This window comes from Daktulosphaira vitifoliae, unplaced genomic scaffold (assembly GCF_025091365.1).
Source record: "Daktulosphaira vitifoliae isolate Bord-2020 unplaced genomic scaffold, ASM2509136v1 Scaffold_3, whole genome shotgun sequence".
NCBI classification, from domain to species: domain Eukaryota; kingdom Metazoa; phylum Arthropoda; class Insecta; order Hemiptera; family Phylloxeridae; genus Daktulosphaira; species Daktulosphaira vitifoliae.
In genome coordinates, this window is record NW_026099574.1 from 15,464,838 (window position 1) to 15,580,549 (window position 115,712).

The 115,712-nt window shown below is 25.0% G+C and overlaps 11 protein-coding genes across 24 annotated transcripts; 5 read left to right on the forward strand and 6 right to left on the reverse strand.

Annotated features, from left to right (window-relative positions):
- The first annotated feature begins 208 nt into the window (after positions 1-208).
- On the forward strand, positions 209-5,014 carry LOC126901898 (uncharacterized). 2 transcript variants are annotated; one of them, XM_050678817.1, is made up of 2 exons: positions 209-306; positions 2,767-5,014. In XM_050678817.1, the coding sequence occupies exon 2, from the start codon at positions 2,773-2,775 to the stop codon at positions 4,249-4,251; it is 1,479 nt and encodes a 492-aa protein (XP_050534774.1). In that variant the 5' UTR covers positions 209-306; positions 2,767-2,772; the 3' UTR covers positions 4,252-5,014. The 2 variants fall into 2 exon arrangements, with proteins under 2 accessions (XP_050534774.1, XP_050534773.1); XM_050678816.1 differs by lacking the exon at positions 209-306 and adding an exon at positions 2,585-2,709.
- A 1,132-nt stretch (positions 5,015-6,146) lies between these two features.
- On the reverse strand, positions 6,147-11,276 carry LOC126901897 (uncharacterized). Of its 3 annotated transcripts, none has more exons than XM_050678813.1 (2): positions 10,811-11,276; positions 6,147-8,694 (listed from the first exon to the last, which is right to left on the reverse strand). In XM_050678813.1, the coding sequence occupies exon 2, from the start codon at positions 8,671-8,673 to the stop codon at positions 7,168-7,170; it is 1,506 nt and encodes a 501-aa protein (XP_050534770.1). In that variant the 5' UTR covers positions 8,674-8,694; positions 10,811-11,276; the 3' UTR covers positions 6,147-7,167. The 3 variants fall into 3 exon arrangements, with proteins under 3 accessions (XP_050534770.1, XP_050534772.1, XP_050534771.1); XM_050678815.1 differs by having other exon boundaries at positions 10,722-10,830; XM_050678814.1 differs by lacking the exon at positions 10,811-11,276 and adding an exon at positions 10,652-10,768.
- A 133-nt stretch (positions 11,277-11,409) lies between these two features.
- On the reverse strand, positions 11,410-15,031 carry LOC126901902 (sulfotransferase 1B1). The gene is made up of 4 exons (XM_050678824.1): positions 14,693-15,031; positions 14,064-14,163; positions 12,895-13,264; positions 11,410-11,866 (listed from the first exon to the last, which is right to left on the reverse strand). The coding sequence occupies exons 1-4, from the start codon at positions 14,886-14,888 to the stop codon at positions 11,558-11,560; spliced, it is 975 nt and encodes a 324-aa protein (XP_050534781.1). The 5' UTR covers positions 14,889-15,031; the 3' UTR covers positions 11,410-11,557.
- A 131-nt stretch (positions 15,032-15,162) lies between these two features.
- On the reverse strand, positions 15,163-31,144 carry LOC126901896 (F-box/LRR-repeat protein 2). Of its 5 annotated transcripts, XM_050678808.1 has the most exons (9): positions 31,030-31,047; positions 20,661-20,794; positions 20,084-20,170; positions 17,544-17,743; positions 17,189-17,463; positions 16,849-17,115; positions 16,391-16,760; positions 15,460-15,663; positions 15,163-15,354 (listed from the first exon to the last, which is right to left on the reverse strand). In XM_050678808.1, exons 2-9 carry the CDS (start codon positions 20,739-20,741, stop codon positions 15,219-15,221), a joined length of 1,620 nt encoding a protein of 539 aa, XP_050534765.1. In that variant the 5' UTR covers positions 20,742-20,794; positions 31,030-31,047; the 3' UTR covers positions 15,163-15,218. The 5 variants fall into 5 exon arrangements, with proteins under 5 accessions (XP_050534765.1, XP_050534766.1, XP_050534768.1 ...); XM_050678809.1 differs by lacking the exons at positions 20,661-20,794; positions 31,030-31,047 and adding an exon at positions 20,263-20,608; XM_050678811.1 differs by lacking the exons at positions 20,084-20,170; positions 20,661-20,794 and having other exon boundaries at positions 31,030-31,144.
- A 257-nt stretch (positions 31,145-31,401) lies between these two features.
- On the forward strand, positions 31,402-35,413 carry LOC126901901 (zinc transporter ZIP13 homolog). Of its 2 annotated transcripts, none has more exons than XM_050678823.1 (7): positions 31,402-31,725; positions 31,831-32,210; positions 33,568-33,675; positions 33,744-33,979; positions 34,060-34,180; positions 34,239-34,394; positions 34,934-35,413. In XM_050678823.1, exons 2-7 carry the CDS (start codon positions 31,967-31,969, stop codon positions 35,107-35,109), a joined length of 1,041 nt encoding a protein of 346 aa, XP_050534780.1. In that variant the 5' UTR covers positions 31,402-31,725; positions 31,831-31,966; the 3' UTR covers positions 35,110-35,413. The 2 variants fall into 2 exon arrangements, with proteins under 2 accessions (XP_050534780.1, XP_050534779.1); XM_050678822.1 differs by having other exon boundaries at positions 31,402-31,640.
- Positions 35,414-35,620: 207 nt separating this feature from the next.
- LOC126901895 (translation initiation factor eIF-2B subunit epsilon) lies at positions 35,621-37,731 on the reverse strand. The gene has a single exon (XM_050678807.1). The coding sequence runs from the start codon at positions 37,610-37,612 to the stop codon at positions 35,708-35,710; it is 1,905 nt and encodes a 634-aa protein (XP_050534764.1). The 5' UTR covers positions 37,613-37,731; the 3' UTR covers positions 35,621-35,707.
- Positions 37,732-37,928: 197 nt separating this feature from the next.
- LOC126901903 (alpha-soluble NSF attachment protein) lies at positions 37,929-42,769 on the forward strand. The gene is made up of 5 exons (XM_050678825.1): positions 37,929-38,118; positions 39,583-39,779; positions 40,701-40,966; positions 41,041-41,214; positions 42,155-42,769. The coding sequence occupies exons 1-5, from the start codon at positions 38,027-38,029 to the stop codon at positions 42,302-42,304; spliced, it is 879 nt and encodes a 292-aa protein (XP_050534782.1). The 5' UTR covers positions 37,929-38,026; the 3' UTR covers positions 42,305-42,769.
- An 18,940-nt stretch (positions 42,770-61,709) lies between these two features.
- Positions 61,710-91,750, forward strand: LOC126901906 (diuretic hormone class 2). 4 transcript variants are annotated; one of them, XM_050678830.1, is made up of 5 exons: positions 61,734-61,819; positions 73,207-73,285; positions 82,446-82,562; positions 87,295-87,399; positions 91,306-91,750. In XM_050678830.1, the coding sequence occupies exons 3-5, from the start codon at positions 82,447-82,449 to the stop codon at positions 91,454-91,456; spliced, it is 372 nt and encodes a 123-aa protein (XP_050534787.1). In that variant the 5' UTR covers positions 61,734-61,819; positions 73,207-73,285; position 82,446; the 3' UTR covers positions 91,457-91,750. The 4 variants fall into 4 exon arrangements, with proteins under 4 accessions (XP_050534786.1, XP_050534787.1, XP_050534785.1 ...); XM_050678828.1 differs by having other exon boundaries at positions 73,207-73,281; XM_050678829.1 differs by lacking the exon at positions 73,207-73,285 and having other exon boundaries at positions 61,710-61,819.
- Positions 91,714-95,532, reverse strand: LOC126901900 (cAMP-dependent protein kinase catalytic subunit 1). 3 transcript variants are annotated; one of them, XM_050678819.1, is made up of 2 exons: positions 94,077-95,532; positions 91,714-91,825 (listed from the first exon to the last, which is right to left on the reverse strand). In XM_050678819.1, exon 1 carries the CDS (start codon positions 95,133-95,135, stop codon positions 94,077-94,079), a length of 1,059 nt encoding a protein of 352 aa, XP_050534776.1. In that variant the 5' UTR covers positions 95,136-95,532; the 3' UTR covers positions 91,714-91,825. The 3 variants fall into 3 exon arrangements, with proteins under 3 accessions (XP_050534776.1, XP_050534777.1, XP_050534775.1); XM_050678820.1 differs by lacking the exon at positions 91,714-91,825 and adding an exon at positions 93,196-93,212; XM_050678818.1 differs by lacking the exon at positions 91,714-91,825 and having other exon boundaries at positions 93,632-95,233; positions 95,310-95,531.
- A 1,592-nt stretch (positions 95,533-97,124) lies between these two features.
- On the reverse strand, positions 97,125-100,911 carry LOC126901905 (putative histone-lysine N-methyltransferase 1). Its single transcript, XM_050678827.1, has 3 exons — positions 100,728-100,911; positions 99,501-99,691; positions 97,125-99,434 (listed from the first exon to the last, which is right to left on the reverse strand). The coding sequence occupies exons 1-3, from the start codon at positions 100,751-100,753 to the stop codon at positions 99,280-99,282; spliced, it is 372 nt and encodes a 123-aa protein (XP_050534784.1). The 5' UTR covers positions 100,754-100,911; the 3' UTR covers positions 97,125-99,279.
- A 2,446-nt stretch (positions 100,912-103,357) lies between these two features.
- On the forward strand, positions 103,358-106,784 carry LOC126901904 (deoxynucleotidyltransferase terminal-interacting protein 2). Its single transcript, XM_050678826.1, has 4 exons — positions 103,358-103,495; positions 103,628-103,754; positions 105,033-105,197; positions 106,421-106,784. The coding sequence occupies exons 2-4, from the start codon at positions 103,641-103,643 to the stop codon at positions 106,637-106,639; spliced, it is 498 nt and encodes a 165-aa protein (XP_050534783.1). The 5' UTR covers positions 103,358-103,495; positions 103,628-103,640; the 3' UTR covers positions 106,640-106,784.
- The last annotated feature ends 8,928 nt before the right edge of the window (positions 106,785-115,712 follow it).

Below are 115,712 nucleotides of genomic sequence, written 5' to 3' on the forward strand. Positions count from 1 at the left end.
AGTATTTTTCGTTCATTATTGTTTTAAGCTTATTTTAAAAATTATTTTTAACTTATTAGGTCAATGTGCTTTAAAAGCGTTTTTTTAAACTATATTTTTATTTATTCTTTTTACTCACGACGTACAAAACGTTAAACATTAACATTTTGTTAACTTTCACGAGTGCGATTTTTAATCTTTTCTCTTGTTTTTATGTTTATTAAAACATATTTTGAACTAATAAATTAATAGTGTTGAATTTATTCACGTAAGTGGTGAATCTGCGTTGCCTCTCATTACTACCGTATTACTGGTGTAAACAAAAAGGTTAGTAAACTAGAATTAGAATAAAATTGAGTGGTGTACATCAATAAAAATAAATATGCTTAATTGTCCACCTGCTCGTGACCCTAGGTTTTACTAAACAAAGTATTACTTAAGGATTTTCCTCATTGTGTAATTACTTCAAATATATTACACTTATAAATAATATGACTGCTGTTACTTCGTAAATTCCATTAGGCCAACTGTAGTATAGAAAAACTACCATTTGGATAACTAAATACTAAATAATCACCCTTAAAAAATTTTTAATTAATTTTTAATAATGAATAAATATTTTATAATTATTAAAAATAAAGAAACAAATAAATTTATTATATATATTATTACCTATTTTTAATCAGTTACATTTTAAGTACAATAACTACGCAAAAGTTTTAATCAAATTAAAAAAAAATATGAAATATATTTTTAATTATTTATTTGAATTTTCGCATGACAGTAGCAAATAACATTTACTAAATTATTCAAACGTAATACTACTATTTTTCACGATATCTCGGAAAGTAAGTGTGCACAAACGAATGAGATATTAAAAAATACGAAATTAAAAAAAGGGGGGGCTGGAGAAATGGACCCTTTGGTTTATCTTATTCTTGCCATACGTAGGAGAAATAATATGGGATGTTCTGTATGGAGTATAATAGTAGATTAATGTTGATGGATTGAACTGTGAATTGGGACGTATAAACAATATCAAATGTATTAAAAAAAATTGTAAATATATTTTATATGTATAATTAATACTAATGCCACAATGGCACAATGATAAACAAAAAAAATATAATATAAATGTAAATAAATATTAAATTGAAGATAAACAAGTATAACACTTATCGGCTAACTTATGACGAACCACTAAACAATAATGGAAATGAACTAACCCACGTGAGTGTCGCTGGTTGATGTGTTCATACGTTGTCTATAGTTTAATATTTAAAATTTAAAAGTCAGTCATTGTTATTGAAATTTCATATACAATTTGATTTTTTTAGAGTGAATTTTTTCATTTAATAATTTTTTTTTTCATAAAAATATACAAATTTAAAACACCACTTTTCTTTTATATCTACTTGTCTTTAATGTTTTAAACCTTCGGACTTCCAATCCCGATAGAACGTCTTTATAAGCTAAATGACCAAACCCAGCATCCCAATGCGCTCAATAAAATGCATAATAATTAGATCTCAATATAAATAATTAGAAGTCGAATTCAAAATGTCACCAAAATGTGTTCTATGCCGTGAACAGTACTGTAATGTACATTAAGACACAAATAATCGTAAAGGGAATACACTAAGAACATTCAAAGATATGTCAATCTGAAAGGCGATATATCAACTTTTGCAGAACAACTATGTGCACTTTAACACCATAGAGCCATATTGCAAAAATGTTAAAATGACGGAAAACTCAAACACAAAGTTGGACTGACAGAAACTCGGTGCCGTAAGACGATCACAAACGTTAAAAAACGGTGTAGCAATGCGCAAATATCAAGAATTTGTTAAACAAAATAATGTTTGTGATTTTCTTTGTGAATAATTTTTTCTTTTTTATCTATGAGGTAAATTGAACAGTTATTTGCACCTCAATGAAAACATCTACGTTTGAATCAGAAAGTTCATTCTGTAGCTTAAGCTTCATTTTTTTCACTTGTTTAAATAAATTAAAAATTATGTTAAAACTTAAATTATAGCTATCAGAATTTGTTTAACTTTAATAAATATTTTAATTAATTGGTTTTTTAATAAGTTACGAAAAAAAATACAAATATTGGCACATCATTTTTTTCATAAATACTAATGTTTTCAGATTAAACAATTATTGGACCTCATTTTTCTTGATACCCTTTTTAAACTAAATATGGTATATTTTACAGTTGAGTAAAAATTTTAATTTAGGTAAAATTATAAAGTAGATTGGCTAATTATTAAAAAAAAACATTTTAAAATCTATAACAGTGTCTTTAATTGATGAAATACCTAAAAATATGCTAATAACTATACATTTTACTGTATCAAAATTTTAAAACAATTAATACATTCAATATCAAACATTATTAGTATAAATAATTTTTTGACGATCATTAACATTCAAACAATAAATAATTTTATCAAAAATATATAAATAGTATAACCTAGCTTTTAGCGAAATAGTTAAAAATGGTTACTTAAATAAATAATTAATATGTGACAAATAAGTAATATATATTTCTATAATTTAAAAAAAAAAACCTTTTTCGTTGTTTATTCATAGAATAACCATTTTAAAACTCTATATTTTACAAATAAAAAAATAGTTTTCATTAATGTCATTAGATTTTCAGCGCGAAACGGATTATTGACTATAAATAACTATAAATTAAATTAATATTTTTTAATATTTGTAAGTTTGTATTGAGTTTATAAGAATAAATCAAGATTAAAATTAGAGTTTTTTTAGGAAAAAATGGCAAAACTTGCTCAACTTCTATTTATAACACTTTTATTCACTTTGTGGATAAATCAAGTAACCTGTGTCGATGATGAAAATCTCGAGGAAAAATTCAATAATATGATGATTATGTTTACAGGAATAAATTATATACATAGAATACATCAGACAACAGTGAATCAAGAACTTTTTAATAAGATGATACATGATGTAATTTTCGATTTGAAGTGCAGTTACGCTTATAGTAGTTTACATTACATTCGCTTGACAAGATGTACAATTCAATTTAACAACAAATATGTTTTCAATTGGATAAAAAATTGTCCTCAATTTTGCTTTGTAGATATTATTAAGTCAATGTTGGTGACTATGAGAAATTGTAATCAATTAACTGATGTTGACTTTCTTTGGTGGTTTTATATGTATGTAGAACATTTTGATACAATTATTAAACATTCATATACGATTTTCAACCAACAAATAGATTTCATGTTACATAATACCGTAGAAAAAAATATTTTGGAATTTATTGATCATAATAAATGCGATTCAAATAATACTTATAATGTGGAGGATGAACACATTAATGTTTACAAAAAAGTACCAGAAACTAGTAGTGACTGGAATGATTTTTTACCAGAAATATCAGAGAAAATTTCTGATCTTAAATTATTACTGCAAACACAATTTCAACAAAACCAAAAATTTGCCGAATATAGTAGCCTTCACAGTTTATTTGAATATAATCAACTAAGTATGAACATTGTGTTGTATAAAGACGATGTATTGAAATGTTTACTGAATGATTTTGGAGAATTAGAAAACTCTAATATTATTTTTAAATATATAAAAGACGACTATAAAACATTATCAAAAAGGACGGGACTTATCAAACATCGATTTATTCTTCTCGGGCAGATGCAACTCAAGATTATCAGTCTCCTTAAAATCATTATGCTTCAAATTATATTGAGACATATGAATTATATAAAAGAATATTTAGAATCTGAAACCACTGGAATTTGTGCTATTTTTAAAATGTTTTGTATTCAATCTGTATTAAATAATGTAAATACAAGGCTGTGGTACCAAATTTCAAATTTTTTTACATTAACAAGTTTGAGAGAAGACCCTCATTATAAGAAAATTATAGCTGATTTTGAAACTAATAACTTTAAAAATAAAGATAATATTGACGACATTGTTGTTAGTATTCTCAAAATTATTGAAGAATTGTCAACTAACATATATAGTTGTCAGTTATCATATCCAAAACAAATCGATTGTAGTTATGTGAATAATTCTATATTAAATAAAAAATTAATTTCTAATCAGCTTAGTAAATCATGTGATGTTGATGATGTTCATTCATCATTTAAAGAAAGTATATTAAGTGCTTATGTTTTTGTCAATTATGTTAGACAAAAATTCAAATTTATAGATTTTAATATTATACTCTCTTTCTTAAAATTTTCAAAAAATTTAACTGTATGAATTCACATGTGACACAGAATAAAATACTGATAATTATAAAATCACAATTAGTTGTTTTACATATATAGATACTAATGTCTGTAAATATTCTAAATAATACAAACAATCCATAAAGGGTTTAACATTCATACAGTTATTTTAATTCAAGTCTTTGAATTGTACTGTAAGAACATTCTTTAATGTATATATCAAATTTATGTTAACACTATATAAAGCCTTGAACATTCTGTTGAGAAAAAATCATTTAACAAAAAGATATATTTTAATCTATAATGATTACAATCAAGTATTACTGCTATATAATAGAATTGGTAAGTTACTTTAATTCGACAAGCAAAATAATACTTAAAATATTTTTTCAATTTTCATTGCTAATTAATGACTATTGATGAACTCAAATTACAATAAATCCATTAAATTACTATGAAAATCTTTTTTATTTTTCCTTATATAGTCAAGCATAGATCACCATCCCTTACTTTTGATTTTAACATTTCTTCTAAATCTTGATCATTAGCATACCTTGCCAGAGGTTTTTGCATTTCACGAATCTCATAGTTATGTTGTCTTGAGCATCTTGCACTTGCTTTACTCCTTTTCCCCAAACAGCATATTTTTCTTTATGTTCTTTTAATTTTTCCTCTTTTAAAATTTCGTCTTCTTTTTATTTTTTTGACAAATTTTATAATCATAAATTTTCCAGAAAATCAAAAAAATATACATATTAGTAATTTCTGTTAGTAAATAAATCATAAATTTCAAGAAGAACTCATCTCATAATTAACTATTTTTATATTTTTTTCAATTATGAAAAAAATATAATCACTTATTTAAGATTAAAAACTTTTTTTCTATTATGTTTAATAATTAAACATAATTAATTTATTACAATAAATTATTTATTGTAATAAAACTAAAAGTAAATTAACACAATTTCATTTAATATAGAAATGTTAAAAATAAATTAATGCTTTAATTAAATATTGTATTAATTTATTATCTAAAACTAACAAACCCGTTATTAAATTGTATAAGTTAATCTTAAAAATCTTTTTTTTTTTTTGTTGTCTCTGACATGATTCTATTTAACGAAACCATTTTAGTATGACTTATCACAATAGTTATGTTACTAAATAAATACTGCCCTTTTATTTCTAATTATAGATATTCAATTTTTTGTGTCTCCTAAAAATGTTCTAAATACCTATTTGAGACCTTTTCAAAAATTGTAATTCAATTGTATCAATAATATAAAAATAACTTTGATCAATTATTTTTTTGTCAAAACAACCTCCCTCCACCTTGTATATAGTTATTCAAAATCAATAATTTTGGGATTATGAACAACAATATCGTTTTTATTATATTTATTTTAAAGTTATTAGTATTAAAATCACTTATAATTTCCTTAAAATTCATTATTTTCTTTTACTTGTAAATTAAAAAAATTCTAATATTTGATCTCAGCTTTATATTTATATTGAGTAATAAAATTAGAGCATTAAAAATATTATAAATAGTACAAATTCAAGTAATTTTCAAATAGTCTCAATATAATTTAATGTGCAATGATTTTAATTCAATCATGAAGGCCTTTTTTCAGTAGATCCAACTTCTTTGGCATTATTTTCATCATTTTTAAACAATCCGAATATTGGATATCTATTTTTGTATACAACATGATCTCTAATTTTTCTAATGGGTACAATTTTTTATGGTATTAATGATTTATTCGAATCCGGAATTTAAATAGTAAAATTAAATTAAACAAACATATCTTTTGTAACATGTAGTATAAATATACACCAATAGAGGCAAATTAAATTATTTGATTTATTTTTTAACACCAAACTCACGCAAAAGTGCAAAAGTTATTTTTTTAATATTTAAGTAAACTCAATGTACAATTGCTATAATACATAATATTGCTTAGTATAAATCAAAATTTAAATAATTTTATGTGAAAATATTTTTCCATTTAATGCAATTTTTTTTAACAAAATCCTTCTTTGCTTTTTATGTAAATAAAAAATATTGCCTTTTATTTTGTATTGGGCAACTCCTTTAATATTAAATTAAGTATAGCTTGATTATTTGTGATGATTTTCTTATCTTTGATGAAGCATAAAACAGAGAAGGGGAATGAAATAAGGTACATCTGTTTTCTGAATATAAATGTAATGAAATATTTATTACATTTTCTGCAAATATAAATCTTAAGCATAAAGAGCAAAGGGATAACTTACATGCTAAACTGTTACATAATAATAGTTTTCAATAAAATGAATATAATTTAAAAATAAATCTTATCTGAATAATAATATAACTTTTATGTAAGCCTATAATTTGGGGTTTGAAAATGAAAATTTTATCAGTTTTTTATTGTATGTAATAAATGTATACTCTAGTATGTGATAAATATAAACAACTAGTACTGGCTGCAAACAACACATTACGTCAAAGAAGGCAATAATAGTTTAAAAAACAAATAATAATTTTAGTATTGCTATATACTAATGTTATATATGTATCATGTTTGTAACTTATGATTGATAAATTATTGAACTTGTTAAAATACCAATGGTAACGCAGTTCTTGGCGTAATTTTATATCGTTCACATATTGTGTTATTTGTTTTAAAATTAAATTATTTTATAATTAATATTTCCACTCACGCCTTAAAAAATTATGCTTAACTAAAAAAATAGTTTTAAAATCAAGATTTACCAAAAATATTGATAACAATAGTACTATGAATGAACAATTTAAATTAATCAATTGATATTAAATTTGTTTTTATACAGAAGTTGATAGAAAACGTTATATAGTAATTTTCTATTATGATGATTCATATGAAGTAATTAAGTTTTAGATTTCCAATAAATAATAGGTTAATACTATTATTTAGCACTTAATCTATTTTTCATTTAAAATAAAATTTTTCAATTCTATTTTGGTAAATTGAATGAATGAATTTATTGTTTTGAAGCATATTAAAAAATGTTTTTTTATGTATCTAATGAATACTGTAGATCTCATTATACTATCTTTAAATATCGGCTTAATTGATTTAAAATCAAATGTTTCCCCAAGACTTTCAGCTATTTCACTAGAAATATTTATAGAATTATTCGTGTATTCAAAATTAAAATCTTTAGAATAAGATAGTTCACAATTGTATAGTTCACGTGACAATATAATTAGATTATTGTTGATAGCATCTGTAACATTTTGATTTGCATCCAAAACTTTAGTTTTGGAAACAGCATCGTCGAATAGTGTAGGGATTATTTTAAAATCAGGGTCTTTATGCAAATCTAAAATATCAATAAAATCTTTAAGTTTGGTCGAAATTATTGTATTCATTTCTTTCATCACAATTGGAAAACTTATAATACTACAACTCAATAAAGTACAGATAAAGTTATTATCACAATCAACGTATTCATTGACATAGTACATATATTTCGTAAGTATTTGAAGCATAATAATTTTCAATAGACATATAATTTTGCTTTGAACTTGACCAAGAATTGCAAATCGTCGTTCAATCCGTTCGTGCATATTATGTACAAGCTGATAATCTTGTTTTATATGGTGTAAAGTAACTTCCCAGTTATTAATCTCCCCAAAATCCCTCATTAACCTTTTTACTACTTGATCATTATGAAACACATGATTCATACTTAATTTTGAAAAATCAAATGAGTTCATGCCATTAATTGCACTTGTAAATTTTGAATTCATTTCAAATTGGGTTATGATAACTGAATAATGTTCTTGGAGTAAATTCGTTCGATTATCCAGGAAATCGTTCCAGTCATCAACAGATTTTGGTATCTGCGAGTAAATGATATCGATGCGATTTCTTTTATTAGCAGTGTTACAGTTGCAAATGTCATTATATGCGAATTCTGAAAGACTTTTCACAACGGTTTCACAAGTATCTGTTATGATCTTTTTATCATACTTTACTTGCGGATTCACAATTATCTCATAAAAATACACAACGAACATGTAAACCCACCAAAGAATTTCCATTGAATTAATATAATCACAATTTTTCATTGTCGTCATCATCGATTTAACTATATCTGTAAATGAATATTCAGGTATACTTTTCACTCTATTAAATATTTCTTCATTTCCATTTTCGATTATATACCTGGTTAGAGAAACATAATATAAACTATTATGAGCATAGCTACACTTTAAATCCTCCACTACTATTCTTTTGTACATTTTGAAAAATTTTGGAGTTATATTAGTATGTTGATCTACAGAATATTCTATTCCTGTCATAACATCCATCATGTCCTTGAATTTTTCATCAAGATTTTCTTGAACCATTCTGGTGGCCGCCACTACCCAATTTATTAGTAATGATAGAAATAAGTATTGTGTAAACCATTTCATTTTCATTTTTTAAATGTTTATTATTTCCTAAATAAAATATAAAAATTTATTTATTTTTTTAATTTTCAAATTATAGTACCTCTTGCTTTGGAAAGATTCGGGAGAAAAAGTTAAAAACAAATTATTTCAAATTATCAAAGATATATGCGTAACTGGTGAAATGCCGGAGGATTACGTAAAAAGCATCCCCATGCCAAAGAAACCAACAGCGAAAAAACATAAATAATTCCGTATATATAGCCTGCTATCCTATGTTAGTATCTAAAATACTAATAAAGATTATATTCCAACGTATTGAATCCAAAATAGAACAATCGCTGATGGAGGACCAATTTGAGATCAGGAAAAATATGAGAATTAAAGAAGCAATTTTGGCATTAAGAATAATTATTCAGAAAAGGATTAGGAAAGAAGATAAACAAACATTCATAACTTTTGCGGATATCAAAAAAATATACTGCAGTATAAATTATATAAAGATGAGATAGCTGTTGTAAAAATTCAAAATAAAGTAGGTGAAGCAAAAATAAATAAAGGAGTTAGACAAGGATCCACCCCATCTCCAATTATATTCAACGCAATATTCAAGGAGCAATAGATAAGATAAAATAAGATACTATCTAGGGATAAAGATCAACGATCAGAAAATAAATATGTTGCGCTTCTCCGATGACATAGACTTAATTGCTGAAAATAAGGAAGATTTGGATGTGAAACCTGGATAATATCAACACAAGAACAAAAAAGGCTAGAGTCGTTTGAAATGTGGTGCTATAGAAGAATGTTAAGAATAAGTTGAATAGACAGAGTAATATAGAAGTACTGGAAAGAATAACAGAAGGAAAGTTATTATGGAATAATATAGTAAGAAAACGAAATGAAAAGGAAAGGCCACATAATGCGACACGAAGGATTGCTAAAACTGATTATAGAACGAAGCGTAGAGGGGAAGACCAAGATTGGAATATATTCAACAGATAATAAAAGACCAAGTAAACAACTCATATGTAGAAATGAAAAGGAAAGTGGATAATAGAGAAAAATGGAAGGTGGCTCCAAACCAATTCACAGATTGAAACCATAGAGAGAAAGTATCTCTTACAGTGGCGTAACTTCAAATTTTCCGAATTTCGCCTCAGAACAGAGAAGTTCTAACACAAGTTTTTTATTTTTCTGAGGAACATCTGTTAGTTTAAGTAATGTTTATAGATCCGTCATTAAAAATCTATAATTTGATTTGATAACTTATGAGGTTATAGAAATTTACAAACTTTAAAAAGCCATATAAATGTTCAAAATATAAATAAACCACAGAAAAGCTCAAATTTTAAAGAAGCCATTGAAATACATTGACAAAATATGTCTTTGATTTTACATTTCATATTATAATGAAATTATTTAAGTCATAGACATATCAATTAATTGACTGAGAATGCGTGGTAATATGCAAATTTAATCTGAGATTACCAAAGGTATTGAATCCGTTATTCTACTATTTAAACTGTAATGTCACACCATAACATTGTATGTGTGCACACAGTGTGTATCTCAAAATTTGATAGAATGTGTTTTTTTTTATAATGATAAAATAAGTGTTTCTGAATGTTTTTTCTATATATACTTCTTGTAAGAGTGGTAGTTCTATTGCAAATTGTGTTGTTAATTATGAATAAGTACAATACTTAGTGGTTTTATCACAACTTAGCAATTGAAGTTTTACATGGTTGATATTTAAAACATACCGTAGTCAATGTCTATATTATGAAATGGAATAAAATACACGTGAGTACTTAAGATATTCGCGCAATAAAAATAAATTTTACAGTAAAGGTTAATAAATAAATTTAACTGGATTGTTAAAAAACAAAGATCAAGTTACACGTGGATAAAAATACAAATGTACCAAAAACCATGTCTACAAAATAAATAATTTAACATATAATTAACATATTATTTAAACAAAAATATAACAAATATCACAGACGGTTTAAAACACATCTGTTAATGTTAATTGTAAATTAATGAAGAACAACAAGAACTTTCTGGACACTCACTCTCTTTAACTTTGGCTTGAAGAAAAGGGAATTACATTCTCTCTACACTTCAAGACAATAAAATAAAAATACAATTAATACTAACTTACCAAAAATTATGATTGTTTTCTTTTTAACAAAATTTGAAGTCCATCAAACATATTTTATATATTTATAGATACCAAACTTCTAATGTTTAACTAGATGGTTTATTAAAAGCTTCTATTGTTTAACTAGATGGTTTATTAATAATTTCTGAATTAACAAAAATATGACATCACAATTAAAAATACAAAATTTAAGTGCATTGTAATCGTAAAAAAAATATAACAGAGAATATAACAGAGAATGAACACTATGAGTAAATAAATAATTATTCTTATTTTTAACTTCATTAAACACTTCTTCATCGCGTTGTTAAATTATATACCTAATTAGGCGAATGTATGTACTGCTATACACATAACTACTTTTTAAACATTAATAACACATTTAATAAGTTGAAAACTCTCTTAAATTGTTTTGAATTTTATTACATTTATTTAATTTAAAACACAAAACTGAATTTAATCATACTACTTAAAAATATATAACAACTTTCTTATTTTGGATCATGTTCTTGCGTTTAAGTTTGATGCTACCTAATTATTTTACTTAATATTTTATTATTCTATGAATAATAGTTCAAACAAAATAAAAATATCAGCAATTAAATAAAAAATATAATTTATTTGTATAAGAATACTTTTTTATTATAAAATTAATTAAATAAGATTAGTTAGGTTTCATTATGACTAAAAAATTCGTAATAAAATGCTATTTATAAGTCTTATTATTTATGTTGTTTAGCTTAAACCTTAACTTGTTTCAAATGTAAGGCCAGTGCCTCTTAAATTATCTTCAGTAAATTTGTCAAATTTAACTGATAATTCTTCAGACATGTAATTTTTCCAATCTCCAACCTTTCCTTTTCTAATAAACTGTTCATCTGGATTATCTTCAGATCCCTCTGATTTTTCCATTATAGCAAGAATAGGTTTTAAATTCAAAGCTGGATTCTTCCTCATGTTGTTAAAGCTCAAGTGATCTTCTAACGCTAATACTTGTTCTTCGGTTAACTCTTTGGCAAGGAATGATGCCACTTGCCTTATAGCACCCTTTAGATTCTAGATAATAATTAATTAGTAAAATAATTTTTAACTTTTATATTATTTAATTGTTTTTGGTATCAAACAAAAGGAGTAGGGGGTAATTAAGATTAAGGCATTTATTTTTTAGAAGCTACTGAAAAATTTTAATTTTTGTAAAAAGAAAAAATATTTGGTTCAAAAATCTTATCATACATACCAAACTACATATCATATCATATGTAGTTTAACAATTTAATTTACTTAAATGGTAAACAATTTTTTTAACTTGATAATATGACAAAAAAAAATATCAAACAATTTTGTTCTTAGAAATTTTTTATCCAATTAATCGTAGTGAGTACATAACGTGAGTGGGTACAGCTTTTATTAGTATATGTAAACTCCCCCGACATAACATACTCATTTCCTGTATTATTATGAATAAAAATATTGTAAGAACAAAATGTTTGAGATTTTTTTTCTGTCATATTATCACGTTAAAAATAGTGAAAAGAATTAAAGTTAAGGTTTTTTTTTTAATTCTGAAGGGGTGAAAAGATAAATTATTAAACTACATATTGTTTTAAAGTTTTTTAAACCAATTATTTTTTCTCTTTAAACAATTTTTAAATTATCAATAGTTTTTTTTTTTTTAATAAAATATTCTCTTTATTTGTGTATTTAAAATATAATACGTACAATAAATAAATTTTTTAAATTAATTGATTACATGGATAGGATGAATGGGTAGTTCACATTAGAACCACCTCAAAATAAAATTTATTAATAGCATCAAAGAAACTAAATGTTTTTACCTTAATCAATGACTATGTATATTTATCGTTATTTATACTTAAATATTCTAACCAAATATAGGCATAACTGTTATATTACTGATAATTGTTATGATTTTAAAGCTTTCTTGTTTCTTAATTAAAATTTACTTTGGAATTTAAATAATGAACATCAGTTATAATTAGCAATAATAATTTTTAAAAGATATGATCAACTGCTCGGTTAATTTGATATTTTTCATAATTTACAGTAAATAATTTATAACTTACTTTTTTCATATCTTCATATTTCAAAAAAAGTAAATTTGTTTCATCTCTTTTTTCCCAGAATCTTAAAATATGGTTCCAAATGGGTCCAATAGGAGTCTTTCCTTTAATGAAAAGTTCACAAAATTCATCAAAAGAACCGTGTAAACCATGAATAAGTTTGCAGTAATGGTAATAAGAAACACACATATCCTTGGGATTACGAGCAACATAAATTATTTTTGGTTTTACAATGCTCAATTTTTGTGGCAACAATTGAGAAGGCAAATGAGTCTTAATAAACCTTGGCGACGGCATATTTTCAACTTGTTCTACCGAGTTTCCCAATTGTTCATTTAGTTTGCTCGTATCATTTCCCATAAGTGCAGTTAATCTAAAGATATATTATATATTGCATTAACTAAAAATAATAACAATATCATGCTTAATATTATATGTTAATATTAACAAATAACTAACTATCATAAATAATTCAATAATTTTTCAGTTTTGAATAATAATTAAAATACATTATTTATTAGTTTAAAATATTCTAAGAAGGCAAACAAACTAATAAAAAGGAAAAGCTAGGGACATCTGCTTTCTTAAATATTTTTGGCTCAACGTAGTAAATATTATTTTCTATTAATATATATAACTCAAAAATTTTGACGACCTAATATATGAACTCCATATATTTTTTCCTATCATACAACATAAAACTTATTAATTATATAGTTACATGTTTATAAGTCCATTTCAGGAACAAGTCTAGAATTTTTCCAAGATGGGGTGCAAAAATTTTCAACCGTTGTAATCAATTTTATCATTGAAAATAACTTTTTTTTACTTCTAAATGAGCAATAATAATTCAAGGATCTGTTACTTGATTTAAGTATTTTTTTATTCGTACTTTGTTTAAAAATTGAAAAAAATGAATTATAATATTTATAATTCTCATTTTACTTCATGATTTTATATAGTTTTTAATTAAATTTATTTATACAGTATATAAAGTTTCGAGCGAGTAATTTGGAGTAATCCAAAATAGGACTAATCCTCATAAAAACTTGAGGGTATAATAAGTTATTAGTAATCAATTTAGATTAATCTTATAAATTTAATAGTTTTTGTTAATGAATAAAAAAATGTATATTATATTTAAAAGTTAAAGTCTTTTTTTCTTTGCTTACTCTAATAAAGGATTTCTCGACTGACCAAGCATACTCTTCGCTCTCTCAAAATCTAAATTGTTACAAATACACCAAACCATTTCTTGAGCCCATGTACTTCCTGATAAATAACAAGATAAATATTGCTTATAAATAAAATTATTAACTGAATAATATATTCGAGCGCATTATTTTAATAGTTGAAAATCACAAATTAAATTTTTTATTTATGAAAAATTTGTTAAGTTTGAGTGTGAAAATTAAATTGAATTTACAAATAGATTTAAAATAAACTTTAAGAATTTTTTTAAATAAACTCTTACGATATAAGAAGAACTAAAACTACAAATAAACGAAATAAAAAACATTATTTATGTGTTACAAACATAAATTAATGAAAAAAGTTGTCATAAATTTACAACAATGTTTTCCCAAAAACTGGATAATATACTTAATTTTAATATATTTTTTAAGAAAATATCTTTTATTTTTTTTAATCTTTTAAAATAAATATTTAAAGTAAAAGATATAAAGGATTAGTAACTGCAAGATTTTAAGAATTTCAAAAAAAATTCGTATGTTATTTAAGAAAACACTTAAATGATCTTAACTTTTTTATAATTTTTATTTCAACTAAAAAGTTTTCTTACCGGTCCTCGGATAGGACACAAGCCAAATGTCATCTGGTCGGACCTCCATGTTTAAAATCCTTTCGCCCAAATCCCTGTATTTAGGCGGAAGTATAACATTCCCTGGGTTGACTTCGATTAAACAATCTTTAACACCAAATAAATCATCCAACCGCTTGGCGATTTTATCCTCGATATTTTCATACTTGATGTACATTTTAATTTAAGTTTAAATTAATAGATTAAGGTGTTTAATAAAATTTAGTATATAAAAATATTAATAGTGTGGCTATATAGAGGTCCAAAGTACGACTCATGCAATTTCAGGATAAAACGTCTTTCTTTAAAGCATACTTTCTCTAGACTCTATTTCCGTAGAAGGAGAAAGTAAAAACTACTTTCTCTTATGTAACTGTGCACGAAGGTCAAAAATGATGATACAAAAACATTTAAAGCAATATATGATTCTCAGGAAATAAAATAACAATTACTGTTACATTATCTTACATATATTATACACATGAACTTCATAATACAATAAACAAATCTAATTAAATATCAAATCTTTATAGTTTTGTAGGAGATAATAATTAGATACATTACAACAGGTAGTAGTTCTGACCACAGTTAAACGATCTGCTCTCTCGAAGTTTGCTTTCACTATTTCATAATATCTCCCATCACTAAATAAACATATATAAACAATGTATGCTAGTTTAAATATTAACTATACTAGTTTTTGTTTTGTATTATTCTTATTGAATTTTAATGGTTAAAGTTAATACTACCTTAAAACTAGACACTTGAGCTTCAAGCACTTTACTCGAAATATATCTATAGCTTTTTGACTCTTATCTGAAAATCTCAAGTTGTCTGGATCCCATTTTAATTCTAATCTCTCCAATTTCGGGCAATTTGTAGCTATGCCATCCATGAGTTGGTCTACTAATATATTACCCATCAATCGTTCTTGAGTACCCATTACCACAATTCTAAAATATGTTTTATTGAACAAATTTTCTTTAATATTTTGTTAAAAAAGTTTTATTATAGATTTTAGATTTTGTGATTATCCAATAGTATTATGTTTATTGTTATTGTTTTATCAATTGTGGCCGCCTAGTACATTTTATTGACAAAATTAAAATTATAATCAAGTTTTTACTAAAGATTAAACTTGGTTTTTATTCAGTACTTTATTTATACATATCTAAATTTTTATTTTTAATTTAGTTAAAATTATTCTGCTTAAATAGTTTGTTTTTAAATGACCCATGAATTGAACGATATAAAGAAAGTGATAAGATAACTTTTATTATTTATTTTAATAAATAAAAAAAGTAATAACTGATTTTATAGGCTATATTTTAGTATATTATCAACAATTATTAATAACATAATAAAAAATAATCAACATATGTTAGGATTAAGTGTATAAATTACCAAATTATTTTAAGTATAATTACTAAAAATCACCAAAAAAAATAACATTACTGACCTTTTTTTATTTGAAGACTGATTTTAAATAATTAAATTTTTACCCCTCCTTACAAAAAAAAAATAGTTCCAGAACCCCTGAGAATAGCTATAGACATAAATTATAAAAATAATTTCAATTCAAAGATAAAAAAATAAATAACCTTACCAATAGTTAGAAAATCAATTTTCTTTGAGATAAATCTTAAAATTATAATTTTTAGTTTAGGTACTAATATTTACTTGACATTTGTTAGAACGGGTAGTACAGTATTCCATAATTGATCGGTTATATGCGGCATGCCTGCCAAAGATAAACCTTGTAATTGATGGCCATGACGAGAGAGAAATTTATAAAGCCCTTCATCGGTCAAATTATCCGAATAGTCAAGATTTAATGCAATCAAACTCCTGGCATTTCCCTGTTCCATAAAAGTATTTAATACTGCATCATTGAAACCATTTATTTGGCCCGCGCTAAGAAACCTTAAATTGGGTATTCTAACTAACATATCAATCAAACATTCAGTTGACAAATCTGTAGCACTTATGTCTAGTTCTTGAATTGATGATCTTTCCCAGTCTACTTGCATAACGTACTCGCTAATCAAATCTATATAAATAAACAATTTAAAATAATTATTTATTTTTCAACGTTATAGATTTTTTAAAAAAAATAATATAATTTAAAATATCTTTACTTGTCTGATTCATAAGAAGACAGCGAAGTCTTTTACTTCTCTGAAACAATGTTTTCATCGTAGAGCCAGTTACTTTAGCACAATAGTTAACAGCTAGACATTCTAACTGAATACAATTTGAACTGAAAGCGTCTATATGACTATCATCTACAAAGTTAATGCCATATAAGTTTATTACTCGTAAATTAGGAGTGGCTGACTTAAGTTTATGAACATTAATGACTTCATAGATCTCTTCTTCTTCTTCTTCGACTTTTTCATAAGTTCCTATTGATATGTAGTAATTTAATTAACAAATCAAAGATACTGTCTAAAATCGATAAAGTACAATTTAACACACCTATTAAATGCAATATTTCCAATCCGTTTATAAAATTATAAATTTTTCTCATAAAACCTTCCATAAAAATAACTTCTGAAAGACAAACGCAAAGATACTTTAATTTAGTCGGGAATGCTTGAAGTTCACTAAAATCGTGTAGTTGCATAGCAGTAGAGAAATCGAGCAACATGTGTGTTAGGTTTGGACATCTGTTAGCCAACTCATGTAATACTGTATGTGTAATGAGTTCGATAGGTAGTTCGATGTAACGTAATGAAGATCCAAATCTAACACTGTTCACAAATATTTAAAAACGTTTTTATATTTTTTCCAGATAATTTTTTTAATGAATATAAATTAAAAGTTTATATACCTTATAAGAGATAGAAGAAAATCTAAAGAAGTAACATGCAATCCTGAAATTTCTGGTCTCAATGACACACTATGCCATAGGGTCGTGTTATATGCAATTGTACGCCATTTCCTACATACTCGAGCCATACTGCATATTTGTTTGTGACTTAAGTAAGAAAATATGTTAAGTAAAACCTTGTCCGGTAATTTCTCAATGGTCTATAATAAAAATGTTGCAGATTTTCGAAAATAATCATTTTTATAAAAAAAAGTAAATATAGTTATTTATGCAATAAATGAAAAATTATAATATTTTACCTTGTAGTTTAAGTATATAATATCTTAGAATAAGTGATATATTACATATAATCAATAATTATTGATTACCTATTATAATTATTGATTATATTGATTAATTATAATTCGTCATCAAGAAGTAATAAAACACACGTCTAGATCCCCCGATTGAACAAAAGAAGCTAATAAATGATATCATTATAATGAAAATAATAAAAAGTAGATGACTAGAAATAATAATTAGACTTTAAACTAAAAAAATGAAAAACAGGAAAAACTTACTACTCATAAGTTAACTATTACTCAAGTATTCTTGTTTATTTTACAAATATATTATAAATTATCGTTGTTTTCATTACTTGCTCACCTTCAATAGTTTTAATATTATATTGGTTACACTATATGATTACATCAAACTACTTTACTAAAATACTACTTAATTATCATTTTTTTCTTCTTCTTCTCCCAATTCCAACTATTTGTAATTGTCCACCCGTATCCTAATCTTCCACTCGATATCATAACAAATATAATTAAAGTAAAAATAGAAATTATGCGAAATTAAACAAATAATTTTTATGAAATTTTTTATGTATCAAATGATGTATGAAATTTTTATAAATCTACTCAAAACCTGAATACATTTTTGTTAAGCTGTGAAAATTTTTTTCTATATAAAGTTAATGAGAAGATATTATTGAATTCTTTAAGAAATTATATCATAATGTATATTTAATTAGTCGGAAACTAAAAATGAAACGGTTAAATAAAAAAATCACAATTGAGCAGAAACTGTTTAGAATTCATAAACGAGAAAATTGTATATGATGCTATTTCTAAGTGAAAGTACTGACACTGTGAGTGTTTACTATTTACATTAGACACATTGAACCTCAAATCTAAAAATTTCAAAATAGTACAAACTAATTTTGTGCATTTATTTTATATATATTTTATATATATTACATTTATTTTCAAAATTTGACTACTGACATTTATATGATATAAAATATTTGTTGAATCATGTCTATATATATATATGGTGTTCAGTATGTAAGGTAATGGGTTTCTATTGTTCCCATTGTTTGTTAAAATTGACCTGTTTCCATACATGTTCACTTACTGAACGTCTGTATGTGTTTTTGAGGTAAAATATTTAAACCCAATTTTGATTTTTTAGTTGATACGGGAAGGTGAGACAAGTTGACACAGTTAATCTTTAATTGAATCTCTTCGAATATTAAGAATATTTTTACAAAAAAAACTTGAAATTTGATAGAAATACTACTTGATATATTAAGACCAAAAAGTAAAAGCTCATTAATTAATATTAATTCTTCTTCTTCCTCGCCTTAATCCCAACTACTTGGGGTTGGCCAATTTATTAATGTTAATTATTTTAAGAATTATTAATTCACTTGAGAAAATAGCCATATTGTTATCTTGCCCCTGGAGTGTAGCATATGTTTTTTTAATGGGACAAGTTGAAATATTTTAGCTTAATTTAAGTTATGTTTAACAAATGTGTAATATATGTATTTTCATTTCATATACAAATAAAGAAAAAATCATTTCTCCGTTTTATTTTTATTTAAAAACCTCTCTAGTACTCCCATATTTAAATAAGAGTTATAATTTAAAACACTTAATATTCATAATACTTTTCTTTAACTAAAAACTATGTATTTGTTTATGTACGTTCAAATTAAAACCTTAAATTGTAAGAAAAAAATATAATATTTTTGCAAAAAAGGTATAAGTGGAATTTAAAACAAATATATGTTTAATCCTCCTAAATCAAAAAACAAATCTAACATATTGTTTACTTGAATGGTTTCCAAATAAAAAGGTCAACAAATATACAAGCTATTGTTGAATTTATGTAGTATTCGTATTACTTATTTTAATAATTATTCAAATTTCTGGTTTTTTTTTTTAATAAAAACTACATGCTTTGATGCAAGTATGAATTACAAAATTAAAAAAATTATTTATAAGATTTACTTTTTAAGTTGTATCCAAATTAACTTTAATACTAGTTTAAAAGGTAGAAAACAAAATATTTATCAATGACTAAATATTATTTTACATCTCTATATAAATTGTTTGGCAAGGGTTATAGAATTTGAGCTTCAGTATTTTTAGTAAAGATTCTTGTTTTATTTTTGCATTTAACTAAACTATAGGTAAGAAGAATGTGATGGTTAATGAAAACGACTCAAAACGAACATAACATTCAATTCAGATCAATGCTCATCTTACCGTTCCGGCGTATGGGCTTTTGACTGGTCCTCCTGTACCATCATCAATGTATACCTGAGAAGCCTCTAATGCTAGTTGTCCCCAAACCTACGATGTGACCAAAATAATCAATACATATTAAAATGTAAACATTTTCTATTGACCAGAAATCATATCAAACGATTTTATGTTATACTAACATCTGATGATATATCCATTATTGTCGTTTCCGAATAGATTTTTAATAAAAATTATGTAGAAGTAGAAACAACCCAATAAGTAGAACAATACCTCGCTATATAATCAAGAGATTATAATCAAAAACAAAAGAAACGATGTCGTTTCATAATTAAGCGAAAAGCAACCCGAACCGAACTATATGCGGGTCGTGTTGCGATAGACTAATAAAGTTATTTTTAAGGCCTAACCCATACGCCAACAGTTTTCTCGGTGTAAACCTCTTATTTTTATGCTGCAACATATACTATTAATATAACACACACGCCCATTGCCAATGAGGGTCACAGTAAAGTTTATAAGTATATTAAAAATTCAAAAAAACAGTTTTGTAATAAACATTGTAGTGTATTTTACTCACAGTTTTTGCTCCTCGAACTGACCCTCGTGTTTCTCTTGATAAGACGTTGGCTGTCACGTCTACAGCCAACCACGAATCCATTTTTAATTAAATATCAAACGTCTATGGTCACTAAATCAAGTCATCGAGTTTTTCTAAAAAAATAATAAGTTGTTCACAAAATAAATGGTACCTATTGACTGAGTTCCAATAAATGAAGTCGGACTAATATATTCCAAACAGTCGAGAGTTCGAAATACCGAATGAAATCAAACAATTGAAACTAACCTATTAACCATATTAGTTGGGGGTTGTCTGAAAATAGACTATACACGCGAGCTCCTGTAAAATACTATTAATAATATATGTACATGAAAGTACTGTATTAGTAAGCGCCAATAACCGTCCAGGAAATTCATTAGAATAAGTACATCATGCCAAAAAATCAACTCATTGCATTATTTAATCAATAGAAAATAAAATTTAATTTGACATAATGTCTCTAAATTACTTTAATGAATTTCACTTCTGTCATAACAGTATTAAAAATACAGTGTAATTTCCTTATATGTCATGAAAATTGTATAATATAGTTTTAACATAAATTTTTCAATAAAAAAATATAACATTTTCCGTATTACTATTATATGTATTACATTGTTCAGTCATATCATAATCAATCATTTTGATTTTGTAACAATTGTATCCAGTAGACACCAGAGTTAAAAAATTGAAAGACATCTCATTTTTTATAATTCTTCGAAGTATAAATTAAGATTATCAACTATTCCAGAATCAATCACAATTTGAGTGTAATAAATTAAAATTCGCTATTTAAGTATGATTTCATATTGTGATACATACAATGTTCTATTGGCACCGAATTATGACTTCTACAGCAATAATATTCATTTTAATATTAATTATTATTAGTCCTCCAAGACCTCTTTATGAATAAAAATGATTTTCGCCGCACATATTTATATTTGATTTCTACTATAGGCAACATAACTAACTTCAATTATCTATATTTTTTTCGATTATCTGTATTTCTTTTAATTATTATTAGAATGAATAGTGAAAAGAATAAAGATATTTAAAAAATGACATTTTGACAATTAAATCATCAGTTCATTTTTGTAGTGTAACTGTTCAACATATTGCAATTACAATTAGTAGTTATAACGAAAAATACAATCATGTTATAAATTATAATAGCTGTAAATTAATGAATAACAAGTGTATTAGTATAAGTATGGATGTATGAATTGTTCAAAATGTTTTACATATTTTCAGTATTAAATAAAACAAGTGTCATTGTACATTGACTGCTCATATCAATTACGATAAAATAATCATGCTACTTCATATCGCAAAACGTGCTACTTTTAATAGCTGTATTTATTTATTGATATTATTTTCATAACAACTTATTACAGATAACCAAGCTCATGTCTAGAAGGGAGGTCCTTGAATTTAACTCCTTCCACTAAATTAGAATTCTGGGCGTTATACTCATAATAGCTTGTAGACTTTAAAGTAAAAAATATAGTTGTATAACATAACACAGAAATAAAAAAAATAACATAACTAATTAATCAGATAATTCTGTAAAATTTCATGTTTTCTTATAAAGAAAACTAATTTTTTAAAAGATAGTATAAACTAATTTTATTTCTATACTTTCGACAATTATCTTAATTAATTTTAAAAATACATTATTTTTCGAAGCTGGACATTAAATACGCTAAAAGTTAAAGTTAAAGCAATAAGTTAATTTTAAGAAGTTAAGAAACTTATAACTCTTTTAGTGTTATAATTTTTAATTCTGTAGTTTATATTCAAAAGTTGATATGTCACAATAATAGTTTTTTATCATTTATATAGAGAAGGATATTATTTTAAGAAGTGCAAAAAATAAATTTTATTAGGAAATTTTGTTGTTTTGTAATTTAAAAGTATTAATTTCCGTTTATCTTCACTGAAATTTTTTTATTTGTTTTTGCTCTCCTAAAAAATTGTAAAAAGTAACATGTCGACTTTTAAAATTAAACCATAAAATTTAAATAATTATTTTAATTCTAAATTTATAAATGTAATAATTCTAAAAGGTATTACAAACTCTAAATACGCTAAAAAATTTTGAAGGTCTGGAGAGAATAATATTATCCTACTGAATTTGCACCTATGGTTTCTATCATACAAATAGCAAAAAATGAACAGTTTTCCTAAAAAATGTAATATATCCATCTCTCTAATTTTTACAGAAGGACTTATGTTTCACATTTAATTTAAAGAACTTATGGCTATTTCGTTACAGGAGGCAATAAAAAACTTTTATAATAAAAAAATTCGTAGGAGCTGTACCCCATTCTCTAGAGTTTTTTTATTAACTATTTCAAGGTATTACTGAAAACTAGTGATGGGCATTTTCGAATAACTATTCGAATTGTGTTTATACAACCGAAAAGTTTATTTTTAGCATTAACTATCGAATATTTTTTAAAACTATTCGGATATATTGTGTAACTATCGAATATTTTTACTATTCGAATATTTTTTGAATGACTATTGAATAGTTCGATAGTTACTATTTGATATTTCCCATCACTACTGAAAACTATTGGATATACATTAATGACTTCATTCTAATTTAGTCTATTTCAAACCATTATTCATTCCTTTAAATATTGGTTGAAAGAATTTAATATTTTGTAAGTGAAAAAATGGATTACTTAAATAAACACTAATTAATAAATATAAAAAATATTAAGTTTTATTTTCATGTTAGTGGCCATTTAATGCTTTTCATATTAAATATAAACTCACATTAAAATAAAAAACCCAGCACAGTGGAGTCGCGGCATAGTGGGGACGTTGCATAGTTGGGTCCAGTATAGATTTAATCTGACAGTGATTAAAATCACTATCATAAGAAACGATTCGATGCAAATCAGTAGATAGTGTTTAATTCTAAGAAATTGGTGGATAATTACAAAAGCTACATTATCTGCTAGTTTCTTATTAATACCCTGATTAAGATAAAGTATGTCGAATGAAAAAGGGATTATTAAAAAATATTATTTCTCATAAAAAAATTGTGTTGATTCGTACACTTTTCAATGAGTTATAGCATTATAAAGTTAAAAATGTAACCAACCCAACCCAACATCAACTCCTATTTCCTTAATTATATCCAGATTAGTAATTATTTTAATTATATATTATATAATTTTTATAATTAATTATTTTCAAATTATTATTGATTTTTAATATGTTAAAAGTAATCATTTTGAACCTACTTCTTTTTGTTCTTTAAAGTGAAAGTTTTAATAAAAAAAAAATGAATTTATTACCATAACTTTTAACTCAACTTGCAAGTTTGAAATAAATATTATTAAATAGAAAAAAATGAAATTGGTAGATTATTTCAAAAACAACAATAACACTTATTCCCTTAATTTTACCCCGATTTATAACTATAATATATGAATACATAATAATTACAGTAATTAAATTGAGTATGAAAGTGGTATTCAATAATATAATATTGTAATTTTTACGGAGATATTATAAAAATAAAAAGGAGTTGTATATTCATATACTTTTAATGCGTATACAAATTTAAAGGAATTTATGCAATACTTTTTAATAAAAAAATTTTGTTACTTATGAATAAATACACTAAACAAAAGGAACTTTCATCAGAAAAAAAATATACTTTTCTAAATAAACTTTTCGTGATGTTTTCAAATGTGCAATTAAACTTTTTCTATTACTTCTAAGTTTTAATATTATTACTTATTATTAAAAAATAAGTATTTACATATAAAAAAAAATAATTAAGAACAAAAAAAATTGTATTAAATTAATACTGATTTTGATTTTTAATATGTTAAAGGTAATCATTTTGAACCTATTTTTTATTGTCTTTTAAAGTGAAAGTTTTAATGAAAAATACCTTCTCAGCTTCGCATCGAAGCTAAAAAATGAATTTGTTACCATAACTTATAGTTCAACTTGCAAGTTTGAAATTGACATTATTAAATTGAAAAAAATGAAATTTTTAAGATTAATATGCAATCTGGAAATTTTATAATTACTAATTACAGTACATTTGTCAGAAAAATTCGATTTTTTTACATTTTTATCGTAATAGATAACTGAAATAGAAAGAATAGTAATCATATCCTAATAACTTTTGGTGTTTAAAAAAATTCTGCAATTGAAATATTCAGAACTTAATTAATTTTAATAATTTACTTTAATTAAATGAACCAATCAAACCAAAGTAGTTAAAAAGATTTACTCAATTGAGCATATTATCAAAAATATAATTATAATTGTAAAACTCCATCGTTAACTTCAGGTGAAACTAAAAATCATTTTTTTTTTAAATTTATGATTTATATAGCAACATATTACTAAAAAATTTGGCATATTATAGACTGGTAGTAGCACACAGAAATAGAGTTAAAAAATTAATAAATTATAAAGTAAAATTATTTACTTTTGTAGTTGAATACTTTTATCATATCAAATTTAATTCGACAATAAATAATTTAAGAATATTAAAAATTAATGATTTTAATTGTTTGTATGGACAAATCTAGTTAAGCTACTTTTTATTTGAATAAGGAATATTTTTTTGATTTTTAAGAGTAATAACTTAAACTAATCATTAACTTAAATATCATAAACTTAAATGAATCATTTGACGTATCGTTGAAAAAAGTAGGTCTAGTGAGGGTTGGCAAAATAAATCGTAGCCAGAAAAAGAACCACATAGTAAAATAATATTAACATGAATATCAATTTCTTCTCACGAGGGGAGACTATAGTGATAAGATCCTTTATATTTATTGAAATTATTGAATCTAAATGAGATAAATATCAAATGATTTGAAAATTCTAATATAACTCAAAAAAAAATTGCAGAATTTTAGAAGTTACAGACGGATTTGAACCTCGTACTCTAGGCGTGAGAGATCAAGATGTTACCCATTCGGCAACTGTTCGTTGCTTTTTAATACATGATAAAATTGGCTATTTAAGCTAACTCAAATTTAAAAATTACTTTTTCGACTTTAAAAAAGTAAAAAAATTTTAATAAGTATAATTTCATATGTCTTATGAACTTTATTCTATGTCAATGATATTATATAATATTCATGAAAGTCAGTTTATTCCCCTAATAAAATATTTTAAAATAAAATAAAATACAAAACCTAGAATTTTAATAAAAAATAGCATACTTTGAATACGGTAGCCTTTTGCGCATAGAAGATAGGTCATCGGGAAAAATTTTTTTTTTTTCATTTAGTAGTACATAAAATAAGCTTTAATTTGATATATGTTTAAAGGACGCAGTATTTCCGGAACATTTTCAAAAATTAAGTTGAAAAAGTTAGTTTTTGTAAAAAAGTTGCTATTTTAAATCCCCCCTGTGAGCAGAATAAGTGTTAGATTTTCAAAAAAAAATGATATCAAATGAAAGGAAATTACCTAAGGTTTCAATATAAAGAAATATTATTTTTATTAGTTAATATTTGAAAAAGTTACGGGAGTTTTAAGTACAAAAAACATTCCGATAGAAGGTGATTTTTATCATAAAGATTACATTTTTTTTTTAATTTCGACAGCCATTTGCACATAGAAGATATGGTGTCGGGACAAATTTTTTTTTTCATTTTATAATACATGAAATAAGCTATAATTTGATATATGTTTAAAGGACGCTGTATTTCCGGAACATTTTCAAAAGTTCAGTTGAAAAAGTTCTATTTTTTATACAATGTTTCAAAGTTTGAACCCCCCCTATATAAGGGGAAATTGTCTAATTTTAATAAAAAGTATGTCAAATGGAAGATGTACTTATAATGTATTTAGAAAAAAAAAAATTGTGCTGATACATGCATTTTTCGAAAAGTTATAGCATTTTTAAGTTGAAAATTAAAAATTGAAAATCGAAAATTTTAACACAAAAATAGTGTTTTTTTAACTACGGCAACTGTTTACATGCAGAAGATAAAGTGTCGGGACAAATTTTTTTTTTTCATTTTATAGTACATAAAATAAGCTTTAATTTGATATATGTTTAAAGGACGCAGTATTTCCGGAACATTTTCAAAAATTAAGTTGAAAAAGTTAGTTTTTGTAAAAAAGTTGCAATTTTAAATCCCTCCCATGAGCAAGTTAAGTGCTAAATTTTTAAAAAAATTATATCAAATGAAAGGAAAATATCTAAGGTTTTAGTTTAAAAAAAAATTATGTTGATTTGTTAATTTTTGAAAAAGTTATGGAAGTTTTAAGAAAAAAAAGTGAAAAAAATGACAAAATTTGTCGATTTTTAAATTTGTAATTTTTTTGGATATTTCCCCCATTTGCGGGGAACGAGGGAAAATTTTTAAATTTTTAAGGGTAATGTCTTCAACTAGATACAATTTGTGATCTTTTGACGTATTGTTAAAAGAAATCGGTCCAGTGAGAGCTGAGAAAAAGTAGTGACAGACACAAAAAAAAAAAATAAAAAAATAAACACATCATGGTAAAATTAATACCTTCTCAGCTTCGCATCGAAGCTAAAAAATGTTGAAAAAAGTATTTAAATAAATTAAGAGTATATATTGTATTCTTAAATATATCTTAGCAAATATATTTGAAATGTATTCTAAACACTTACGATGTGACAGTATTTTTATCTCTATTTAGATACAATTTTAAATGTATTTTTTATATCACTACCCCGAATTTTCCTCACGATTGACAATTACTGGCCCAAGGTATTAGATCAAAAAAAAAGTCTCAAATTTCACGATACCTATTTTTTTTGCTACACTCTATATACTGTTTGTAAATACTTTCAAGGTTAAATATTTGTGCATCAAAACTTTTTAATAATCCATAATTAATATTTTAATACTAAATTTTAATTAAATAACATAGATATTTTAAATTTTGATGCATGTTGTTTGTTGCTTGTCAAACTACAAGTTACTCTCAATTGATAATATTAATTAATAACCAAAGTTATTAATGTAATGTTCACATGAGAGACTTTAAATAATTTTATTATAGAAGTTTAATCAAAAATAATATTTAACTTTTTACTCGAAACACATTTGTGTGAAAATAAAAAACTCTAGTCTTAAGTATTTTAAAAATTAAAAATGATTTCATGACTGATAAAATAGCTTTTGCTACATTGTTATTTAATTCAATAATTACTAGTGACGTATTCATTGAACGATTTTACTGAACGTGACCATTTACTCGTTTCAATACTTCAAAAGTGGTACTTACTAACATCACTTGTATTTTATCTTAAAAGTTGTTTAATAAGCAGTTTTTTGTTTACTAGACTACTTGAATTAATAAATAATATTATATTTTTTATAATTGTATTTTAAAGTACAAGGTTCAAAGCCCTTGTGATGTTTGCTAATAATGTAAAATAACCTAAAGATAATAATAATGAAATTAAAATTTTTCAACGCCAGTATATTTAAATTCATTTTGAAAAAAATATAATCAAGCACCAATTCTTTTAATTTTTTTAAAGTAATTGCTGCATTATAAAAGAAGATTGATAAGCTCATACTACATAATCCACTTAAAAACTGCAATAACTTAAAAATTCTAAATTACTAAATATAAATAATTATATATTTTTCAATTTTTCTAGTTTGATTACATGAACAAAGCTAAATTATTCTTTATAAGATATGGTATTTCTATTTATAATTTTCACGTGGATTTTCTTTCTAATCTTTATATCGAACACAAAGTTTTTGCAGTCAAGAATTAGGTAGTCATCATCTACTATTACTTGATAATATGGCCTTTTTTTAAGCGTGTCAAGTGAGTATAATTCGGAAAGATTTTATAACAATGCAATTGTGTCTGTCACAAAAGTGACATTTACTTATTAAAAAATCCATTAAATTATAAAAAAAATAAATAACAAAATGCTATTTGAATAGTTTCATTAAGTTTTTGAAAGGATTATCTTGAAACTTTCTCTTTTTTCATTTCAAAACTGAGATAACTTCAAGAATATTTATTTAATTAAAAACCATTATATATTTTTAAATTAATTAATGTTATATATGTTTTGAATTATAAACCATTCATAATATGTAAATGATCGTCAGTAATTAAAAACATGCATTTTATTGAATCTTATATTGTCATAACTACGCTTTCTAATTATTGATAACGTAGTAAATAATACGCTAATTTATGCAGCTATTAACAATACACTAATGCAATTCAATCTTATCTTTTTTATGTAAATAAAAAATAACAACAATATTATATCAATTTTTCTATTTATAAGGCAGCCAATGTAGATAAATGAAATATATAGGCTGATAAGTACATTGTCTGTTGTAAACAAATAAATGAAATTAGTAGTAACTAATCTGATAAAATATGTTCAATAACATAATTTTAACAAAAGAAAATTAACCAATCCCTCATCTTGAAGCTCACTTGACCTGTTTTCAAAATCCTCCCTTCAAGAACTGTCTAGGAAATATTTAGTTCACTATTTAAAGAAATAAAGAGCTTGGAAAATTACTTTAAGGCAGATCTTTTAAATATGAAATATTAGGATTATGACGTATTAAAAATGAATTACATAAAGCTATAAGATGGCCGTCTATATATTGCAACAAATTGATTACCATATTTAAACTTTTACATGTTACACTTTTCTATTGATTTATAAACATGTGTAGTAGAAACAGGGTCACTGAAATCGTGAGTCAGAAGGAAATTGTTTTCAGTCAAAATGTGGAAAGGCAATAGTATCATTTGTACCCCGTCCAATTAAATCAAGCAAAAAAAAATATTAATAAAGATTTGTGTAAAGTTCAACAAATTTTCTTTAATATTTTATGTTATTTACGACATAATTGTATCTATAATTTACCTTGTCTATGCAATTTACATTTTAAATTATCAACTTCTTAGCCTCTATCTCACCTATTTGGGGTCGTCTCTACCCTACAATGGTTTGATAGAATTTTTACACCAGCTGCTGACTTGACGCAACCTCATTATAGCTGAAGGAGTTAGCAAGTAAAGATGGACTTTTATTAAGTTATATAGTTTAAAATGAAAATTACTTTAATGACAAAATAAATTTTTTTGATAGAATTTGATTACGGCGGGAGGTAGAGCCCCAATATCCTCTCGGTTAGGCTACTGGCATATTTAAATTAAATTTTTGTGACACAGATTTCAATATTAAATACTGATTAGTTAATGTAGAAATCTGTGCCTCACGGCGAGAGATGTAGGAAAAAAAATTATCAGTTAAAATAAATTTTCTGTTAGAATGTTTAACTAGGAAAATATTATGACATATTAAGTATAATAGAGCAGAGTTTCTCAAAGTGTGGTCCGCGGACCCCCAGGGGTCCGCGAGCCCATATCAGGGTTAGGTCTTTAAAACTGTAGGTCTTTAGAGGGGGGTCCGTGATTCATTTGACTTTGAGAACCTCTGTAATAGAGGATTAATGCCAAGTAAAAACAAGTAGATAGCCAAAGGGCGCTTGGACTCCCTCGAATTTAAAATTTAATTATTTTTGTCGAGTATTAAAAACAAATTAGGTCTATGCACTTTTCAATTAATCATAACTAATTAACTTAATTATAGTAGAATTTCAAATAAAATATAAATATTTGTTCTATTCCAACAGCTTTAAAAAAAGCAAACCTGCACTGACTAGGAATACAAAAAACAAGAGCGGAATTTTAATATTAACATTAATTAGAAAGTTTTTTTAAATCTAATATTGTAATAAAAAAAAATAATAATGTTGCAAATTTTTATATAAATTTTCTGATGATATGTATCTAGACAATTTCCACAAATATGACTTATTTTATGAGTGTCTCAAATAATTTCTAATAGATAACATGAACTATAATTGTGCGAGTCTGATGGAAACAAAAATTATATTATTTCTATCAGCATATTATATGAAAAAAGGGTAAACCTACTTATTGCTTCTACGCATTCGTAACTGCTTGATGTTAATAAGAAACTTATTTATTAAGATAATTTGTATTGTAATGCCAGCCATAAATAATTTGTGCTTAGAAAATTTCTCCTCCGCATTCATCATTGGCCTGTGACCTGATAATTATCAATGAAGCATAGAGCCGTTTTTTTGTTAAGAGTGTTCCTGAGTCAAAATCCTCTAACTCATAGCTCTAGGGGAAACAAGGTAATGGGTTATTTAAAAAAAAGGAACGAGGATCTAGAACAAATTCCTATTTAGAAAGTGAACGAGGAACGGAACGATTTCCGTTTAAAAATGAATCTTCCTAACACTGTTTATTTAAAAATTCGTAGTAAAATAAAGACATTTTTTATTACCCTCTCCAATCAAAATTTTCAAAACACTCCCATGTATATTTTGTGAAAACATGTCACTGATGCTGCGAGTATTGAAAAAGTACATACGTTTAACTACGATGATAATTATTTGAAGTGTATTTCGTTATCATATTGGTCTAAACTACATATCATTTCGCCTAAGGCTCGACTGGTTTTTTTGTTTGTATATTCTTCATTGTACAAATCATCGTCCACTAGATAGAGTGTTAAATGTGACATTATTCTTTGTAGTTGTAAAAAAGAGCTACCGATGGCGCGATTTTGTTTGTTATTTCCTGTACTCCCATACGATATTCTCACGTTGATTGCGACGCGACCTTGGCGCCTATCACAACCGCACTACGGCGCACTCAGTATTACACTTCTTTTGATATATGTTAAACTGAAATCTTTTGTTCGGTACAACTGACACAAGCAAAAAAACATTGTTGTAACACCCGGCTAATCCACTTGATCAACTGTACGTACTTTCCGAACTAATTGAGTGTATCGAATGAGATGCCAACTTATATTGAAAGACATTTTAATTCACTCGGAGCTATCAAGTTTAAGTGCTCTATCTCAAGATAACTGCGAAATATCACAATCGAGTAAAGAAAAAAATTATTTTATCTTAAATTATTTTCGAATCAAAAGTACTGAGTATTAATAAGCAGTTACAAACTTTTTAATAGAGTGTGTATTAAATTCAATTATAACAAAAATGAAATATATATCACATTTACTATTTGTTTTATAGATTACTAATGTTAAATTATGAATATTTTTTTTTAATTTTAGGTGAAGTGAGTAGATAAAAAAACAACTTTGTTGTCATTAAGATTGCTGTGCGGTGTTAGAAGCATTCATAGCAATCTTAAATGTACATTCATTAGTGCAAGTTAATGATTTAATATACATAATTGAAATTAGTATCATGAGTGTATTATACATGAAGACAAGTCCTGTAGCTTATGATATTCAAAACTCAACAATATTTGGCCACGGATGGATTGATACTTTAGAATTGGGCACAATGGAAATGAAAATAGCAGAAATGTTATCTGCTCACTATCAAACAGTTATTATGTCCATGATCGGTTCCATAGTTGTGGGGCTTAGTGGATTATTTCCTTTACTCGTTTTACCTGTTGATGATACAATCTCATTGAAAACAGGATGTGAGTATACTACACTTTATTAAAATAAAAAGTGTGAAAATACTTTTTTGTTAAGGTGTTATGCTAGGCGGTAATCTACCACAATTAAACTTAATGAAATAATTTCTTCTTTATTCATTTATATATACTTTATTTTATTTTTAGATGGTAAAATTCATTGTTATATTTATAACAATTTACAAAATTAAGGTTAATATCAATATAGAAATGTACCATTTTTTATTGTACTTATATTATGTTCCTTTAAATTAATAGATCAATTCTTGTTTTACTAATTGTTATTTCATATAAAAACTAACTTTGTGTACCCTTCAGTTTAAACTGAAATATTGATTTTATATAGATAATAAAAGTTTTGTGATAGAAATTTGGATTGTTCTCTATAAATAATTTTTAAACATTTATGACATGATACCCATATTTGGCCTTGAAGTTATCTATTGTGCGTACTGATTCGTTGTACCATTTAAGATATACTTTTAGTTTTATATATCCTGTTTAAGTTATTTACCAATGTCTGTTATTGTATTCTTCAGTTATATATAAATATAACATATAACATATAAATGTTATAATTTATATGGTTCAATAACTTGTATGATTTTGAACTTAATATTCTTTTAATAAATGTGTTCAACAAATTTTAGTTAATTTATTTTTAGTATACAATAAAAACAATAAATTAAATAATTATTCTGATAAAACAATATAAAAAAAAATGATTAAGTAAAATGTAAGCATGTGTCATAATGTTGAAACTAGAACTACATCAGTCATACAGCTAATATAATTGCCAATTTAGATGTCATAACAGGTTCACTTTTTATTCTTTACTTTATTTAAAAATTTAAATCTATTTACATAATAAAAGGGTTTAAAAATCATTGATTATAGAATATTTACATTATTTTTATTGTGCTCGAATATTTTATACCAAGTTGTTATACGTTTTATCAATTTTGTTAATTTTTTCCATTAGTTTAGATACACCTAAATTAGTTACATTAAATGTATACACATATCAATATAACAACTGTGTTTACACATCAAAGTGTATACATACAATTTTAAATAATTATATTTGTTTTAGTTATAGTAAAACCATTTAAAAAAATCTATTGAAAAAAATTGGTTGAAATCTACTAAAATGTATATTCATATTTTCTTTCAAATTATTTTATAAATAAAATAATTTTAAGAGTTGATCAATTTTTACTTCTGAAGCTGAATGAGATTTTATTATATTTCTAATCCAGTAATAATATATTATTTTTTAATAATATAATAGTTTAATTTATCTCAACTAGACTTTTGCATAACATTTATGAGAATAAAATTTTTGTGTTATTATTTTTAGCTGGAAAAAAAAATTTGCGGCTTTTATTAAGTTTCTCTGTTGGAGGAATGCTTGGCGATGTGTTTTTGCATGTGTTACCTGAAGTCTGGAGTGATGTTTCTAATAAAAGTATGTCTAGTTATTTAATTAAAAGTGAATTACTAGAAAATTATTATTTTATTCAATTAAATTTCTAGATAAATATAAAGATTGGAGCCATGATGGTTGGTGGGTATTAATTGGTTTATTAGTTTTCATTGTTGCTGAGAAGTTATTTTCACTATCAGATGATGAAGCTGATGACAATAATGATGATACTATTATTATCAATAATTCTGTAGCTATCACAAATGTCAACAACAATCATAAAGATCTTGCTTCAATAGAGAAGCTTAATAATAAATTAGTTGAAAAAGAAAAACAGATTATCAAAGTATATAATTAAATTTTTTGTTTGCAAATAAATTGTATGTAATAATGATAGTATAGTTTTATTCTCTTTGATTTTGTTAGATAAGTGGATACCTTAATTTACTAGCCAATTGTATAGATAATTTTACTCATGGTTTGGCATTAGGTGGAAGTTTTTTAATATCTCCCCGTGTTGGTCTTTTTACTACTCTGGCAATACTTGGTGACTATAATACTATCTTATTATTTTTTAATTATTCTTATAAATTTATTTATTTTAGTGCATGAAATTCCTCATGAAGTTGGAGACTTTGCGATTTTATTAAAATCTGGATTTACTCGATGGCAAGCAGCATGTGCCCAAACATACACTGCTTCTGCAGGTATGTTAGGTGCTTTAACAGCTATTTATTGCAGTGGAATATCTGATGATGTTGGTAAGTTGAATATATTATAATAACAAAACAAATAATAAATGTAGATCAAAATAATTATTTTTAGATGACATAATAAAAGAAAGTGATCAATGATTATCACTTTTCGAATATGTTATAATCTCAATTCAGAATCTTTCTAGAACTGATTATATTCGTCACATTAGACTTCCAGCCCAAAAATATTAATTTAAAATATCTTAATTTTATTTTCAAATCTCTATCCTTAATTAAAAAAAAAAGATTTTAACATACTATCTTCAATTATCTATTTTCAATAGATAGATTTCTTTATTTATCTTAGTTCATAGCCTTGATACCCATATTAATACTATGATCTCTTCGAAGCTTATCATTTATTTTTATTTTGTCCCTGTACAAATCAACTTGCCATTGATCATTAAACATTTCATAAGCAACTTTATCATGTTTAAACATTTTAAAAATTTTATTTATTCCATTAATGTTAAAAAAAGTACACCTGATAAGCTTTAAATTTGTATAAAAAATAATGTATTTTAAATTTTTACTTAATTTTTCAGAGGCTAAAACATCATGGATTATGCCTTTTACAGCTGGTGGTTTTTTACATATATCACTAGTGACAGTTTTACCTGAACTAGTAACTGAAGAAAATGTGAAAGAATCTATTAAACAGTTTACATTAATAATTTTTGGAATATGTGTAATGTTTGTTATGTCTAGTCTGTTTGAATAATGACCAAAATAATGTATTTTATTTATCTTCTCCCATCATCCCACTTAAAAGACTATAATAATTTTATTGTATTATCACACTGAAGGTATCACTATAAATTCTATTAAGTTATTGTTTTAATTATAATTTGTTTTTTATTAATTATGAAGACAACTCTAAATAACTCAGAGTGAAAATATTAACTCAAGTTACCATTATAATAAAATGACTTGATTTTTGTTTTTGGCCTTAATATATGTTGATAAATAAATTTATATTTTGGCTGTGCATTGTTTTTAGAATTTTTTTTTAATATTTTATCTATTTTTTTTTTATAGATAGACATACATAATTATTATTAAGCCATATTAGATGACAATTTTTGTTAAAACTGTTGTTTCTACTATAATTAAACTAAAAAAATGTTATATATATATATTGTAAATGTATTTTTTTAAATATTATATTTAGGAATAAAATGGTAGAAAAAATAATTTTTATATGAAATTTTTTTTTTATTTATATATGATATCTATTAATCTTGTAAAACAAACAAAAAAAATATACATATATATATATATATTTACAGATAAAGAAGTGCATCATTATTTTAAGTATTTTATTCACTATCATTATCAGAATCAGTTTCTTCTTCTGCTTCTTTTAACCATTTAACTAGTTTAGATGTTTTTTCTCTAATAGTTTTTCCAAACACTCCATTGCCATCCTTCTCATGCCACTTGAGAATAGATTCTTCACTTAGTATATTTGTCTCATACAAATGATGTATGACTTTTACCACAACCGAATTTAACATTTCTTCACCTTTAGCAGTATCCTCAATAGCTAAAAGACAGTCTTCACAAGAATCAACATTTTTTATATAATTTTTTAGTAATGGCAGAAAATAATTTAACTTTGACTGTAATTGAGCATAATATCTCACTTGATTAAGTGCTTCCAGTTCTACCGCACTATTTAAAGTCAATATAGCCCGTATTACTTGAAAATTAGCTTCTCTGTAGTTAATATTATATGCATAACGTGATGAATTTATTTCTAGTATTAAGTTGTCACAATGAACATGATCTTCAAATCCTCTTATTAATGAATCAACAACTTCAGAATAAAACATGGAAGTATCATCAGGTAAGGATCCAGCAATTGAAACTGAATCTTCATTCTCTGATGATGAATAATTAATCGATAAAGTATGAGTACGATACACTAAACCAGTAACCTCCTCCTCTTCTTCTTCTTCTGAATCATCATGATCATTATATATAAATGCTTTAGCACTTAACATTTCTAGATTATTTCCTATATTGTAACCAATTAACCTTTTTTGTTGTATCATTTTTCTTGGTTCAATAACAACATTTGAACCTAAAATGCATCCATCTGTTATTGAATTGTTTTCACCAATAATACTATTATATCCAATAACAGAAAATTTGATTATACAATTATCCTTTACTTTAGTACCATTAAATAAATAAGAGTTTTCTATAGTGACATTATTACCAATAGTGCAGTTTTTTCCAATAATACTTTTATATATACTAGTCTCTGAACCTAATTTTGAGTTTGAACCTATTACACTGTTTTTATTAATTTTACAAGTCAAGGCCAATTTCAAGTTTTCTCCATAATAAACATTGCCATATCTTAAATTATATTTATCTATGACATCTGGTACTTGTGGGTAACTCCAACGACTTAAAATATCTTGGCTAACATTTTGATATGAAGGCCAATCATAGACTTTATTAACATAGCCTTCATTATTAATATAAGCATAAAGTGTGCTGTTCAAAATTTCTTCATTTATTAATAACCCTTTTATAAAATCATCTAGGGTTTGAAAATCAAAGTTGTCAGCAAATAATGGTGGAACAGCAGTAGAACATATTGCAATATTAGTCTCTAACAAATCTTGTCTTATATCAACACTCTCATTGAGAACTAATTCTACAGGTAAATATAATTTAGTTTTCTTTTTGTTATGAAAAAGGATTCTGTTGGTTTTTGAACTTAAAACTAATGTCTGATCATTGTTAACATTTACTTGTTGATAAATTAAAGTCATCACAGCTCCTTTATCTTTATCCCTCAAATTTTTAAAATTTTTCACTAAAGGCAATAAAGACAATTTACCAACAACATTGCCCTCAAGCAAAATAAAATCATTTCTTATTAAAGCACAGGCATCTATGTGTCTGAGTACATCACCAAGAGATCGACATGTATCTGATGTAGTATATGTTATGTCAAGCAAATGGAAACGTGAATTTTTAACTAGCCCTTTAATGTTATCAGTCTCACTTGAACAAAACAAAATAATATCTTTTATACCTGAAGATTCTAAAAAATCTAATGTATAGTATAATAATGGCTTATTTACTAAAGGTACTAGACAAGAATCTTTATCACATGCTGGCCAGAACTTCTTATGAAAGAAATTAGTCACTACAACAGCTTGCAAAATGTCCTGTTTTTCAACATTGACTTTTGATTTGCTCATTTTAAATATGATGTGTTTATATTTTATATTAGTATTTAGTTCAGTAAACTCGAAAATACATAATAATTAATCTCTAAGAAATTTCGAAAACTAAGATTATGATACCATTTGAACAATAAAATTGATAAAAGTTATCACTTGTTATAGATAATAGAATAAACAATATTGTCATTTTTAAACAGTGTTGTCATTTTTCAACAATATTTGAGGACGTTGAAAAAAACGTGAAAATGTTTTGTGCTACGTTGTCTTTACAATTTTATATCAGTGTTAGCGCTCTCTTGTGGCGTTTCATATTAATTATTTTATCAATATTTTGCAATAGTCAAGTTTATTATTGTGTGGCAAATTGTTATATCATTGTTTTCATTATTTTAAAATTGTTAACTTCTTTACTATTTGTCAATTTTGAAAATGTCAAGCAACGAAGAGAAAGCTATGGCTTTAATGGCTGAAGCTGACAAAAAACTTAATTCGTCCAAAGGATTCTTCTCATCATTATTTGGGTTAGTACTATTATATAAATAATTTTTCTGATATCATTTATTGGACTGACGTATAAATATAAACCTATAGTACATCAATATGACGTATGTGGTTTGTTGAAATATTAATTAACTAGCAATACAAATAAAAATATATTATTTTTAGTTAGAAAATTTATTATCACAAATTTAATATCAATTGATGAATATTTAATATCTAGATGTTATTCTTTTATCTTCTAGATATAAAAAATATTAGGTTGATTATGTTATAATGAACCCAGTAATATTGTTTTTCTAAAATGTAGCTATTTTAGAAATATAATTGCTAAGTTTCAAAAAGTATGTTTTAATAAATAAGCTATTATTTTAAATAAAATAAATTTTGTTTAAAAACTAATTAAATTATACAATTAACCTATTACACTTGATTACATATTTAACAATTTTAAAATATGAGTAGTATAAATGACTAGATAATTTTTAATAAGTAGGTTAAATGTATGGTATCATAGTTTTAATACTTGTTATTACTGTATAAATGAACAATAGATATCAGATTATTTGATATTCTTACCTTTTCAATGTTTGAAAATTTTAAATGCCCGATTTCAGTATGTATATGTCTATGTATCATTTATAACTTACATATTACAATCAATGTAGAATTCTAAGTAATGCGCATATTGACCATGCATTGTAGTACTGCCCAAAATTAACAAGCAATGTAACTGAAGTTCAACTTGAAAATTGAAAAATGTAATTTGTATCATTTCATATTTTTAGATATAGTTGTATACTCTACGTATACTTAACTTTAAAAGTTTTAAAGTCACTAAAAAACAACTACTTATGACAAAGCCTAAAAACTGTTTTGATCTTAAAATAATCTAACTAAAATCATAAACAAAATTTCTATTTCAAATTTTGGTCACTTTTTTTTATTAAGCCATATTACATTATCTGATACTAACACTATTATAATTATATCAATTATTTGCCTATATTGCCCAGTCAAGTAATCCAAATAAGTGAATATTCAACATTGACCAAAATACACGGGCAAAATATATAACACCTGGTTAATGTTTCACATTGCCCATAATTTTACATTGAATGTAACATATGTATTTTCATTATTGTTGTAAATTTCCATTGTTAACCTTTATTTAAATAGAAGAATCCCATAAGAATGTATGTTATCATTTAAGAGAGATTTATATATCCATTATTCATGTATTTACAAATTTATTATTAATGTGTAATTAAAATAAGCAAATAATTCAAATACCTATTCAATTGTCACGTAATATTTGTATAATAAATAAAAAGTTAAAATTGTACAAATATAAAAAAAATAATAAGTTCAAGTTAGAATTATTACTTGAGTAAAAATGAAGTAATTCTACCTAGTTATTCTGTTTATATATTATTGTTTATTATGTTATGTACTTATTTTAAACACTTTTTATTATAAATTTTCAGCAATGTGTCTAAAGTAGAAGACGCTATTGATTGTTACCAACGAGCTGCCAATCTTTTTAAGATGGCCAAAAAATGGTCACAGGCTGGCAAGGCATTTTGTTTGGCTGCTGACATGAATTCAAAATCTGGTCGAAAACATGATGCAGCTAATAATTACGTAGATTCAGCCAATTGTTATAAAAAAACTGATCCTAATGGTATGAATAAAATTACATTTTATAGTATAAAATATAATAATAATAATAAAGTGCAAAAATGTATTGAGCTAAGTATTTAGAAATTTTACAAATACTCTTATAAAACTTTATACTCTTCTTCTTCCTCACCTTTATACCATCTACTTGGAGTCGGCCACCCTTATCCTAAACTCACATGACATGACCTCCCAAATCATCTACACAAATATTAACCATCCTCATATCACATTCAATAACATCCTTCCATCTCTATTTTGGTCTTCCTCTGCCTATTCTTCCCTGATCATTAATTTCCATAACTATTCTTATAATTTCTAATTCCTCTCTCCTCATAACATGACCAAACCATTCAAGTCTATTTTCTCTCATCTTATCCACGATTAACACTACACCTATACTCCCTCTTATAAGTTTGTTCTTTAAATTAGAAAATAAGTAAGGGCTTAAAGCAGAACCTTGGTACACTTCTACTTTTACACTAAAGTCTTATATTACTCCTCTCACACTTTTTTCCCTGGTACAAGTGCCATCACATATATCCTCTATTATATTAATGTTACTTTTTGGGACTCATTTTCTCATTAATGCTCACTTTAAAACCTCTCTTAGTACTCTATCACACACTTTCTCTAAATTTAAATACTATACACAGCTTCACTTTAATTACCGCACGCTTGGCTTCTTTACACAAATTTTTATACTAAATCCAATCTTCTTATTTTTTACCATACTTTGAATAGCTTTTTATTATTCTCTATGATTGTCCTCATTCCATCACCCAGTTCATAAAACTTTATACTATAATATTTATATAAAATTTTATTTTTGTAGAATTTAATTTATATAATTAGAAATAATTTATATAATAAGAAATATGTCATTTAATTAAATTTAATAATCTGTTATTCTTTTATAATTTAGAAGCAGCAAGTTGTTTAGAAAAAGCTATTGATATATATACAGATATGGGCCGTTTCACAATGGCTGCAAAACAACATCAAAATATTGCTGAAATGTATGAGACTGAAGCTGTAGATTTGGAGCGCGCAATTAATAATTATGAAAAAGCAGCTGATTATTTTATGGCTGAAGAGAGCAAAAGCTCAGCCAATAAATGCAAACTTAAAGTAGCTCAATATGCTGCTCAGTTAGAAGATTATGATAGAGCAATACAGATTTATGAAGAAGTATAAAATAATTATTTATATAGTAATAGAAAACATTATTGAATGTATTACATATATATTTCATTTTATTTTAGGTTGCGGGAACGTCTTTAGATAGTTCACTGTTGAAATATAGTGCTAAAGAATATTATTTCAGAGCAGCATTATGCCATCTATGTGTTGATGTTCTTAATGCTCAATTGGCTATGAATCAATACATTGAGCGATATCCAGCATTCCAAGATAGTCGGGAATTCAAATTATTACAGGTAATTTGAAAATAAACCTTCCTTTATTATTATATTTCCTGTGTAATTGTACCAAAATATTTCTTATAATATTGTTAAAAATTGATCTTAATTGTTTTTTAAATGAAATTTCATTGTCAAGTATTTTTCTTTTGTACTCTGTAAGCAAAAAAAAAATTTTTTTGTAAATATTTGTCATTTTTTTATAATAGTAGTAGTAAGGTGTCAAAATCAATTTTTTTTCAACTTATAGAACATAATTTAAACTTTAATTTAACATATACTTGAAGCTGGGAATATTTCCGGAACATTTTCAAAAATAAAATTATAAAAGTTTAACTTTTCATGCAAAAGTATCAATTTGGAATTACCCCAGTGGCCCCACTTAAGGGCCAGATTTTTTAAAAATATATCTAAAAAAAGGAAATACATGAAGTATTTATAAAATATTTTATTTTAATTGTTCCATTTTTAAAAAATGTATGGCAGTTTTATGTCAAAAAAAATACCGAAATTTACAGACTTTAAAAATAATTATTTTTTAATAAATTTTTCCCATTTACAGGGAGAAAATGAAAAATTTTCAATTTTTAAGAATAATGTCTTCAAACAAATATGGTTTTTTTTTATTTTTTACTATATTATTAAAAAAAATCGCTTTAGTAAAAAATATTATGACAAATACAAAATAAAAAATAATAATAAACATACCATGATAAAATAATATTAATAGTAATATTGTGTACATAACGTGTAATTTTAATTATCTTACATGTCAGACCAATTTTTTGTCCACGTTATATAGCAAATTTTGCTATTTATTAGTACATTTTTATTAGAATATACAATAACTGTAAAATTCTATACCTTGATAATAATTATAAAAAAAAAAAATTAACAATTAATTAAGTCATAGTATTTTGAAAAACATTTGAATGTTAATTTTATTATTTTATTTTAGGTTTTATTGAATCACATCCAAGAACAAAATGCTGATGGATTTACAGAAGCTGTGAAGGATTATGATTCCATATCAAGATTGGATCAATGGTATACAACTATATTGTTGCGTATTAAGAAACTAGTGAATGATACTCCTGATTTACGTTAATTTATTGATATATCATGGGAATCTTTTATTTACATAATTGATGTTATTTAAATTATAATTTAAAATTCAACAGTAACAAAACATACTCATTGTACAGTAGAAAACTTAATAGTTTACTAAAGAGCTTGTGAGTTGTTTTATTATCAAATGCCCAACTGTTGAAAAAAATTATTTTAACAAATCCTGTTATAAGTATTTATAAGATATCATTAAATTCATAATGACTGTATGGCAATTGTTGTAATTTGTTGAAAATGTAATCCCACATTCCTTTTTATGTGTAACAATATATTGTTATTACATTAGCAATTTATACAAATGTGTTTATTTATGTTTCATTTAAATAATTTTTCTTGTTAAGAGATTAAATTATTGGTTAATATGAATTTATTATATCTTTTAAAGTAAATAATTATATTTTTTTTTATTCACAGTATCCACATTAATTTAATTTTAAAGATAATTATTATTTCTCAAATATATAATTTGGTTTGATTCAGTAAAGTTATAAAACTTATATGTAAAATTTTGTGCTAAAACCAACTTGATGAATAGGATGATAGTATGAATAATTACTAGATTTTCAATAACACTAGTTAATTCCATAATTAAATAATTGTACTTCAAATTTATTTGTCTTACACCTATTAAATTTTTTTTTTTGTAAATAAAAGTTACAAATAATATGCATGTTAGATAATTTGAATCTAATTTTCTTTTAATGTGTGTGAAAAGTGTTAAGTTTTTGAGTTCTCTATTTTAAATACTATTTTTTGTAAATTTTTTTATGTATTATTATTGTTTTATAAATGTTTAACAGGTATTTGAGAAAAAAAAAACTACTTTATTGTTCTGTTTTATTATTACATTATTATCTATTATATAGTTCATTGGTGTTTTAATTTTAATGTTGTGTAATATATTAACTGATTAATTGTTATAACATGTCACTAAATGAACAAGTCTTTGAAATATTAGGTTTAAATATTGGCAAATTATCAACTTTTAATTACTTCATGATAATATTCACATGACTATGAACTATTAATTATTCAGTGATAACAATGTCATTTTGATGATAGTGTAAAGCTTTTTATGTATGAAAAATATATACTTATTAAGTTACACGTTTTATTTGTTTTGATTTTTGTTAATAATTTTAGTAGTAAAAAAAAATAGAATATAGAGCTCAAATTTTTTGTCAATATTTAATTGTTTTAAATAAGCATATTTATAAATAAATCTATAAAAATTGACTTAGCATTTATATAATTGTATTATTTCACCATAAAATTTTATTTCAGTAAAAACTCGGTGCTTTATACACAATTTACTAATTTCTAAAAATATATAACAACCAAGAATATCCATAATTATATATATTTAAAATTTAAAAAAATGTAACCTAAATTTAAAATAAACCTTTATTTATTTTCTAGTAGTAATTTTTGTTTATCTATAATAAACTGTTATAAAAATGATTACTCACTAAAGAGCATCCTTTTTTAATTAATAATGTAGAGTTTATTTATTTTTTGTATTATAATTTATTTAACTGTGCTGAATCAAAATAAAAATAAACCAAGATAGTAGAATTCAACGAACGTAACCTCGAAGTACATTTCCTTTTATAATCTCGAAATATCAATGACGATCTCTTTGATGAATTTATTTCCAAAAGCATACTGCATTACACTTCATTCAATATGGCTTACACTTTATCTACGACATCTTCCCATTTCCAATTTATGGAAATGTGCATTATCGGGATGAGATTGACCTATCGGTAATTTTGGACTTTTATTTATCGTTATAGGCGATCAAAAAAGTGTTAGCACCCACATTGGTTAATAAGTGTCTTCAACGTGCAAATTGTTGAGATTGTTTAAATAAAATAGGTCATGTAGTTATTTTACTTTGTGGCAATTATAACACACTATTTTTTTTATGTTTTACACATATTTGTAACATTAGTTAAAAATGTTAAAGTTAAAGGTGTTTAACTGTTTTACCACTAACTTTTTAACGAATTGTTTCTAACCAACAAGAATGATAATTAGTGCCGTCCCAAAGCTACAAATATTTTAAGAGGCGAAAGTTTTATTTTTACCGATAAAATTTTTTTTTATGGTAGCATCTCTTCTATGAAAAAATTACCAATTAAAATTATTAATTTTTGCCAAGTAAGAGGATTACTTTTTCCCACGAGACAGCTCTGGTAAAAGAATCAATGTATTCACCAAAACTGCCTGATGTGCTAAATAATATATCCTTCAATTTTTATTTTCATAAAATATATTTTAAAAGTTTTAAATTACATGATTTAACAATAAAGAAAATATTTAAAAATTAACAGTGACGTATATAGGGAAACCATTTGCGTGTAGAACTCTACAATAATCCGTAATTACATAAATCTTAGACATGGCAAATAAAAAATATGAGTTTATAAAAATATCCATAAATTTTAATTTCTCTCATATTTATATTACGCCTTTGAATAATACTATTTTATACAACATTTATTTATAGATTATTTATCACGTCAATAAATTATTTCCTATGTTTAAAATACAAAAACCTATTGAAAAATTCTTCATGTTTGTTGTAACCTTGTTTTAAATAAAAATTTTTTACTTTTTCAAGATTTTTAATACTACACTATTCTAAGTAAGACTTTGCTAATGTAAAAATTATAGTGATCTTAAAAAAATTATCAATACAATCTATATAGTATAATCAGTGGCGTATTAAGAGGTTGGCACAGGGACACGTGCCCCCCTCTTATTGACTGAGTCATGTAAATATTTTATCAAGCAATGTAATAATGTATATCATTAGAAAAAGTTATTTTTTAGTTATCGATGATAGTATGGATTTATAAAATGTTAGTTGATATAGTTGTCTTGTGGGACAAAATTTGACGCCCGCACAGTTGTCCCGATAATATTATCACCTATTTTTAAAGTGTTTATTGCATAGAGATACACACTAATTTAAAAAAAAATACTTTTATTAATAAAAATGGAATCAACACAAATAACAGATTTTTTTTTCAAAAAATTCTATAGAATATGTTTAATATGTGTTAACAAAAGTTATAAGCAAAAAAAAGTCGTTTTATAGTACCTTATTCATAAACATTTTTTGTGACCTCAACACATTATAAATTTCTAAATACGCTACTGAGTATAATACTCAAAAGGAGCAACACATAACTATACTTCATTACAAAATCATATGCTTCAAAAGTAAAACTATTGCCGTGGTAATGGTATCATTGGTATATTTACCATGGGTCTACATCTATTATCGATATAGATCACCTTTCTCCGTGTTATCACTACTGACGGTACTATCACAAACGCGCTCATAAATCCCTGGTACCATTACCCGTTTTTCGAGTATATTACCGAGCTAAAGTTCCAATTTGGTACATTTCGAGTGAAAAGGGAAATAACTATGCCAGACATTAAATAGATATGAAAATAGTTTAGCTTCTACATTTCTGGTACCATTTTTATAATTTATTTCAGTAAATGACTTTCGATTACAAAATCCTTTAAAATACTTTTTATGCTATTTGTACGACATTTTAATTTAAAATTTACAAATGTAACTCATTACACTATTCCTAAATTGTTTATTTTTTTTTTTTTTTAACTGATGCTAACACAACAATTATGATGTATAGTGAAATTAATTTTTATTATTTATCAGATTTTTTGTTTCACATAACAAGAAATGTGTAATTTATAAAAGTAGCAACTTGTTGAAAATTTAATTACCGTGGTTTAATAAAAGCTACTAAAATTTTAATTGCAGTACCATTTCCAAAGTACTTTGCTTGAAAAATAAAAATCGCCTGTTTTTTATGGTATTCGACAAACATAAAATAAATAATTGCACCGGCTCAATAACGTTATGACGCTTTCCACTTTATCCGAAGTAAATCGAATTAAAAGTTAATTATAATATTAAAAACAGCAGTCTAAGAGGCTGCGAATGGCTATAAAAATGGACGACTGATACTGTGAAACTACCCAGAGTTCTACGGTCATCCTTCTCTATAGCGTTAAGGAAAAAGATTTTATGGTAAAAAAAAAATTATCAACAACATTGTGAATTTTCTACAGAATAATAACGTTTTCTTAGTGTCCATAAAATATACGTGAAATTATTGTTCAATTCGTTACTGCATAATTTATTCAGATATACGTGTAGTTTGAATACGGTCACTGTTTGCTGAAATGATTTAAATTCAACCGGCGCTCTATGCTGACAATTGTGCTACACCAATGCGACTTTTTTCTTAATTTGCCTATACTTTCCAATTCAAAATTAATACTTAAGAACTATTACAATGAGTATTACTCATATTACTGGATTAAAATATTAAGTCGTGTACAGAAATAATTACAAACACCAACTGTTATTTTATATATATATATATAATAGCAGTCTAGTTATACCATTGTGTTTAATTTAAAAACAGGTGGTTTCCATTGGTGTCTCAATATTAGCTTACACTTAATCTTACTAAAACAAAGTTCTTTGTTATGCTTTAGAATTTGTTAAACAATACAAATACAATATTTAAAAGTTTGGTTTTGATATTGCCTAATATTAAGGATCTAGTGAAATAGTTACACCTATAGAAAAAACAATATTAACATATTTCTTTAATGTTCAAAATTTATTTTCTAGATAATACAATAATTATTACTAAAAATTACAAACACAATTTTTTACTTATAACTATTAACAAACCAAAAATCAATCATCAAAAATTATACTAATTTTAAATATGATGCATTGGACTATTTACGATAAAATGTTTAGGCGGGACTCTAAATAAAACAAAAAATAATTACGAGTATTGACATAAGGTGTTTTTAAATTAATTATTTGTTACAATTCAAAACAGTCAAGACTACCATTTAGAAATTTATAAATAAAAAGAAATTATTATGTTTACGTCTAGCTTGTAAAAAGACATTAAAATTAATATTATAGATTTGTAATACTAAATTTTTACTGATCGAACAAAATCGTTAATAATTAATAAATAAAAATTATTATAAAAAGTAGCAAAAATGTATTTAAGTTTATTGAGCGTTAAATGTTAATGGAAAATATACATTTTTACTATAAAAAACTATAATTATTTTATCTTACAGTTCTGCAATCGAATTTAAGTACAATTAAAGTTGTCAAAATGTAAGCAAAATTTTTCTGTTTCAAAACTAATTGTAATGTTGTGTAATATAAACAAATATTTTAAAAAGTTTTGTTTTGGTTAACATTAATAAATATAAAGAAATTCGGAAGTTCTTTTTTTAATTTTTGAAGGAGAATGATCATATGGATAATTTTGACGTTGAAATTATAAATAATATTAGAATTCCTACTGGTACAAAAAAATGATGGATCTCCTTGGATAAGTTATATATTTACGAATGTTAAAGGAATAGATATTGTCAATACAATAGTTGGTGAACTTGAACATTATACCAGTGAATTAGTTTTAGTTAATGTCGTGGGATTAGATAAAAATATTATAGCATTATTTTTAAAACGTTTATTGATCATTATCTTAATTTGGTTAGATTGGAATCATTACGGCAATTTTTTTTTATCCAACGCGGTGTGTTATCTATAAATACTTTACACAAAAATGTTATCTATTACCTGCCTCGCACATACATTACATAAAGTATTTGAAAATATTCGTTAAAATTTTGATGCTGTCGATGAATTAGTCACCAATGCCAAAAAAAGATTTTTAAAATATTCATATTTTGATCAAGTACTAAAAAATTTCATTAAATTCATATTGCGATCAGCAAAAATAGTAACCGTTGGCGTACATAGTATCTGCGGTAATGTACTATTATGAGAACTATAAATCAATATAATGTATTATTGAATTATTTGACAACACTAAAAGTATGGATGTTAAAAAACCCCAAAAATGCTTACCTCTCAAACAAATCAATGAAATTTGATTTGTATAAAATCAAACTTTTTATACTTACCGACAGTAATCAAACGTCTTAAAAACCAAAATATGGTATTGTTTGATTCCCCTTCATTATTCATTTTTTCAATTATACAGCAGACACAATTAATAAACTTATTAAATTATTAAAACAAGATTTTAATGTAATCAAGTATAAATTATATTTATTTTTCAAAAATAACGATGGTTAAAATATTACGTGCAATATATCTAAAAGAATTAAGTGGCGAAGAAAAAAATTTTACTGATTTAGAACTACCTAAAAATATGTGAATTAATGTTTTTTCACAATTCGAATTTGTTCTAGTAACTTCAGCTAATGTGAAGAAGACTTTCTCAATCAAATTTAGTGACAGATAACCGCAGTTCAACTTTACTTGTTTAATGAATGTCTATTTTATTTCTGTAATAATCATACATATTTTAATATTTCTTTTCGTATTATTAAATAATATAAAAGCAGAATTTTACTCAAAATTGTTAGCAATTTAAAACATTGAAATACAAAATTATCAATTATTTCTAAAGGTTAATAAATAATATATGAATCAATTTTGTATTATATTCATTTTACTGAAGTTAGTTTGATATTTATGAAAACACTTTAAATTAATATGATTTAAATATTTGAATTTCATTAAAATTCAAAACTATTAAAAAAACAAATGGTAATTGATTAGAAAATAATATTATCAGACTTTTAATGTAAAGGATTTACATTACAAATCATTTACATTTTGAGTGTCATAATTTACTTTCTTAGCTGAGTATAATAGAAATCGAAAATAAAGTTAATAAAAATTATGTTTGCTTGATTCGCAGAAAATAAATTAAATATAATCAGAGATAAAGAATAAAACTGCGTAAAATTGGTAATTTTTTTTTATTTGAGGTCTAGTTTTTTTTAAATAATTCAATATATTTGAGTTTTATATTATGTTTTACCTAAAATATAAATAATGAAATAACAGTTAAAATTTAATTATAAAAATAATGACCGGAAATTAAAAATTAAGAAAAATCTTTTTTAAAACAGTAATAACATATTTTTATTAAAATTAAAATATGTTTAGTATGTGTAAAAAATTTTTTCCAAAATCGACAACTTAAATTTGTAAGTGTTAACTACCACTCATTTTTTATAATATTTTATAAAAGAAACTAATTTATAATTATTTATAATAACTAGTAGAGAGGGAAATATGTTCGGAAATCATTTGTTTAATGTCCCTTTTTTACTACTATTAATTATCTATGCTTTTTTTTTTTAATAAACACATACGAATAAGCTATACTTAAATACAAAACCATTTTTAAAGAGTGGCGCAACAAGGAATTACGTCCGCCCCAAATTTAAACGACTTTATGAATCTCTTAAAAAAAAAAGTCTTTTCTATAATTAAAATTATAAAATAATAATTATAAATGATTCCTTGGTTGCAATTTTTGCTTAATTTTAGTATGTGATCAGATTTGAGCAAATTTACCATTGCATTAATATGTTTTAGTTTGTATTTATAGAAAAATAAATAAATGTTTATATAATTTTGTTTTATTTTATACGCAATAATAATTTCTACACTCTTTATTTTATAATGCTTTAAAAATGCTTTAAACTATTCTTATTATAAAAAGTATACATATTTCATTCGTTGGAATTTTATCAAATATTTAATAACCATTAAAACATTTTGGATGAAAAATTATTATTTTGACATGTTTCATTTATTTTTCTGTATTTCAGAGTATTTGTACAACAGAATGATTTTAGTTTTTGTATGAAGTTTAAAATAATCATTCATTGATTTAATTCCAATTGTTCATTATCCGCGTAATGATTCAAATTAGCATACATAAGTCCATATTTACATTTAATAGTATCGATAAAGTCAAATATTTATTTGTCAACTAAACTATTTACCATTTATTGTCATTATATGTATTTTTATGTACGTTTTTTAGAAACATTGACATTTTAAAAAGTTTGTGAGAACATTTACTTTCTAATATATAAGAAACTATTTTTATAAAGCTCAAGTTAAATATCTACCTGGGGCAACAATTCTTAATGCGCTACTGTATTAAATTATTGTCATTATTAATCTATAGCTGATGATTTGGCATCTATATTTTCACTCTAAAGAGCTTGCTAAGTGCAAGAAAGTAACTATTAAGCGATGTCTTATTCAATAAATTTTTGACAATTTTTTTTATATAATAACAGTCGTTATTTACTGTTCACTAGTCTCGTGGGTACTTAACAGGCCAGACAGTATGACTGTGGTATGACCTATTTTACATAGGAATTCCGGATGATTCATCTCTTCTCTAGTAGTTTGTACATCACGCGAGTTTTTTAAGAATGCAGTTATCACCATATAAAGTAACTCTCTTTGTAGAGATTAAATATTAAACTTTTTACTATTTAATTTTCATTTATTCGTTTAAGAAGGCTGCGTAAATATATTCCGAATACTTATAAAAAAATAATGGTCAGAATTACTTATTTCTTGCAACAAAATTCTTATTTTATATGTAAAACTTAAAATTAAACACACAAAATTGCATATCTAAACTCTGTGATTATAACGACGGAGTTTAAAAACAAATCTCACAACTTTTAAAAAGTGAATTTTGTAGAGATATTTTCTATTTCCGAATAGAAAACACACATATCTCAAGAGTTTACGGTTAGAGCAGGTATAGCTACAAAAAATTACCATATTATTTTTCCATGATCACTACAATTATAAACTCTCATGATACAGCTGATAGTTGCTACATGTGCATATTCTATATTTCAATTTTATGTTATTTATATTTAAATTTATAACCATGATGTTAAAAAAATTACAACTATCCACGAAGAACTAGTCGAATCATGAATGGAGACTGTTCAACTTATTGTATCTCGCTAGACAACATATGAGTCATACAAATAATAAAATGAATATCTTAGTGAGTTTACAGCATTTATGTAGCCTCTACCTTTGATGTATGTGAATTGATGAGATCATATGAAAATTAAAACAACCGCGAGTTCATTGTATTATAATATATAGTTTAAATAGACGTGAATTGATTTTTGGCAACTAGTGAATGAAGACACAGCTTAAAGTAAAACTAAATATAACCTTGATTCACATTAAATCCGGTTTTATGATATTTTGCATGCAGGATACAACCATCAATGAGTCATACACTATAATTCATTAGGATTATTTATCAATAAATTACGGTTAGCTCGAGGCCAAAGCCATTCAGTATTTCATTATTTACATCAAAACTAAAACACCTGTGAGGTGTGAGTGTATATAATTTCCAAATGTTTACTATTTGTCGTTTGATATATTACTATGCCACTCTCTCGGTAGGATTCAACAGTTTTGCGTCATTAAATAAGTATATTCTTATTTTGTAATTTATTAGCCCCTGGATAACAATAAAATAGAACCTAATCGCAGCATAGTTTAAATTTGAAACATGAATTGAAAAAGGTCTCAACTAATGTTGGATGTTTATTATTCAATTATTGATATGGTTACTACTAAATAGTATTTAGGGGTATTATTTATATTTAAAATTATGATAGAACTATAAATTATTTTATAGAAAATATAAATGGGTATATGCATTTTCTTTTAGTTATTTATAATGTAATATATAATATAACTTTTCTTTATTAATGAAACAACAAAATTTATTCACATTTTACGATTAATGCAATCGTTCAGTAGATCATTTGCTATTCCTTTAAACGAGATAACTAGAAAATTGAAATTTCTCTCCAATAACTAATAAATGTTTATGATTTACATTTTACTGTATTGTTTACAATACAAATAAAATGTCATAACTGATATAGATCTAACTTCTGAGTAATTCAAAAAAATACGTAAACCTATATAAATTGGAATATCTATTCTGAAGTTGAGAGGTAACATTTTGAGTTACTAAAACAATCGCTTAAAAATTAAATAAATTTTGTGTGGTAATAGTAAAAATCTAAAAAACATTTTGAAAAATGTACTAGTTATGATAATTCTTTAAATCTGTATCTTTTAAACATTTATCAATAAAATTTTTGTTATTAAGTTAATTAAATTAATAAAAATTGTTTCTTTTTAAAAGTACAAAATGACCATAAATTACTAGCACACTTAGTACATATTAGTACATCAATAGCGCATTTATCGGTAGGCCAACTCATGTAAATGCTTTTTCATCAAGCTTCGGTTCATATTTAATGAACTTTTGATAAAAATAGTTTTTTCCAGAGGCTTGAAGTATAGAATTAGTATGGCTTAGTTATTGTTAAAATGAATAAATCATACGCTATATAATTATTTAAGCATAAAATCATTCCATGAAATTAATTATAAATTTTATCTGAATAGATTCTAAATTATTACTTCAAAAAATAATAAAACCAAAGTGTTGATTTTGAAACTTAATTCATTAATAGCAATTAAGGCATCAACAAAATGTACATAATTATTTTACAGTATAAGTAAGAACACAAGTCCACTATTTATGGTTTTTATGTGGCCAGTATCAAATGATAAATGCAAACGAACATTAATTATGTATTATTTTTTTTACGATTTAAGTTTTAATTTGTTTTGCTTCTTAAACGTTATTATAATTCACAACTAATACCATTCTATATACCCTCTAAAATCTATAGATGTATCTAAAATTTCATCTATAGCTTAAGTATGAAAACGATTTTAGCTGAGTGCAGCCAATTTTATTTTTATAGTTAACTAAGAAACAAACACTATATTACAGACGTGATCGATTAAAATCTATCTGTTCTGCCTAAATTTAGAATAGTATATTTTTTATTTATTGTAACTTTATTTTTTGTGTCTTCGACAGAAGTGTGATAGGTTTAAATCAAAATTAATTTTAAAAAATCGGTACAGTGAGAACGTGACATTGTTGGAACAAGTATATAAGAATATCGGACAGCGATTAAAATCACTTTCATAAAAAACGTATCATTGCGTATCTGTAATATTTAATTTATAGAAAGAATTAATGGATTATTCAAAAAGCAACTTGAACTCCTATTTCTTTAATTATATCTTAATTAATAGTATTATTATTTTTAAGTGTAATACTCGAATAAGTAATTACTATAGTAATTAAATTTAATAGGAAATTGATATTTAATAATTATACATTGTAACTTTTATGGAGAAATTATAAAAATTATAATATAATTTTGTTCGTTAGTTAATTATAATTATAATGTCTTATCAAGATTGTTAAGGTGTTATTAGAAAATCAGACGGGGTATGTGAATTTATCAAAATGTTTTCATTTTTATTACACTAACTACTGTAAGTGCTATTACTTCAAAAACTACAAAATAATATCCATTAATTAATCATTTTCTTAAAGAATTAATTTCTGCATTCGAACCAGTAAAACGCACATATTCTCAAAAACTCCACTTAACCCACTAACTTTTGATATTCTGAATATTTCTCAATATAAATTTCATGATCCAACATCAAAATTACAAATTGCAATTACTAAATTTAAACTATTGAAAACTTGCAAATTATGAATTCTTCCTAATTAAGGTATGTTAAAATCAGATTTTGTTAATTTTAACTATTTAATTAATAATAGTAAAAAAGTTGTTTAAAAATTGTCGAATTTAACAAAAAATAAAAGTATATATATAAATATTTTAAATGAATTATTTTAGGAAAGGCCATTTAAATAATTTTTTTGTGGATAGTGTTTATCAGCGATATCTTAATAGATATTATATTAAAATTCAACTACTTCTTTTTTTACTATAATTTATTAAATAGTTGAAATTAATAAAATCTGATTTTACCATAACGTTCTACTACAAAAAATAGACAAGTCTGTACTTTTTTTATTAATAATTTAACTATGTTTAGAGTCTTTAAAGAAAAATAATCGTATTAATAAACAATATATTTAATAAAATATAAATAATAATTATTAACATTTTTTAAACTTTTTTTCACATTTATAGCGATTATGCCAACTAAAAGCGACGTAGTAAACAATTTGTTGAATTCTCATAACATTTTCTATTGATATAATAAATAATAACAACATAAACAAGAATAAAAATATAGTTTCTAAGAATAGTTCAACTTCACCTTTTTTAAAAATACTACAAAACCCAACTTCAAAAATTCATATCATAGATAACACTTTATGGAAGTATTTTAAATTGTGCACAAATTATCATCATGATACAATAAATATAATTAAGAAGCCATGAAAAAAAATGTTTTTTTTTAATTAACATAATGTGAAGAACTGTTATTTTACCATTACAGAAACAATAAAAAAATTTCATAACACATTTCATGACCCAAATTTTGTTGATCATTGTAATTAATACATTATAAATAATATGAATTTATTTTTTCTAATTACTAAAACTCATTGATTTCATGTTAAGATATCAACAGATCAGCTTTTTTTTCGTTTTGTTCCAGCCAAAATAAACTTATTAATAATAGTTCTATGTTAAAGTCGATCATAATGAAGTATTTGTTTTATACTACAAATAATTAATAAAAAATATTAATCGAACACGACCTATTATTATCGTAATTCACATTGTATAAATTAATATTTTAGTTCAAATTATACCTTTTCAAATATTTTAATATTAAGCATCCAAAGTTTATTAGGGTTCAGTATCTCAGAATGAATTTTTTTTTTATTTTAATTTGTAAATTTCCAATCAACACATAAATATGATCAAATGCTTTAATTATTTCGTTTTTAAAATTAACGTAATCTGATTATTATATTTAAAATAGTATAAATATACAAATAGTAACTTATAAATTTCTTCAAAAATAATCGTTTTAATCGTCGCCTCCGAAAAATATTATGCAAATCAATTATGTTGAAAGTCAATACCATTCTAAAGTAATTCAGTTGACATAAAATTAATTAGAAAACGAATAACTACAACGATTAGCATGTTAAACCAAGAGTACATTATATTAGTTCATTAATTCATTTTTAGCAAGTGGTTCCGGACAAATTTGTTTAACAAATACGATAGCAAGGTATTAATGTTAAAAATTAGTGTTAAATTTAATATTTTAAAAATAAATTTACTTGCTTATTCCATTATTTTATATTTAATTTTTTAATATCCATGAAAATCTGATTTTCTTTAAATTACTATGTACATAGTTAAATACTCTATATTTTTTGTGATCTATTAAAAATTATCTTTCAAATTTTTATTGCCAAATGAAACATCTTATAAATAACTTTCTATTTGTGCCCTAAAAAAAATTTGTTAAAATACGAAATAAAATTTCTCGTATACTCTGTCACATTAGCTTTGTATTTATAAAAAAATAATATATTAAAATTGTAGTTTTCAATAACATAATATAAGTTGGACGCTTGATTTTATTAACACATTAAATGAGACTATAATTACACTGTAGGGACAGCATAAAAATAATACGGCTAAAATGAGTTTATGATAGAAATATAACAATTATAACTTTTTTACAATTTTTACATTTATTACTAAGAATATTAATTTTTCATGGTTTAAACATCAAATGGGCAGGTAAAATCGGTACATTAAATACATAAATTTTATCCCATAAAAGCATTATTTATTTATACCTTAAAAATATGTATTAATAAAAAATGATTCTTACACTTATTATTTAAAAAAGGTAATGCTATTTTTTTGCAATACAGTTTAATATACATATATATCGATAATAATATATAATCGATAATAATATATAATCGATAATAATTATTTTTTATTGCAAAACTAATAGAAAATAATAAATCGAGAAATTTATTAACAATGCATTAATTTTATCAATATTACAAGCAAGATAATTTTTGTTTATACAATTTCGTTAACTGATTTTCTCTTATATTGTACTACCTTCATCGAAAGTGGAAAAATGTTCGTATTCCTGTCAGCAAAGCTGTTGTGTATGTAAACTCTTGTACTTTTAACACTTCCTGGTTAGGTAAATAGCTTATTACTTGATTTCTTAGTATTAATGGAACATTAACTTACATAAACTACAGTACAATATTTATACAGATTTTCTATTACTACAGTATTGATCTATTTACATAATATCCATTGTAAATATACTAACTTATTTCTAGTTTTAATCAAAATTATAAATATTGAATTAAACTATTCATGAAAGTAATGAAAAAGTTTTACTTTTGAAAAACTTATTTTATAAATATAACGAAAAATAAACAGTTTCGAAAATAGTTGAACTTTACTTAAAAGTAAAATATATGAGAATTGGTACTCATACTTAATACTTCAAAAAAAAAAATCGCTTACAAAATAGGAGCATAGGAAGTCTGTAATACTGTTTAAAAAATATTAACTGTTCTTTGAACTTACTGATGCCTGTTATAAGAATGCAATACATTTCATAGTTATTACACGAAAGTAATTTCCACTTTTTATGAACAATTTTATTTTATTAAATGATGTGTGGGTATCAAATTTAACACACTAACTTTTTATGACCAGTAAAATAAATTATTATTTGTAAGATTTAAGGAGATCCGTCGTGTATTTCAACGGATTAAATAATATACGCTAAATATATTTTAACTATCACACATTTACACTATTTTAAAGAAATAATTTACTAGACATGGATTTTAAAATTTAAATCGGTTTTTATTCTTTGTATTTTACATTAATTTAAACAATCCAAAAACAATATATTCTTACTATAACAAAACAATTTATAAAACTTTTAACTAAAATAAAAATTAATATTTTTAAGTTGGCTTTATTATTAAAATACTATAAACTTAAATTATAAATATTACTTGAGAATTTTGTCATATAAAAATCTTTTTTCTTAGTTGACATGTAATGAACATTTTTCTGACAATTTGTATTGCTGTTTTTCAAATTAAATCTATGATTGATTAATAGTGAATATGGGGAGATGGGAAATTTATATTTCCTATTGATGATTCCAATCTATATAGCATGTGTTACGTATGTCTTTCATAAAGTTGACATCAAAATATCATTATTTATTTATAGTTTCATTATAATTAAACTTCGGTCAAATAACTATAGTACTCTATTTACGATGACATTACTTAAATCTATAGGGTACCCAATATTTATACGTAGACGTAGTGAAATACGCAAGGGTAGAGTTCTAGATTTTTAACCACCCCCCCAAATGGTTTAGTATATAATAAGGGCGAAGATACTCACTGTTTTACTATCAAACTTTAGTGAAAACCCTATCCAAAATAAAATTCTACGTAAGCTACTGCGTAGACACATCTGCATATTTTTCGATCTAAGTATATACACTAACTATAGAAGTTTAATAATAAGTAGTTTTCAAAGAAATATTAAAAGATGATTAACTATTAGGTAATTTACTTGCTTATTTAGGTAAGAGTTAGAAACTTAATAAATTCATTATTTCTAAATCCAAAATATATTTGTCTTTTTAAAGTTTTTTTTTTAGAAATTTTCTAAAATAGTCGAATGAACACAATTTTTTTATATTTGTTACATATTGATGTTTAATTTCTAAAACCACTCTGTATAAATTATAGTCTTATTTTAACTAAAACATTTCTATGATTATTAAAAAATATGTGATTTCGATGAAGATTGTGTTTTTGGTAAAATATGCTATTGTGATTTACTTTGTATAATGAAAGTTAGCGATTTATTGACCTTAAGGCTCAGTTATTTTTTCAAAAGGTTTACTAACAAAAAATTGCTAGTTTTTAAACCATTCCATTTGATCCATCAACAAATTAAATAATTGAATTTCAATTATTAAAAAATGTATTTATTATTTATATTTAATTTTATCAACATTCAATACGGGAAAATGAAATCGAATATAATAATAAATAAAATTAAATATTATTAAAGTCATTTATAAAAATCAGTATTTATTTTACTTAACTTTAAAAAATATAATTTATTTTTAATTTATATATAGTATGTATTTATTTATTAAAAATAAATAACGTATATATATTTTTTTAAATAAATATGAAATTTAAAAAACTACATTAATTTCATTATTGGATGTTAAAAAGAAATATCAAGTAATTTAAGTGTCTCCGTCGCCTCAATGATGTTAAAAATTATCAAGTAATTTATTAGAATGTTTTAGAATAAATGAGTTAGTCAGTTCTACAATGTGATTTATCTTCTGAATTACAAAAACAATTGAATAATATAAGACTTTATTTTATTATTTGTCGTTAAACATATCATTAAATAATGCTGATCATATCCACGTGCAATACCATTTATAAAATAACAAAATATAGTCACAATAAATAGATCAATTAATGCTAAAAAATAATTAATTGATAAATATAATCAAACGTGAAGACTAGATAGGATACATTTACAAATGTTTTTGGTTAAGTATGAATTACGAATTTAATGACATTTATTATAAGATGATTAAAATAAATTCCCATATTCTAAAATTTATTTTATAATCTTCAAATATTTTAGAACAAAATTGTGTATACAAAACTTTTCATCTTAAATTATGTTTTAGAACTAAAAACTACTAAATATTTCGGTTGCTTAGTGTCTTTTGCATAAAGTAAAAATCAACACGGACGAGAACATGAAAGTATTTACCGCTAAACGTTTTCAACTACAAAGTATGGCTTTGTGATGAATGTCGTTTCAAACAAGTTTTAACTACTAGTAAATATAACAACAATAACATACTTATGATAGAACATTAAACAATACTTAAACTTCAAACTTCTGGAAATTAGTTCATTTTACATAGGAATAAATTATTTTTAAACGAATTACGAATACCGAGTAATTAGTCACCAAAGCAATATCGATTTTATAATATAAACTTGATGACATTTATTTTACTTTTAAAATTTCCCCAATTAAAAAAAAATATTATTACAACCGTGTAATAGTGTGAATGCTAGAGCAAAACTTTATATATTTATTACAATATATATAATATACATAAAATATATATTATATTAGAAATTAATATTAAAAAAAACAACTTATATATTAAACTTTTAATAATCATGTAAAATGTTAAATAATCTTGATTTATTAGTTTTCTAAAGGTTTTTAAAAATGATAAAAATATATGGACTGGCTAAGTAACTAAATAAGGAACTAACCCTGATTTAAAATATTACATATGATCCTCATGTGATATAAAGTAACTAAAAGTGATATTCTTCCTCATTATTTCGTTGTTTTAAAAGAAACACTTGTAAAAAGCAATGAACAAATAAAAATCAACTTCAAGCCTTCTAAATCTTACCCATTTGGGTTTTTACAGCCTCAAATCTCCCCTCTACCAAGTTAATTTTAACTTGAAAATTACAAATCTTGATTATTTGTATAACAAGCGTTTAAAATGCTTAAAATTAAAGTAAAAGTAACTTAAGTAGTCTCAAGTGGAATAAAATATTCCGTTTTCAAAGTTAACTATTCTTGTTTCTAAAATCCATGTGAAATTGAGTGAACATTATAAAATACTTTTCTTAATACAAGTAGAAAGGAATATAATAAAACTATTTTAATATTTTTGTACATTATTCAAAGAAAAACATTACCTAAATTGTAATAGTCGACATCAAAAAACTCATTAATTTTTCATATTACTGTGTTTTTTTTAGAATCAATTTGTCCATTGCGAACATTCGTAGCTTTTCTGTACTCTTTTAAGTGTTATTGTAATTTGTTGAACGTCTTTTTTTTAATTAAAATCTCATTATTACGTTATGTGTTGCATTAAATAAATTTAAAAGGATATAACGATAAAAAAGTCTTTTCCATTCATTAATCGTTACTGACATTATATAGAAAATTTTAATACATATTATTTTCACTTCGTAACATTTTATTTGTTTTTTCACGATTTTAACTAAAATTATTTAACATTATTATAAGTAACGCCTAAATCCAAAATGTTAGTACCATAAACTTGTTAAGATATTTGTTATAAAAAAATATACAGCCACTCTTTAAACGTTTTAAAACTTTAATAATTAAGATAAAATTGATGGCGTATTTACTTCACCAATTATCGTATATTTTATTAATTAACTAACAAATCATCATCATCTCCTTAGACTCTATCCCAACTATTTGGGATTGGCTCTACCTTACGATTTCTCAGGTTTTTAAACTGTCTGATAAAACCTGATGACTACAAAAACCAGTATAGAAGCAAGATATGTGTCACTGTTAAAGTTCCCGAATGGATGATCCTCATTAAATCATTATTATCAACATTATTTATTAATACCGTTTTTTTTTATTTGAACTAATTACTATCGACAACACCTAAAAACGAAATAAATTATTTTTTTCAGATTGTCGTGTTTAATTCACGGGTAATCGTATTTGAAGGCACTTCAATTATTATTTTTTTGAATATTTACTTTGACTTGCAGTCGAAAAAACAGTAATCGTTTTCCAAGTAAAACTTAATTATGAAAAATATTTACTGAGGGAACAAAAATAAATGTAACAATTATTCACGCTTGGTACATTTAGTAATATTTATGTGTATTAACATATATATACGATTATGAAGGAAATTATATAATAAAGATTTAAGTTAATTATTTCTAGAACGTTATTTAATCAGAAATTGAACTAATTTTCTGCATAGTGTTGTGTGCTAAAATTAATTAACTATATCTATAGATATGTTACAGGAAATTTGATCCAACTTGAAAACTTCTATGGTTTTTATATTATTATCTCTATTTCCTACTGAAGGGAAATAATAAAAAATTTGTGAGATATAGCAGCGGATACAAATACTTCTATATTTTCGCATTAAATAGGTGTCTTTCACATTATATATTAGCATGTAGCCTCTAATGTAAAGAAAACACAACTTAAAGGTATTCAAAACATCCCCGCACACTTATAGTGATGCTATCTTGTCAAAAATAGCTTATCCATAGTAATGTTTACTTGTGGACTAGTTGAAGACTTAAAATTCATTGGCGATACTATACTACAGTGTGGTTTATAATTTAAATCCAATTATAAACTTTAGCTTATCAAAAATCTAAGTCCGCGATGGTACAACGACTACAAAAACGACGTGACGTAGGTGTTTGGACCTAGCTCTGATTTAAAACGTGTGTACACGCAGGAGGAGAAATCAGTGGTCTCCGATTGGCCGGTTAGCGTTAGTTTTCCCCATAGACGATAAGCATCCCCCCTATATGGTGATCTCCCCGCGGTACCCTCGACCTGCCCACTTCCCTTCCGCCGACCGACTGTCAATCCGCCCGGCCACCCCCCCATCGAACCTGGTTGTTTCGGCGCGCGGACTATAAACGAGCGCCACAAGTTAATTCGCACTCCACAAGTATTACGGTCGTTGCAGAAACTGCAGCCGGCTCATAAGTTCTTTTCAGATCGTTCTAGTCGGATACTGTCGGTAAGTAACTCAAAGTAATACTGACTAACAACTGTTGATAATTTAACATCCACTTATAATTTCTTGTAAGTAATTAATTTTTGACGTAATGAATATTTTTTTTGGAGTGAAATCAAAGTTTAATTCCGTTGGATGTAGTTACCCTGGTTTTCCTTAATATCACTTACATGATCATTCACCACGTTTTAGCTACCGTGTTTGCTTTTCAAACATTATCTTGTTTGTCGTTTTTTTAGCCAAGTGCACGTGTAACACTCATTCATATATGAATCACTGGAGAGAGGCGAATGAACCGATCTTCAGTGATTTATTTTGGTTCGATTACACACGTGATAATAAACGGATAAAGTTTTGTTTGCTTTTCGAATCGAAAGACTAGTGATTTTAAGACACGTTTTACGGTTAAAATTTCACACTTATCTTGCATTCAATCTTAATATTGACAATTTACGTTTTTATCAGTAATACATAACTGGGTATCGACGTGATAAATTCTCATTTAATGATGAAGTTGCAACGCTAAGAGCGGTCAATTAACTCAAAAAGATTACAAAATCACGAAGAGACCTTTGATAATATGTTTAACATTGCTGTATACTGTTATAATTATTGTTACATGCCGTTAATCGAATCCGATAACGTGACCACAGCAACAATGTTGTGATTTATCATAAACGGTAGAATTAACGTTGCTCATGGCCTACGGATATCCATTAAATATCGCACTGAGTTCTATTATTTTTCATTAAAGTGACAACACCAAGTCAAACAAATACGGACTACACTCGTAAATATAAACACTGTATAGTGTATTTTATATTTTATCGTAATTAATATTAATGAAATACATTTTCGAGTCATTACAATATTACTGTTTTGAAATCCAAGTTCTGACCATACCTTCCAGTGACTGTTTTTCCACGCCAACACAACGATAAAAGTGGACGTAGAAAGTAGATTAAACAACTAAAAGACTAGAAATTTCATTTTTTTTAAATACTTAACTTAATATTGTGTTTGCATGATTTTGATTTACTCAATATTGAACATTTAGATGGGAACATATTAGTCTTCCTTGTTTTACTCTACAAAAAAACTTATTTTTCACAGTTTTCAATTAAACAGAATGTTTTTAAATAAACTTTATATTTTATAATTACCTAATTACTTTCATTTAAATTTAATTTAGAATCAAATTATTAATTTCTGAGGAATGCATAATTAACCTTTTTTAACTGAAACAAAAGACTAAACTTAAGTTAATTAGTCATAGTATCATCATTAAAAATATTCTGAATTTACATAGTGTTGACATCGGAATGAAAACCCTCCTAAGTTCTTTATTCCCTTTCACTTTAATGATCTGGTTAACGTGTCTAACCGTTAATGTTGGTACATTATCCATTGAAAGTTACAGAAATAAATTGAACTCATCAATGGAGTGATATGTGCTTACCTATTTTATATGTAATGGTTTTAATATGTCACTGATAATATATATATATGAAACTACTGGGATATGTGTAACACATAGACGCAAAGAACAAAAAGTAAATTGTAGTAATAGTTATAAATTTACTTTAATTGTATTGCTGTAATATTCTGGTTAAAGACTTTGAAACTTAAGTATTTAGTGTAGTTTTTTTAAACAAGACATGAGTACTTTGAATCTAAAACTGATTGGTCCTTTACTTAAAAGCTGTTATAAATTTACACCTTGAAATTAATCATCCTGCAGAAGTACTTTTCTTTGTACATAGATGACTGGTTAAAATACTTGTTACTTTAAATTAAACATCAAAAATTAATATTTATCAATCTATTCTCAATGATGAATTAACGCAACAGGTGCATAATTTGATATGGTCACGTTGATTACTTTACAATGTCTCACAACAGGACGAGAACATGTAAAATATCACGTGTCTTAATTAATGACACAAAATAGAAACTATTTTCAGCATAAAAAATTGTTAAAAAATAATTAAAATTACAAATTTAACTAAAAGCTCTTTAAGTAAAAATATGAAAATATTTACACGGAATTGAATTGGTGTAAGAATGACTTCATTCTTTTTGTACAAAAAGAAACAATACAAAAAATAAATTGTACAATCTTTTAATCAAATATTATTTTTTTAATTTATTGTTCGGTCTTTTTTCTATCTATCATATGTAAAGTATTAGTGTTTCGCGCTTAACCATTTTTGTTAGCAAATTTTAGAAAATAATCATTTTTTTTCCATCGATAAAACATTTGGTCATTATCTTTTATTATCGTTCTTATAAATATTAAATATTCGTATCATATTTAAAAACCACTACACACAGTGGATCATTTTATTTATACGCACTCAAAAGTTCATATAAGCTTCTTTATGCACTTTTATCATAAGGAAAATTTTATCAAGTGCATGTTACATATTTCTAGACATCAATTAATATTTACATTTTATCGAAAATTCTTTGAAAAGAAAACTATATAAAGGAAAATGTATACTGATCAGTAAACAACATAAGCCGCAAATATTTTGTAACACGTCATATATTTCACATTAAAAAAAATGAAATCCGTAATGAGCGTCGAGTTTTTTTCCAATCCGATAGTTAATGTAAATCGTTATACGTTCTATAGTATTCAAAATAATTTTGCTACTGGAGCAAAGGCAGGAAAAAGGGAGGCAAAAGAAGGAAATATACTTATTGGACATTTATCGAAAGTATACTGGGTAAATAGATCAAAGAATGAACAACGGCACAAATATATTTTAAAATATAATCCTTCATTTTAGTTATGGCATGTATATGAGGACATTTATGAAAATTTGAACTGTATTTCATACGAATACTCGACTTAGTACGGTACTCACAAAAAATAATACCACAATGAATGCTTTGGTCTTTTTATCGTAACGCCACCATCAGAGCGTTTGTATTTTTGAAATTTTATAAAGCATAAAAGAAAAATCGCATTACATCTTGGTATCCAGTGTATACCTAATCGGAGTGTAGCAAAAATGAGGATTTTTTCGGGATAAGGCATCTTACAATCAAACGAGTGACACTAAACAACGTATAATGATGACATTGTGTCAAGATATTGGCTGTTACTCATGAATTTCCACTTTTTGGTAAAATTTTATACAATGAATATCTGGAAGACTCAAAATACAGTAAATAACTAAACCGAAAACATCGTTCAGGACGCTTAATATCTTTGAGTGATGCCTGTGAATTTTTTATCATTTCTCATCACTGGAACAGTTATATTCGTATGATACCAAAGTAAGATAATACACAAATTACGCAGATAAGCAAACAACAAATACGTGCCGTAGAAACAGTGCCCGCCGGGATAAAAAAGAAACAGTTCATTATAGATAAATATGTTTTGGCAAAAAGAAAAAACATCGACAGACTTTATACAGTTTCGTTGTTAGACTAAATGTTACTTGTAAAATATACTACGGAAAACACTATTAAAAATTATACGTACAACATTTTTAATAAAATATCTTGATTCATACGTGCACCTTTTTACATATTATAGTCAACTTATAAAGTAATGTGATGGCCTAAAACTTTGGGTACAACAAATAAGGAAAAATATTTTTACATTACACATTTATTTACTTAAAAACAAAGTCTACTTTTTTGTGTGCATGGCCGAGAAAATTTAATTCAACAGTGGAAATTATGGTAAATAGGTTTGGGCTCTGGTAACCGCATCGGATAATAGAATTAATTTTTGAAAAACCATAACCGTCGAGATACATGTTTTATTTAACACTCCCTAGAACGTAGCACTTTCTATTTGAATAAGTTAAATTATTATTTTTATTTTATTTCCTTAACCTCTACGAGAACTTGAAGGTATATCATAATAAAGAAATGTTAATTTTACCTCACCTAAAATATCCACTTCAAATTGCTCCAGTTTCTTGTGCGAAAACTTATTTTTTACAAATAATAAGAAATAGAATAAAGTCAAGTTTTCGACAATATGTAAGTCGATCTATTTGTAAATCCATCATATCCTATTAACAATCTCTAAAGGATAAGGTGGTTTATGTTTATTAAATATATACAATACACTAATTTAAAATTTATTGAATCGGATTTTCGATTGGTTTCCATACGCATAAATCGTTAACTAAAGTTTTAAGATACCTAGGTCAATATTTATGATTTATATCATTGAATTGAATCTATATTCAAAAACTTTACATAACATATACCTATTACTGTAAAGGCTTGACATACTTGTACATATAACTGCCGTAATAAATAATTTCACGTGTTCTAAGTAATGCAACTGACATGATTCAATGTTTAAATTTATCTTTTTCTTAAAATTTAAAATTAAAATATTTTTTATATTGATGTCAAGTCATACTTCTTTTAAAAATCAACCATTACAAGACAGTTAAAGAAAATTTGCTTGTTATAACAAACAAAGGAAAAAATAGATTTTCTATAAAATAAAAATATTTAACTTTTGAATAATTAAGTAAAAAAATAATATTTCATTCATTAATAAGTAAATATTAATCTCTAAAATAATTAAAAGGTAGTACAAATAATAAACATTAGTATTACTACGTTTATTTCAATTGAAAAAAATTGTATTATAAAATATTAGAAATATTGATGATGTGTGAAGATTTCAAGATAATTTTAACAATACAAAGCAACTTTTTATTTCATCGTTCTAAAATTGTTTATTTTTTTACATAACTTTTGATGCGAAAATACAACAAATTATTTAAAAAATGTTCAAACAATTTTTGTTAGACGCTCTGATTAGACAAAGATTTAGATAATTTAACTGTTTTAAATTTGTTTTATATTTCACTTCTTACATTAATATAAGCGCATTTTGGTAGTTTATGATTATATAATATTATTTTAAACAACTAAGCATCATTTGTTGATTATTCGACAGAGTACTTAGTTTTCTAGGAAGTAAATCTTCGACTATATAGATAAAACACATTTTAGGTGCTAACCACAAACAAATCAAGTTTACGACCAAAAAGAGTTGTAAATGCGGTCAAGATTAAGGTTAAAGTTAAAATTCAGAACGGTAGCAATAACTCAGTAGATTGTTTTGGTAAATAAACTATGCTTTAAACTTTTTTCTCTTTATTATCTCAACAATATTATTAACTAAAAAAAATGTTTACGATATTCAATCATATGACTAATGACGCACTTACCAGCAGTTGTTTATTTAAGGTGATCGTAACTAACTCGCCCTCACCCAACACGTACTTAATGATGTCATAATGAAAATTAAGTTTTATACGACTACGAAATATGATTGGAACACGTTATATCGTCACAGTGATAAAACGGCACAGATTTAATCAACTCGATCGTCATATTCTGCCAGATAACCACCATCTTTACTGTGATTAATAATTGTGGAAATGTTACTTAAGAGTATATGTTGTTAATTTGAATTGAAACTTGCAAAGTTTTACGTGTCGTTTATATGTATAAAACTAAGTGAAAAACATAATAACGGACAATTAATAAAATTATTTATTTATTACAAAGTCAAAAGTTATTGCGATTTATATCACTTAATATATGTTCAAAAAAATAAAAAATAAAATAAAAGCTTTAAATCTGTTGTTTCTAACTAATGAACTTTTCAAATATTTACTGATTTTACCGGTTACAAACTATTAACAATTTGATCTACTCTAAGATTGTTCAACAATTTACTAAGAGTAAAATAGTCAATTTTTAACAGAGTATACTCAAAAATTGATATGATTAATTTAAAGAGTAAATGAAACGACAGTGTACAGAAATAAAAAACAAAAGCCCATTGTCAATAAAAACTTGTTCGTCCAAAACAAAATAAAAGTTTGATTTGTTGAAACCGAAGTAATCAAAAAAATGAAAATCAAGCATATAAAATTTCAAACTTTGAGTTCAAGATGGCAATTTATACTCTTAGATTAGTATTTAATTAAAGATAAGTTGAAAAAAGATAAAACGTTTAAACGTTTTTATTGTGACCGTACAACGTGTAAACTAATTTATTACTGAATTAACATTCGCAATTAACCTGCAATTTGACGTAATATAGTTCAGCCCTACAACACTTTGTATGTTTAACAACCGTTTAATTTCAGCTACATTTTTTCTAAAAACAAAGTTTGTTTTTAAACAAACTTATTGCTAGCGAAACTATATAATAAAATCGATCAATCAAGTGGAATAAACAATATTTGTGTTTTCTGTAAAAACAATCATATAGGACCAAAGCTTACTAATTCATTACTGTTTAATAACTAGGGTCATCTTCACAATTTTATAGTCTAATCATGAAACTGTCTGTATTTCTATGTGGCCTTGCCCTTAAGTTCATTTATTATTGCTTCATTCTGCTTTTATTCAACTGTTAACTCTTGTCCTACATCGCGGCCAAAACATAAACTAGTTATTATAATGAACTGTAAGTAAGTTTAAACAGATAAACATAGTTTGAGAATATGAATAAAATTAACTTTATTAGAGTTAACGCTGGTTAGTTTAGACAAACTTTGATAAGCTATTGATTCTGACTCACAACTGTTGCTTTTGACTCCTGCAAATAAAAAACTTAAAACTTAAAAATAAAAACTTGACATTCTTAAGTTCATTACATGAGTGACTTACAATTTGTTTTACGTACGTTTTGATGATTTCTGAAAGTTAGATATTTTATTTTAAATAATATGAAATGTACAGCCATAAAAACTTTTATCATGATTTATGTCCCTGTTTTCATGTATAATTTTTCTTAACATACTTCTGACAAATTTTGGTAACATTATCAATCTACTTATATTCATAACTTATTCCATTTATTAAAAAATAAATAAGCATGTTCATTAAATTTAACCTTTTTTTATCGTATAACATAATAAAATTTAATCAAAAAACTCTTAAATAAAAATTCATGAAAAATACTTTAAATTAATTCATTATATTGATGTATTACAAAAAAAAAAAAATTAAATAGTACAAAAAGCATTTTGTGGCAAGAGGGACATTAGTTATTATTTAACATTTTACACAGAGTACAACGTTATTACGAACTACACGCAATATTAATTTCAAATTATATTTTTGATATGTGCAATTGAATGCAAATAATTTTTAACATTTTAAATGCTGTAATTTATCTGAATAGTTTTCGTGTAATAATAACATATGGAGCTAAGTTTTTCTCTTAATTACCACTTTTTATTTTACTCTTTAATTCTTAGTTATCATAAAATATGTCAACATTGACTTGTTACACTTTTAAATATCTCAGAACAAAACAAGTACACATTTTATTGTTCAAAGTAAAAGTGTATTATTAAGATATTTTACATAGTTTTTGTTTAACATTATGAACCCTTAATCAGTATAAAAAGTTAGGGTGATGACTAAACAATATTTTAGAGTTTGTCATCAATAATAAATACCAATATTACAAAAAAAAAACTTTTCACTTAGAAATAATACGCAGACCGTCTTGCTAACAGTGAAAATTAAATAGCCTCTTTAATATATCACTTTAATTTTTCACGATGGCACTTACGTCGTTTTAAGGATTTTAATGAGTCTATTGCTATTCTAGCGAAATGACATAACTGAAAGGTTTATTCGTGCGGTTTTATGCAAATGAGCAATGATTTTTAATGAAATTAGTTGAGTCAACATCAGTGCATTATAAATCCGTGGAAAAGACTTTTGAACAATTCTCTACAAGAAAATAATATGAACATTCAAAAAACATTTGTTGTTTGAATGAGCAGTGTATTCTCTTACACACATTGTATTTTTTTCGCCATTTATATAAAACGCAATACTTATACAATTTTTCAAGAAACAAAAAATTATAATTACAGACTTTTATTAAATATTTTTATCAAATTCTTAAGTTTATATTAATATGAATCAACAATTTTTAGAATCCTGCATTTCTCATTGAGTATTTCTTCTAACTTTAATTCTGAGCAATAAAATCGATTTTTTCGTGACTGACAAGACGTTCTCTTGGATAAAATATAAGTTTTCTATGATATTAAACAATGACCAACGAACGAATTGCTTGATAAAAGCTAATATCAGTAAAACTGTTCACACGTATGTCTATTTCCAGTAGTCTTTTCCCTTGAGGACTATGTAACAGCGCAAACCAGTACCACTTTATTATGTTACTTTACAACAACCTGTCGCTTTGCTATCCGACCGTAACAAAATGAAAATCTTTCCTTTCTAAATAAATAAAAGACACCCGGGGCCAATAGTTAAGGTTTGCCATCAACCAGTATCTTTTGTTAACTACGTTTTTAGTATACATATACGGAGTACAAGAACTCTGTAATGTACATACATATATAATTTATTAAAACTTTGACTTGGTGATTTTTAACCAAACATATGAGAAAGTAATTATAACATTATCAATACATTTTGAATTACATAACAAGAAAACTAATTAAATAATAGTGCACAATGTTTTATAAACGATACAGTAAAGGTTTAATATAATTTAAAGTTGAAATAAAGTTTAATTAGTTATTAATTTATAACGCTTCTAAATACAATGAATCATCACATCAGAAGAAATCGGGTTTTCGGGTTAGCCAGTATGTCGCCAGTCGGTATTACAATGTATAATGATTACAATAGAAGTTGCTTACATATAGTTCCCGAGAAAGATCTATTATCACTACTAGCATTGTTTTCGGAATAAAAATTTCAGATCTGTACATTTTTTTCGTTTGTCCATTGTAGTTATTAAAAAATAAACATGTGCGATGACAATATCGATTCATGTCGTCAGAATGACTAAGATATTAGTTTCTAATGTCTCCAAATATTCTCAAATGTCAATGGCATAAAAAAAGTATTGAATTTTTTTATGGTACAGAATTATGCTCAGAAGAAATAATATACTTTACTTTGTTTGTTTGATGGTAAATTAATACTACTATAAAATTTTATTAAACTTGTTAAATAAAAACTATCTAATTGTTTCATTTAAAACTTTTCTGTTTTTAAACAATTATTTTATCTGATAACTTTTTTTTCAAGTCCAAGAATTTAAAAAATTTTACTTTTTTTCCATAAAGTTCAATAGTGAATTTTTATTCAAAAATTTAATAGATACAAAAACTTTAATGTATATATCAATTAAATCTGAAAAACACATTATTTTATTATATATAATAAATTAATTACATTTCAATTTGTTGAAGTAACTTTTTAACACCTCTTTAAATATTTAATTCTTCAGTTTTGATAAATTTACAAAAGTAATTATTATAGATAATACGAAATCAATTTTTATCGCAAGTAGTATACAAGGTAATTTCAGATTTATTGACAAATCTAATAACTTTTGATTACTAAATACTTTGTGTTACCTTCTATTTCCCAAACATAACATACTACAGAAGGTGGTACAGTAGTACCCCTTCCTATTCACATGTTAGGAGTCAAAGATAGATAGACGGAACACGGCCATTATGGCCTAGCTTAGAGATCAGACATTTCTAATGAGAAAATCACAAGAAAAATATCCGTTCACACTCTAAGGATCGAACCCGGGACCTCATGAGGCGAAACAAACGTTTATACCCACTAGACTAGACCGACCCTGCCGACTCCTGTTAGATATTCACTCTATTATTTATTAATACACGATCTTTTTTCATCCATATAATTTGAAACTACAGAAAAATTGTTTTTTAGTACATCATTTATGATTTGATAAATTTACGCCAAAATATAAAATATTTATGATAAAAATATGAAAATGAAACTGTAAAAATTGTTTAACTGTTTAATAAAACCTATTTTGTATTTGAATACTAAACACTAAATCAATAGCATATGAAGCTGTTAAATTATTTAATTACCCCACTAAGGCATCTAAATGATTTTTGGTACAATTCAGTTGTGTTTCACAAAAACCAGGAGAATTTTAATACATATTATCAATTCTATCTGAACGATTTTGTACACTTCTCTTTTTCTATTAATTTGTTACTATTCTTTCTAAAATGTGTTTTACTTAAGGTCGAATCCAATTTTGTGTATTCCGTAGAATACATTAAAATTATTTGAAAACTTTTACTTAGCAATTGAAAAAAGTGTTACCATTTGAATAAAACATGAAAACATCCAAGATGGGGATTTAACAATACACCTTACTTGACATGTGATAATATTATTTTATTTCCAATTGATAACTTTCAACAGTAAAATGCACTCATCTCAGTGTTTGTTAAGTCTACCATTTTATAACTAAAAGCTTGACATACATTTTGTAATATAATAAAAAAAATTATACATTGTTAAGTGCTACTGACACCGAGTATAGAAGTAATTCAATACATTAGCCTGACATATCATACTCTGAAAATATACTTTCTGTTTAAAGTTTTCAAACAACAATTTTTTTTTTTTAATTATTTTATTAGTGCTATGTATGCATTTATATGTTAACAGTACATAGGATTTGGAATTTGGGATACAGGTGTTTTAATTTAAAACTGATACACTTATTTATTTATATATATATTAATTATTGACATATAAAAAAAAATAATATTTTCATTTAATTACTACTTCAAAAAATCGTTTTCAATAAATTTATAGGAAAATAAAACTTTTGAATGACCTGTATTTACGGAAAATACTTAAGACGCAAGTTAATGAACGATCATTGTCACGAATGTAAAATTAACGATAATTTATTAAGATTTAAGACATACCTTGTCCTTTTATTCTATCCCCTTATGAACACTTTATCGTTGAAAATATTAATTTAAATACGTCACTATAATATGCAAAGCGCGTCAAAATTCATCACTTAACGCATATATTTATAATAAAACACATACAATAAATAATTTACTTAATAGCAGACTTTAACATATACTATGTACTACTTACGAATTTAATACTTAAAGACATAGGATGGTGCATTCTCATTATATCATAGTTTGCAATTTCAAATTCTTCCTCAAATTTTTATAAACAAAATTTGCCAACATTGTCTAACTTGAATTATAAAATGGACAAATAATATTTTCATTAGTTAATGATGTTATAATAAATCCTAATTAACCACTTAAAAGTTTTTAAGTCAGAGTTTTATTTTTATATACCTTTAGGTTAATTTTTATTTCTTTGAAAGTTTCTTCAAACACTTTAATTCGAAAAAAGCTATAAACTTTTTAACAGAGTTTTATTAGTACTAAAATTAAACAATTTCCCTAAATTCTTAATTCTTACCACATATTTTCAAACATAAAATGTGCTAAAACTAATTTTTACATAATACGATTGATACATATATTAATAAAGATTTTAATGTCATACAGGTTAAGTTGCTATACTGTCTAAATCATTATTCACAATTCTATCAGAACTTCTTTGGCATCAACAATTTTTTATAAGTAGGTATTAAATTATTATGTATTGTTATATACTACATATCGATTTTTATATTGTATTATATATTATAGGAATAGATTTGCATAAATTTTAATTTCTATGCTTAAAAAGCAACTTCATGTGAATCTTAAAAATTTTACTTTTCTTTTGTATATAATATTAACCGCTTGATTTTTGTTTAGTCTATAATTACAAATTAAAATTTTTTAACTAAAAAGTTATTTGCAACGAAAATTTTCATGAAGTTTTTATTTAAAAAATAAATAATACTGGCAACGAAAATAATTTACTATTTGTCTGTAGAAACATTAACACTATTATTCATTCATTCTCCTACTATGTAAATGTGTTAAAGCTTTCATGGAGTGTTGTATAATTTAAAATATTTACAGATATATTCAGTTTTGTGCTGATGTTTTTAACTCGCTACAGAGTTCATCTTCGGAAAGATAGTAACAGGCCGAGGTTGTAACATTATATATCTATTTTCTCCTACTTTATTATGAAAAAATCTATTTACAACCTTGATGAGCTTGATAAATATAAATAAATGGTATTATCTTTTATTTTTCGCTTTTTAAATGAATTCGAATTATATTAACTACAAAATTTCAAGATTAAATCTCAAGAATCGTTTATCACATTGGGAAGACATGAAATAAAACAACAAATTTGTAAACATTATATGTGATGCACTATGTAAATGCTGTGAGAAAATTGCATTTGTAAAATATGACTTTTATTAATCAATATTGTTATCAACAAGCTTGTATAACTTTTTTGTCTAGAGACGACAAGAACATATGAGACAACAAAGACAATTATAAATAATTGTTGGTTTACTACGAAAAATTTACATTGAACTTCAGACATTCCCAGGAAAATTAAAAAAAAAGCCTCGGTTTGTTGTTGTTACAAAGAAAATCATTATTACTATTATCAACGTATTGTAGTAAAATAAACACTGTGAAAATTAAATTTTCTCGTTATACCAACTAAGGTGAAAAGGTATGGGACCGTTTATAAATTAAAATATTTTATAATAGGAATTCCTGATATATTCTGATGACAATTATAATTCTGATCAACGTTGTGAATGCAAAAATAATTTAGAATAATAACCTCTCATATAGTTAAATACACCTATAAACATTAAATTAAAATCTTACCAAGGAAAAATGATGAAAATAAATCTGCCATCGTTGCAGTACGTGAGTATATTCCTATTGAATGTCTACACAATTCCATCTCATAAAACTCTATCTCACCATTCTAGTCATCATCAAAGGGTGTATACTAGTTTATAAGATATTTTCAGACCCGCGGGTGCTATCAGTCAATGACAATCGAAAATCCCAAAAGATTAAAATATACCATAAAACGTGTTTGGAATTAAAAAAATCAACTCAATAAAAAATTTTCATGGAGTGACAATATAAATACCACAGATGCACCTTAGGATTTGTCATGAAAAACGACCAAAAAGTGGAAACGGCAAATAGATATCTTACAGAACGCAATACATTGTTGTCAGGGGACCATCACACTTTATTCACATAAAACAGCTACCTTTTTTAAACCATTTGCTAGTTACTTAAGCATCATAGTACCCGTAAGGAGCAATTGATCTAAAATTATTTACGATTAACGCAAATGTATAATACGCATTAAACGTAAACCAATTGCGCATTAGGCAAACAAAATTATATTCATTCCATTAATACTACAAATGTAAATAATCCTTATCTACTTGCTTGAATACAATTGGTGTATTTATAAATGTTAAAAACTGGTGAAATGAAAAGAGACAAATAAAAGGGTCGGAAAAAGTTATGAGTTAGTAAATAAATTACTCCCTACATAAAACATTAGAAAAAGACGAGTCAACAGTATTATGTTGAATTTGTACATTTAAAGAGAAAAAACTAGCGATACGCATAAAGAACGAAAATTGGATACTGGTAAACCTAAAAAACATTAACACTTTTATCCATTGCCATCTTGAAATAAACTAACGAACTGCTACACGGAAGCTAAAGGTTTTACCGATAAAAAATAAGAAGAAAGATAAAATTACTGAAACATGTATAATTTTCAATTTTTTTTCATTCATAAATTATACTTTTTTACTCGCGAGGAATTATGAATAAATTTATAACATAAAATTTAAGTCTTAGAAACAGAAACAAATTTATCACACTGTTCATTTTTAAACCGAGATATTTACTATACAAACTCGATATTTATGTAAATTTATCAAACCTTACACCTCAACCGTTTGGTCACTTATTTATTGCCTGTCTTACATTCTCTTACTTTTTTATTTATATCTTTTACTATAAACAACCAAGATGACGCAAATTATATTATTATGTTTTTTATAATTTTATACTTATTTATTAACTAGTAGACCTATTTTTCTATGTCTATTTAAAAATTTTCTTAGTTCGGTATTTGATTCGTATAGAAAAATAATGCTAGTACAATATTTAAAAAATTTTGTTTTTTTTTTTTGGTTTTAAATCATAAAAAAATACTACTTTATTCAAAGACCAAGAAACACTTGTTAATTTTTTCTTTGTACAATTGATTTGTTAGATTTTTGAATTAGAATTTTAGACGCATGCTAAAAGAGCGCACATTACTTTTTTTCTAAGAGAAAAGAGCACATAACATATAAGTCAAAAGAGCACTCAACTTAATGTCAAAAAACGCAATGTTTTAGTTTTTTTTTTTATATCAAAAGAGCATTTTTCTATATTTTGGTAAACGGTATAAAGAGCCCTTTTTGTACATCTAAGTTTCCAAACTGAAAAAGTAGTTAATTTTGTCTATTAGGTTAGCTTTAGTATGTTTTAAGTGTTTTAACGATCAACGTAAACAAGGACTAAATGAAATTTTTTCTAATAAAAACCTATAATATTTTATCCACAATGGACACAAGTGTCGAAAATCTAGAGTCGTTGTAAAGCTTGATTACATTTATTTATATTGTTTCAGTAAATACATTTGCTCAATAGTCTATATTATCCTCAGCTTAATGTAAGTATGGATTTCTTTGAAAAAAAAAATGTATGTATAAATATAATTTGTTTTATATTAAATTTTATCATTTTTCACCACAGTTTGAGAAAGACGAGAAAAATAGAAATTTTTAGGACCCATATTTTGTCTCTAAGAAAATGAAAAAGACAATTGATAAAATTCCTGGTATTAAGCAAGATATGGAAAAGATACTCGTACTAATTTCAGATTTTAAATCTATTCATAGATGTCTTACTCAAATTTAATTTTGTTGCTTTTCGTGTTATGTAACCACATGTGCTACGTGATTACCAAAACGACTCTTGCTCTTTTGGCATAAGCTTTTGCAAGTGGACAAAATTAAAATGTGCTCTTTTCGAAAAACATTAAATGTTTTAAACATTAAATTTTTTACATTTATAAATGTTAACAAAAAACAATTTTTTAATAGTATCACACATATGTACAATTATTTTTTAATTAAATAAATTCTAAATACACTATTAAACAATAAAATAACTCGTCTCATTTTGAAATTGTACGGTTTCAATAATGTTTTATTCACAATTAAACTTTGAAAAATAAATTAATATTATAGTAGTTGAATTCCGAGGGCTGTAGTTAACCAACATTGTTTGACTAAGAAAAATTTCAAAACTATTCCTTTTAGTTACAACCACTTAAAAAACTTGTTATTTTTAAACTCTTGAATTTTACATGTTACTCAAAAAGTACCTAAGGTATAGGTAACAATGCCCTCCTTTTATTTTTCCGGCAGTACAACAGATATTGTTTAAGAAATCTTTATTGCAATCAGATGTTAGCCTTATCTATATGCAATTTATCGCTGACAGATAATGTGTTCTAAATTGGTCTCATTCGTCATTTTTCTGATTATTCGGCAATTTTTCGCAACGTAAGCTAGTTGTTTTTTATAAAAGTAATAAAGACTTTGTAACATTATTGTATGTGTTTTGCAGATAATTACTCGAATAAGTTTAAAAATCAAATTTCATATTTTGGCAATCCGTTGTAGTCCCACATCATGTTTGTTTAAAATAAAAACTGCAAAGCCCAACATTTCGTGGCGTGCAATTTAATTCGCACTATATGCAGACTATCAAACACGTAATTTGATGGATTATTTAGTAATTGATTACAAGACTGGAATTGTTGATTAGTTTATACACGGTCAACATAGGATTGAATGCATAGTATAGTTTACACTATTTGCTTGAAAAAAAGTTTTAAGTTTTTCGCGATTTTAATTAACTAATTTGTTTTAACTAGAAATCGTAATTTATGAATTAAAATATAAAAAATTTCACAGCAAAAATAATTAATATCAACAAATTATAATAATTTGAGCTATGCTAAAAAAAAAAATTGAAATTCACAGAAACTTGTCAGTAGGCTGATTTCATTTCAACCATTATGAACTGAATTTCATTGTATTTGCCATATAATTATAGTGTGATTTCTAAAGATGATTTTTTCACAAAAATGTTTAGAATAAAGTTTTTTTAATTTTCATGAAACATATTAAACAAATTAACTGTTAATCAAAAAAAAAATTTTATTTCTATGGGTAACTTTTATATTTTTATACCATTTGATGAAAAACAGACTAAAATACAATTTCGATTGGTCGACAATCAGTCTTGTAATATTACTTTTTAAGTTATAATTTTTAGGTATAAGAGAGAGGTACGCAATGCAGTAGTATTCTTATCTGTGCATTATGATTAAACAGAACATAGCTAAATACTACCCGTCTCTTCACATTGTCTAAATCTATAAAGGCTAGTATCTCATAAGGTAATTTTACACACCTGGTTATCGAAATTTTATTTAGTACATTTCCTATCTAACAGTATAAAAATAATTATAAATCTCCATTTAACTTTCGAAAGTTGACCCTAAAAATTACTCCTAAGAAATATTTTCTTTTACAATCAATTCTATATTTATCACGGTTCTTGGTTGACTTCAAGTAGTTGGGGGGATAAAGGCAAGGAAGAAGAAGATGATATTAATTCACAAGTATAATTCAAATTTTATTCAGAAAATTTTTATGAAAAATCATTATTTAACAAAAAAAAAAAAATGGTGGTAGTAATCTTAATAAATTACCCCGTATATTTATATTTTTTATTTTATTTTTTAACAATCATTAAATAAACAGCACAATTAATGGTCTATGATGAATCGACATGTCTGTACTAAAATACTTCCCAGAAAAATAAAAAAAAGAAAAATTGAAATATGTTAAACGGTTCAACGAAAGCCCTTAAACTGTTTACAAATTGGAGTAATAAAAAAAAGATGCAGTATAAAAGTAATCGCAGTTGTTGTTGTTTTTTTATTTAAGAAATGAGATTCTGAAATGAGGTCTATTCTATATTATTATCTTGTAGTAATGCTGAAAAAGAAGCCAAAGGAAAGAAATTTTCTTTATGAATAGCATCACTTATGAAAAATACTCTGTACATTAGATAAAATAATATGAAAAGTATGATATCATTAACTGCAAAAAAATTAATTCTAGTTTGATTAAGAGTCGTGTCAATTAAAGATCAATATAAGTTTCACAATATTTATCAATTAAAAATTTCCAAAACTCCATTATTATCATTCAAATAATGATCTGAGTCTTTCATGAAAACAAGTTAACAGATTAAGTCACTTGAAAACTTTTTAGTTGGTATAAAAATAGTATATTTCGATGGCTTCTTCAATACATACACTTCAAGTGAAAAACATTATATAAAACAGACTTTTATTATGTCTGTGATAAAACACCTTTGGAACTTTTAGTAAATGAAAAGAATACTTGACTATTTTTAATGATGAATAGACATATATTTTTTAACAATAAAATTTAAGTGGTATTTTGTTTTTAATGTTAAGTGAAAAATGAATTACTACCAATACTTTATAAAGAATTATTTGATTAAAACTAGATGATTAATTAACAGAAATTCCTCCTCTTCACAATGATTATGTTTATCTTTGTTAGTAATGTATTATCTTAACTTTATAGATTTTCTCAACACTTTTAATTAAAACAATTAATTATCACAAAACATGATTTGTAAACTTTTAAGTGATTAATTTCTTCTGTACAAGTTTTAGTTTCAAAACAATATATTTGATTTAAAAAACGTTTATATTTTCATGGAAAATCCCGTTAAAACATAAAACTCCGGAAGCCTTTTGATTCATACTTTCATAGTTAATTTGTTATAAAATTTTATTTCTCTAGTATGGCTTGCAGACGTGAATAACAATATGTAGCTTTAGACTAACGCACAATGTCTCCGTCGATTTGACATTAAATTACAAAGGTCCTGTCAAAAGAAGCACATAGTAATTATAAAGTTTTTGAGATTATGAAGTTCCTTGAAGTCCACTTAGAACAATACAGAACGCTAACTCTAAGTCATTGGGTAGATTTTAACCCACATTTTTTTTTATTTACAAAACAACAAACATCGCAAAATCAGTTTATATGACTAAGTATGTTAAACTTAAACATAACGAGCTTAAATGCAATGTTTAAATAGTTAAAAGTTTTTAATATTTTCAAACCGAATGAGTGCTTTCTATCCTTAATCTCACATCATATAAAGTGTTAACATGATTTGTCAATAAAACCATCCCGAATAATAGAAACGGTGTAACAATATTTATCAATTTAAGATCGCAACCCCTTTGAGGGTTCCACAATTATTATAAAGGTTTGCCAAAATAGAATTTAAATATGATAGTAGGGACTCCTAAAAATCAAAAATTCAATAAGGAGGTGGTCATTATAGTAAAAATGTCGAGGAACACTGCTGTTATAACACAACTTAACCTTTTTACTTTTTTCACCAAAAGCATTTATCTGTTACTTGTTATTTCAAATTTACTCAGTTTATTAGTAAGATATTAAGTAAGTGCACATAAAAACAAAATTCTTTGTTAAAAACTTGTAAAACAGCTTAAAAAAACCACCGAATCGTATATACTCTATATTAAAATATTTCGAAAGACTGTTATATGTAGTAGGCGTGAATTGTTTATTTATGTAGTGTCGGTTAAATTAAATTGTTTAATGTAAGAAAATAACACAGAATACGAACGGAAGGGGAAGAATTAGCCAGTGGTCTACGACTATGTTGATCATGGGATTGTATAATAGAATACTTTATACACCATACATAATTATTAGACTTAGACTTAGACTTCCAATAATTTTACAAATTAATCTGCTTATAAACATCGCAAAGTTTATTTTGCAATATAATATAAAACAAACAAACTCGTGTAACATTAATAAGTTGTGTCAGATGCTACTACGCCCATAAATGAAAATGTCTAATATAAACGCCTAATGCAGACACATATAAAGTAACACATTAAATGATGTGGAATAATCTACACCAGAAACAACTCCCACCTTAGCACCAAAAATATAGTTCTTTCAAACTTGATATACTGAACGAAATCACTCAGATGACATTATTCAGTAATTATGTATTGACAGTTGTATTTATTTAACCGTTTATAAATGTTGATTACATAATAATCGAGAATGCTGAAAAAACCGAAAAGAATAATTAAAAATATTTGTTTTTTTTTTCTAGTACAAGTCATTAAGCCAATTCATTTTACCAAATCGTACTGACTAAATATTTCATAACAGTACCGTAATTTCTATGAAATGTACTTAATCTATGATCTGTCATTTTTTTTTTAAATTTTCGTACAGTTTAATATAACATAAATTAAGATTTATCATTGCATAAAACTTTCATTCGACGCAATTACACTTATATAAATAGCAATAAGATTTAATATAATTCTAATAGAATGGTTTAAACTAATTGAACTGTTGAATATGAATAATTTTAAAAAATATTTATAGATATTACTCGATTAAAAAAAAATCACATCGTTTATTTTAGATTTCTTACTATACAAAAATATTTAAAATTATCATATCTATATGTACATTATTTAATTAAAAACTTTAACAAGTTACTATGTTTTAATTTTTTATTTCTATTTGTACTTTCTTTGATCGTTTTTAAAAATATTAACTTATTCTATTATATCATTCAAATATTTATCTTCGCTCAAAAATTAGTTGATAATGTGCGTCTAATATTTAGGTAAAATACTAAATGAGGAATTATAAATTTTATTATTTCCTGTCGCGAATTCATATTTAAATGGTAGATGCGAAAATGGCAAACAAATCCTTTAAATTATTGTTTGATTACTTTTCAAATAACAATAATTTTCAAGCTGTATTTTCAGAAGGGATTATACTTAATTTAAGCAAGTACACAATGTAAGAGCTTATAAATATAACCTCATCGAGCTAGGACAATTTATTATTTATCATGGACCCATACAACTTACTATAAACTTGCTTCAATTAACTATAGCTTCAATAATGTGTTCAACCACCATTTTGTGTTTGTTTGTACAGACCACAGACATGAACGCAATGTTAACTCTACCTGCAGTTCTTCTACGCTCACTTGAATAAGGACGTTGTTTCAATGTTCAGTGTACGCATAACGCTGTATAATGCCTTTCGCTTATTTATGCAACCGGATTCTATGTTTTTTAGTTGGAAACCCGATATGTTGTCTCCCCTGTGTAATTATAACGTACTCGCATTAATACTACTTGAGCGTAATGAGTTGTCATGATCAACACTAAGTTGTACGGCACAACGTATAGGCAAATATGATACACATGCGTACGCAATCGATTAAAATAGATTGATAATAAAACGTTATTATGTACCCCTCATTGACATTAAAAAATAATAATAATAGTAATTGCACTAAATAATTTACTCAACCGATTAAATATCCGCTTCCTAAAAAATTCTGAAATGTAATTCCCTGGGTGTTTTTCAATATTCTGGTCGTAAAAATGCTTAATAATTTAGTTTATTGTGTACATTTTTGTAGTATTATCAGTAGTTTACTAGCTATAATAATTCCAAAGTGTACATTTGCGATACATTTTTAACTTATTATTACCCCATATTTTATAACAACATTATATATAAAATATCATTTTTTTTTTTGTTATTTTTATGTTCTTATACATAAAATAATTTTTACAATTTTTTCAGCATGCATACGACACACAGAATGGTCAGAACTTCAGCAACATGTGGTTTGATAGCAATCGTGATACTCGTATGTACAATTCAAACGTCAAGATCGGCGCCCTATCCGATGTTAGAAGGGTAAAGTTTAAATTAAAAAAAATTAATAATATAAAAATAATAAGAATAATGTGTATCATGACTACCATGCACGGCAGGAAAACACGATGACACCTACTACATTGTTGTCAAAGAGCGATTACATACTCAAACATTCGTCATGCATCCCTATATTTGTATAAATGATTTAATATACAATATTTCTAAAGATAAAACAAAACCGAAAGTCGTAGTTTGAGTTTACGGTAATCAAATTTTAAGCAAACCGATTTTGTTCGATTTTCATTCTAATTAATATAAATCAACTATGTGATATTATCGCAGCAAATTGCATAATTTATTAAAACATTAAGTCAGTTAAAAGAGTAAGTATTAAAAAATGAATAAAAAACTAAAAATATAGAATATTATCAAAGATATAATATTGGAAAATAATTGATTTTCAAAATTTTCAGTTTAAATGAGATCATATTTTACTACACTTTAACTAATTAATTACTTTACGAATATAAACATATACAATAAGCTTACAAAATTGTTTAATTACAACTTAGTAGTACTACAACATAATCATTTCCCTTAAATAACTTCGATAATTTAATGTTTAGTAAAATATTATCAAAAAAAAACCTTGTTATAACAAAATATAAATACATTTTTGAAAGAATTATTTTTAGTTTAATTTAAACATTACATATTTCAAAACAATCAAGTAAAACATGTCATTCTTTAAATAAAAAAAGGTAATTAATACTACGGGATATTTATTATATGATTAAAAATATCATACTAAAAAAAAAATTTATAAGTCCATAATTTAGATATCATTCAATAATTGAAATGATTTATATGATTCGCTATAAACCTTAAATAATTAATTAATGACCTTTGAATAATAAAATTATAGTTTCATAATCCATAATATTGGATTTCATGATTTTTTTTTATTAAAAATATTTTGCCTTCATAAGAAATTTAAACTAATGACACAGCGATCGGCACATTTTATCTAATTAACTAAATAGTTCTTCTCTTTCTACGTTTCAGCTAACAATTAATGCTCCACTTCTTTAAATACATGAATTGCTCAGCCAAGTTGCACTAAATACATGCCATTATTTATTTTTTGATAATTACGTTTTTGGCACAACAAATACCTTATCAATTTCAATTTTTTCCACAAATTCACTTTGTTGTGTTTTCAATAGCGTTTTTCTTTCTATTTTCTTTGACAACTCTCCAATTATTCAGCTATTATGTATAGATGGTAAATTTTTTTTATTCAAAACTGTGTTTAGCAGTTAATTGCTTTTCTTTGTTTTATTTTTGTATTGAATTTTTTTAATCGTTGTGATATTCAATGAATTATAAACAATAACATTGTACTAGATATTTTTCAATATTACTAATAAGATTTTCCTCATTATATGATTTAAATAACATAATTATTATGGAAGGTAAACACATACAGTAGTATTAAAGTACTAAGCATTGTTGTGAACTCCGTTTGTATAATTTAATACACTGATGAGTTTTATTAATCTCACTCATTCTAATTATAAAATAAAACTTGCTCAATAGAAACGTTGCTATATAAGAATATCGCTTCAAAGAAATAATAATATCCTGACCGACAGTGGAATGGTTCCAAATTAATGTACAATGAAACGTTCCAAAATTAAGCGAACAAGAATAACAGTTTGAACTTATTAAACTAAACATGAAATTTTACTTTTCTTGTTATATGTTCTAAATAACAACCATACGAATATAATAAAATTAACAAACTCTTTTTCCAGTATAAAGCGCTTCTGTTAAATAATATTCAAGTTAAGTTTTAATAAACATTATCTAAACTTTTAAAAATCTACATAATTTATTAATGACCACATTGTTTGATGACCCGAGGTCATCCAGCTTTTTAAACATAATTATTAAATTTTTAACATGAATTTCTTATGTGTTCATAAATAGTATTTAGTTTATTAGCATTCAGTTTCTATTATTCAATGTTATGGTGGAAAAATAATATATTTATAATACATTTCAGAGTACTTGAAGCTACTTTCGAGAAAAAATTAAGATTTTTTCGCTCTTTTTTTCTTTAAATCAAAGTTTAGTAACAACTAAGTTGTCAGATTGCTTCGCCGAATTATCTGAAGAAATACTTGGCGTTAAGCCACACGGTAAAATAATTTAAAAACAACATAGGTACTCTTGAAAGGCTTAAAAAAATCTCTTAAATACATTGATAAAAACTTAAAATTTCTTTATTTGAAGTATAGATGTTTAATAAATATTCATATAAGATATTTACTAAAGAACCTTGGGGAGGAAATGTAATAACAAAATTACATTTAAGCTTAATAAAAAAATTAATTATTATTCTACTTTTATTAAAATAACGTTGGCAAAATTTTTTGGTTAATTGTATACTTGAAAAATATATAAATAAATAGTCAAAATCATTTTATACAAAAAGTATGTATAAATTATATAACTTTTATGCGTAAGTATTCGTAGAATAAAATTGTAGTAAGTGCTACCATTTTTTTTATACTGAGAAAAATTGTTTTTTTCATTTGATAACCTTTTATTGTTAATAAAAAATAACAAAAAACATTAATTAAATAATTTTTAAACAAGGCTTTTAATTAGAAGACAAGCATATAAATCTAGTAGAGGCAATGACACAAGTTTGTCTGTTTTTTAGGCCTCTTGATAGCAATTCGTGACAACCAAAATTTCAACAAGGGAACTCGTGTTTTATTTATCTTAGCTTCCTTTACATAAGTTTTAAGAAATAACTATGTAAAATGTTTTTCATTAAAATATTCCATGTACGACTTGTTTATACTATTACTGAAAGTAATATACTTCGTCCACTATTAAACGCCTGCCAAGGTCGAAAGACCTCCTAACTGTACTATGCATATTTCCACTGTGAACAATATGTGCACTTGAAGTTTATTAGATTTGTTATTATCGCTTGTATGTGATAATTGATTCAGTGGACTTCAATTAATGATGTAAATGCAGTTACTACCTTGATTATTTTTAATAAGACCTTCAGTTTTTTTTTTTATTTTGGCTTTAGTCGAAAAATTAAAATAAAAAATAAGAATGTTTACATGAAATAATCGACAGTAAACTTGTAATTTCTTTTGGATAAATGTGTCACGACGTCAACTAAAAAGTGTTGCAAAGTTCATTGATCGGAATAACAAATTAATCTTCAATATAATACATGTTGATTTTATAAATTTAAAACGAAGCCAACAAAACAATACCTTAGAAATAATGTATATTTTTGTACACAAAATTGAGGTTTTTCTTTTAGAGTTCAATCGCATTTAAAACTCTCGATATTATAAACAAAATCCGGTATAGGCATTTTATTATTTTAAAGGTCATAAGTATTTTCAAAAGTTCAATCTATTTTTAAGTTTTAAAGTCCTACCAATGTTGACACTATACGAAAAATTGAAAACTTTTCAGAGAATTTTTTACACGCCTTGTTATTTGATTTAATTTTTAACTAGTTTCAAACTCAATTTTTTAAAAATAATTGAAAATTTCTTTAATTATGTTTGATTTATCTAACTTATTAGACATAGAAAAATAATGCAGTTATATTTTTCGTAATCTAGCAAGCTTATTCAAATTATTTTAATCTTTACAAACTCTATTTAGAGAGATTATTTTCAAATTAAAATCCATTTTCATAATAAATACAAAAGGTACTTACATTAAGTGCATTTTGAATTCAAAGTGACATAATTATAAAATAAAAGTATATTAAGTTTTATTTCAAAATGTCTAAATTTGTTAAACAAAAGGGTTGACACTAGTCTCAAAAAAAATTAAATATTCAGTTATCTGCGAGCAAATTGTATTCTGACTTTAATGTTTCCCTTCATCGAGTATTACGTGTTTAGAATAATACTTTTACATAATTTAAACAAGTCATTTCAATTTGGTTAATAATTTATAAGAAATTTATTTGCCTATAAACATATCAAAACTCTACGATAAAAAATGAAAATTGTATGAGAATTGAAGTATATGATTTTAAATAATAAATAAGAAAGAATTCAACATGCTGAAGTACTGCAGCAAAACTAACCATTTTATTTTTTATTAGATATAGTAGTATAGAACTTTTATACTTGATTTTTCGGTAATAATTTATTTTTGCACTGAATTTTAATTTTAAAATTTAGTATCTTAATTTTCAATTTAAAAATACCTACAATAAAAACTAATAATATACTATCAAGCCACAATTTTAAATAATTTTAAAAATTCATCTTTTGTTTTAAACAAACAATGAGTAATTATCTCATTTTATAGATAATCTACATGGTCCGAATTAAAATAAAGTAAAAATAAATAACAGTGTAACACCATAATTTTAGTCATATTTTTGTTGTTAAGCCAGGAAAAAGTATTTAAAAAAGACACGTTTGGAGTTGCTTTAATTTAACTATAATTGATTCAAACTAATTTGTTTGAACAATCATGCTATTTTTTAATTAATTATTGCAATTTACCATGTATCAATAAATTTCATAGTAAAAAGAAATCCATACTAAAACATTAATTAAAACAACATGCTATAAGACCACATATTGTGTACATAAACATACAAATTAGTATTTATGCAAATTATTTATCAATAAAAATCAAGGGCATGTAGAACAAATGAAGATAATGTAAAATTAAAAGATTAATTTTAACATGTTTCTTACAGGCAGAGTAATGCATACCTATCAGAAAACGATGGTGATCCAGAAGTCATGTTGGAGTTATTAGCCAGATTAGGACAAAGTATAATGAGAGCAAATGATTTGGAAAAGTAAGGCTAATTTTCATGGTATATACTCAAGACTTAATAAGTTATAAGTTAATAAGAGTAATAAGTTAAATAATAATAATGGAATAATCATTCAATATTAAATATAATTAATTATCAATATTATTTTTATTTTTTTAATAATTTTGTTGATCATGATAAGTGAAATAGCATGTGTAATTCATAAACTAATATTATTCGCATAAATAGTTATTTACTAGATTGCTAACTAATAAATGATAAAGTCTGAAACCAAATAATTGACATCTTTTTTGAAGCCAATAATTTTTTCCTACACTTCGTTGCAAACATTTTTGCTATTAACAATTTTCTTACTGTGATAACAAAGTAAATTGTAAAAAAGTATAAAAAAAAAAAATGTTTGCCCTCAAAAAATATGGGAGCTATTCAATTTAATCAGTGAACACAGAAAACTAAGCTAGTTAGCTATATAGTTTATTATGTATATTTATGATATTATTAAAAATTCGTTTTATAATTGTTATAATAACAAAATCGACATATAAATCTTTTTGTGATAGTATTCGGGGACAATAATAGTTCCCAAATACTTGGTAATACCTTGTAACTATTGCAAGTATGTATATACATTTATAGGGACCGGTGATTCCATTGAATAAACCATATGGTCTTTTTACATACTTTCCTCCTGTTTTTGAACCAAAAAAATATTGTATAGAAAATACGTTAAGACTTAACAGCTGTTTTGTCTTACAAAAGATTCGAACGGCCAAAGCCGTTTGAAGACAGATGTCTAGTAAGAATAATAACAATATCATAAAATAACTTGAAGAATGATGCCACTATGCTTGGAATATTATTTTAATGTTGTCACCATACAAATTAATGCAATGTATAATAAAACATGACGTTTTTATTTAAAAAAAATTCATCTTCTGATATTTTTTATAATATTGATCTTTTCTGTTCCTTGTGGGTTCAAAGTAAAAAAAAATTTAACGATAAAAACAAATTGTAGTCGGAGGATTGAACCCCTTCCTTACCTATAACCATGTTAAAGTATTATAATAACTTTTATAAAATATTGGTGTCTTTGAGGAAAATGAATGAACTGATTTTTCTAATGATATTATACATTATTACATTGCTTGATAAATTATTTACATAACTCAGTCAATGGGGGCACGTACCCCTGTCCCCCCCTCTAAATATGCCACTGCCTATGCATTTTAATAAATTAATTTTTAAAAACTATATTTAAGTTTAAAAAAATTGAAAATAAGTAAATATACTATGCATTTTTATATATTGCGACATACAGTCAATAATAATAGCAATGCCATAGATTTTCAAATCTAAATCTTATTTTATTACTCAGATTTTACTACAACTACAAGTGATTGTAATTGTGTATTAGACCAGCATGACAAATTAAAAAAACCAAGCACAGTGAGGTCAAGGCACAGTGTAGACAAGGCATAGATAGGACTAATATAGATGATATTTGACAGTGATTAAAATCACTATCATAAGAAACGCTTCGATGCAAATCTGTAGATAGTGTTTCATTTAGAGAAATTGGTGGATTATTCCAAAAGCAACATCAACTCTTATTTCTTTGATCATATCCTAATTAGTAGTTCTTTGATTTTAAAATATAATATATGAATAAATACAAATTATAATTATTAAATTTAGTATGAAATTGATATTCAATAATTTAATATTGTAATTTAAACGGAGAAATTATAAAAATAATAAAGAAGTTGTATTTTGCTTTATTTTTACGTGTATAAAAATTTAAAGGGCTTGATACAATAAATTTCAATAAAAACTGTTTGTTACTATAAATAAATGCACTGAACTACAAGGAACTTTCATCAGTAACAAAAATATACCATTCTAAATCAACTTTTCACGATGTTTTCAAATCTGCAATTAGACTTTTTCTATCACTTCTAAGTTTTAATATTATAAAAAATTAGTATTTACATTTAAAAAATTCGCATCGAAACTATAAAATTGGCCATTTAAGCTAACTCAAATTTAAAAATTACTTTTTCGACTTTAAAAAAGTAAAAAAAATTTAATAAGTTTAATTTTTTATGTCTTATGAACTTTATTCTATGTCAATTAAATTATATAATATTCATGAAAGTCAATATATTCTCCTAATAAGATATTTTAAAATAAAATAAAATACAAAACCTAGAATTTTAATAGAAAAATAGCATATTTTTGAATACGGTAGCCATTTGCGCATAGAAGATAGGTCGTCGGGACAAATTTTTTTTTCATTTTATAGTACATAAAATAAGCATTAATTTGATATATGTTTAAAAGACGCAGTATTTCCGGAACATTTTCAAAAATTAAGTTGAAAAAGTTAGTTTTTGTAAAAAAGTTGCTATTTTAAATCCCCCCCAATGAGCAGGTTAAGTGTTAGATTTTCAAAAAAATGATATCAAATGAAAGGGAAATATCTAAGGTTTTAGTATAAAAAAAAATTNGATATCAAATGAAAGGGAAATATCTAAGGTTTTAGCATAAAAAAAAATTATGTTGATTTGTTTAATTTTGAACAAGTTATGGAAGTTTTAAGAAAAAAAAGTGAAAAAATGACAAAATTTACCGATTTTTAAATTTGTATTTTTTTTTGGATATTTCCCCCATTTGCGGGGAACGAGGGAAAAATTTTCAATTTTTAAGGATAATGTCTTCAACTAGATACGATTTGTGATCTTTTGACGTTTTATTGAAAGAAATCGGTCCAGTGAGAGCTGAGAAAAATGGGCAACAGACAAAAAAAAAAAACACATCATAGTAAAATTAATACCTTCTCAGCTTCGCATCGAAGCTAAAATATTAACAAAAATTAATACTTTTTAAGACATTTTTTTTTCATCAACATTAAAGTTTGATAGCTTGACATATTCGGCCGTCATCTTGCGTCAACGCAGTCTATATTTAAACAGATATAGTTTGCAAATAAGTTCTCAGTAAATATTAATTTTTAATAAAGAAAAATGAATTTAAATGTTTTATAAAATAATTTTTATTAATTTCAAATATGATTTTTCGACGTAATCAGGTAATAAATTACCAATTAACTATAGATATATTTTCTATTTAAATATTTAGCAAAGATTACTTGATTAATAAACTAGCATGTCAATATTTATTAATGACAACAAAATGAAAACGTCTACAATGTTTTACATTCAAAACCATTTTGAAGGGTCATGCGTTTTAGATATATAAAAAAAAATCAAGAGTTCTACATGGATATAAATTTTTTGGTTTCCAGTTTCTAAAAATTAGAATGTTATCGAAAATGTTTTATAAATTATCATACATTTTCAATTATTTTTAAGTTCAAATATTAAGCTTTTATTCACATTAAATATAATAATACTCGTTTATATTTATATAAATGATGATTTGCTCACTTTTATTTTCTAAATAATTGATTGACAGTTGATTACTATTACAATCTATTTTGAAAATAGGCATAATTATTTTAGATTGTGAAAACTACGTTTTATCTTATACAAAAATGTAATCAAACCATATATAATTAAATTCGATAAACGGATAGATGTCTGTCAAGTATGAACATACCTAAAAAAAATATCTAGAAATAACTTTGTTACTAAATTATTGAATATATTTGATTTTTTTATTTAATAAATTAAACAAATTAATTCAGCTATTATAAAATCAAATATATTAAACCTAAAAGAAGCTTAATCACTGGTTGTTAAAAAGATATTTTCATTTTTCTCCTTTAAACAATTTTATTAAACAGTAACAGATATAATATATTTACTTTTAAAATTCTTTTGGTTAAGATGTAAAATATGTAAAAGCGAATTATTAATGTAAAATTTTATGATTTTTTATTCAATTTAATAAAACTTTTTTCAGCTCAAAAAGAGGTCTTGACTTGGGTTTAAGCAGAGGATATTCAGGTACACAAGCTGCAAAGCATTTGATGGGTATTGCAGCAGCTAACTTTGCTGGTGGACCTGGTCGTCGACGTCGTAGTGATGGTCTTCCAAAGATTCTCACACCTTAAACTTAGTTTGTTATACAAAATGTTTCCTAACAACTAAATAAAATACATTCTAATTTATATATGTATACATATATATGTATCCATTAATTTATATAGATGCATTTTAAGCTAATAATTGAAATAAGCACATGTAATCCATCCATTAATTTGTGTATTTCATCTATCGTAGAAATTAATTCAACAACATAGTTCAACATAATATTATTGCTTACTATTGTTTGTTTTAATTTTTAGAAATTTAAAAAATGTACACTCAATAAATTTAAACTGTTATTTTTATTTTATAATGTCAAATACAGTATTCCTGTTTTAAAGGATTTTAATTTTAAAAGGTACACCTTATTAGTCCATATTAGTCCTTTATGTCTGCTACATTGTAAATAAAAATAAAGAAAACATATTTTTAAATGATTTTAATAAAATATAATATATATACAGTATAGTATTATAGAATTATTATTATGATAAATCTAAAAGAACACTACAAAATAAACCAACATAAAATTGTACACAAACAATATCTAATATTAAATGCAATCTAAATTATTAGAAATATTAATTTTAATGTATATAGTCTAATGATTTGTTAAAACACAAAACAAAAACATCACAATAAATAAAACAGTAATATTTTTAAATAATACTTATAAATTGTCCAAACATAAAATAATCATTAAAAAAACAAAACAAGTTTTTTGAAATACTGACTAGGGATTTTTATGCTCATTTAGACTAACAACTTTTCATTAATTATAAGACATTAAAAATTTAAATATAGTGTAAAATGGTAACAAGACATAAGATTTCATAGATTGTGCTCCTTAAAAAAGAAAAAATAGTTTTTATGAATGACAACACTGTATGATATAAGTAGATAGGTAAAGCAATAAAATAAACAATTTTTTTCTACATTTAACTCATAATAGTTGACACCATTAAATGTCTAAAAATATTTAATTGTTAAGTACAAGATGTAATAATAATGTTGCTAACTTCGGGAAACATACCCTGAACTCCGCACATAAATGAAATATTTATATAAGTTATATTTTGAGTGTTCAGTAAGTAAGGAAATAGGTAGATTGTTACAAACAATGAGAACAATAGAAACCTATTTACTTACTTACTGAACACCCTATATATATATTAAAATTATATAAAATAAAATAAATAAATACAAAGTCTTCAGTGTTTGGTTTCAAATAATTGGCAAGCCAATATGTCAGAAAAGAGAAATTTAATACAAGGGATAAATTTATTGCAATATCAATTATCTATTGAAATGCTAATACCTTATTTTTACAGTTTTAAAACAATAATTATTATTACATTAATTTTACTGAATATATTGTATAGTATAAAGAACATTTTGGGGGTTAACTCTTTCAATTACCCCTTAATACATACATAATAGCATTGCACTCAAAAAATTATAATAATGAATAAACATAAGTTTTAGTTATTATTATGTAGGTAAAAATAAATTGTATTGAGATTAATTGAAACTTCAATATTCTTAGTGATCACATTTACAATATTAGAAAGGTAAAACTAATTTTAGAGTAGACTAATTATAATCAACTGTCCTAATATATTATTTCACTATTTCATAATTAGAAAAAATATACAATTATTACAGTTCTATTAAATCTAGTCATTCAATACAAAATATTGAAGAAAAATAGAGAATTGAAGGAATACTATGATAAGTAATCATATAGTTAAATAACATGGATTTACTAAAATAATTACAATTCTGTAAAAAATTCAAAAGAATTATTAAAAACAAAATCAACTTACAGTAATATACAACAGATAAGCTCTTGAAAATATATAAACAGAAAATAAAAGCAATAAAACTAGATACCCATTGTTCAAATTATAGTTCATTACAATTGGCATCGATAAATAATATAAAATAATACATCATTAAGGAGGAAAATGTTACGTATACACTTAAATTATTGGCTAAAAAAATTGTTCTATAAATTTTAATAGTTGATTATTTATTCATTTATTATTAAAAAAAAAAATTAAAATTGTTTGAAAAAACTTAGGCAGTGGTGTACGCAGATGTCAGAAATACTACATAATAATACAATATTGTAGATAATAACTATCTGCATAATGCAATTTATAATTTATGTCTTATTATTAATTTACATATATCTACACATCAATACTCTAGCCATTTTTTATTTTTCATATATTATTTAAACAGAAAAATTAGAAAGTACTTGATGATAATTAAAATATAACATTAAAATTAACAAAAAAAAAATAATTTTTTACATACCCAATACTCTTACTCCTTTAAAAAAAGCTATATTAGTTACATTATTAACATGGTAATTTGTTATACCATAGTAATCAACATTACATAGAATGTTAATAGACTTTAAGGTTATCACCATTTTCTGACACTTAGTTTAAAAATACCTGCGAACGCCACTGGCTAAACGAAGCCACCCTAGTGAATAACTACAAAATCATAATTTTGATACAAGCAGAATTTCTCATTTACAGTTTGGTCCTCCTATGTTAATATTAATTGTGTACTGAGGTTGCAAAAACAAAACGTATAAATATATCTAAATAAAATAGATATTAATATGCATACCTAAAACTCAGCAAACTCTTTGGCGCATTTTTCTGTAGAAGAGATTCTCAATGCTTCTTCTTCATATTCGTCAAAATTGCTCGTGTCTCCTGGTCCCTTGCATCTAGGTATGAATGGAGCTTCAATTTTCTTTTGAAATACAGCGATCCAATCAGTTGATGCAAACCACTTATGTCCTTTGATATCATTTACTCCATTCTTTAGATTACCAAAACGTTTAGTTAAGTCAACTTGCAAAAGGTTCCTTAATAAGTCTTTTAAGTCAGAACCAAAATGCGATGGGAAACGTACCTTGCCCGATACTATCTTTTCATATATTTGTATTGGTTGATCAGCAAAAAATGGAGGATATCCAGCTGCCATTTCATATACTAAAACACCTAAAGCCCACCAGTCAACAGCTTTATTATAACCTTTACTTAATATGATCTCAGGTGCCAAATATTCAGGTGTACCACACAACGTCCAAGTTCGGCCTTTGACACGTTTGGCAAAACCAAAATCAGTCACTTTTAAGTAGCCCTGAGAGTCGATTAGTAAATTCTCTGGCTTGAGATCTCTGTATATAAGGTCAAGGTAATGTAAGTACTCGAATGCTAGCACTATTTGAGCCGCGTAAAAACGCGAATGTGGCTCACTGAAACGTCCAACTTTACGTAAATGAGAAAACATTTCACCACCTGGTACATATTCAAGCACCATGTATAAATTAGAGTTGTCCTTGAAGTGATATTTCAAACTGACAAGAAATGGAAAACTGATTGCTTGTAAAATTCTTTTTTCATTCAATGTATGTTCCACTTGTTTTAGTTTAACAACTTTTTGTTTATCTAGGATCTTCATAGCATAGTACTCTTTGGAAGCCTTGTGTTGAACAATCATCACACGGCCAAATGACCCAGTACCTAAAGTTTTAATACGATCAAAATCTTCAAGAGCTGCAGTGTTTGTAGGATTCTTTTTCCATTTTTCCTCAAAATCTTCTTTGGCCTGATCAAGAAACTCTTTAACGCTCTCGGCCGAATCACCTTTCTTATTAGCCGTTGCGGCATTACCCATTGTGTTTGCTTTTTTACCTTCCAGGGCTTCTTGTTGAAAGTATTATCATCAACTAATACACCGTTTAGCTGACTGTATGTGCTGTATTAAAACGTCTTCTATATATAAATATAGTATTATTTTAACAGTCTTCTTATATAAAAGCAAGCCCACAGAGGTACATTACAACCTTACCTCAGATTCGATGGAGGTTGACTCGGTAAATCGACATTGATAATATTCCTATATAATCGGCTAGTATCATAATTTTCTACTAAACTTCTACAAACTATATTAATAATAATAACAAATAAGAATAAAAATTACGAACATCCGATATACATAAACAAAATGGTCAATAAAAAAAATTGATAGGAAAACAATTTTTTCCTTTTTTTTCCTGGCCGAAATCCTCAAAATGGCCGATTGCACAGCTGTATTATTATCATGGAAGAAATAATATAAAAATTCCTGGAAGTAAAATACTGTATTCCATATTGAAATGGTCAACAGATAATTAGAAATTACTCTATCCAAAAAACTTTATTCTTACTTTTACATTTGACCACAAACTTTTGAATATTATTTACTTATAAACTTAATACCATATTATTGGATTATGGTGCTCATTCATTTATTTTATAAAAGCCTTTTGTCGATAATATCATTATTAAAATAAAAACTTAAATACTTCTCAACTTTATTATTGATAAGTCTACTACCACGTTTTATAAATATTTATAGTAATTTTAAATTTCTAATGTTTAAGTGTTAACTAGATATCTTAGTAATATACAAACTAGTTTTAACAAATGCTATAAATGGAGTGACTAATGAAAAAGAGAATTTTCATTTAACACGCATGCAATCATCATACACAAAGTTAGGCAAAATCTTTGAAAATTTGATTTTTATAATCAAAATTATTATACGTATTGATCGAATCGGTGTGCCGAAACATACGTTCCTACCCACTGGCCAGGCTGATGACTCACTATTTAATTAAGAATTTTAAATTATTAAATTTAAACATTTTATAAAAAATAAATAAAAAACAAATTAAATGTTAACATTGGCTGAAATTGGAGGGTTGCTTAGAGGAGTAAATTTTCTTACCAATTCAATTTTTGTTTTAAATGTGAAAATACAATTTTAGCCAAACCCAATTTTGCTCAAAATCATTTGATTTGAAATCATGTCCATCTCTTATCAAACAAAGAATGTCTTACTCCTAAAAAACAAAATGACACTCAAAAATATTAAAATACGATACATAAAAATAAAAACTTTGTTTATTTCACATAACTATTATTTTATTTATGTTTCAACTAAGATAAAAATTTCATGGCATAAAAAAATCTTAGATACAATTATAGTAAATATTTATAAAAAGTTAATAGAATATTAAAAGCAATAATCTAAGGAAAAGAAAAAATTATTCATTATACTACAAAAAGTAGGTCTGAACATTCTATATCAAAAACATTTTTGAAATTCCGGGTTATTAAACAATTCAAAAGTTAACAATGATATTTTTTCCCTACAAATATAACCAGCCTGTTAATATTATGAAAAGTATATTTTTTTAATCCTTTTCTATAAAATTATGTTCTCTTCCATAATACACAGAATTATTAGATCTAAAATATACAATTGAGCTAATCGAAAGCATTTTTTACGATACCCATAGACACAAAATGAGGTAGACTTGGCAAGACAGACCACCAAAATTGTTTAACATACTTATACTAAATATAAGATGAATTGATGTGATAAGTTTATTGAATTTTTATATAAGAATAATGTCCAATAAAAAAATGGAAACAGACAATCTCCATAAAATTTTAAGTAATATAATAAAAATGGATCTGACACATTACGCTTTTCCGTATCAGCTCTAAAAATACATACAATAAATTTAATCGAAGTTAAATAAGTGATGCGCACAATGGACCAACAGGTCTGAGTACATGGGCATTATGTCCACCTCGATAATAACTAAATAAGTGATTAATAATCGTAAAAACTGTATATTTCTTTTTGGCATACGAAAAAAAAAACATTAATGTTAAAAATAATAAAAAATATTAGACAATGATTTTCTCAATATAAAAAAAAATTATAATTTCGAACAGTTATATAAAAATATATATATGTTCAGTAAGTAAAGAAACAGCTCAATTGTTACAAATAATGAGAATAGAAATCCGTTTCCTTACTTAAAACTCTATATGTACTTATATAAGGTTTATTCCTCCTTAACCAATTTTCCTATACTCATTAACACGAATACATTTTAATGATACCAATCTGAAGTTAATTTAACAGAAAAATAATGGCATTTTATTAACTTAATCTTAATTACAAAAGTTAGTTCCCATTTTTATTGAATGGAAATAATACTAATTTACATATAACTTAATCGAAATATATAAACTTAGATATTATTGTGTAATCACTGTATAAATACTATTAAGTATTAAATGTAAATAGTTATACTATATTTGATAATATTAAAATTTAATAATTCCAATAATTTATTATGTAACAATTATTAAATTATAAAATAATATAAAAATTAATTAACAGTAACTATAATTGATAAGTTAATAAAAATGATCATTATTATTTATGGTTATAATAAAAAGTATTAACAACTTGACACAAGTTTTCTAAATATGTAACATTAATAGAAATAATTATTTATTAATATAATTTTGATATTATTTTATAGTAATTTATATAGTTTGCGAGACACCTAACTTTTCATAAAATTATTTTGTTGAAAGTATTGCCCTTTTATAATTATGTTTAAAGCATAATTTATATTATTTTATTTTATCCTAGTTGTTATTTTGACACATCATAACATTTTGTAAAAAAATAGCTAAAAAATGACTATATTAAAATTTTAATATCAATGCATGTTAACAAGTAAAATTTATAGTTGTACATAGATTCTGTATAATATATGATCCTTTAAGGAAACATTTGACAATAATTTTAATTAATTTGCATTTTATACATATTTTAATCTAGAGACCTACCAAGACTACTAGATTTACTATGTCTGTTCTTCCAGTACTAATTAAGATTTATGACAATACAAATTACTTATCAATTACATTTTACACTGTCAAATTTTTTAGCACACACTATTTTATACATACAAAATTAAGTTTCTTAACCAATTATTTTTAAATAAAAATAATTTTTCTTCAAAAAATTATTCGTTAGAATTGAATAATATTAAAAAAACCTAGTTCTATTCCAACATCAACACTAAGTCACAAATAACGATTGTGGCATTAAATCACCCATTTAATAAAAATAAATTCCAATGTTAGAAAAAAAGACTAATTGAATGTTTTAGCTGCTTCTTACAATGATTTTCTTTTATTAAAATTAAAATTTTAAATAAAAAATAAAACACAAGATTTATAAAAAAAAAAAATGAGATAGATACAAGGGTAAAATAAAAACAAGTTGATTAGGATTTTAAGGGTTGTATATTTAACCGATGGTAAAAATTTTAATATACTTGTATATAATTATATATACAAATATATATACATATATAATAATAATACTAGACACTGCAATTATAATCCTAATATACGTAAAATGTAATTACAACCATTAATTAAAAAAATTCCAATTTGAACTTATAGATAATTTTTTTTAAATATTAATATTTAATTTAAAAAGTAGAATATAATACAAAAAAATCTTACTAGTGTGACCACAACAGGTACTTCTATTTAATAAAACTACTTAAATTGTAGTTAAGAGAAATATTTATAGTTAATACCTTTAAAATTAAAAAAACCATCCCTTTGTCTAAAACTATACTTTTTGTATTATATAATAATTTTACCATATCCTATAGTAAACATATATAAAATAAAAATTGACCAAATTAAATTTTAAGACGTAAAAAAACATACAACTTAAGATTAAGTTTTAATTAAATTAATTAACATAGTGCCGCAGACCTGTTAAATTTTAGGGAAAGGAAACAGTGTCAGTTCAAAATTTTGAGTCAATTGAACATGGAGATATATTATTCACGTGTCAGAGATCCACTTTAGAGTTAAAATGGTAATGATCATTTATAACAAAAGGAGGGCAGAGTCTAGAATAATTTAATGTCATCAAGAAATGTTTACGCTTCAGCAGACTCAGGCTCAGCTGTAGCTGGGTCTTCATCAGCATCATCCAATTTTGCTTTCTTTTCACATGCTTCTTCAGCTTCAACCACTAGTTCAGAAGCATTAGATTTCCTCTTGCAACCCTTTTGGCAGCTGTCAACATCATCATCTAAAATAATTAAAATAAAGGGTTAAAATTATTTAGTATAATCCTAACTATAATATGAATAAACACCTTTGTCACCATTCTGTTCTGTCTCTTCTGGAGCTGAACCATTTTCTTTTACTTCTTCATTTTTGGCTGAACCATTTTCAGTAGCATTTTCTTTTACTGGAGATTCTACGTTTTTGTTGGGTGACTCTTGAACTTTCTTGTCTTTCAATGGAGAGTCAGCAACTTTCTTTTCTGGGGTAGCAACAGTTTCTCTAAAAAAATATTTTCTTTAATGAATTATCTAGAATTTTAATGACTATCTAATATAATAACATTATTTAAGTTAATTTAAATAATATTTTTTAATATAAAAAGATGTATTAGTAAAAAATGAAAAAAGCACAAAAATAGTATAAATCGTGTCTCACAGGTGTTTTACCATAATAACTCAACACCAAGTGTTTACATATTGATTCAAATGTTAAACAAAAACAGTTTTTGTAAAATAAGTAAGAAATAATAATGAATATTGTTGCTATTTTACAAACAAAAATAAATTATCTAATTTTTTTAATGCAAATTTAATAAAAATTTCAATAAAGAAATATTTTCAAATTAAATTATTTCACTTAAGTTTTAAACTAATTTACTAAGTTTGTCCCATTATACAATTTTAAGTTAAGATATCAGTTACTAGATAAAAAAAAATTATTTCAATTGACCTTTACCATTTAACATATATTTGATAAGATAAAATGATTATTTTTTGGTTAATTGATATTGCTCATTAAACTAATGACCCGATTAATATATTTTATTTTAATTTACAATACCTAAGTGAGCAAGAATACCTAAAAAAAAAAATTGTCTTATAATACTTTAAATTTTTTATGATACCACGCGACTATTGAATATAAATGAAGATAAATTAAACGGACGATAAAACGTGTAGTTGACAAGCAAAAATTATTCAGAAATTGTATTCAGAAGATACAAAAAATTAAATAGACTATAGAAGGAAATTATGGGGGTGGCCGGGGGAGGAATTTACTTGTTTGTGCTATATAACTTTACTAAAAAGAATTAAGACAAAAAAATAAGCAGTAATAATTTAATATCATCGTTAGAACAAACTAAATATGCCTGTACAACCGCCATCTTGAACGCATGACGGTCGCCGACATCGGCGTCCACGGTCGCGTGGTTCTGGCCATAATTCCGACCCATACAACCGGCATGTGCTTGATATAAAAATCTAGATTTTAACTTATAATTAAAATATAAATAAGAATTAGATTCTTGACTTACTTGACATCAGCTACAACATCAGCCATTGTAAATATCTTTTAGTGAATTTGTTAATAAGGAAATTGAAAAGTAGTTAAAAGAGGTTGTGTGTTTAGTGGTGAAGTCGGTATAAATAAACGATCAACAAGCACGACGACAAAGAGAAGAGACGCGTTAACGTTTTGCGAATGAGAAGAAGCGGCAGTAACAATGGAGGGAATGTCGGACGCCGACCACAACAATCGACCATTGATAACTCAACAACTATCGATTTTCATCACTGAAGCATCCCCCTCATTATTAACCAAATTTTAATTATATAAATCTTTAAAAAAATATTACACTTATATTTAAACTCAATTTATCTAATTTTTCATAAAAAAAAAATATATTATCATAAAACTTTTTAGTTATTTCATTCAGTAATCGAATAATAATCGTTCTCGATAGTTGTTTTATAATTGGCGTGGGTGAAAACCGTTAAACCAAAAGGCGCACGCGCAGTGACCTCGATCGGTTCTCAATTCACCATGGCGGCATCCGGGTAGCGTGACCAACGTATCATCGACGCCGGTTAGCGTAGAAATAATTTTAAATAAGGTTGGCAACACCAATAAATGTTGGCAGAAATTGTCTATTTTATGCGAGTTTACTCTGAAATCTTATTTCTGAGAAACTTATGTCCCATACTTTTTCATTTTCATAATAATTCTATCGTATATTTAATATTTATTAATGCCTTCATACATAATTTACTTACTTTAATATTTTAACTTAATACTCCTTAAAAAGAAATAAAAACTGGGTTAACCATATAAATATTTTATATTTAAGCAACAAAGATCACTTAAAACACAACGTAAGTTGATATTTGAAGAAAAATTTAACGACATACGGAAAAGTTAGAATATGATATTCTAAAAAATGATTGAATAAAAATTACAATGCTCTATATGAATATTATAAATAGTAATACATTTTCTTTATTTTACATCGCATGTAGTTCGACTTAAAACATTAAAAGATCATTGGAATATAACCTGGCCAAGATATTACATAGAGTCTTAGTTTCTACTTCCGTTAGACCAACTACCAATTCCAGTACTGAACAATTTACATGATATATTTATAATCTAAGTATAACTTATCTAGTCACTACCATCACTATTGAGGACGCATTTTATTGTACACTTATATCAAAATATTTTATTTTAGAAAGTTAGTGTTATTTTAACTGTTTTCTGATGAAATTATTCTAGATTACATCATACAATATTAATATTATGTTTTAACAATTACTTCAAAATAAATAAATACTTTGCGACCCACTATTTATCCATTAGGCACTGTGCTCAAGTTCTAAGAGAAATAGACTTTTAACATCCATGTTAAAATTGGAAGAAAAAACATTTTTTCGATTAATATCCTAAGATCGCTAATATCTAATATTAGGACCAACTTCGAATTTGTAAGCTTTTTATTTATGTTATTGACTTTTATATCTTTTAATATTAATACTATAATTTAGACAAATTGTTTAAAAAAGGAAAATAAATTTGAAAGTATTTAAAATTGAGGAAAATCCTATTATTTTTTTTTTGATGTAATCAACTATCATAGGCGCAATTAGAAAAACATTTTTAGAGGTGCTAAATGAAATTTGATTTAAAACATAAAAACATTATTTTGTATATATTTTAACACGTAAAAACGGGATTAAATATAAACTGTAAGTTTCAATTTCATTTTTTATAAAGTTGCAATTTTATCCCGTTTTACCTGAATATCTCAGATATTTATAAATAGATAAATAATTAATTCTACGTTCGGTAAAGAGAAGAGTAGTAAGAACTAAGTTTAAGTAAAGATGAAGTCACTTAGGATAGTCACAACCCTTCTCATAAGTCACCCGTCATGCAGTATATTTTCTAAAATTAAAGCTAAAAGATAGTAGCCTTTTTTACGTCTTTATGTAATGTAAATAAACTATTAATGACCATTAATAATAGTGTAAAAAAAGAACGATAATCGATCCATTCGTTAACCCATTCTCTTTTTTGTTTTTTTTAGACATTTTTTATTATTGAAATTATATATTTCTTCAACTTTGACATAATATTTTCTTTTTATTTGATTAAGGCGCTAGGCGATTATTATTTACTTGATAAAAACATATCGATTTATAATTTATAAACATATTTATACATATTAATGTATAACCCACATAGTTATTTTCAATAAAATAACCTGCAGTAAATTTTAATTTCTTGTTTTATTCGTTTATAGAAAAATAATTTACATTTATTAAGTAAATTTTATTATAGATACCATAACATAAGAAAATTATTTATTCCTATTATCTACAAGCCTAACCATTATTAATAATGTATAACAAATACTTTTAGTAGTTTTTCATGTTTTTGTCTAAAAATTCAAATTTCTTATTCACTATACTAAACCCCGGCATGTCAGTGTTAAAAATTGCGCTCTATTACATATTAATATCTTAAAACCATATTACTAACACTAAAGTATAAATTCATATATTTTTAATACTATTAACTACGAGATCGTGTGGCAATATACAAATTATGTACTTTTGCATATATTACTAATAAATTATCACGATAGATGTCACTTTACTGTATGTGGCCACCCTGCTAAAATATAAATTCTTAATCAAATTTCAATTGCATTGATATCGAATTTCCGCAGTCATGCTGTTAACATTGTTATTTTTTTAAATATTTATATTATTCTTAAGTAAAATCAAGATTTTATTAGTAAGAGTATGTATGAATGCTATCTAATATAATTCATCAATAATTTGCAGTTCTTTTTTAATTATAATTATATATGCTTTATAATTTTTTTTCTTGTTATGTAAAAATATGCTATATTTTTTTCTTCATTTTGTTTAGACATAAATTAATTATGGAAGCAGCAAATGCGTTATTAAGTCAGAGTGTTATAAAACCTGGTTTTCAAAAAGGTTATAAAGTACCAGTTAATATCAAAAGCTCAAGAATATTAAAGCGAAATAAAAAGGTGATTATTGTTTTAAATTTTAATTTATATTGATATATTTGTAAATTTATGGATTATGATATTGGTAGACATTAACTTTCAAATAATTATTTATAATTACAACTGAAATACCTAATTTAAACTTTATGTTTTAAGATAACATACAGTTTATCTCTTTAGGATAAGATAATAAAAAAAAGTTTTTGGTGATACAAATATTTCTTTATCATGACAATATTCAATTCATCATTTTAAACTAAGCTTAAAATTTTTGTAGATGCACAAGGTAATACTTTTATTGCTAGCCGCTCGAATTTTCTTAAAATAATTTACGTCAATTTTCTTTTACTTTTATTTGTCACATATGTATTTCCATTTATTTTAAAAATAATTGAGTAGCTAGCATTAAGATAATTACATTGTATAAAAAGAGAATAATTTTAGGTGAATGAACCTTGTTATTTTTTTTTTACATTATTTGATACAATTTTACCCAAATTATTTCCATGATATCAACTAATTATTGAAACCTCTTCATCATTATAAATACATTTAATAATAATGGTTAAAGTGTTAAATACAAGTTTATTGACATACAGTATTAGAATAATGATAATATATTATTATAAAATCCATAACTAAGTAATAACGCATATAAAATTATTAATTTCTTATGTATTTTTGGTAAATTAAGAATGCTAGATTTTTGAAGTTTTAGCTCATTTAAAGATGTTATTGTACTGAATCATGGTTAGAACATCAGTGGTTTATAATGAGTGTATATGTATGAGGGTGCGTAAAGCTTATATTGGTGTATATTTATAACACATACTCTACTCTCTGTACTAAAATACCTGTAACTCAATAATTACTCTTTCTATAATTTTTTCAGCCCATTAATCATTTTTGAAAGAAATATGTTATAAACTAGTTATTTTAATGTTTAGAAAAATGAAATATTAATTGTTTCAAAAGTTGTAGGAGTGATCACTTACATCTGTTTCACCTTGTATATTTAATATCCCTACAGGGCTATACTGTTGCTGCTGTATTAACCAAGGCTATTAATAATTTGATAGCCGATTAAATTAAGAACTTTTGACCATCCATAATATTTAAAAGTAATGTTTGTAGTAATTAATCAAATAATTTTTTTTTTTAATTATAGAAATTTTACATAAATTTAAATTTAGGAAAAAAGTATGTAGACAACTCTAGAGTTAAAAAAAAAGACATTTTTTAACTAATAATAAATATGTATAATATAAAAGTTTAAATTAAAGTAATTTTTGTTTGTAGAAAGAAGAGGCAAAAACAAAAGGAAAAGATTGGTTTGATCTACCAGCAACTAAAATTACTGATAGCGTTCGACATGATTTAGATGTAATTCGAATGCGTTCTGCTTTAGATACTAAACGCTTTTACAAAAAAAATGAAACCGAGGCTTATCCAAAATATTTCCAAGTAAGAAAATAAAATTTTTATTTTTCCTAGGAAAACATTGTTGTTTTAATTAAACCCACCAATATTTGGCTGCCCTTCTTTTTGCAACAAGTAAAAAAACAAATTGATCATTCATGTAATTTTTCAATCAACAGTTTTCAGTTTATTTTGGACCTTTTTTCATATTTTGTTAGTTCATTAAATTGTACTTTTGGAAAGAAGTGTTGTTTACTCATAATGTTGCCTCTTATTTTTAGCTGCTCTTGTTTTTTGAAAACTAGGTCAGCATGGAATTTTTACTGTTAAGTTTATATAAATTTGTTAAAAGATTTTTTCTATGCAAAAAAAATTTGAATAGGTCTAATTTACATACATACATTGACTTAATTTTATACCTTGGATCTAAAATGTTCAATGTACAATAAAAAAATATAATTTTTTTTAATGCTATCTACTCTTTTAAAATAATAACTTTTTTTTTTCGGCTTATATTAGTTTACATATATAACATTTCTTGATTAGATTCTCCTCCCATCTAGATATAAAAATGTTAATAACTTCTGAAATACTGGTCCAAAGTTTTTATCAACCAGTTAATTTTTTCATTAGATCATTTTCTATTTTATTAACTTGTTAAATATCTATGTTTATATTTAAAAAATAAAGTTGTATAAGACATAAGGGATGAACATAAAAAATATTTTATCACAGAAAAATACAAATGTAACTAACATAAGCAAAAAAAAAGTTATTATTTTAAGCTAATATTATTTTTGATAATATTAAATTAAAATCTTTGATATTTTTATGCTAAATGGGCTCTAGTCCATGTCTGTAGACCTTTTAACAAAAATTTAAAATGCTTGTTTACAATTGGGTTCTAGTAATGGGACTAAAGCCGTTTTAACATGATTAAACGTGTCTTAATAAAGTGATAACATATCTGTAATAATCATGTTTCTGATAAAATGTTGACTTAGGCCCTTTTTTGTATAAGCGATTAACTTATAATACAATTAAAGTTCTTTTTAAAGTGTAACTCTGATGAAATTATAGACATACTTAGATTTTCTACAATAGTTATTTGAATAAAAATTAAATTTTTTTATTGTAAATGGTCCCTTATAGACTCAAGGTACAGAATTATATATCATTGGATTTTAAGATAAGAACAACCTTGAGAAATTTGTTAGTTTTAAATATTATTTAAATCAATTTTAAAAATGAGTATACCTTTTTTATAGATTGGTACAGTTATTGATTCACCATTTGATTGTAAATCTGGCCGATTGACTAAAAAAGAAAGAAAACGAACAATGGTTGATGAACTCTTAGCAGATGCTGAATTTAAACAAACAACAAAAAAACGATATAAAAATATTCTTATGGCAAATCCAAGACTAGCACTGAAAGTTAGAAAAGAAAATAGAAAAATTAAAAAATTAAAGAAAAAAAAGAAATAATTTTGTTCAAATGACTAATTTTATAAATATTTGTTAATAAATTATTTTTATTGCAAAATTAAAATTTTTATATTTAATTCTGCAATTATATAATTTTAAAATATTACAATATATACAGTAATATACTTAACTATAATTTTGATTCTTTTATTTTTTTTAATTTGACAATTATTCCAACATCTTTCTATTATAAACATAAATTTTAATTTTGACGTAAATATAAATATCACTCATAAATAATGCAAAATATTAATAATTGAAAATATGTTTTATTTTTATGATTGACAAATTTTCAATTGACAAAATCAAGTTAATGAAAAATCTGTTAAATATGTTATGAAAATTGTTGTCATATCAAATTATTTTTATGACTACAATTGTATAATAATGTATACAATAAATCCATAGCACATACATTAACTTTGCTTATATCATTTTGACTAGTAGTTCTGCTTAACTTCAAATATTGAATTAACACCCAAAAAAGTATAGTTTTAAAATATTGATATGGACATTTTTAGAACTATACCATTAAAAATACACATTTATAGTATTAACAATATCCATTAGTAAGTGATAATTTTGTATAACATCTAGAAACATTATTAATTAAAGTAAATTTTTTATTTCTAGTATAATTTAAATTATATATGATTGTTTTGTACAAACACGATCAGTCTACTAAACTATTTAATAATTTTTGTAAGAATTTATAATTTAAGTTATTTAATCTTTCTTTCATTGAATTGAAATTGAAGTAACTTTAATAATTTTTCTCAAAAACTATATGATAAAAAAAATCAAAAGATAGATTTGTAATTAGCATCAAATTTTTTTTTAAATGAAAAAAATAATTTAGAATTAAACTTAATATTCAAATCATTAATTGAATTAACTGTATCAATAGAAATATAGTATATTAGTTTAAACGTTTATTTGATACTTAAATGATACTCAATCTTTTAAGTATCAAATAAATCTTTAAAAATTTTAATAATTTATATTTGTTCTAATTTAAACAATGACCATTTAATAACCACCAATTATTAACTATGGAATAAACTAATGTTTATTAACAGTAGTTCATTAACATTTTGTGATCATTGGGTCATAATTCAAACCTGATGGTCATAAAATCTTTCAGATTCAGTTAGAAATTAATTTAAAACTATTATTTTCTTAAGTTGCCTCTATATATTGTTTTAGTAAAATGGGGCGATATATCTAACACTTCCCCTCATTAATCGCCACAGCAATTAACCAGTTAAATTTTGAAATAATAAATATATAATAGAACTCGTAACTTAGTTTGAATCCTAAATATAGAACTATATTTTGTTAATCAGAACCGAGAAAAATGAGTAAATTGAATATAAATGAAAATATATAAGAGGAATTGATTGAGTTTGGAAACTGGATTTTATGATATTTTTACATAATAATAATATTTAATACAATTGTATTTATGGTTTATTATCAAGAGTAAAACAATTATAAATACAATACTGGAACATTAACATGAGTGTTAATGACGTCGGTTACCTTTGTGAGGATCTTTACAAAACATTAATACATTTATATTAAAACATAAATGTCCCTGTATTATTATGCAGAGTAATCGATTAATCATAAATCACTCGATTATTCTCAAAATAAAGACAATATTAAAAAAATATTTTTATTACCTTTAATCGCATATATTTCTTGATATATCAACTAATAATTAATTTTTAGAATCGTCCCTTATAACTTAAAAAGGTGTTAACTTTTTTTATATGGTAACATACATATTTAACTAGCTTATAAGATAAAAAAAAATGTAATTAAGAAATTGTACCAATTTAATTTTCGATAACAAATTTTTGAACCAGTATTTTAAATGTTATAAATAATTTAAAGTAACGACTGGTGGTGAGGAATGGGTGTTTCTATTATAATCACTAGTCATGTCACAGTTGTACTCTTCGTCCCTCTTGGTTATAAAAATGAGAATAATTTCCGAAGTACTGGTCCAAAAGTTGTTATTCACCAGTCATTTTTTTAATTAGACCATTTTTTATTTTATAAGCTAATTTAATATGTATGTTGTCATTTAAAAAAATAATTTTTACTCCCCTATAAGTTAAGGGATGGACCTAATAATCATTTTATAACAGATAAATGGAAATACATATGTAACTAGCAAAATTAAAAATAAGAAAATATCCATAAAACTTAATATTTAAAAAAAAATTGATTGGCTAGCGTTAAAAGAAATACCATGAACATTTTGTCCAATAAATTATTCAGTAGGATTAAAAGAATTTAATAAATTAGTTCATATTTTTTTGTTAATTTGATTTACGGATAAATTTTTAAAAATCATTGCATATTTAAGTATCAAATGTTTCGTCTAGATGTGTTCACAACTTTTTTAAAGAATACGGATTTAAAAAAAAAATATATTTAATTTTATAAAATCAAACAGTATTGAATAGATTAGATTAATATCTGAAAAACAGATTAAGATGTGGATGTGATCAAAAATAAGGTGTACATTGTAGGCGGAACAAATATTTTTGTTCACCCAATCGAATTCTGCACCACCCTAAATTTTGCACTCGTAGCTAAGCATAGGCTAGCCCTCGATGCCATTCGCTTTTCATTTATTCCCATGTTACATATAATTAATGTTAAATTTATATTATGTTAGTTAATCATATTAATCAATAAACATCGCTTAAAACTTAATAATTATTTTATTTTTAATTGTGCTATTATACTTATATTAGAAGTAAATATCCTTCAAACAAGGGCGTCATTGTGGATGTCCAGACACGAAATCTAACCCAAAAATATTATCTGTTGTTGGGTTTGATTATAGATTCTTAACGTGTGGATCGATATTTTTTTAAATATTAAAATGAAAAAAATGTCTTATATATAATACCCCCCATTATAAAATCCTAATAACACTGCCATCTATGGTTAAATATAAAATGATAATCTTCTTTTTGTTCTTTTCTAAAGGCTAAGTCCTGTACTGTAGAAGCGCACGCATGGTTACCCATCCGTTCACCTACAGTGGTAGGCGCGGCTTAACACTAGAGTAATGTCAACAACTAGTGTGACCACCAAAATGATAATAAAGATATTAAATTAATTAATATTAAGCTTATTTCTATCTATAAATATTTGTTTAAAGATAATACAGTTAATAGCTGTTTAATTATTCATTTAATTGCATTTATATTTGAATAAAATTAAAGGAATAATTTAACATAATAATAAATATATAATATTACTTTATATTATATTTTTAATTACTTAAAAGCTACTTTTGTTTTAAATTAATTTTGCATTTTTATTTAAGCTAATAAGTAAAGAAAATATGAAATTTTTTAACCTATTGGTTAGTAATAATAATCAAATATAACTATAATTATTTACACACCGCCAAGATTTAGATTTAACTTCATTAAAAACATTTATATAATCTGTTTTTTCGTAATTAAAATAACACTATTGTTACAGTGGCAAAATTAGGGTTTTGTCACAGGGGTAAATATCAGAAAAATTTTCACTTCCGCTCTAGACAAAAAAAATTAGATCTTCGCCATATAACTAATTTTGTTTAGGGGGGATTTGGCACTCATATCCCTCCCATGATTACGCCAGTTCATCGGTATACTTTTAAATTGTAATAAAATGCACAGATGAAAATCAGTGCAAGCAAATTCTTTGGGTTGCACATGTTGAACGCATTCTATGAAATATATGGTTTAATTCCCAAGGGACGATTCTTGTTGGGAGTACACGCTTTAGTTCTTTCTGTATATTAATGGAGTGTTTAAAAATTAGGTCTCAGTTGTTGGGGTTTCGTGGGTGTTAACATAGCCCATTAGTCATACAGACTTAACCACGCACCCTACATAAATTGTGCAGGGTAGCCCTGAGCAGGATAGCGCGAATGACTTCATATAATAGAATTATGACCCTCAGGCTATAATAAAGATATGGTGGTCGTAAAAAAAGCATAGCTTTTAAATTGTAAATATCAACCGCAGGAACATATGATTAATGACAGAAGATAAAAACAAACATTCTAAAAAAGTAGACGTGTCGTAAAAGCCAAGAAAACCATTTAACTGTTCTCTTTTCATACATTGTTATTTGCAACAGATTTTCAATTAACACAAATTTCATACTTTAACATATTTGTTAATTCATGTATATTTATTTAGAAATTATTAGTTTGGGCGATTTATCTGTGATAGTTGCTAAATATAAATTTACTTAAAGAATATACTATTTGTGTATAAAACTATGTCATACTAAATGCTACTAAAATTATGTTATAAAATTGATTAAAAAAAATCACTGCTGATAGATAGTTTAATTTTAGATTTTAATAATACGCCCAAAATATTATCCGCTTGGTTTAAATTTTACATAATGTATTAATTTTAGACTATACATTAGGAAATAATCATGTCATGATCCAATATTTGACCAATGATAAACTTAATCACTATAAATCAAAACATTTATACCTTTACAAAACAGATAAATGAGGATGCGCAATGATCGATTTAGCTGGTATTTATGCACATGACGCAGTAGTCACATGTGTGTGTATATTTTTAAAAGTCGAAACTCCCTTGTTGCACACGCAGAGATGAGTCATTATCGCGGCGGGTTGGCACTCTTCTGTGTTATTTGTCCCGCCGGCAGCGGTGAGAAGAGCTTACACGTGCACCAGACTAACTGGCACGTGTCGTGTGTATTTTGTACATTTAACATTACCACAAAGACCGTTTTGCGATAACCCAAACTGTTGTCGTCGCATCACACTGTTCGCTACAGATAAATAAGCACACATACTAACGGATTGAAATGCGATAAGAATAGACAACTAATCTAAAACGATATCAATGAAGAAAAGCTCAATGTGGTCGTTTAGCTGCCACCCTCAGAACGGAAATCGATGTAATGTAATGACTAATCGCAAAACCAAAGATGTTACTACTACCAGGCCATTAAAATTTAGAACAAATCGGATGTTTTAGGTGTATAAATTCCCATTTTGGTACTCAAAATTATTCGTAGCGCCTAAATTTACTTGGCTTGGGTTTCAAAATAGAGTATTATTTGCTAATCAAACGTAATAAATTATAATATATATTGCATGAGTATTATTATTAATAATTATTATTATGTTTACGACATCAAATGTATTCTTATTTATTTTTTAAAAATTAAAGAGTAAAAATGAACAGTATAACATCTTAAATATATTTAACTAAGACGTTTTAAAACATGTAAAAATACCTTACAACCCTATGCCGTCCTTGCAATTTTTATTCGCGTGCATCACCGTTTATCATCTATGTCTCTGCTTTAAATTATTTACTATACAGAGTTGGATTACCTCAAGGTCATGTGCTTCACAACCCCATCAATTTTCTGACTACGGTACTAGTACTTATCTTAAATATTGATTTATATGTTACGGTAGTAATGGCTTTAATAATTATGATTTCGCATAATGTAATTAAGGCCTAAATTACTTGGTAATAATTTGTATGTTATTTTATACATCTAATTATTTGTATAATATGATAAAGATAGCCATAAACCCATAGGCACAAATAGAGTTTTGAACTTGATGATGCTTAAGTTTCAAAGGTAAAAAAATTTATAATAAATATATAATCCTATTAGAGTTATCTGGAATAGGATGAATAGGACGCGATGACATTTTTTGTGTGGTTGTTGTTACCACAGACGGTGATACTAATAATACAAAATAAACGTATCAACTTATATAGTTAATAAAACAAACTATCTAAATGAGAACGAGGATTAATATTACAAAAATACAATTGAGAACATAGGTTAACTTTAATAGTAGGTAGGATTCTTAGGGATTTGGCTCGTTTTATGAAATTCCTAATAAAAGAAAATTAAAATAATTTAGTTTTATATGAATTTACTATCAAAGTACATTTTTTCAAGAATTTATTTAAGAATTTATTTATTTAATTAAAACTAAGGTCAAGGTGAATATTTAAATAAAACAAGAATTAATTAACCATCTGTTTTAAAGTCATTATAATATAAATTATTCTTAATTATCATTATTATATTAAAAAAAATGGAAATAATTATGATGAATAAAAAAATTAGTTTGTAAATTTAAAATTGTTAAGAAAGTTATCACCAAAAAGATATGGTATAATATTATGATAAAAAGCAAAAGCACGCCAAACACAAAGTTTTATTTTTAAAATCAGTTAAAAATACTTTCCATTATTAATGTCAAAGTAACTTTTAAAGTCATGCCTATTACGTGGAAACCGAACTAAAATTTTAAAATCGAGGAGACATAAGTGCGAATCCATGTTTATAACGATTTGAAATGCTTATTTTTTACTTGGGTAATAAATCATCAAACAATAAACATATCCACACCCTCTATAAGAGATCGGAAAGTATTTGCACTACTTAAAGAAGTTCAAATGTAAGTGAAGTCATACTCTAAAATATATATACTAGAAATAAAACATTCTGTGAGTAGCCTTGAGATATGTTGAATTTTTTTAATGAGATTAGGATCCATGTTATAGACATTAAAACTGCTTTTTATTATTTAATGGTACAAACAGTGATTTATTTTTTCCTATAATGGTCTAATCACAACTACCATTTAAAATATCCACCGAGTATAATAAAAATCTTTCTAAAATACATAAATAATTAGCTCTGCAAATTGTATTATTTATGTAGGTATTTTTTGTAGGTCATATTTGGGAACCTATAGAAAGTCTAAAGACAAAAAATTACCTAATACGTGCTTTAATTTAATCATAATTCAATATACAATTCTAATGAAACATGTTTTAACTATCAAAATTATTATTCAATAGATTTTAAAAATTCAGTTACTCGGTTAATGAATTGTATATTGAAAAATTACATGAATGATATATATTTAATTATATTTTTTCTATCAATTATTTATACTAACTTTTAACAACGTTATTGTTTGATGAAAAATTAAATATTGTACTTTTATTTTAGTCAAAATGTATTTATATTTGTTGATTTTAAACAACAATACCCCTTACTATTAAGTTCATTAGTTTTAAAAACCAAACCGTGTATTTGATGTAGTGGCCAGTTGAATTTGTTATCGCTATCATTATATTTCTATGATATAGTGTTAAACTATGAAAATAGCAATAAAGAAAACTAGTTTCGCTACAGAAACTAAGGGTTTGCAACGCAATATAGAGAAGGCGGCAAAAGCGAATCGTAGAGGACGGAGTGTCGTCTGGAGGAGATACCGTTTCGGTACGACGTCGCTTCGTACGTACGTCGTATCGGTGATGTGTCGTCGCCAGGGCGTAAAAAAATGTGTTTCAATGTTAATGATTAATATTTTTAAATGAAAACCAAACGGAAAGATTAAGAGAAATAAACTTGATCGTAACTTGACCAAATAAATGTTTTATTAAATTAATTTATAGTAAAAAAATGAAAATTAATTTTCAAATTGTACCTAATAATATTTGAAAATTGAGAAGTATTTTAAAATATATTTGATAATTTTCAAAGAAATGTAAGTAATCAAATAGTACAGAGGAAACGTTTTGTTTTTATACGCATCAGTCATAATAAATCTAAATTACAACTGTGTTTATCATTTATTACGAGTAAAATCCATAGGATTATCTATACTCAGGCCCTGAATCATTAATATTATTAAACAAAAAAATATTTTCTAATTATTAACAATTAAAAATGAATGTTAGATGTTTCAAAGGAATTGAAAATGTTGTTTTATGTATTAACTAATAACGACAATTAATGACATAAGAGATATACGGTAATTATAGTTAACTTATTCAATCACCAAAGAAAATTATTTAGTGGTGACGCCACTCATTTTTAATCTTCTATTAACTAATGCAATCGTTAATTAAAACTATAGCTTCTACTTTTTGATTATATCGACTGTTTGCAGACTAAATGGCGTAAGTGATATTTTGTCGAAAATGTTCAGATACGATGGTTTGAAATAACCATGTTATTTAAAAAAAAAAAAAAAATTGTTGATAAAAATCTCAAATTTATCAATAATCAAGAATTGAGACATAATCCTTTCATAATTATAAATTGTACACAAAATAGATAAAATAATTATATTATGTTTTCCCTAGGCATTTAAACCTTTGCAACTAAGTATTAATTAAAAATGGATACATATTTTTCCACCATACATTTTTTTTTTTTGGTTATATACTAAGACAAATGGTCATAGTACGATCATTATTTTGTCTGAATGCGACATTCTTTTGTTTTTGTCATAACTTTAAAAAGCGACTGACCGGAAAAGGTTCATTTATGCATATGATGTTTCTCGTGATGTGCGTTTATGTGGGAGGTCCCTTCGAGTTCACTCTATTAATAAGCACAGGAGACTGAACAGCGGCAATACGGGTATGCGGCTCCGAGCTGATGACTCACAATATTTCCGTCTTAATCTGGATTCAGACCCTCGGCTGGAGTTTTTGTTGCTATCATTGTTGTTGTTTTTTATAGTATTATAAATGTCTGCTAAAGTGCGCTTGGCAACATCCTATCACGGCCCTTCAAAAGCTTACGTGCGGAAAACATGGGGCCGGAAAAACAACAACACCGCCGCCAATCGACTACAGCAACCGCCGAACAAAAGATAACTACGGATTTAAGCTTAAACACATTCCTCTGTTTGAGTTTCGTTTGTTATTCTAATTTTTAAATAATAACTTAGGCTCTACAACGTTTCTTTTTTTTTGAGTTCAGTTCATAATAAAATGATGAATAATATTTTATAAAAATTGCACGAGAAGAGGCCGCACCGCCTCGTGCTTTTCCTTATACACACTATTGATGATAAATAAAAGACAATTCAAATCAATTATCTCGTTCGTATATGTGTGTGTGGATTTTCAAACAGATATGACATGAACATGTTTTGTGCAGTTGAAATATGTTTAGTTGCACTGGAAATATAATTTATAGTGGCGCCGAATCTATTTCAGGTGAT

What these genes read in the sequence shown, in the direction of transcription:
- LOC126901898 (XM_050678817.1), top strand. Translation starts at nt 2,773, where the DNA reads ATGGCAAAACTTGCTCAACTTCTATTTATAACACTTTTATTCACTTTG.
- LOC126901897 (XM_050678813.1), bottom strand. Translation starts at nt 8,673, where the DNA reads ATGAAAATGAAATGGTTTACACAATACTTATTTCTATCATTACTAATA.
- LOC126901902 (XM_050678824.1), bottom strand. Translation starts at nt 14,888, where the DNA reads ATGTACATCAAGTATGAAAATATCGAGGATAAAATCGCCAAGCGGTTG. An exon ending in TCGAGAAATCCTTTATTAGA is followed by an intron (nt 13,265 to 14,063) that starts GTAAGCAAAGAA and finishes ATATATCTTTAG; the next exon opens with ATTAACTGCACTTATGGGAA. An exon ending in AATATGAAGATATGAAAAAA is followed by an intron (nt 11,867 to 12,894) that starts GTAAGTTATAAA and finishes ATTATTATCTAG; the next exon opens with AATCTAAAGGGTGCTATAAG.
- LOC126901896 (XM_050678808.1), bottom strand. Translation starts at nt 20,741, where the DNA reads ATGGATTCGTGGTTGGCTGTAGACGTGACAGCCAACGTCTTATCAAGA. An exon ending in CAGTTCGAGGAGCAAAAACT is followed by an intron (nt 20,171 to 20,660) that starts GTGAGTAAAATA and finishes GTCACATCGTAG; the next exon opens with GTTTGGGGACAACTAGCATT. An exon ending in TCTTCTTATGAATCAGACAA is followed by an intron (nt 16,761 to 16,848) that starts GTAAAGATATTT and finishes TTATTTATATAG; the next exon opens with ATTTGATTAGCGAGTACGTT.
- LOC126901901 (XM_050678823.1), top strand. Translation starts at nt 31,967, where the DNA reads ATGAGTGTATTATACATGAAGACAAGTCCTGTAGCTTATGATATTCAA. An exon ending in GAGTGATGTTTCTAATAAAA is followed by an intron (nt 33,676 to 33,743) that starts GTATGTCTAGTT and finishes TTAAATTTCTAG; the next exon opens with ATAAATATAAAGATTGGAGC. An exon ending in TGGAATATCTGATGATGTTG is followed by an intron (nt 34,395 to 34,933) that starts GTAAGTTGAATA and finishes TTAATTTTTCAG; the next exon opens with AGGCTAAAACATCATGGATT.
- LOC126901895 (XM_050678807.1), bottom strand. Translation starts at nt 37,612, where the DNA reads ATGAGCAAATCAAAAGTCAATGTTGAAAAACAGGACATTTTGCAAGCT.
- LOC126901903 (XM_050678825.1), top strand. Translation starts at nt 38,027, where the DNA reads ATGTCAAGCAACGAAGAGAAAGCTATGGCTTTAATGGCTGAAGCTGAC. An exon ending in TAAAAAAACTGATCCTAATG is followed by an intron (nt 39,780 to 40,700) that starts GTATGAATAAAA and finishes TTTATAATTTAG; the next exon opens with AAGCAGCAAGTTGTTTAGAA. An exon ending in CAATACAGATTTATGAAGAA is followed by an intron (nt 40,967 to 41,040) that starts GTATAAAATAAT and finishes ATTTTATTTTAG; the next exon opens with GTTGCGGGAACGTCTTTAGA.
- LOC126901906 (XM_050678829.1), top strand. Translation starts at nt 82,447, where the DNA reads ATGCATACGACACACAGAATGGTCAGAACTTCAGCAACATGTGGTTTG. An exon ending in CCCTATCCGATGTTAGAAGG is followed by an intron (nt 82,563 to 87,294) that starts GTAAAGTTTAAA and finishes TGTTTCTTACAG; the next exon opens with GCAGAGTAATGCATACCTAT. An exon ending in AGAGCAAATGATTTGGAAAA is followed by an intron (nt 87,400 to 91,305) that starts GTAAGGCTAATT and finishes AACTTTTTTCAG; the next exon opens with CTCAAAAAGAGGTCTTGACT.
- LOC126901900 (XM_050678819.1), bottom strand. Translation starts at nt 95,135, where the DNA reads ATGGGTAATGCCGCAACGGCTAATAAGAAAGGTGATTCGGCCGAGAGC.
- LOC126901905 (XM_050678827.1), bottom strand. Translation starts at nt 100,753, where the DNA reads ATGGCTGATGTTGTAGCTGATGTCAA. An exon ending in GATGTTGTAGCTGATGTCAA is followed by an intron (nt 99,692 to 100,727) that starts GTAAGTCAAGAA and finishes ATATTTTTTTAG; the next exon opens with AGAAACTGTTGCTACCCCAG. An exon ending in AGAACAGAATGGTGACAAAG is followed by an intron (nt 99,435 to 99,500) that starts GTGTTTATTCAT and finishes TAATTATTTTAG; the next exon opens with ATGATGATGTTGACAGCTGC.
- LOC126901904 (XM_050678826.1), top strand. Translation starts at nt 103,641, where the DNA reads ATGGAAGCAGCAAATGCGTTATTAAGTCAGAGTGTTATAAAACCTGGT. An exon ending in TATTAAAGCGAAATAAAAAG is followed by an intron (nt 103,755 to 105,032) that starts GTGATTATTGTT and finishes TTTTGTTTGTAG; the next exon opens with AAAGAAGAGGCAAAAACAAA. An exon ending in CTTATCCAAAATATTTCCAA is followed by an intron (nt 105,198 to 106,420) that starts GTAAGAAAATAA and finishes CCTTTTTTATAG; the next exon opens with ATTGGTACAGTTATTGATTC.